This window comes from Culex pipiens, chromosome 3 (assembly GCF_016801865.2).
Source record: "Culex pipiens pallens isolate TS chromosome 3, TS_CPP_V2, whole genome shotgun sequence".
Taxonomy (NCBI): Eukaryota; Metazoa; Arthropoda; class Insecta; order Diptera; family Culicidae; genus Culex; species Culex pipiens.
In genome coordinates this window covers 56792023-56928593 of record NC_068939.1, presented here as the reverse complement: position 1 = coordinate 56928593, position 136571 = coordinate 56792023, and the positions used below count along the sequence as shown (strand labels likewise).

Here is a 136571-nt window from a genome sequence, read left to right as displayed (position 1 = left end):
AAGAGGTTTGACTGTACCTAAATAATGAAAAATAAACATTTCTGATAGTCAGTGTTATCTTTTTAAATCAATGAAATTTTTGAAATTAGAAAATTTTATGATAATGATAATGATTATATTATCTGGTTGCATTATTTTACTAAGCAAAAATAAAAACAATACTCATAAAGTACCGTTTCTTTTATTGCAAAATGAAAAATTTAATTTGTTACAAGCAGAATTGAATGGTCGGTAGTTGTAAGAATCACAATGTACATCAAAGACATCCCGGTTATTAACACCTAAACTCCCAAACTCGAGAAAAAGGGGGAATTTCCATACAAATTCCCCCTTTTTTCTTGAGCTTGAGATTTTAGGTGTCAAAACGAATGTATGACAAAAGGTTGAAAGACATAAGGTCGAATGGACAAAAGGTCGAATGGACAAAATTTCGAATGCTAAAAGGTCGAAAGGACAAATGGTCGAATGGACAAAAGGTCGAAAGGGCAAAAGGTTGAATTAAAAAAAAAACATTTTACAAAACAAAACTTTTGATGTGAGCCTAAATACACACATATTGAAAAGCAGCTCTGGAAAGGTGATTTAAACGTTTTTCTTTAATTTCACTTCTAGATTCTTAAAAATTTAGAAGTCTTCTGAATAAAAACTTGCCTCGGATTGTTGGAGACTTTTTGAAAGGGGTGGGGGAGGGGGGTTAAAGGGGGTTTATCAATATTAAAGAAGCAAGACTTTCATTTTTCGAAATTCTTCGAATTTGAAAGAATTATAAATAAAACAAAAACCTGCAAAATATTTTAGAAGTAGTATTTTTAAAAAGAACCGCTAATATTTGAAAGAATGGAAAATTCACAAAATCATAACGAATAGGTTTTCAAAAATAAAATAAAAATATTTAGGAGGTCGAACTTTTTTTTAAAGAACTGCTCATATTTGAAAGAATGAAAAAAGTCCCAAATATATTACGACAGACAAGAAAAGGTTGTTTTTAAAAACAAAATACTTGAAAATATTTTAGCAGTCGAACTTGTTTTGGAAGAACTGCTTATTTTTGAATGAATGGAAATCTCCTCAAAAAAATATTTGGAAGTAATTCTGTTTATTTAATGAAAACAAATATTACTAGGATGGATGGATAAACCAAGGATAACCTCATAGAAAAAATCAGATTTGTTTTAAATAATTATTTTGATTTTAACAGTTTGTTGAAAACAGAAAAAAAATGTTGACATTCATGAAAATTATTCGAAAAAAATGTTTGTTATGTGTTCATCATGTGCAATGAAATTAAATACAAAGATTTTGAAGAATGTCGCTTTTTATTAACACTGGAACGCCCAACGCATGTCCAACTTACACGGACGCCCAAGCCTCCCAAAAAAGTTGGAACGGTAACTTCAACTCGCTGGTTCTCGGGCATTACTCAACCAATCGGGACGATTCTTGTTTCCAGGGATTTGTAAGAATGTCTAGATGATTCTAAAATTTTGCAGAACTTGATTTCAACAAATCTGTAATTTCTGCGACCGAAAAAATCGTTCCACCTTTTTTAAAAACAGCAGCCTCCGTGGAATTTTCGGCGATTTTTTTTTTACACGCGAAAAAAAAAGTTGGAACGATGTTTTTGATCGCAAAAATTACAGAATTGATCAAATGAGGTTCTGCAAAGTTCTAGAATCATCTAGACATCCTAACAAATCACTGGAAAGAAGAATCATCTTGAATGGTTGAGTTATGCCCGAGAACCATTGAGTTGAAGTTACCGTTCCAACTTTTTTAGAGCCTTGGGCGTTGGAATGTTAAACAACATTTATTAAATTTTTCATCAAAAAAAACTTCAGAAGGTCCACTTTAGGGAAAAAACGAGTAGGTAAGTCATGCTCTTGTTTTATACCTTAAATTAAACAAATTTGCCCATATTCCTTTTTTTTGTCTGATATGTATAAGAAAAAGTAGCTTTAATCACCAGCGATACGTAGTATTCATCATGTGAAAAAAGTGCTTGATATGTTAACTGTTTTAAAAATATCAAGAGCATATTACTTAGAGCTTTTCAAATCTCATTGATATTGCATATTTCCTCAACAGTATCTAATACAAATGTTAAGTTTTAATGTATATTTCCTATAGTTATCTAAGTCACAAAAATCATTGGCCTCCGTAAGAGGACAAAAGAATATGTTGTTAAATTAATAAAAAGCAATTTTTTTTATTGGAGCACGGAGAAAAAAGAGTTCCCAAAATCGTGAACAAGCGTTCATGAAAATAGGAACCACGAACAAAGTGTTCAAATCTCTTGGTACGATTTCGAAAAACGTAACATGGAATTTGAACACTTTGTTCGTGGTTTCCATTTTCATGAACGCTTGTTCACGATTTTAGGAACTCTTTTTTCTCCGTGAGGTTAAATTTTGATGAAACATGATATTTAGAAGCTCTCAAAGCATATTCATAAAAAATAATTTATCGATGCCTCTGTGCTCTGTTATGCTTACTAGATAGGAAAACCAACAAGCTTAGAACAAGAGACCACAGAGGCATCGAAATATGTACATAAATCAATTGAATCCATATTTCTGAGGAAATATCCTATAAAATCATTAAAAAAATCTTCAAATCCGCAAAATGTCGTGAAAGAGCCCATTTTTGTCCCGAATTTATGTCCTAATATTCTCAGAAGAAATACACTGTGAGATCTTTTAAAATTTTTGCTTTGAAATTGAAAAATGATTAACGATGTTAGACACGTGTTTCAGGAAAATATTTTTGTAACAACATTTTAAAACGTAACCAAAAAAAAAACGACTTGCTCAGATTACCTTCACCATCTTGTCCAGTTCCAAGTTGCGTTCCTCAAACTTTTTTACCGTACGCTCCAGTGCTGCATTCTTGGTTAGCAACTGCTCCTTGAAGCTTTCCAACTGTTTCAACCGATCCAGTGCCAAGTTCAAATCCTTAACATTAGCTTCGTTTTGCTTCTGAACCGTCTCCAGCTCCGTCTGAATGATGGCTACTTTGGACTTTAAAAATCTGCAAACAAATATGTTTTCAATTTCCACCAAACGACACACCAACAACAAATCGTTACACACTTTATCAACCCCTCCGAGCTGATGTTCTTCTTTTCCAGCACCTTCGGCACCACATCGGCCATGTTCTTGTTCACGTTCTTGGCCCCCGGGTTGTTGCTGCCGGCCTGCTTGGCAACGGCTTTGTTGTTGATCTTTTTTTCACCGCCCGGTTTCACGAGCTGCAAATCAACCTTGGTATCGACCGTCGAAATGGACGTCTCCTTTTCCGACTCCAGCAGGGACTTGGTGTCCTCGTTGGTGGTACACTGGGACAGCTCGTTGAACTCCGTTTCCGTGTCGGACACTGCCGTAGCCGTGGTCAGCTGGTCGCAATCGTTTTCCTTGTTGTTGCTGCTGTCGCCGGAGTTGCTGCCGGAGTCGTCGACCTGCTGCTGGGGGTTGGCCAGCTTGCGGATGTTGTTCTTCATGCGCCTCTTGGTGGTCATCCAGGTGGCGTTCTCGTTCAGCTCGAACAGCCCGCGGGATTTGGCGTTGATCTCCTCGTTCAGCCGGAACAGAACCCGCTCGCGCTCCAACAGGACGGCATCCATGTTTGTCACCTTCAACTTCGGCTGCGGCTGGACTACTTTAGGGTTCAATAGCTCGACGGTGAATGAAATTTGTTTGCTGGGGGGTGACGAACCTGTTTGGCAATGGTGCGGAGTGTGGTTCAATGTTTTATGCTGCCCAATGCTGTGTGCGCAAACATAATTGGTACGCATGGTAACCTGGGTGACTTGAGTTTGCATAAAAAGTTATGTTTTGTTGAGGGTGTAAAGTGATGAAAAGCATGATTGGATTTGAAAAGTTGACAATAACAATTTGACAACAACGATGTTCTCCGTTTATGGTTTTTTGATTTTAAAGTTTTTTTATTTGCAATTACAGTAAACTGTCAAGTTAATTTATTAAATTTATTAAATCGGCCCGAAACATAAGGTGAAATTCCGATGTACAGTACCGCAAAAAAAATTGCAAAAAACGTCAATAATATAAATAATATTTTGAAAACCAATGATTGAAAAACAACTGTTGTGCACTTTAAAACATTTTTTTACTCAAAAGTTCAAACCATAACCCCTGCTCCCTCTCAACATTGATCAGATGTAAACTTCAAAAAATATTTGCAATGTCGGCTGGTACCGTTATCGTCGGGACGATAACGATAATAATAAATTATAGTTATTTCGATAATTTGATCGGCGATAATCTTATCGCCGATAATGTATGATTACTCATTTATAAAATCTTTCTAAAATCGATTTGATTTAATCATACTGCCCATGTTCGCATAAATGTCCGATATGCAAAAGCAGCAAGCTGAGAAAAACGCATTTGAAGTTTGTCCCATACATAAGGCTACGTGTTAAGTTTTCGCGAAAAAACTGGATTTCCTCCTGATTTCTAGAACAAAGTACTGGATGTTATAGGCTCTTTCGAAAGAGCACACAATTTTGAATCAAACTGCATCAATAACTCGAAATCGATGAAAATGCATATGGGACATTTATGCGATCAGGGCCAGCATATCATGTTAAATTTTCAATGCTTCTACTAAGATTATTTTTTGGAATGTAGTAAGTTTCAAAGTATAAATACTCAAAATTATTTACAAAATACCATATTTTTTTAAAAGTAATCAAATTTACATAATTTGCGATATGGGTATCAAACGAAGCGAAATATTGTATGCTTTTTCACTTCATTAGAGTTTTTGCCTTCCTCACTTCAAGGAGGAAAGGCTATAAAATCACTCGAAAAATGAACTTCTTTATTCGACCTCGTAGACCCACCTTCACGTATACCTATCGACTCAAAATCAAATTCTGAACAAATGTCTGTGCGTGTGTATGTCTGTAGTTCCGTGCACCAAAAAATATGCACACGATTATCTCCGGACTGGCTGAACCGATTCTCATTCAATCCGTCTTGGGGTCCCACAAGACCCTAGTTAATATTATGAAGTTTAGATAAGTACTTCAAAAGTTATGCTAAAAAACGATTTTAGCTAAACTTCGAAAGATTGTAAAAAGGGTGGTTTTGTATGAAAACGCGTCATGCTATATGGAGCCTAACATTTCAAAAGGGCACATAACTTTTGTAAACATAGTGTATCCCTTTCACTCTAATGACAGTTTACATAAGGCGTGAAAGGGGTATCCAAAGCTCACCTTTACCGAATCAACATGAGTGATACGAACTTATTCGATTATCAGGACAGAGAAGACCACCAGAAATCCCGATGCGAGACGCTTTATCTCAACTAGACCTTGATGGATTTTTCCTCTGTGTCCGTTCACAGTACCTTTATACTACCAGATCGTGTTCTTTATTCGCTCGGATGGCGCTGCCCAACTGTGGCAAAAAATATGAAATTTCGAGGCATGCCAATTACAAATCATTGTAATTTGTTAGCAATTTCGCGGTAACCTAAAATGAACTTCAAAAATTTCATATTTAAGAAAAATTTTGTACAGACCAGTAACTAAAAATGATAGCAGTGGTTCAAGATACAAAATGTAACTTCATGATTTGAAATCCGGACACTTAGTAGCATATCATTTTCCTTATAGCTGACAAAAAATCATGTCGTCAGCTGTGTGCTATCTTGTGACAACGACCATTTAGTACTATTCGAGAAAATCGATTTTTAAAGTTTAATGATAAATATTTTCAAAAATATGAATGGTAGAGCCAAACCTTTTGAAGCAATCGGTTCGTATACTATCGCTTAACAAACGCTCCAAGTTTCAACTGATTTGGTTACACCAGTTAAAAGATACAGTAAATTATGTAATCAAAAATCTGAAAAGCACGTGTCACAAGTGTGTTTCGAAAGTAAAATTGTACTACGTGTCACAAGTGTGCACAGAATTCCCATACAAACTAAAATAAGCTCAAATCAATAGTTTTACCGACTTAATCAGTATATTTTCAAAAACAAAAGATTGCATTGCTTTTAGAAAGTGTGTATCAACATAAATTTGTGAAAAACAAGACAAATTTTCCACATTTTCCAACAACATGTATGACGTGTCACAAGTGTGCACGATCATTTTGATGATAGATTGGTCCATGTCACAAGTGTGTATTGCGATATCCGGAAAACGGAAGCGAGTTCCCAAAATCGGGTTAAAGCATCTTGTAGTGTTTGTTAAGTATAGCAAAACGTCATCATTAACTCATTTTCGACCAAAATGGTCTATGTCACAAGATAGCACACAGCTGACGATGTAATAAGTTGGAAATGAAGGAATATCATCAGGATCTAGTATTCACCGTCTGTTTTAAGAGAATGCATGCAAAATATGTCTTTTCTAACAATTTTTCATCAGAATTTGAAAATTAAAATGACTTGTTGTGCTTCGAATCCCGGACACTGATAAAAGCTGATTCGAAATCCGGACACTTTTGCTTCGAATTCCGAACACTCGTTTTTGCTAATGAATCGCACAAATTTGGACTGAAATGTTAGTAAATGGCATTCTTTAGGTCTCAAATATGCTGTTAACATCAAAGCAATCGATATTTTATATAAAAACTTGCTAGAATTCAAGGAAATCAAAACCATAAATTTCTGCTTTGCCTTCCCGGTGCTTCGGACGCCTATGAAATATTTCACGTGAAATGTTTCACATTTTTGGTAATCTTATAATTTAATTTTATTTAATTGTTTTGACATTAACTACAGCGTTCAAACAAACTATAAATGAAAGTTGATTTTAGAATTCATCAAATAACACAGTTTTGACATTCATAATGCGAACTTATATCCAAATAATTGAAAAAAACAAGATGAGTTGTCCGGGTTTCAAAGCGTCCGGGAATTCGAATCATGACGTTAACCCTTTGCAAATAAAAAAGTCATTACAGCAAAAATTACGGTTCCCATTTTGGCAAATTTCACGGATGAAATTTTGTATAATTTTCATCAGCTTAATTAACGATTGAGCTATCATTATTATACTGAGCTATTTGACAATCAATTTGTTAAAATTTCTCCAAAACGAAGAACATCCTTAACAACAGACTCTCCAACAGAATTGTGTGTTAAAATAAAGTTTAGACAAAATTCATTTATAGTAGTTTTTTAACATTTTCAACTAAGTTCCAGAAATTTATAATCATTGCAAATGCTCAACTTTTTTTCAAAATGTGCTATATTTTAAACCAAATTCAATTAACAACTTTAATCTTACACTTCATCTTTTTTCCTTTTCATCTTGTTATTTTCAATTTCTTCATAATTTTTTTAAAGATATTTAAAGTTAATAGCTCAAACTGCTTTACGTTCTTTCCTTGGTGTTTTGAATAACGTTCTTTCACATTCTTTTCTTCTTCTTTTTTTGTAGTAAACAAAAAGTTCATCTGTAATAAAATGATTTAGGCTTCACCTTGTACGATATCAAATCAAAGCTATTTTATTGGAAATTTACAATCGTTGTAATGAATGATATCTTCAAGAACGCATTCTTAATTTGCTATGCAACTTTTTTTACAGCTTCTTGCCATGTATAAATCTTGGTGTTTGGATTAAAAAGTTTAAATACTCTGGACAACTTTTTAACCAAAAATATTCAACATTCAATATTTTGAATTACGTGGCATTTCGCGGCATTTAAAAAATTTCACGGCCGAGGGCAAATTTAACGGATTTTGTGGCTTCCGCGAAATCGCGAAAAATCACTAGCCCTAGTTATCGTTATCGAGCCTTGATAATTTTATCGTTAACAACCTTGGCTGGTAAAAATATTTTTTAAAGTTTTTGTCTAATGATTGCAAAACAACCGAACTAGGGTAAAATGCATTCTATCAAAAAAACTTTTTTTATTCAATTGTTGTTGCTATTTCATTTTTTGAATTCGATTTGTTTTGGCAACATGGAAATAGTTCAAATAGTAACCTTTGGAAAATTGTGAAAATAAACCTGTCAAAATTTTCTTTGAGATGCAAAAAAGAATTTGCAATCAATGACTACATCAGTGTAAAAACATTAATTCTTTTTCAAATTTCAAAAATAATTTAAAAAAATCTAATTTATGAATGAAAGTTATGAGAGTTAAAAACTATCACCAACCTTTTAAAAGTGCTTATTTCGTATAATTTGACTATTTCTAGGAGGATAGGATGCTTTAAAACATTTTTGGTATATTTTTGCTTCGAATAGTAGTTATATTTTCAATCAGTTTCTATATTGACATTGTAAATAGAATTAAAATTGAAAAAAAAAAACAAAGGTTAAACTAACATTGTAGGAAAAAGTTAATTGCAGGGAATTTTCTCAGCTCATACATATTTTTAAGATTAAGATATGATCATAGATGGCCACTATTTTTAAAATTTGAAAAATGAAAAAAAAAATGAAAAAACCTGGAAATGGTTTAAACTTTAAGAGCGAGTCCACGAACAGGGCATACCCCTTTGTATGGGACGTCGTTTGGACCTCACCAATCTGCCTGAAATTTTCAGGGGTTGTTTGTACATATAAAACTAGCATCTGGCCAAAATATGAGCTTTCTAGGCCAACGGGAAGTGGGGCAAATCGGGACACAAAGTTTGAAGGTTCAAAAACGTCAAAAATCTTAAATTGGCTGTAACTTAGGCAAAATTCAATTAATTTCTAAAATTCAAAATGTATCTGAAAGGGCTTAAAAAATGCAACAAAATGCAGGGAGAAGCATACCAATTGGTTTAATCTGAAGGGAGTTATAGGCATTTTAGTGAAAAAATAGCATAATTTTCAAACTCAAATAAAAAAGTGTTCCATCCAGATATCAACTCGGTTCGACCTGCAGCTTGTAGGGGAAATCTGGGACTACCATCTGAGACTGAGAAGGCTTTGGGTAAGGCAGTTTAACATATTAAATGGACACTTTTACTATTAGTGAATTTTTTGGTTGTACATTTTTGCTCGGGGGACCCCTTAGATCAAATTTTCCGGTGATAATTTTATCATATTCGTGTTCCTGAGACAATTTCACAATAGAAACATGCTTAAATATGTTTATTTTCATCAATTTTAACCCTTTAAAAATTAAAAGTTAAAAAAAAAATTATATTCACAGTTATTGAAAATCAAGTTCGTTGCCAAGGATACTAGATGACACCAGAAAAAAGCAGCTTCTTAATTTTTTGAAACTTTTATTTTTTAGAGGGTTAAAATGGTTGAAAATAAACATTTTTATGCATGTTTCTATTGTGAAATTGTCTCAGGAACATGAATATGATAAAATTATCACCGGAAAATTTGATCTAAGGGGTCCCCCGAGCAAAAATGTACAACCAAAAAATGCACAAAAAGTAAAAGTGTCTATTTAATATGTTAAACTGCCTTACCCAAAGCGTTCTCAGTCTCAGATGGTAGTCCCAGATGTCCCCTACAAGCTGCAGGTCGAACCGAGTTGATATCTGGATGGAACACTTTTTTATTTGAGTTTGAAAATTATGCTATTTTTTCACTAAAATGCCTATAACTCCCTTCAGATTAAACCAATTGGTATGCTTCTCCCTGCATTTTGTTGCATTTTTTAAGCCCTTTCAGATACATTTTGAATTTTAGAAATTAATTGAATTTTGCCTAAGTTACAGCCATTTTAAGATTTTTGACGTTTTTGAACCTTCAAACTTTGTGTCCCGATTTGCCCCACTTCCCGTTGGCCTAGAAAGCTCATATTTTGGCCAGATGCTAGTTTTATATGTACAAACAACCCCTGAAAATTTCAGGCAGATTGCTGAGGTTGATGCGAGATGGGTATGCTTTGCTCGTGGACTCGCTCTTAAAACTTTGCAGAATTATTTTTACTGGAGTATTTTTAATTGCAACCTTAATTTTAAATTCAAAAATGATTTGCGAAAATTCTTAAAATCGTATTTTTAAATATTGAAAAAATCACATTTTTTTTTCAAAACTATGACTACACCAAAAAAATAAATTAAAACCCAAAGTTGACTGGTTAAATTTTTCAAAATTGAGTGCATCTGACAAAAAGCTAATAAAATATAATGTAATTTTTAAATTATATCCATTTCTTTCAGAACGCAAAGATCACAAGCTACTTTTTTCGATCAGAAAATCCTTTCTGATATGCAATATGGCTGCCTCAAACATAAGAATTCGATTGACGTACAAATAAACAAAATAATAAAAATGTGAAGAACTGAACAAAAAAATAACTAAACTTCAATCATTGAATTTTTCCTCGGTAAGCAAAGTTTTCGGAATAAAAGTGTTTGCCTAACCATCTTCACCGCAAAATATTTTTGCAAACATCTTCCGCGTCAAAACACTCCAGCTCCTGTTTGTTCTTGGCGGGCCGCTCGACTCCCACCTGCTTGCCGTCCTCGTCAACGCAGTAGCACTGGCCTCTTCGGCAAACCACCGGTTTGTAGCTCCCGTTGGGACAGCACTCCGGCACCTCCAGTGTGGTCTTCTCCATCAGCAGCGTTCGCGCTCGGGCACATTCTGGGTGGACAAGTGTGAGGTCACTTTAATTATAATTATTTTAAAGTGGATGTTACTCACTGCAGTTCATTTTGGTGGCAAACTCAGAACCTTTCGACACAACATAGGGTTCGATTATGGTCCCATTTTTGAACACGCAATATTTGCTGAAATTTGGTAACAATTCAGTTTACACGTGGGGGACTAATTTTGATCATTACTTACTGAGTTATATTTGACTGAATTCGATTGTACCATCCATCGGGTTGACAGATGTCCGTTTCAAACTCCAGAACATTATAACCTAACAGTTCATAGTCGTGAATGTCACGTAACTGCGATAATTTGACATATTCACAGTCACGTAGGTAAGTTGTATTCTCGTGGTTGTATTTATTGTCTGCGAAACAAACAATTAATGTAAACTTTAGCAAACATTCCAATCCCATCACACTTACAGCACGCAAGTCCCGCCAGCCCACGGGTGATATTTTTCTTGTCCGACGTTGGCTGCCCGGAGTGCATATCGACGCACGTGCAAATGTCATCCACGCACTGCAGCTGATCGAACGATCCCTTGGCATCGCATCGCGAGGTGAATATCGGATATCTCGAGTTGAGCAGCTTCTGGGCCTTGGCAGCCAACCGTGAACATTCTACGGAGGAGAAATGTTAGATTGAACAATGTTCTACTTCATTTAATTTGAAATTTGAAACTTTACCACATCTCATTGAAATTTGAATGTTGGCAGTGTGAATGTCTTCTCCAAAGATTCGCTTTCCATTTTCATCGACACAATAGCAACTATAAAAAATGTAAGTAACTTAGTCGTTATTTAAAGCCATCAGTCGTTACAGTCATCACTTTACTCACGTTTGTCCGGGAATGCAAACAACCGGCTCAAAGTTACCGTCCGCGTCACAGGCCGGCCTTTGTTCCAGGTGTCCGATAGTTCCGTTCTGGCGCTTCTCGTCGAATATTTTCTGCTCCTTGTAACACTGGCTAGACGCGTGCACTACAAACCAAAACAAGACTATAAACTTGAACCAAACCCACCCACCCCTCTACCGCCCACTCACTAGGTTGACACGTTGGATGTTCCTCGCCTTCAACCACCATGCAGTACAGCCCCGGACCGCAGATCCCCGTCGGAACGGGTGAACCCAGCCCGCCAACGCTGCAGTCCTCTCCGAGCTTCAGGTTATCGATGCAGATCTGGCAACACGAGCACGGCGTCATCGAAGGCAACGCGATCCCATTGTGGGTGGCGTTCTGGACCTTGCAAGACGTTCGTAATCCTTCGCACTCGTTGGCTTCGCGGTAATTCTAGCAAATAATCAACAGGTTTAGCTGCTTATCTACGAGGGGATTGCACCCCAATTGCCCTGTACTTACGTCGCAGAAATCGTCCGTGCATATTAAATTGTTAGGAATCCCCAACTGGCCAAACACTCGCGAAAAATTCAGCAAAAACAGGATCCAAACAATATTTGCAGTGAGTTGCCGAATTTGCAGCGCCATTCCGGGATGATGAGGATGTTTGCGCAATTAATTGAATTTACTCGCCGTGATCTGTGACGGTGAAACAAACCGGTTTTCGTGTGGCGGCTGTCAAGACCAATGAGCTAATAAATCATTTTCACTCTCCCTAATTGTGGCAATTAACGACAGGTAACGACTGTTGTTATCAGCGCTGCGACGTGGTAACATACCGATAAGAATGATAGACTTTCTTCAATGGGTAGGGTGGGTCTTACGCAGCGTTTAAAAAAATGTTCCTAAAAATAGTTATTGCCCAAAACTTTTTTTTTGTTAAAAATAACTTGAACATTAATTTGAATAAAATTTTGCATTTTCAGTCAAATTGGACACTTTTGGGATATTAACAGCCTCTGTGCTCTCTTTGCTAACTAGATAGGAAAACCAGCAAACTTAGTACAACAGAACAAAGGTATCAATAGATTAAATTTTTCTATTTACTACTGGTCAAACTAAAAAAAAATGACATTTGCGCTTTTATACAGAAGTAATGCTGTTTAAAGCATTTTTTGCAATTCCGTTGTGAAACTACTTACTTTTCCTGTCATTCTTGAACGACGAAATAGCCTACTTTCTGTACCAAAAATTACAAAATGGAATAGCAACACTTTTCAAACCAAATGCTGAAAAGTTCTACTTTCTGTACCAAAAATAACAGAATGGAATAGCAACACTTTTCAAACCAAATGCTGTAAAGTTCTACTGAAATGGGTGCTGAAAAGTTGAACTTTTCAGCACTTGTTTCGATTTATTGAAAAAATACATGAACTATTGACTTAAAATTTCACTCAATGGGTGTTTTTCGGAATTGCAAAAAATGTTGTATGAAACTTGTTGCAAAACATGATTTTTTCAGCACTCTTCGTATTCATCCAACTCGGTGAACCTCGTTGGATAAATGTACGACTCGTGCTGAAAAAATCCTCTTTTTGCAACTTGTTGCATAAACTACAATTGGGATACTCTTTCTTTCAACATTTGGATATTTAGGCTTCAAATTTGTAAATTTTGTTTAGTTTTATTCTGTTGCCTCTTCTTGTCTAGGAACAAAGCCGAGAGATAATATAAAATGTATGAAATTTTGTAATTTTAATATTATGGTATTTTCACCCAGTTTTACTACATGTTATAAAAATCAAATTGCGTAAGGCACGATCTCTCTAAGGGGGCAATCTGAGCAAGTGTGACATTGCATGTTAAAAGTATGGGAAAAGCGTGACAAAGGTGAGGAGGGGGGTAAATTTTGTTTGATTTTAGCGTGACGTATTTTATGGATGAAGCCTACAGAATCAAATTTGTAACTTTTATTATCAATCTTTTTATATTATAAAAAAGGATAAACTCATTATCTTCCAAGGCAGTTATCACTGAATTCCAAAAATAAATATTTTTGAATCATTACTAAAATAACTTTTTCGAGAATGGTTTGAAATGGTCACAATTGAAAAGTGGACATTAACCTTACATATTTTTATACATGTTCTAGATTGAAAATTTGTATTTACATAAGTCAATTTTTTGACGAAATTACGAAATCATATAATTTAGGCCGTAGCAAATATTTTTTGAAGTTTTTGGCCCTCGACTCTGGCCTAGGGGAGCAAAAAAATATAAAAATATACAGATTTTAATTACAAGCCATGGTATATTCTTAACTTATTTTTATTAGGTCCTTTTAGGTGCTGTGACCAGGTTGGGACCGAGGATCGGTAAATAACTCATGTATAACAAGAAACAAGCCATGGTATTAACATTTAAATGAAAAAGTGTTTTAAAATGCATTTTACACCAGCCCAGTTGTTTTGCTATCATTAGTTTTCAAAATAATTTTTTTTTGATCGACCTCGACATGCTAAATATGATTTAAAACGCGGGAAAATGCATTTAAAACTGTTTTCAGTTGATTAGATATCTGTTTCCTTTAAAATGTTGAAGTTTTTTGAAAAAAAATATGTTAGGGGACAAATTTTCGGAGCGAATTTGAAGGTGGGGGCGACATAAACTTTGAAAAATATTTGCAACGGCCTTATCAATAAAGCTAAAAAAATATGACGCAAAACATTAAAATTTATTGAAAATTGTGAAAAATTGTGTAATTTTTCTTCACAGTTCTTCCCGCGAAAGACACCAAATTGGTCTGCAATATCCTTCTCTGGATTTGATTTTGTTTCCTGAAGTTAGGTTTCTTTTTCTGATATGTGTTTCAAAATTCAAAATTCGTTTGAATTTTAATAGTCTCTAATTTGATTGAAATGCAAAGTAAACGTCACACAAAGTATTATGAATAGTAAAAAAAAAAGTTGCAGGTTCTTACATAGGACAGCAGTTTTGATCCTTTAATTATTGAACAATTCTTTACGAAATCGGACTATTTCGCGCATTTGTTTTTTCGTGTTTGTTGATTTGGTTTAGACTATTTGGGGGCCTTCCCTATGATCAAAAAGGAAAATTTTTGTCAGTGGTTCTCTCATACATAGCCTCGTACAATTTTAGCGGCTGTCCATGCAAAAATAGTACGTAAATATTAGAAAATCTGTATCTTTTGAAAGAATTTCACTGCCCCTGATCGCATAAATGTCCCATATGCATTTTCATCGATTTCGAGTTATTGATACAGTTTTGTTCAAAATTGTGTGCTCTTTCAAATGAGCCTATAACATCCAGTACTTTGTTCTAGAAATCAGGAGGAAATCCAGTTTTTTCGTGAAAACTTAACACGTAGCCTTATGTATGGGACAAACTTTAAATGCGTTTTTCTCAGCTTGCTGTTTTTGCATATGGGACATTTATGCGAACATGGGCAGTTCAGGTGTCTTTTGAAAGGAGTCTGCAGCAAAGTTGTAGTAATTGATAAGGACTATTTAAAAAAAAAAATGGCACGTGATCAAAAATTTGCCGATGAAGAATAATAAATTTCCCAAAATTTATGTTCCATAATTTTTGAAATTTTATAATATGACAATTTATTTTATAATATGACAATTAATTAATGACAACTAATTCTTATTTTAATGTGAAATCAAATGAGTAATCGAAAAATACCTAACAGTTTTTTTTTTGATAAAGTGCACTATTTACAAGATTTTTTTTTAAGTTTAACGTTAACTGAAAAATTACAGTTTTCGATTTTTTTAAATAGTTTCCCTGATTGTCCATTCCTGAAAATATATTTTCATATGTTATAACATTTTAAAAGGGCGTTATATTTAATATTTGACCTTATTGAAATACTAATCTTGATTCCAAAAAAAAAAAAAACAAAATGATCAGTAAATTCCTCAAATGTTCCGTTTTTAATGTTTTGAAAGGACCATTGGTTTATGAGATATTGGTACTAGAAAATAAAAAAAATCGAGACCGAAAAAAAATTATGCTGTTTTTTTTTCTTTTTTCATCAATGTAATTTAATTGGAAATTTTTTCAACTTTGGAAAAAAAAATCAGGACTGGACAATCATGGATACCGTTTAACAAAATCAAAAAACTGCAATTTTTCAGTTAAAATTAAAATTTTAAGTGACTTTATCTTGGAAACGGTTCAATTTTTCAAAAAAAATGTTAAGTAATTTTCGATTACAAATTTAATTTTACATTAAAAATGAAGTAAAAAAAATTGTGACTAAATTTCTGGATTGGATTTTTTTTTTTCAAATCATCCTACTCGGCGAAAATTCTTTGTCCATACTTTTCCATGGCTCAAAAGTTGCGGTTTTTGTCCCCTATAACATATAAAATATATTAATTAAAAATATATGATTTTGGAAAATTGTTTTTTTGTGAAAAAAGGAAATTGAAAAATTGGCATTTTTATGCCAAGTTTGAACTAAATAAAAAAATAAGCAATTAACATTTACAGAAGTCCTTGAGAAAGTCAGCATAGAAACACACAACTTATGTCAATTTCAAAATGTTAACATAACAAAAATATTTATTTACTCATAACAACTTAAGCATCGCAAAAAATCTCAATGCGCCGAAGCATTGACCGCACCCTCTATGGCCCAGTCCGGGAAGCTGTTCACCTCCGGATACACGATCGCACCCCACGTCGGAAATCCGAGCCACATCACCAGCAGCGTAATCACCGTTGGCCCAATACCGGCTACCGCCATGTCCTTGATCGCAATTCGACCCACTCCGGCCACGATCGCATTTGGGGGCGTTCCCACGGGCATATGAAAGGCGTAGCTGCAGGACATGGCCGCCGGCAGCATGAGGTAGAGTGGATGGGTTCGAATCACGATGGCCTGAAAAGGGTATTGAGACATGTTCAATATCGTTGAAGATGATGATAAAGGTACTAACCATTTCAGCCAACACTGGGAGTATAATGTTGCAAATGGCAACATTCGAGGTGAATTCGGTGAGCAGTTGGGCTGCTAGACAAACCACGAGCAGCAGAACCAGTGGAGGCAGACTTTGCAGCCCGGATAGGGATTGTCCAAGCAGTGCAGACATACCCGAGACGTGGCCTGCTTCGGCAAGGGCAAAACCTCCACCGAGTAGGAAAATGAGACTCCAGTGAACCTTCTGGTTCACGAATTTCCACGTGATAAGTGCGGATGAAGGTTGTTTGGGCAGTGAACCTAAAATTTAGAATTCTCGTTAGAATTATTGTTTGTAAAACGTATTATCACATGTTGTAGATTCGCTGAACCCTTCCAAGCAAGAACTGATCTTGAAAAGTATTATATCTACGCACAACAAGGCTAACTAATCGTGAACGATGCCCCAATCTAATCAACGCAGTTTAGATTACCACAAACTAGTGGCTAGCGTATGAAGACTTTGACCTACTAACCCGATTTCCTCCTGAAGTAGTTGAGCCATTGCCAATCAGCTGGTATTACGAACAGTGCGACCACGATGAAGATGGCTGGGGTTGCGTCCTTGATTTTGCTGAAAATGTGATCAAATCAGCTTACATTTCCCACAAGTACATCATCAAAACTCACGCCCCCGGAAACAGGTCCACCCAGCCAGGGATGAAGCCCGGACTGCGGGTGAAGAACAGCACGATCGACAGCACGAACAGGATCGCCACGCTGATCTCGTGCGAAGTCATCGGGCCCATGTCCTTGTAGCGGGACTCGATGACGCGTCGGGCGATGGCTTCGCTTTCGGCGCCAATTTTCGTTTCCTTGGACTGGCGGCTGAAATTGCGAGAATAAAATAATTTATAAGTCTAATAAATTACATTCAGGGCTGTTGAGTCGATGCCACTGGAGTCGGTATTGTTCCAGGATCCGAAGTTAAAGTAGAAGTCAAATCTGAGAATTCGGGCTCCGAATCGGTTAAGTAAGGGTTTTTTGAATAGCTGTAACGGAGTCACAGTAGTGAAAAAATAACTAACTTTACTACACAGCCCTGCAACAACAACCACACATTGCATGAGTATTAAGAATTGAAATTGAGTAAGAACAGAAAGAACAATGAGCGATAAAACGTGTATAAGAAATGGCATGCTCATCAACTTTGCTACTTTAAGTGTTATTCATTGCTTTTGACCAGTTTAAAATATTTGAAAACTTTACTTCAACATACATACATAAAGCTGGGTGATTCTCCGCCAACACACACAGCAGTTGCCCCAACCACTCTTTGATTTGCGTGAAACTTTGTCCTAAGGGATAATTTTGGTCCCTGATCACGAATCCGATCTCCATTTTTCGATATCTAGAGACATTTTCGAACATGCGAAAAAAGACGTGTTTTCCAATAATTTGCAGCCTGAACGGTGATGGTTTGGAAATTTGGTGTCAAAAGGACTTTTATTTAAAATTGGACGCCCGATTTAATGGCATACTGTCATCTTGAGTGAACCGGGACTACAGTCTGAATAGGGACGGCAGTGTTTAGAGCACTTAAAGGTTTTAAATTTGTAAATGGATGTACACATTTTGTTGGTCTGAGTCTGTTCTATAAGAAACCAAACAGAAAAATCAAAATATTTTGCTCTAACATGGTTAAAACTGCTGTCTCAATTCGCCCCATGTGTCCCAATTCGCCCCAGTTGACGGTACTCAGAATTAAAAAAAACACTGATTTTTCATCGAAAAAAAAAATACAAAAACAGTGTAAAAATTCTTAATTTTTTTGTTACTCGTCTGCAATTGTTTTGGGACATGTCATTTTAAGGGAAATTTTATACTTTTTTTTATTTAATTTGGAACGAAAGTTTTGATTTTAAATTTCCTTTTTTTTTGTAACTTTGCAGGATTATTTTTAGAGTGTAACAATGTACACAATGTTTTAGGGCAGACGATTACAAAAAAATGATAAACAGTCATGCCACATATTCGGAACAGTTTACAGATCGGCAAATGTTCAACAAATAATAGCAATAATAAACGATAATTGAACATAATAATTGCTTTTACCTTCTGAAAGCCTTTTTTAAGATCTTTCGATTGATGTATAGACCGGCTGTACATTTTTACGTTTTATATCAAGTTTTCAATGAAAAACATTGACCCTTGAAATCCACAAATTCTGAACACTCTTTTCTTATGGCTGTAAACATTTTTTTTTCTCTCTTCAGGAGTAAATATTTTTTACAAAATAATGACTTCACACACTGAAATAAATCTAATGCTTACACAGAAAAAAAAGTTGAACATAGGAATGTTGAAAATTTGGCAGGTTGAATATTACCTCTTTTTTGAGTAATCTATATATATATAAAAATTCGTCGGTTTTGTTCAACGCGAATCATTTCAATACGGAGCGTCGGATCGAGGTGCTCTATGTAACGATGGGTTCGTATAAGTCCAAGGAAGGTTCATACGCCAAAAAGTTACAATTTTGGCCACTCTGGAACCGATTCCGGAAAATCTGCAGATTGTATGGGAAAAGTTACGTAAAATCAAATTTTGATCACAGGAGGCTGAATAAGCAAAAAAGTTTAAAACGTCAACAAACGAAAAAAGGCAGAACGAAGTTTGTCGGGTAAGGCTTGTATTACATAAAAAATGTGTAAAAATGTGAACCTGTTGAATATTCATCAAAAACTGATGAAAATTCATCATTTTCTGGGGTAAAATTCATCATTTTTTTAGCCACAAAATCTGTCACCATTTCCTGATGAATATTACCATCATTTTTTTTTCTGTGTAGTTATGTTTTATGAATGGTCTGATAGTTTTTTTTGTGAATATATCAGTTAAATTCAGGTGTTCCTTGGGCGTCCAAATTTCCCGGGTTTTGAGTTTCCCGGGAAACGGGACAAATTTTTTCAGAATCCTCGGAATTCCCGGGGTCCCGGGAAATTTTTGAAACAGTCATAAAATCTCTATTTTCATTATATTTGTTATGTTTTTCAAGCTTAAAATCATAGAATTAGCTCAATCATATTAATTGATGATAATTAGGGTTAGTAAATTTTCACGGACAGCGTTATAATCGTGAAATTTCTCATTTTCTGCGGAATACTATGAAATTCAAGGAGTTTTTGAATTCAAAGCATAAAAATAACAAACTAAAAAAAATATTTAATCCACAAAGTAAAAATTAAAATTTAATTAGTATTCAATTGAAAATAGTGATATTAACTTTTTAAACTCTTCAGTTGAACACTAAAATTAAATAGATTTTTAACAACATTTATAAGAAGTGAATGCTCTGAATAAATAATTGAAGTAAAAAAAACAAAAATCAGCCTCGGGAAGTAAGTTTGCAGGAATTTAGGTTAATGAAAATTTAATTTAAGCTTTTTTCTCCTTTAAAATTGTTCACAGCCCAATACTTCAAAAATTTAGTGAAAATAGAAGTGCATTCAATTGAAAACAAATGCTTTTATCTGATGTTTTTTATCACTTTTAGCACGATTTGGCACATTTTTGCAATCCTGAATAAACGCCTTTTGAATGGAATTTTCGCAATCATCCATATGTTAAATAAATTCACCGTTAAAATTAAAAAAATGTAAATTTTACTAATTGAAAAAAAAGTTGAAAAAGCTGAAAAGTTACACTTTCTCAAAAAAATTTTGCAAAAAAAAAACATATTTTACAAATTATCTTTAAGTTACTACCGCCAACTAGGAAAAAACTGAAATACAGTATGAATATGTAAGGAGATTTTAGAGCAATAAATTTGGAAATCGGTGTTCTGTGAAATTGTTTTGTTTGTTCCTGTTTTAACCAAAGTCATTCAAAACATCATGCAAAAATGGCCAATTTGCCCACATGCCGGTGTTTGAGAAAAATAGTTTGATTTGATTTATTTCCAAATCTTAAATCATAAATATACGTAGAAATATCAATTTTTAAAAATAAATAAAATCAAATAGGAAATATTTAAAAAAAACTAGGCATTTTCCAGATCGGAAAAGTAAATTTTTAACAGTTTTCCCTAATGAACCAAATTAATGCTGATATATGCCGAATACAAATTATAATGTTTTAATTATTATCGATTATGAGGTATTCAACTGTTAATCAATTTCCACAATCAAATCTGAATTACCAGAAATTTGTTTTTTCTATTTTTTTTATTTTGGGAATTCCCGGGACAAATTATAGAAAATCCCGGGATTCGGGATTCCCGGGATTAGGTGTTCCCCAATCATGGAACAGGCAATTTGGAGGCAGTGTTTTGCTGCTCTGAATGAAATATTCTTGAGATGCAGTTTTTTGTTTTAAAAGAACTACTTTAACCAGTGAAATAGCACGCGAATGTCCAAATAAAGGTTATTAAAATAGTAGGGTCGAAAGAAAAGTTGAATTTTGCATCCTACTGACAAATTACCACAAAAGTGTTTCGAATTTGTGGGTGTTCGGAATATGTGGGATGACTGTACAGTCCAAACTCGATTATCCGAAGAACTCAGAAAAATTTCACTTCGGATAATCTGGCTGATACAAAGATTTTTTCGTCTTTTTTCGAATGTTCAAAAATGGAAAGAATCGTACCGCCCTCCGTCACGAGATATCGAAAAATTGAGCTCGGATTCATAATCGAACAAAAGTTACCAATTAGAACAAAGTTTTACGCAATCCAAAGAGGGGTCGGGTCAATTTTTCCCATTTTCGTGTGAGTTGGTGGAGAATTACCCAGCTATAAATTAACAATACAAAAAAAGTGAATTCTTACCTGAACAACCCCATAAAGTGCCACTGCAGGTACACCCAGACGAGCAGCATGTTCACCACCATCAGCGGCACGTTGAAGAACATAAAATCGGGAAAGTCTATCCCGGGCGCGTTCCGGAACCGGCTCTCGTAGATACCCTTGAAGGTGAGATTCGTCCCCGACCCCACGATGGTGCCGCATCCTGACGAATTTAATTATTATATTAGTTGATTTTCAAGGTTCATGAAAAATTTGCATTCATCACCTCCAATGCTCGACGCGTAAGCCGTCCCCAAAAAGTAGCACAATGTTGTTCGCGAAGGTTTCCTCTTTCTGTGAACGAAAGAATTTGGATGTTAAATCTGCGTCGCAGATTCGCACTTTGTGTTGGTATACTCTTCCTTCTGCTTTCCGTCGTCGGCACCTTCAACGGAACCGGTACTTTCGTACATCTGGCAGAGTCCTTGCTGCGAACGAGAGACGAGACATTTTCAAAACACACCGATCTTCAAGGCGGTTCACATCTCGCGTGAAGAGTTCGCTCACCGATTCCAGTTCCTGCAGCACGGCCTGCACGATGGGGCACATCATGGCCACGGCGGCCGTGTTCGAGATCCACATCGACATAAACATCGTTACAATGATCAACCCAAAGTGCAACCGCCGTTGGCTGCATCCAATCAGCGCAATCACTTTCAGGGCGACCCGTTTGTGCAAGTTGCAGTACTCGATGGCCAATGCCAGAACGATTCCCCCGATGAACATTATGGCCGGTTCTTTCATGTAAACCATACAGGTCTGGCCTGTGCTGAGGATTCCCATCAGCGGAAACAGCACTATCGGCAGCATTGAAGTGATCGGCAGCGGCAGGGCCTCGGTAACCCACAGGAAGGACATCACGATCACCACGTACAAACATCGAAAGGCCGGAGAGGTATCGACCAGGAAGATCAGGGCGGTTAAAGTTGGTACCAGCAGTACAAACAGCGACTTCCAGTACACCTTCACAAACTGTCGCATCCGGCCGGAACATCCCAACTCGTCCTCTTCAGCCGGGACCGCGGATGTTCTGTTCACAAATTAACCCAAATTAGAACACACTTGCCACAGATTCAACCACGTGCTCACTTGCCCCAATTCAGTCATCGCAACTCCGTTCGCTCCATTGTCAGCTTTCATCCCCCCGGATAAGTACGTAGGACACTATTTTGAACACAATGTGTATATTCTTCCGGTGCTGCTTAGATCTGCACTGATCGACGTCTTGCCACCGAGTGATACGACCACTCACTGGCCGAGGGGAGAACGGATAGAACACAAATCCCCATCACTCTACGAGACGACGACGCGTGCCACCCATTGATTGACTGAACGCAGTTGGTCAGCTGAAACCACCAACGACTGCCGCCACAGTGATACTGGATTAAGAGTAGAATTCTATTGTAAAAACGTTACTCAATCCACCCTTAGGTGGTTGGTGCCTTCCTTACATTTAAAGGGTAATGCTATCCAAAATAGACTCAAAAGGGCTGAACTTTCAGTGTTCTATCAAATTGACTTCATAACACCAGATTGGGCCTCCAAAAAGTGTATAAATAACACTTAAGTGCTTATAACTTCTGATAAGGTTGTCAGATCTTCAATGTTTTGGACGCGTTGGAAAGGTCTTTTGATTACCTATTCAACGACAGGTCGCAATATAGATCCGGACAACGTTTTCATCAAAATATCTGAGATCCGGCCTCCAAAAAGTGCATAAATAACACTTAAGTGCTTATAACTTCTGATAGGGTTGTCAGATCTTCAATGTTTTGGACGCGTTGGAAAGGTCTTTTGATTACCTATTCAACGACAGGTCGCATGATAGATCCGGACAACGTTTTCATCAAAATATCTGAGATCCGGCCTCCAAAAGTGCATAAATAACACTTAAGTGCTTATAACTTCTGATAGGGTTGTCAGATCTTCATTGTTTTTGACGCGTTGGAAAGGTCTTTTGATTACCTATCCAACGACAGGTCGCAATATAGATCCGGACAACGTTTTCATCAAAATATCTGAGATCCGGCCTACAAAAAGTGCATAAATAACACTTAAGTGCTTATAACTTTTGATACGGTTGTCAGATCTTCAATGTTTTAGAAGCGTTGGAAAGGTCTTTCAAATACCTTTCTGAAAATGTATAACATGACGGGGTTTCTTACAAAAACCACCCTTTTTACAATCTTCCGAACATTAGTCATACTAGTTTTTTTAGCATAACTTTTGAAGTCCTTAACCAAACTGCATCATTTTTAATAGCGACTTATGGGACCCCAAGACGGATCTAATAAGGCCAAAACGGACAAAATCGGTTCAGCCAATGTCGAGATAATCGAGTGACAATTTTTTGATCAACATCCCACCACACACACAGACATTTGCTCAGAATTTGATTCTGAGTCGATAGGTATACATGAAGGTGGGTCTAGGAGGTCTAATTGAGAATTTCATTTTTCGAGTGATTTTATAGCCTTTCCTCATTGAGGTGAGGAAGGCAAAAAAACTCTAATCTTTCAGTTAAAAATCAATTTTATTTCAGAAACGTTACTCAAAAAAACAACCAAAAAAATCACAATCCAACTGGGGGTTGTTTTTTTGTGGTCTCTATTGCAAGTTTCTACCAAACCTCTTTTTACTCCAAGATACCTTCCATCCCAGGATCGAACTGAAGACTTTTAAATTGTGAGTCCAAACGCCGACCAACGACTCCACCGGAGCAGGCTTGGTTTGGTGTATTGTTTGTACTTACGAGGGAGACGGCTCCTAAACCTGGAATGAAATATCAACCTTTCAACAACTGAGGCCGGGACCGACGTTTTACTTCCCCATTCGATATAAGGCGTGATGATTGCATATCATCAAATATAAAATAATTGAAATAAACTTTTTTTTTTCATTTATTACACTGTGCGATCAGTCAAACCACCACCGTCCACCGTGCCGGTACGAACTGTCGGCTGACGAGTCGTTAAACTCTCGATTACGGCTGGACGTGATTGTTGCGCAAAGTCAGTCATCACACCTCAGCTCCTCCGACTACTCTGTAGCAGCTCAGCTACGGCAGCGGAGGAAGTTCCGTTGAACTTGTCGCTTGCGATATCCTTGATTTGGATACCTGGCGCGATAACTAATTCGTTTTGATAGATTTTGATCGCTCGATTGTTCTGAGTCGGTGCTTCGTGAGCTTTGTAACAGAGTTTTTTTGTGAACCGGAAGAACCTTCCGGACCAACGTCTTGAAACAGTTATTCTTAAATGGGAGTAAACAATCCTTCACTTCTCAATAGGTTAATTGCAAGCCTGCCAATGGCCTGATTAGGACAGGCAATTGAATGTCAAGTGTTTAGTACGTCGTCACCGTAAATAGCCTTGAGCTCAGAGCTGGACGGATTGGACGAAGTGTCCATCCGTTAAGACCATGGACTTGGGTGATAATGCTGCTTTTTTAGAGGTTAGCGGTTAATGGTTATTGTTTTTGTGATATTTGATTTGTGATCTGACGAGTGAGGAGGTTCTATTTGTAGAAAAGAAATTTGTTCTGGAAGATGAGGTCACTTTATTTCCTTGGGGAACTTCCACAGGAAAGAAGCTACAGACATTAACTAATGGTTTCTCATGCACTAACCTTTGGTGCATTCTTGGATGGATAATACATTATAATAACAATCTTACTGAATGAATAGCTGATGTAAGAAATGTGCAAAAATTTCATAAGACTGTTGGACAAATAAAAAACCCCGTTGGTCCCGCCCGTGTGGATCAATCGGACCGCGCACTGGCTCACAATCCAGAGGTTGCTGGTTCGAATCCCGCGGCGGGCGCTCTAAAATTCTTTGTGTAAATATGGGTATTCGGCGCCGTCGCTCCGTGCCATACTCTAGTACACTTAGAAGCCCAGGGCGGCGAAGTCCTTGTAGTTAAAAAGGAAGACACTAGTGGTTGGTACTAGCAATGGTGGCCGACAGCTATAAAGTCAACTTCGTCGTATGTTTATTGATGCAGTTGTTAATAATTTATAAATACCTCATACATTGTAATGCATTTTTAATTGGAATTATTCAAATTTAAATTCAAATTTAACTACATCACATAGATTAACTTAAGTTTTTTTTATTAGTCTTACTTCAATTTTCTCAGTGTGAAAAACATCGACGAGAGTTTTAGAACCAACCAATGCAATATTGTCATAAGTTTCGTCCGTCTAACCCTTGACGAGAGGGAAATCACAACAAGTGAATCACAATGAGAACTAAACTTACCTACCGGTCAGAATAAGTGGATGCTTGGCATTGTTGAATCTTTAACGGCTATTACAGTAGTGCTCTTGCAGCTGTGGTGAAAGTGATGGAATGATCTACTGTGATGATGATTCTTGAAAAGTAATGGTACTGCGTTGATTAGAATTAGAGGTAAGAAAGGTTTAATACAAGTTTAATACGAAGTAATTGAAGGAAATGTGGAATTAGTTTGATTTGAAAAATGTATGTTAAACACAATTTTCTGTAGTTTTTAAATTGTTTAAAATAGTATCCTAAAAGTCGTGATTCATTTTGTGTAAAGAATTGACCAAACGTCGATGATTGTATCATATAATTCTTTAAATTTAAGGCACATTTGGTTAAGCAGTAACAATTTGTTAAAAATAAAGTCCAGATATTTAAAAAAAAACTCTATAAATATTCACAATACTTTTTTAACATTGTTGTTGTTATTTGGGTAATTCTCCGCCAACTCACACAGCAGTTGCCCCGACCCCTCTTCGATTTGCGTGAAACTTTGTCCTAAGGGGTAACTTTTGTCCCTGATCACGAATCCGAGGTCCGTTTTTTTGATATCTCGTGACGGAGGGGCGGTACGACCCCTTCCATTTTTGAACATGCGAAAAAGAGGTGTTTTTCAATAATTTGCAGCCTGAAACGGTGATGAGATAGAAATTTGGTGTCAAAGGGACTTTTATGTAAAATTAGACGCCCGATTTGATGGCATACTCAGAATTCCGAAAAAATGTATTTTTCATCGAAAAAAACACTTAAAAAGTTTTAAAAATTCTCCTATTTTCCGTTACTTGACTGTAAATTTTTTTGGAACATGTCATTTTATGGGAAATTTAATGCACTTTTCGAATCTAGATTGACCCAGAAGGGTCATTTTTTAATTTAGAACAAAATTTTTCATTTTAAAATTTCGTGTTTTTTCTAACTTTGCAGGGTTATTTTTTATAGTGTAACAATGTTCTACAAAGTTGTAGAACAGACAATTACAAAAATTTTGATATATAGACATAAGGGGTTTGCTTATAAACATCACGAGTTATTGCGATTTTACGAAAAAATGTTTTGAAAAAGTTGGTCGTCATCGATCATGGCCGTTCATGGTCACTAGGGTGCGTCACAAAAGCAAAAAGTTGAGCTAGACAGCATAGGCGGGCAGAATATTATAGCTTCATGTCCACAGAAGCTCTCCTGAAAATTTCAGCCAATTTGGTCAAGAATCCGAGGTGCCCACTCGTTTTCAATTTTGTATTGGATATTGGACCCGTTAGTATGGGGAAAACGACACTTTTTACATTTTATTGTCCTGAAAATTCAAAATTGAACCAAATAACTTTCTGGGCGAGCTGTTTATAGATTTTTATATGGGGAACAACTTTGTAGAACATCGCGAAACGATCTGAGCCGATCTGGCTTAGTTATAAGTGGTTTAAGCCAAAAGTTTTTCCCAGGGTCGAACTTAGGATTTAGGTATAGCCTTTTTATCTATATGCTAACTGTGATCAGAAAAAATAGTCTGACAGGTGATGGATTTTTGTTGACAACATTTTCATTGCAAATTCCAATAGAAGAAGAGTTGAGGTGAGATTTTTCCAAGGCTTTTCTTTATACTTTGACCAGATTGGTATCTTTTTAGTTGCTTCTGGTGTTCTGAGGTGAATCGGTACGCTGACCAAGGAGATGGTCCACCAGATCGAGATCCTGGAGGCCGTGTTGGGCAAATTTTAGATGCCTACCGTTGTGGCTGCCACAGATGGATGCGTTTTAGTAGCAGCAGTTTCGACGGTGGTGGCGAACAGAAGCGAAGATTTACCTGAGTGTACTATTTTAAAATCCAATACATCCGGACGACGTTTTTTGTCAGTGTGGCGACAAAGATTGTGTATTTTAATTTAAAATTTTCCGTTCAAATAAATTAAATGTTATAATGTTTGCTCCAGTCGACGCCATTTAGTAGATGTATGACATGTCGAGAAGAAGAAAATTAGGGCCGATCTTAATCAATTCTCTTGCTCACTGCATCAATGCACACACCCAAGCCATGTTATGAAGGATTTGGCGCTTAATAGAGGCGCAGACCGCAATCCGGCCTAGTGATTAACAATAATTGTAATTAAAATTATTGCTCAAACGTGACCACATTTATTCAGTTTACCGCAAAATAACTCCGTCCCGATCTTCAGTCTCAAAGCTGCTTTCCAGACAAACAAATTCTAAATTAGTAGAAATTTACTAATTCACAGCTGAAACAGGTTAAGAAATGTTTCACTTGTTGAACTGTTTTACACTCGTGTTCTTTTTAACACTTAGAAAATCCTTGCCGCCGCGAAATTGGTAGTACTAAATTCCGCGAACTGCCACTTTATGGTGGTGTTAGAGTATGTGATTGTTTCTATCAGTTTTTTTTGCCCTCAGGGTTATCAATACCGGCCACCAAGTTCAGGTTCTTGACCGGTAGGATCGATGGAGAATGATCGAAATATGCGGTTGCTCGCGGGTGTATATGTTGCTGCACAGATTGATGATTCAGTCGTAACTCGTTGTCATTCCGTGCACAGGTGATTACGTTCAAGAGTTTTTGTATGCTGAAGATGTTTGGGGCGAATATTGGGGCAGATAACCACAGCGAGAGAACAATACGTTCAAATCTCGCGAGATAGTGTTGAACCAGAACGAACATCTGGTGCGATCAATCGTGATGAGGTTACAAACTTTTTCAAAAACAATACTAATAATCATAGGTTTGAAGTATTTATTCAAAATATTTGCTTCAACACCTAAATTCCATATAGATTCTCCCATTTTTCACAACCATGGAAGTTTAGGTGTTGAATAACTATTCTATAAATCACTGAACTTGCTGCTACTAAACCGCATCCATCTTTGGCAGCCACAACGGTAGGCATATAAAATTTGCCCAACACGGCCTCCAGGATCTCGATCTGGTGGACCATCTCCTTGGTCAGCGTACCGATTCACCTCGGAACACCAGAAGCAACTAAAAAGATACCAATCTGGTCAAAGTATAAAGAAAAGCCTTGGAAAAATCTCACCTCAACTCTTCTTCCATTGGAATTTGCAATGAAAATGTTGTCAACAAAAATCCATCACCTGTCAGACTATTTTTTTCTGATCACAGTTACCATATAGATAAAAAGGCTATACCTAAATCCTAAGTTCGACCCTGGGAAAAACTTTTGGCTTAAACCACTTATAACTAAGCCAGATCGGCTCAGATCGTTTTGCGATGTTCTACAAAGTTGTTCCCCATATAAAAATCTATAAACAGCTCGCCCAGAAAGTTATTTGGTTCAATTTTGAATTTTCAGGACAATAAAATGTAAAAAGTGTCGTTTTCCCCATACTAACGGGTCCAATATCCAATACAAAATTGAAAACGAGTGGGCACCTCGGATTCTTGACCAAATTGGCTGAAATTTTCAGGAGAGCTTCTGTGGACATGAAGCTATAATATTCTGCCCGCCTATGCGGTCTAGCTCAACTTTTTGCTTTTGTGACGCACCCTAATGGTCACTCGCGACAGACACGGACGACGAAACAAAGAGAAACGCAAAAAGTAACTTTTTCAAAACTTTTTTTCGTAAAATCGCGATAACTCGTGATGTTTATAAGCAAACCCCTTATGTCTATATATCAATTTTTGTAATTGTCTGTTCTACAACTTTGTAGAACATTGTTACACTATAAAAAATAACCCTGCAAAGTTAGAAAAAACACGAAATTTTAAAATGAAAAATTTTGTTCTAAATGAAAAAATGACCCTTCTGGGTCAATGTAGATTCGAAAAGTGCATTAAATTTCCCATAAAATGACATGTTCCAAAAAAATTTACAGTCGAGTAACGGAAAATGGGAGAATTTTTAAAACTTTTTTAGTGTTTTTTTCGATGAAAAATAATTTTTTTCGGAATTCTGAGTATGCCATCAAATCGGGCGTCTAATTTTACATAAAAGTCCCTTTGACACCAAATTTCTATCTCATCACCGTTTCAGGCTGCAAATTATTGAAAAACACCTCTTTTTTCGCATGTTCGAAAATGGAAGGGGTCGTACCGCCCCTCCGTCACGAGATATCAAAAAACGGACCTCGGATTCGTGATCAGGGACAAAAGTTACCCCTTAGGACAAAGTTTCACGCAAATCGAAGAGGGGTCGGGGCAACTTTTTCCGATTTCGTGTGAGTTGGTAGAGAATTACCCATTTTCATTCTGGTAACCCATTTTATTTTTGTTGACACCTTCAAAACTCGTGACACACATCTGGAGATAGGAAATTTTGTGACACGATGCTGACTGACTGACTACTGACTAATCTCCGTTGTCAACAATGGTTGTGACGCAATTGAACAATCCGTTTGCCTTGGACTTTGTAGCTAGATCAGATCAGAATAACTTAAACTTTGTTTATGTTAAGTTAAACAGTGCAGACACGTTTATCAGATGTTGATAAAAAAATCATTTTAGATAATAGAATTTTTGGTTGATTTGACCACATTTTTTCGCATTATTATTTAGATTTGTTGTAATTAAATAAAACCCCACAAAGTCCCAACAACTTGAGATGGCAAAGTTGGAATATGGCGAATATCCAACCACTCGAGTTTGTCTAATTTGGTGTTACAAATAGAAAAAAAAACTTTTATTATTCGATTTTTTTTAAAAATCTTTGGATGATTGAAACTTTGGATAATCGAATCTTAACTATAATTTTGTTAGGATACAGTAAGCCCAGTGTAAATATTTCTCAAGGTTTTGTTCGTCCATGTCGGTCCTGTAATTGTTTTCCAGAAATCCGAGCTCCATTTTTCGAAATCTCTTGACGGAGTCTGCTCTACAACTTTGTAGAACATTGTAACACTCTAAAAAATTACCCTGCAAAGCAAGAAAAAACACGAAATTTTAAAATTAAAAATTTTGTTCGAAATGAAAAAAACGACCCTTCTGTTTTTGTTTTTCAAAAAGTTATTTATAGTTGAGTAACGGAAAATGGCAGAGTTTTTAAAACTTTTTTAGTGTTTTTTGCAATGAAAAATACGTTTTTTTGGAATGTTGAGTACGCCATCAAACTGGGCGTCCAATTTTACATAAAAGTCCCTTTGACACCAAATTTCTATCTCATCACCGTTTCAGGCTGCAAATTATTGAAAAACACCTCTTTTTTCGCATGTTCAAAAATGGAAGGGGTCGTACCCGTCACGAGATATCGAAAAATCGACATCGCATGCGTGATCAGGGACAAAAGTTACCCCTTAGAGCAAAGTTCCACGGAATTCTAAGAGCGGTCGGGGCAATTGAAGTATGAGTTGGCGAAGAATGACCCACTTGTTTGAAGAATCGCATAAATTAGTGTGGTGTGATATTGTTGTGTAATTATACATTCTTGTTCAGTTAAAATTTTCTTTATTTTTAAAAAATAAAAATATTCAATTTCTACAGCTACATTTATACAATCAAATGTCATCTAAATCGTTTTAAGTTTACATCGAGCAACGTGTTTGTGCTGTTACTGCTGCTTCTGCTATTCACAAAGTAGTTCTGGTTCGGTAATTTGCAATTTATAAAATTTAAACACATCCTTTTCTATGTGCCCTGGTCTGAGTACTTTCTAAGTCGCTGGAAGACGAGTTTCGCATCATTACGGTTTGCTCTTCTATCAAGTTTGCTGCATTCTCTCTGTTAAGTAATCGACGGGTATAAAAGTTATGGTGTATCAAAATATATTACTATTTGTTCATAATGCATCGTGCAATATATCGCATGGTTTAGCTTTTCCAAATACAGTTGTTCAAATGCTTTTCCGTCTATTCTAGATATTGTCAGTGCCTGTTGATTGTATCGAAGAAATGTGTAACGTTGCAACATAAATCAGCTGGAAGCTGAAACCAGTTTTGTTTTGTGCAAATTTCACTCACTCTATTCGTTGTGATTTTTTTTTTCTCATCGCTATGCTGCCAACAATTTGTTGCCAACAAATATTTTTGCTGGATCAAATTTCACGTATCTAAGCGTTTTGATATCTCAATCCAACAATCGTTGAGCTTTTCTTTTATTAGATTTACTAACTAATTAACCGAAATTAACGCTCTTACAATCCGACTTTTTGGCACAAATTTTGGTTCCAACCCCATTTTGTCTTCCTTGACAACAACTTTCACGGCCCAATATTATGCTAATGCTTCTAATTGCCTAGCTTCAATCTAATTTCGTCGTCCTAATTCACCGTGACATTCGTTGGCCGCGCCCAATCGGGGAACGTGCTCAGCTCGGGGTACACGATGACACCCCACGTGGGGAAGCTGCCCCAGACCACCAGCAGGGTGAAGATTGTCGGCCCAATGCCGGCCACGGCCATATCCTTGATGGCGATGTTTCCCACTCCGGCCACGATGGCGTTCGGAGGCGTTCCCACCGGCATGTGGAAGGCCATACTGCAGGAAAGTGCCGCCGGCAGCATCAGGTACAGCGGATGAATCTCGATCGCGATGGCCTGCATAATAAAACAAAATCACTAAAGGGGAACAACTATTCATGAAATCACAGTCTTCTTACCATTTCGGCCAGCACGGGCAACATGATGTTACAGATGGCCACGTTGGAGGTGAACTCGGTCAGCGTTTGCGCCGTGAGGCAAACCACAAACAGCAACAGCAGCGGAGGCAGCGTCTTCAGGCCGGACAGCGACTGGCCCAGCAGCGTGGACATCCCGGAGACGCGGCCACCTTCGGCGAGGGCAAAACCTCCGCCGAGCAGGAAGATCAAACTCCACGGGACCTTCTGCTGGATGAACTTCCACGTGATCAGACCGGGGGTGGCTTCGGTGGGGAGACGGCCTGTGGAGAAAATAAAAAAAACGGTGAAAAATTAAATATAAATTCAATCCTGAACTACAGTCGACTCTCTGGCTGTCGATCTTCTCGTTATCAATAATTTTCCAGCTATCGATGAATTCTTCAGTCTCTTCAATCTGCATACTTCAATTATCTTCATTCCTCGATATTTTCCCTTGCTTGAAGGATCTCTTCCTCGACGGCCCCTTGGATTCTGTTTGCTTTAAAAATCTTTTCCGGTTGTCAATAATTTCACTTTCTCATGGCTTGCATAGACATTTTTCTTGGCGAAACGAAGCTTTGAAGGGTGTTTGACATTATTTTGTTTTTGTTTGATGGACGTTGCCATGATTCTCTCCCATGGCTGGGTATCAAGAAAAAAATATATTTTCAATAGATTCTTCATTTTGCATCGTTCTGTAAACTGATAATTCTCTTCCTCGACGGTCCCTTGGATATTGACAACCAGAGAGTCGACTGTATCACCAAACGTTCCACTAAACGCACCCTTAGTATGCTATAATAAATATTAAGGCTTGTGCTATAAAACGAACCGAAGCTTTTGAATCTGAAGCTTATTATAGTAAACTACGATAACGCAAGTAAATCAAACTAACATCATCAAACATTTGGAGAAAACTTCATCAAGATTCTATGTTTGACTCTTTTGAAAAATCATCGTATGTTATGCGAATATTATACTGCCCCTGATCGCATAAATGTACCATATGCATTTTCATCAATTTTGAGTAATTTATGCAGTTTGGTTCAAAATTTACATATACGGAATCCTCAGAAAATTTTACATTAGATTGAGGTGTTGGAATTTTGAATTTGATTGGAAAAAATGCCATTTAGAATTAATTTAAATATTATTTAGCATTTTGTCGGATTAGGGGTAAAACAAGTTTTCGCCTACTTGATACAGCTTTTGATGTATTGATCATAGGGTTAATAAAATCTATTTCTTTTTTCAAAAATGTTTTATTTAATTATTTTTTAAATCAAAATTACAACTCCAATACTTCTAACTTACGTAAAATTGTCCGAGGATTCCGAATATGACAAATTTGAGACCAAAAAGTGCCGTCTTCTTGGCCTACAGGGCAAAAACTAACGTTGTAAAATGTTTGTTCTAGAAAAATCGTAAAACTATGAGAAAAACTGTGATTGGCCAAAAAGTTAATACCGTAGGCTTATAGTCCATAAAATTCCCTAACTTTTGACCTATGGGAGTATGGGTGTTGGAGGCTGTTGCCAAAAGTTATTAAGGTTTTAAAAAAATCCATTTTAAACAGTAATTTGCAAAAGCTAAGAGAAAAAGTCAAACCAATCCTGGATGTCTATAGCACATTTTGAAAGGCTTCTAAAGTCCATTTGAATGCATCTAAGAGAATTGGAATTTATGAAGTTTTACGGAAATGCGAGCAATTTTAAGATTTTTCATGTTTTTAGGACCTCAAACTTCAATGCCCGTTTTAACCCACTTCCCTTTGTCGTAGAGGGCTCATATTTGACATGAGTTCATCTCATGTATAGACAAACAAACCCTGAAATTTTCATCCAAATCGGAGCACCTCGATACGACCTGTTTCACATCGGTGAAAAACTCGCTCTTAAGTTATGTCAAACATGTTTAAATCATTTCAATATAAATAATTTGTAAGATTTAAATCTTATCAAACTGAATTTTTCATTGAATAAAATTAAAAAAAGTTCAATACTGACAGCTGGATAAATCATCATTGATTCAACAATTTAATATCTAAATTTACAAAATTAAAAAGAGAATTTGGTAAAACTTGCTGTTAACGAATTCCTGGATATTATTCTAAATTCTTTGAAAGAATGATTACAGTTTTCATGTTTAAAGCTTACTTTGATTTATAATAAAATACATTAAGAATAAAATTTTAAATTCATGTGACTTTTTTCATTTCCAGTTGAAACGAAGTATCAAAAACTATACATTTGACAATTTTAAAAACATTGAACATTAAAATTTTTAATTATAAGTATTGGTAAGCTTTCGGTTATTTTTCAAAGACTTACTGTTTATGTTTCTACTCTGAATCAAAATAATGAGTAATAAGTTTCTGTTTTACGAAAATTTAAATTTTTTGCTAAAATTCATTCCGAATTTTGTGACTAATTTTTAAAAGTATTTTGATTGAAAACATTCTTTAGATAAGAAATTCATATTATTTTAGTTTCTGGAAAATTCGGGGATTTGAAAATGGTATTTGAGTGGTCACCCTGAATTTGTATTATACAGTGAGTTTGAGTCGATTTCTTACAACTTTCTAGAACATAGCGAATTTGTTTTACTTTTACGCTAACGAGATACAGGATATGGATCAAGTATCTGTACACTCTTCCCTACTTCAAAAGTTATGCTCCAAAAACGATTTTGGCAAAAAAAAAAACTGTTTTACTTATTACACTTGAATTTTGCATCCATTGAACACTCGCTCATTTTGGTTTGTTTTGTTTTTTACGTTTATCTGCTTTTCAAGTGGACTACAGCCCAGTTATCGAGTGCCCAGTTACCGAACAAGTACTGTAACTGTGTTTTTAAATATCGAAAAGATTTTTTATCCCTAAAGTTTACAAACAAAATCTCATGATAACCTAAGCTTATCACATTCTTTTGCTACGACCTAAAAATAATCCCAAATTCATTTGGCAAACAAAGTGTGTGTGTCCCAAACCGGCAGCAGCGGCGATAAGCGCGAAACAAGAGCTTAACACCACTGAACTACTGATATTTTTCGGCTCCCCGGACATTGGTCGGCGGGAAAGGTTATCACTTTTACGACCAATGGCATTGTTTTGGTCTGTCCCGTTTGATAGCTTCGCACAACTTACCGGGATTCGGCTTCAGGAACTTAAAGCATCGCCAGTTGGCCGGAATCATAAACAGCAGAATCACGCAGAACATCGCTGGTGTGGCATCCTTGATTTTACTAAAAATATGAAACAATTTGAAATTTCTAGCATTTTTGTACGAAGTTGAGCAATCTTACACTGCCGGCAGTAGATCGGCCCAGCCGGTGATGAAGCCCGGTTCGCGGGTGAAGAACAGCACGACGGCAACGACGAAAATGAACGCCACACTCTTCTCGTGGGACGTCATCGGGCCGAGTTCCTTGTAGCGGGTTTCGATGACGCGACGCGCCACAGCCTCACCCTCCGGTCCAATTTCAGCGGCCTTGGCTTCGGGACTGTTTGGTCTGAAAGTTGCATGAAAGCTTGTTAGAACTCGAGGTCTGAAGTTTGAGACCTTGAACCTACCGGAACAAGCCCATGTACAGCCACTGCAGGTAGACCCACGTCAGGAAGGTGTAGATCAACATGCCAGGCACGTTGTAGAACATAAACTTGGGGAAATCGATGCCCGGAGCGGTGGGGAAACGGCTCTCGTAGATACCCTTGAAGGTCAAGTTGGTGCCGGATCCGACGATGGTTCCGCAACCGCCCAGGGTGGACGCGTAGGCAGCTCCCACAAAGTAGCAGATTGTCGTTTTCGAGGGCTTAAGTGGTCTGTTTGAGGAAGTATTTTTTATTCAATTATTTTACACAACCCTTAGAACCATGATCGACTCACTCGTCAGATGCCTCCTTATCGTTGCCCAGCATGCCTTCCTCTTCTCCAGTTTTCTTCCTTCGCTCGTACATTGTGCACAGTCCTTGCTGAAAAGATAACCCAGGTCAGAGTCTGAACTGTCCACCCCACTAACCCAACTCACCGATTCCAGCTCCTCCAGGACGGCCTGCATTATCGGGCACATCATGGCTACGGCGGCCGTGTTCGAGATCCACATCGACACGAACATCGTCACGGTGATTAGACCAAAGTTCAATCTCCGCTGGCTGCACCCGATCAGCGAGATAACCTTCAGGGCTACCCGTTTGTGCAGGTTGCAGAACTCGACGGCCAGCGCGATTATGATTCCGCCGATGAACATCAGCATCGTTTCCTTCATGTACATCATACAAGTTCGGTCGGTGTCCAGAATTCCCAGCAGTGGGAACAGGACCATGGGTAGCATCGAAGTTACTGGGAGAGGGATTGCTTCCGTAACCCAGTACATCGACATGATCAGCACTACGAACATACACCGGTAGGCCGGCGTTGTGTCCAGGGTGAACACTCCGGCCGCTATGAATGGACCAAAGAACACCACCAACGCCCTCCAGTACACTACCATGAACTTGGCTATCCGCCGGCAACATCCCACCCGAGGGGCTGCGATCGCTTCCCTAAAAAAAACGTCCAAAATCAGCTCAATTCACCACAAACCCCGCCCAAAAAGATTCACCGAGCGACCGCATCTTCGACGCCGTTAGTTTTGGACGTCATCCTGTCGTCATACACCTCACACCGGAACTAACAACTCTGCCGGCTGCTGCAGTCCGGTTGGCTCATCCGACAATCCGACCACCGAATCCGGTCCTGTGAACGAGAAGAAGCAAACTGTGGTGAACAGTATCGGGACGAAAATTGAACGCAACGTGATACGTGTGGTTGCAGTTATCGGCGGCGATAACAGAGCCCAGCATGGGGTTTTGGGTTGGAAGAAGTGCGATAAGGGTGGTAGGTTGACGATGACAAGGTTGATAACGAAGGCCGGCTAGGCTGGGTAACGTGAGTATCACTAAGCTGGCTAAGAATCGATCTGTCGATAGAGTGTACGCAGCTTGACCTTTGAGCGTGAATCAGGCAGCAAGGTAGGCAATATTGAACTTGTCGAATCAGTTCTGTACTGATAGCAACACTTACGAAGGAGTTCTTGGAACTTTGTGATTGATTCTATACTTGACGCAGAAGTAAACTTAAGAAAGCACTAGAGAGCCTGAAAGCCATGTAAGTCTGATAAGCTATAAGTTAACAAGTGTGATAAAAAGAGCTAGTGGGTCATTTTGACACTTGAATGAGTCAAAATAGTTGTTCAAAAATTACAACAAACGAATACAGAAAAGGCTGAATTCGGCATACTTGGATAACAATGTCCTTGAAATTATTTTTTCAAGATATTTAAATGTTTGGCTATGATTTGACTTGTAATTAAAATTTAAAATTCGTACATTTTATATGTAAGGACCTTAGAATCAAATGATACATTCAGTGAATCCTGCTCGTACTCTATGTCCATGTCCAATGGAGTCCTTTTAAAAAAGTCCACTTTTTTTCATGAAAACATTTCAAAACCACTTTTAAACACATTGGTAAATTATCGTTTTCAAAATACTGGTTAGGCATTCAAAAGGAATTTCCAAAGATTCCAAAAGTATTTCAACACTTTCTTTATACAGCAGTTCCCTATGAAAGGAGCACAAACCTAAATAAAAGTGTTCGGATTGGGCTCAAATTTGGGTTGGAGTTTCTTGTCCAAAATGCTTCGATCTGTTCTTTTATTGGCAATAAGGGTGATCCAAAAAAAAATATGATTATGGTCAATTTTCGCAAAAAATACATTTAAACATATTATTTCAAAACTTTCAAATCAATCTTAATTTTCAAAAAGGTCAAAAAATTGATTATTTTCCTTATTTCTTATGTCATACCAAATTATTATTTTTTAAATAGCAATTGCAGGCTAATGTCAAAATTGAAAAAAAAAACTGGCCAAGCACCGAAAAAAAATACGGAAAAATCTGGCAGTAGAAAATCTTTTATTTATGAATAGGGAAGGAGAGGGAGGATATGAATTAGTTCACAATTTTGTAGAATTCAAATGTTTTTATTGATTTGTGATTCAAATATTTAATTTTCAACAAAAAGTAGTTAGAAATTGGCAGAAAACTAAAACAAATCTCTGTCAAAATTTGGCACAGATAACGTCATGATTAGAATTCCCGGACGCTTCGAAACCCGGACACTTCATCTTGTTTCATCAATTATTTGGATATAAGTTCGCATTATGAATGTCAAAACTGTGTTATCTGATGAATTCCTACAACAACTTTCATTTAAAGTTTGTTCGAACGCTGTAGCTAATGCCAAAACAATTAAATACAATAAAATTATAAGTTTACCAAAAATGCGAAACATTTCACTTGAAATATTTCATAGGCGTTTGAAGCACCGGGAAGGCAAAACAGAAATTTACGGTTTTGATTTCCTTAAATTCTAGCAAATTTTTATATAAACTATCGATTGTTTTGATGTTAACAGCTTATTTGAGACCTAAAGAATGCCATTCACTAACATTTCAGTCCAAATTTGTGCGATTCATAAGTAAAATCGAGTGTCCGGAATTCGAAGCAAAAGTGTCCGGATTTCGAATCAGCTTTTATCAGTGTCCGGGATTCGAAGCAAAACAAGTCATTTTAATTTTGAAATTCTGATGAAAAATTGTTAGAAGAGACATATTTTGCATGCATTTTCTTGAAACTGACTGTTTATACTACATACTGATGATGTTTCTTCATTTCCAACTTATTACATCTTTTTTTACCAGCTATAACAAAAATGATATGCTATTAAGTGTCCGGATTTCGAATCATGACGTTACTAAATCTTTAATCTGGCATTCCCAGATTTATCTGGCAACCATGATTCTATCTCAGAAACTACCCGGATAAAAAATTACCATTTGATTACCATATTGGATCATACAATGACACTTTGAGAAATGGTAACTATTTGTGAAATCGTTTTTTCAATTTCCCAAAATTAAAATTTAACTATATTAAACTATTTGTGAACTGTTTGATTTAAGGTTACTTTTTGCCAAATAGTACTTAAACCATTTATTTACCATACAACAAACAGTTTTTTGACGAAAACAGTACTGAGTTTTTTAAGGTTACCATTGCTAACCACCCTTATGCCAGATGGTTAAACCATTTGTGAGATAGTAAAAATTCATGCCAACCATATAAATACCATTTTTAAAATAGTAGTCAAACATTTTTGGAAATGGTAGTAACAATATAGTTTAAAGTTCAATTACCATATGAAAAAAAGTTTTTATTTGGTACTTTTTTATGCGGGTAATCACCCGATTTTCAAAGTTCTAGAAAGAAAATTATTTGAGATTTTCTCAGCTCTCCTAAAATATTTTTTCCAGGATGCTTTTTAGAGCGTAAAGCTTAAGGATAAAACAAAATAACTCCAAAATAGTTTTTTTTAAGCTTTATGCATAGTTTTTGAAAAAAGCACACTCGCAAGAAATCGAAAACGGTTACTTAAAAATTATATACAGTATGTAAAAAAAGTATTTTTGCAATTCCGTCGTGAAACTACTTACTTTTCCTGTCACATTGGAACGACGAAACGGCCTACTTTTCTCAACCAAAAATAACAGAATCGAATAGCAACACTTTTCAAAATAAATGCTGAAAAGTTCTACTTTTCAGCACTGAAATGGGTGCTGAAAAGTTGAACTTTTCAGCACTTGTTTCGAAAAGTAACACTTTTCAACATTTTTTTGATTTAAACGATTTATTGACAAAATACATGAAAATTTGACTTAAAATTTCACTCAATGGGTGTTTTTCGGAATTGCAAAAAATGTTGTATGGAACTCGTTGCAATACTTGATTTTTTCAGCACTTTTCGTATTTATCCAACTCGATGAACCTCGTTGGATAAATGTACGACTCGTGCTGAAAAAATCCTCTTTTTGCAACTTGTTGCATAAACTACTATTACACCCCTTGGGCACTATGCACATATTGTGATGAAACATCTAAACAATTTAATGTTGACAGAAACCTAGTACTACGTTTTGTTCAGAAACTCATGCCAGACATTTTGCTACAAAAAACTCATGAAAAGATGATTTCTATAAAAAGTTATATAATAAATACTATTACGAAAATAAAAAAGGTGCAAAAAAAGTTTGTACACCTTTCGAAAAATTAACATAAATAATGTTATTTGTTGACAAATCACCATAAATCCAGTCTCCCAACTCCAAATAGGCATCCTTGACTGATTAAAAAAATAATTTGGATTGAATATAAAGTTTACTAACTACTTAGTATAAAAGTTTATATAACTCTGGAAATTCTATATAAAACTTATCTAAACTTAACTTTTAATTCAACTAAATGTCAATATATTACCATAGAATTGCTAAATAAACATTTTGGAGTGGGTATAACACCGTTTCGGGGGTATTTGTATCGATAGAATAGATTTTTCGTTGGAATTTCGTACCAACCCGGAATTACGTCGTAGGAAAATCCGCCGGCATCCGAACCGGTCCACGATTCACAAGTCAACCTATGTGGAATCGGAAAGGGCATAAAATTTCCGATCTTTTGATACCCAAACATCTGGGTTTTCTTTAAAACCTACGTTTTTAAATACCTGGGCAAAAAGTAAGTTTGATCCACGAGAACAAAAATTGCAAAATTCCATACATTTTTGGCAGATTGCTCAAATAACAAAAAACCTCGAAATTTATTTTGGAAATTCAACTTTAAGTAATAGAATTTAAATAAAAAAAATGTTTTTCCTTCTACCTATTTTTTCTTCAAAACATTAAAAAAATTGCCGAAGACACAAAATCGTTAAGAAAATCCATTTTCAAGATAAAGAAAACATACATTTACATACCAATTTTGTATGACCAGCCCCCAACAATTGTATAGAGACTTGTGAGGAAAAACTAATATTTAAAACTGACTTCTTTTGATGACTGAACTGAACTACCTTCATGGACAAAGTTTCTTTTAAATAAAAAAAAAATGAACTATTTTTTTGTGCAGTCGACTCTCTGGCTGCCGATCTTCTCGAAATCAATATTGCTCCACTGCCCCTGATAGCATAAATCTCCCATATGCATTTTTATCGCTTTTGAGTTATTGATGCTTTTTGGTTCAAAATCTTGTGCTCTTTCTAAAGAACCTATAACATCCAGTATTTTGTTCTACAAATCAGGGGGAAATCAAGTTTTTTTTTCGCGAAAACCTAACACGTAGCCTTATGTGTGGGACAAAGTTCAAATGCGTTTTTCTCAGCATGGTGTTTTGCATATGGGACACTTATGCGAACATGGGCAGGTCCAGCTGACAATAAATTTGTCAGTCCCTTCAAGTAGCATGTTTGGATTTTCCGATACCTACCGCTCTCGACGGTTCCTTCAATATCAACAACGAGAGAGTCCACTGTAATTGTAGAAAAATTGTAACGAAACTTTTGGATCCCATATATTGAAAGTAAGTGACATTTATTGACTATTCCAACAAAGGTTTTTCTAGATTTTGCTTATACTACCTGATTGTACTGTGTAATTTTAGCATTTTTTTTTAATTATATTTTTAAAACTGTCTTAAATACATGAGATGTGTCGTATATAAAATCGAATATTATTTCCACTTTGTTTTGATGTAAACATCAATTTGCGAAACAAAGATTGATGTACAAATATTTTTAACAACTCTTTATCAGCGGATTAAGGTTCAATGCCAAGATCGGCTCTGCTGTTGAAATGTTTGTCTCGACTATTTTTCCCAACATTTCTTTCTAAGAATCAGCCAAAGGAATCAAACGAGCAAAATTGAAAGCTGTTGCTATCCAGCTGGTTATCGATTGATCTATCGAATTGCTAGACACCACAACTGCGAACAAAAACCAGTAGACAAAGCAACAAACTGTGCCTTAACAACAAACCGCGGAACGTGCTTCCATTCACGGAGAGATTTGTTTTGAATCGCCGATGACACATAGTGGACAAGCAGCTATTTCCGTTGTTTACCTAATGAACTTGATGAATTTTTATTCCAATCGATATATGCCAAAGATACGTGTTTTCCCCTAATACACCATTCAAAAATAACGTAGCATTTCAGGGGCGGGGAAAATTTGAGGTTGTGTGACAATCCATACAAAATTATTGGATATTGTATGGGAAAAAATGGAACTTGGGCTGAGGTTGATTAAAAATACTACGTCATTTGTGGATGACGCCTACTAGGTTTCTGCGCTAGTCAGAGTCAGCGGAAATTGGCGTTGCCTCTCAGCCGGGGGTTGCTGCCATGTGATTCCTCCGCGGCAGACGCGTCATTTGATGTTATTCCAAACAACGACGCCCGGAATCACATGAAACGTCACTTACAGCTCAACATTAGACCGCGCGTTATCAACCCGAACGAAACTGAGTTGTTTGTGCGCTGTCAGGTTGTTATCGCTTGCGCGGCATTGCGGTCTTTAACTGAACTTTTGTCAGTATTACGATGGTGAAGTCTTAGTTATTTGCAGGGTTAGTGAATTTTCACGATTTCGCGGACAGCGTGAAATTCGTGAAATTCCACAATTTCCGCGAAATCCCGTGAAATTCTAGGATTTTCTGAAATCATTGCCAAACATAAATAAAAACAAATATTTTATCCACAATGGTTTTAAAAGTAAATTTGGCAAAAAATATGTTTGCTTGAATCTTTTTTTAATAAAAAAAAATATGTCGATTATTTTAGCAATTTGAATGAAATTTGGCATTTTTAAGAATTTTCAAAAATTTGAGCTTTGGGACCACAGAATGGATATATACTCGTTGAATTCAAGGATTTTTTTAGAATACTTCATTGATACTTTGTTTAATTTTTCAGTGTAGTATGTTACTTGAAAAGTATAGAAAGCATTTAAGTATAATTTTTGCTTCAATTAAAATAAATTCAATTAAGTAAAAACTGAAATTTAGTTTTTAGTAGGTATCTATGAAATGTTTTGTAAAAATAAAAGTACAACCAATTTAAAAATATCGTTTAGATGCAATTATCATCACTTTTACCACGATTTCGCTCGTTCAAAATTATTTTGAATATCAGTGTAAATTTTATGTACAGTTCAGCAAAGAGTTTTTTTTTCACCGTTCATTCAAACTCTGTTTGTTCAAGATTAAATAACTTTGGCTTTATAATATTATTTTTAACAGCCATTTTCTGATTTTTTTTAATTTTTTCTTAAGCCCGTAAAATTTCCACGAAACTTAATGGTTCCATGAAACTGGAAATTTTCAGCTTGAAAAAGTACTTAGCTTAATTTCTTAATATAGAATTAAATGTACAAAAATCTTTCCGGTTGTTTAACGAGTATCGCGTGAGCAGCAGTGCCGGGAAGATGGATTTTTGTGGTGTTCTTTTTGTGCTGTATTCGTGATCGTGTTCATGTTCATATCATGCATGCGGTGAGGGGGGTCATTGTGCTAATGAATATTATTGCGCGTCAGTCGAAGTCGTGATTTTTTAGGTTAATTTTTTTTTGTGTGTGCTTTTGTTTCGCTGTTCGTATAGGGTGAGGGATTGTGGTAATTTTACTGTCTGCATGTAAATTTATCAACTCACTATATGATTTATATAAATGTTTATATTATTCCTTATCCTTTTCCTTTCCTGTAACATACCATCTCCTCATACCATATATGATCAAATTGTTTAAATTAACGAAACTTTCTAGAACAGCATGGGAACCATCTGGAGCATTTATATTTTAAATTACTGCTATTTTTTTACAGCTTCCTGGAATCATCTTGATTTTATTTATTATATTTATTTTATGTATTATATTTGTTTCATTTATTTTTTTTACAAAACTACATGCTTATTATATAATACACTAAAGACTCACATTTACACGTACAAACTTCCAAATCATTTAATACATTACGCATTCAACCATTTTCATCGGCCCGATGAAATTCCCCTAACCCCCATTCCAAACCTCCCAAAAATATTCCGTTCACTTTTAAAAGTCGCATGGGTTCCCTGCACTTTTGCCACTAGTGAACAACAAAAACATCCCCTCCCAAATCCCCACGGGACTGTATGGGCGTAGCCTTGGAGCACAGTGTGGAAATTTACGTTCTTAGATATTTTTGGATGTACCGGGCAGCAATCAAATTGTCTAAGAACCTTGAATTGACCATTGTGGCACCCCCTACAGCGTGGTGCATACCCGTTATGCTATGCTAAAAATCTTTCCGGTTGTTTAAGAAAAGATTTTATTGGGTATTACAGCATTTTTAACGTTCCGTGAAATTTCCGCGAAATTTTGTGTTTTCGAATTGTGGTCCCCGTGAAAATTGCTCTTTTTTAGCGTGAAAAATCACTGAGCCTAGTTATTTGATTGTAAACTCGTCTAATCAAAATTATAATCAAATCACTTCTCGGCGAATGCATTGCACTTTTTTTGTTATTGGAATGTCACAGCTTGGGGAGCAATCACATGTTCAAGATAACCTGTTCCAGACATTCTTGAAAGTCTGGCAGCGGTTTTGGACCGGTTCTGGACCAGTAGGAGTACAATTAGTGCATACAAATTGACCTGTAGGTGGAAATCTGTATTCAAGAATAATGATAGCTGGTGTGTTTTGTTTGTAATTGATTATGGCCTAATTGTATGGTTTAGTAAAGATATGCAACAATGTCGTGTAATTAGGTAAAAGCAGGAAGTATTGCAACCCTAGTCTTATTTCAATAATTTTGAAATATTCCCAAATGAATCTCTGAAATACAAAGTAAGTCATCTCTGGAAGCTCAATCAATATTTGGTATCCAATCGAAGTCGATAATCGTTAAGGTGACACGAGCGTCGTTCAAAATAAACCAAAACCCCACCCACGCCTCCCACTGACGTCAAAGTGCGGGATTTGAATCTCAACTTCAGGTTCATCGTTCATCTTTAAGCGAGCTGCAATTAGAGCAACTACGTAGCAACGCCAAGGAATCCCTCTACACATGTAGCCGGCATTTTTCGCGCCGGCCGCCGTCGTCTCAGCCGAGTGCGTCAGTCGTCAAGGAGCGCGTGCCCAGCCCACCGATTCGTCCGTCCGAGTCTGATGTAAGATGGTGAAACATCCAAACAAGACGCTCGGTCAGACACACCTGCACTCGTGACCTGGGCAGTGATTGTCTGACGAAATTAATTGCAACTAAATCGCGGCTGGAACGCTGATGACGATCTTCACCTGTCGCGAAGATTTACTCCAAGTTCACGTAAACTGATCTATTTTTGGTCATTGCCGTCGCTGCGCGACCTTGTCGGAAGCCAGCTGCGGATGACTTCTTAATGGAAGAATATCGAAATATTGAAAGCAAAGTAAAATATAAATCTTTCAACGGTAAATCACGGCAGCAAAGACATTTTTTTCATCAAAGCATTATTTAAAGTTCAAAGTTTGTGTTGGTTTAGAATCTAAAAAGACCAAACATTTCAAAATAAAATAAACGAGTTTATAACAAGAACCCCGATTCTACCGGAACCAGATCCTCACCACTATGACAGTCATCCATTGCCGGCCATTTCTACCGCGCACCAGGGCCAAGGTTGTTGATGCTCCACTTTTTTAAGAGGATAAGGGAAAATCTCCACGGTATCCACAAATAAGTTTCATTTGGAGTTGGAAAAGTTTACGGTCTAGGATATGCTCTAAGCAAGCGTTGTGACCATTGGCTTGATAACGTCATGATTCGAATTCCCGGACGCTTCGAAACCCGGACACTTCATCTTGTTTCATCAATTATTTGGATATAAGTTCGCGTTATGAATGTCAAAACTGTGTTATTTGATGAATTCCTACACCAACTTTCATTTAAAGTTTGTTTGAACGCTGTAGTTAATGCCAAAACAATTAAATACAATAAAATTATAAGTTTACCAAAAATGCGAAACATTTCACTTGAAATATTTCAAAGGCGCACCGGGAAGGCAAAACAGAAATTTATGGTTTCGATTTCCTTAAATTCTAGCAAATTTTTATATAAACTATCGATTGTTTTGATATTTACAGCTTATTTGAGACCTAAAGAATGCCATTCACTAACATTTTAGTCCAAATTTGTGCGATTCATAAGTAAAATCGAGTAACGTCATGATTCGAAATCCGGACACTTAGTAGCATATCATTTTTGTTATAGCTGGCAAAAAATCATGTAATAAGTTGGAAATGTAGAAATATCATCAGGATGTAGTATAAACCGTCAGTTTCAAGAAAGTGCATGCAAAATATGTCTTCTCAAACAATTTTTCATCAGAATTTCAAAATTAAGATGACTTGTTGTGCTTCGAATCCCGGACACTGATAAAAGCTGATTCGAAATCCGGACACTTTTGCTTCGAATTCCGGACACTCGATTTTACTTATGAATCGCACAAATTTGGACTGAAATGTTAGTGAATGGCATTCTTTAGGTCTCAAATAAGCTGTTAACATCAAAACAATCGATAGTTTATATAAAAATTTTCTAGAACTTAAGGAAATCGTAACCATAAATTTCTGCTTTGCCTTCCCGGTGCTTCGAACGCCTATGAAATATTTCAAGTGAAATGTTTCGCATTTTTTGGTAAACTTATAATTTTATTGTATTTAATTGTTTTGGCATTAACTACAGCGTGCAAACAAACTTTAAATGAAAGTTGATGTTGCAGTTCATCAAATAACACAGTTTTGGCATTCATAATGCGAACTTATATTCAAATAATTGATAAAACAAAATGAAGTGTCCGGGTTTCGAAGCGTCCGGGAATTCGAATCATAACGTTATCCGGATTTCGAAGCAAAAGTGTCCGGATTTCGAATCAGCTTTTATCAGTGTCCGGGATTCGAAGCACAACAAGTCATTTTAATTTTAAAATTCTGATGAAAAATTGTTAGAAAAGACATATTTTGCATGCATTTTCTTGAAACTGACTGTTTATACTACATCCTGATGCTATTTCTACATTTCCAACTTATTACATGTTTTTTTGCCAGCTATAACAAAAATGATATGCTACTAAGTGTCCGGATTTCGAATCATGACGTTTTGTTTTTTAGCGACTAGATTTCATTCTCACTAAAATATCTATTTCTAAGCAAATATTAAATTTAGTACAAATGTGTCACAAATTACGCCCAATGCCAAACTTATTTTGGTTGGACCATCGTCGGATATTCAGTCGTGACCTACATAGTTACGCCACGTAACAGCTCCAAAGTAGGAACTCTTCTTATCAGCAACTCTAATCGGCGATAATGTTGGAAACCTCGTGATAGAGTATACGTTACCTTCTGTACTCATAGCGTTCCCGAGATCAGATTTCAAAAGACGTAAACACATTTTGTGTTTTTTGGCATCACGCGTAGATAACAATTGTGAGAACCTTTTTTGTTGTTGTCCTCATCCCACAACCAGTCATTGTTCAGATTAGGGAAGCCGTCTCCTTGTACAAAGTTGAGTACGATGACGATTATCACCGTATGCAAATTTGCACTAGAATAAATTTTGCAAAGCTCGGGCGCGTTATTGGACGGTGGGTGCCGCCGCCGCCAGCTGCAATTAAGCTAAAGCTTTTTATAATCGACTGGATCAACGGGTAGTAGAGGTAGCAGCAGCAGCATCTAGATTATAAAGTCACCCCCGCGTCGAGTGCATGTAATTTGCGATGGGTATCAGGGTGTTTTACTGCGGCGTGTGCGCTGGATAATGTGACTAATAAATTGTGCGTTTAAGGTACGCAGTTTAGTATCTGAGCACTGAATCATAATTTTATCGAGAGTTGTTAATCGAAGGTCACCAGGAAGCAATAGAGACTTTCACTTCTTTGAATAGGTTATAAGTGATACCTGATGATTTTAAAATCTAGGAAGTGCTCGTTCTTGGTCTAGACAATGAGTTCATCGTTATGACTATGTGATAGAAAAAAGAAATAAATTGTATCCAATATCCATCGTGGAATGCACCAGAACCGAAGCTAAGATCGAAGTTAACACTAATTTTATATTTATTATTATTTGATTATTGAATTAGCCTCAGGAAGACAAAAAAAAATTTGAAATGTTTCAAGCTACGCAGAAGAAATTTCACAATCGGTTTTATAGGAGTGCTTTTTGAATTAAAAAAAATCTTGAAATTTAAAAACAAAGATTCATAACTTAAAACAAATCACCGCGAAGAAAGTCACATGGCCGAAATGTCATGACGACAGAGGAAGCGGACGACGGCCCCCAGACGCTCACTGTCAAGTTCTTGGCCTGACGTTGATCACGTAGCCACACGCCGGTTTTGGCGAAAGGCAGAAAGCGAACCAGCCAAGCATTGCACACGTACGCAGCGCATGAAATCATTGTCCAAATTTAGAGAAGATGGTGTCTTTTTGGACTTTTGGACTCAAATTATCTAAAGAAATGTCATATTGTTTTAATCAAACAAAAAATATTTTGAATTATTTGAAAATGGCCAATAAAGCAACACTTCCCACAACTCCTTATTATTTGTGCCTCTTCTCGCGCGTATCGCTAGGTCATGAACGCTGAAATCAGCTGTCGGGGGTAAAATTGGGTTCGCTGATGTAAGGTGGAGAGATAATTGCGAGAAGGGGCATGATTCGCCCAACTGTGACGTCTGGCTTTGGCTAGACGAAAGCAATGAAGATGTAATTATTTCATTCAGCAAATCGTGACGATAAAAGGTGATAACAAGGTGTTTTCAGTTATTGGAATCTAGATAAAACATTCTTTCAAAAAATAACATTATCGTGGGTTAATGATTTACATTTTGCCAAAATATGAAACGATTTATAAAACATATCCTAAATAAAAATAAATATACATTTTGCCCAATTTATTTCTTAGTGTAGAGTAGGTGACATCAGGCAAAGCAAAATTGAAGAATCATTCTGGCATGATGCAATGAAGGAATTGTTATTTTTTATGATTCCAAAGTGACGACATCCAGCATTGATGGAAAATATACATTTTGCTTCCCTGATATTATTTTGACAAAATTACTTCCACAAATTGTTTATGTCTAAGAATATTGAATTGACCATTGTGGCACCCCCTACAGCGTGGTACAGACCTGTAATACTATGCTATGCTATGCTATAATTACTTCCACAAATTGTTTACAATTATACCTTATACGTCGTAAACTTATAGAGTTCCCGATTCATTATCATATGAAAATGCTGGATGGGTGCAGATCAAGTGCTTTGTATTTATCAATAAATCAAATTTGAAAAGTAGATTTTTGAGGAAGCAGCTTTGGACATAAAAAAAACGCTGTAAAAACATGATCATCACGATTTTCTAAGCAAAAATCCTGAAAATGTCCTCAACACAAACCTTCTAAGAGAATAAAGATTAATTTTCTAGTAGAGTGTAACAAAAATGACTTTTGGCAGGCATTCAGGGGCAAACGCATTAGTGGCGAAAATGCCTTAGAAATTGAAATGTGTTTTACGGGTTACGGGTTAAATACAATTTAAAATTAAATGCAAAGCGCCAGCTCCTGTTACAGCTCATACTTGGGATTTGGGCACCTATGTAAGGAAAAGTGGGGCTAGTGTGGCAAGCTAAGAAAGTGCTCGTTAAACCAATGAAAAACGTAAAAAAAAATCAACCGGCTATTTTGATAATCATCTTTTTTCATTATTTTTCTTGACTATGACTTTGTTAAAAGGAGTTTGAAAAAAAAAAACTGGTTTTGTACCATAAAAACGATTTTAAATTTATTGATTTTCCGTACGTTCTACTCAACAAGTGGGGCAAGACGAACAACCAGTTGGGGCAAGAGGAACAATACATGAACAACAAAGATTATTTGCTCACAATTGAATAGTTATATTTTGGAAATATAAGATAATAATGTATTTGAAACATTTCTTTTCTTTTGTCGTTATGTTTTGTAAGGGCTTTTTTTTAACTAATTTTTTATCAGTTTTGATGCAATGTATTTGTTTTTGCAGCAATTCGTATTTTTTTTTCATACTAAAAATCAGTATGGTACACTTGGTTTTGAAAAAAACTTCATTAAATCTTATGTCCTGTGGCGTTTACGACGTTTTGGCGGTTATGTGGTAATTGAATCAATTAATTGCATTGCTAGCAACAATTCCTCATACTGGAAATATAAAAATTGTAAAGCATGGTCGTCCTGCCCCATTTTCCTCTAATCAGTGCCTTGGCACTGCTTTCCTCACTCCTAACCAAAATAGGATCACACAAAAGATCCGGAAATAATTGACAAATGACATTAAATTGTTTTTTGTTTAGCATCAAATACAACCTAAAGTCACTGAGATTCGGATTCAACTAAGCACATAAATATCACTTAAGTTCACTTGAGATGGGTACGGATTCGACTTTTGTTCAGTTTTCAATTCTTAGTCGATAGGTATGCATGTTGGTGAGTCTACGAGCTTTCTGTGAAAAGTTAATTTTAAGAGCAGGATTATAGCCTTAACTCAGTGAGGAAATTAAAACATAAAAAAACAGGCAGCTCAATGTCTTCCCTGAAGAGCTCATAAAATTTGATATTTTGATATTTTTCTTGAATTTTGAGCCGAATTGCATACTTGAAGGTGAATTTAAGGGTACACAGAAAAAAAATGATAGTAATATTCATCAGGAAATGGTGACAGATTTTGTGTCAAAAAAATGATACATTTTTTATCAGGAAATGAATATTCATCAGGTTCACATTTTTACAATTTTTTTTATGTAATATTACTCAAAAAAGAGGTACACTCATCCCTCATATTCGGAACAGTTTACAGATCGGCCAATGTTCAACAAATCATATAAAGTCGATAATTGAACATAATGAATTGCTTTTACCTTCATGTGAAAGCTTTTCTTGCGATCTTTCGATTGATGTATAGACCGGCTGTACATTTTTACGTTTTATATCAAGTTTTCAAAGAAAAACATTGACGCTTGAAATCCACAAATTCAGAACACTTTTTTCTTACGATGTAAACAAACTTTTTATTCTCTCCAGGAGTACATATTTTTTTACAAAACAATGACTTCGCAATCTGAAACCAATAAAACTCATGCTTAGTAATACTTTATGAATGGTCTCATAACTTTTTTTGTGAAAATATCAGTTAAATACAGGTGTTCCACAATTGTGGGAGGCACAATAACATCCCACAATCATGGAACAGGCAATTTGGAGGCAGTGTTTTGCTGCTCTGGATAAAATAGTCTTGAAATGAAATTTTTTGTTCAGAAAGTACTACTTTTACTAGTGAAATAGCAAGAAAATGACCAAATAAAGGTCATAAAAATAGTAGGGTCGAGAGAAAAGCTGCATTTGGCATGCTATTGACAAATCATCACAAAAGTGTTCCGAATTTGTGGGTGTTCCGAATATGTGGGATGACTGTAATAACGTCATGATTCGAATTCCCGGACGCTTCGAAACCCGGACACTTCATCTTGTTTTATCAATTATTTGGATATAAGTTCGCATTATGAATGTCAAAACTGTGTTATTTGATGAATTCCAATATCAACTTTCATTTAAAGTTTGTTTGAACGCTGTAGTTAATGCCAAATAATTAAAAACAATAAAATTTTAAGTTTACCAAAAATGCGAAACATTTCACTTGAAATATTTCATAGGCGTCCGAAGCATCGGGAAGGCAAAGCTGAAATTTATGGTTTTGATTTTCTTAAATTCTAGCAAATTTTTATATAAACTATCGATTGTTTTGATATTAACAGCTTATTTGAGACCTAAAGAATGCCATTCACTAACAATTCAGTCCAAATTTGTGCGATTCATAAGTAAAATCGAGTGTCCGGAATTCGAAGCAAAAGTGTCCGGATTTCGAATCAGCTTTTATCAGTGTCCGGGATTCGAAGCACAACAAGTCATTTTAATTTTAAAATTCTGATGAAAAATTGTTAGAAAAGACATATTTTGCAGGCATTTTCTTGAAACTGACTGTTAATACTTCATCCTGATGATATTTCTTCATTACCAACTTATTACATGATTTTTTGCCAGCTATAACAAAAATGATATGCTACTAAGTGTCCGGAATTCGAATCATGACGTTATTCAACCTACTAAATTTTCAACATACCAAAATTCAACTTTTATTTCGAATGATTCAATTGTCTTTTCGCATAAATTTTAAATGGTTATTGAAATAGAAAATAAAGTGATTCATTTTTGTAATCACTGTTCATATCTTTGTCTGTGTACACTGTTCAATTAACAACAAAAATATGATCTCTGCATGAGGTTTCCTTCCCCTTGCTTATAGTTCAGTACAATTATGCGAATTCATAACATTCCTCTTCATCATCATCATCGTCAAGCAACTACCAAACGGTAAAATGGCGCGAGACTTCAGCATGCAACTGCAAAACTGCATCCCTCTTCTTTATTCTGAGCCAGAAAAACCGAAAGAATGGAAAAATACCAGTCGTATACATCGAACGAAGCATCGACAACTGGGCACGTTCCACGATTCACTGCACCGAGCAGAACTGTGCAACATCGCCCAGAAAGTGCATTGTCCCAGCCCGTTGCACATTGTAATCTGCATTCTGCATCATAGCTGCACTGTAAATTATATTTTGTTTTATGTTTGATGAGATATAAATTCAGTTAATTTTAATTAAAATGTTAGTTCAAGTTAGTACACAGTGAATAACAGTGAACAACCTTTTACAATGCGGCAGCCAGCAATCGCTGTTCTTGTCGCCAACTGAAAAACAAACATTCCAGTCCAATTCGACACAGCATAATCAGTGCGCCAAGCCATAAAACCAAAAGGTGACCAAAGGTCCCTTATCGACGACACGATCCCCACGAATTTAAAGTCGATGAGGGTGCTATCAACCAACAACACTGCACGACGAAATAACTGCGATGTTGCTTTGTTTAGTGATTCTGAAGTGGTTGAAAGTGCTTTTTTGAAGAATAACTTAGGAAATAAATTGGGTTCAAAATTAAGTTTAATGAAATACACAAACCTTAACCAGAAACTTGGTGTACATTACATAAAATTGTGTGTATTTTAAAACCATTTTCTTCTGATATGTACTCGAAGAGCATAGTTATTAAACTCAAACTGTGATTTAGTGATACGACAATATCAATCGAACAAACTTTGTCGAGTAGTGTTTATTCATGATTTTTTCATGACTTTGCGGGAGTCTTGAACACCAATCGAGGAGCTGTTCTTGTGCTGCTCGCGCAAATTGATGACCGATTCAGCAATTTGCGTTGCTTGATGAATCGTACGATGCAGGCGTTGACTTGAAGTGAAGTGTTCTGTTTGAACACAACACTATCCTGTTTCTTGTTCTGGTTGAGCGTCTCGTGAACCAGGTTCTGGTGATTTCGTAGAACGTTACGTAAGCGGGTTATTAAATTTCATTCGGAGTGACATTCTGACATTGCTTCTGAAGCTCAGTGGCGTGATCTGTTTGAGGGTGATGTTTCAAACAAAAATCGAAACTATTCTTGCCCAAAGTCAGTAGGTCAACAACAAGAAAGATTCAAATCTCTGTATTCATTGAGTAGCGGCGCTTTGCTTACTACAGACATCCGACCGTACGATGTCGGGCGGAGTTATTTATAAACTTTTTACTGGTTTTAACTTATTTTTACTTCGGTCTCATCTGTTCCATTCGTCTAAGCGTTCGAGAGGTTGGGTAAACTTTACTCTCCGTGGTATTGCTAATTGATCTTGGCATATTTTCCTTTCATCACGATGCACTATCCATAACCTACTCTCACAGGTTTTGTTTAATCACTTGATCAAACATTCAAACTCATTAACAACTTCATCGCAGACATTGTCACCCATGGAGAGTTTGAACTATATGGTGTTATACAACATTACCCACTGGATTTGCTCACCTTCCACCAAAAGGGGGTTAACCCCCCAAACCAAAACATTCTGAACCCAAACCGACCTACTAAAATTAAGTCACACTCACTAGTCGATCGAGCTGTAATCCACCACGAATTGGGGGCAGGTCACTCTGCTAACCAGCACAATTATTTTCTCAATCACCGCCCAACGTAGACTTTCCCTTTTTGTTTTGCTGAATAAACTGCATCCGCTGCACTTTTAGTCACTGCCTGTGTTTAGTCGCCCATGCACTCCCAGGTGTAGGAGTGCAAATTTTTTGAACCTAAGTCGCGCGCGTTCGCGTCTGTTCGCCGCCGTAATCGCACCCGGACTGAACCGCGTATGAAAATTCAAATTTTGAACTCTCCTCGCACTAGGTGAGCGAACTTCGAGGAGGAATGGATCGGGAATCGGAACGACGACACTTCCTTAGCAGCCGCAGCACGCTACTAGAGCTCTTTTTTGTGCTGAGCTGCAAACCTCTAGAACACATACGCGCGTACGAGAGGTTCAGGAGAAACACATGGACAGCAACTGCACAATCTCTTTGTACTTGCTTTGCGCTCTCTCCCACGGAGTAGGAGCGCGCAACTCGCTGTCAGTGTGGCGCAATGTGATAAGAAAAACATGCGGCCGGCTTAAGCTTACGGTAGGGCACACACCGCACCGCAGGAGAATCAGATAGCGAGAGAGGCGTGCTGTGGCGTTACTAATACAATTGAGCGATTGAGCGCATTTTGGGATAGGAGAGAAGAAGGTTGATTGGTTTCTTTTAAAAGTCGTCGAAAAAGTTGATGTTTATCTTATTTTCCCGGGCGGATTTACACTTTGAAAATCAAATTTCATGAAAAAAATATTATTTTAAACTAATTTTGAGGTACATATCCAGAGTTTTTTTTTTTGAAAAGGACCAATAAACTATTGTCTTTCATATGGTTATAGGACCTAATCAAAAAAAAAACTGTAGATATTAAGTATTCGTTCCAGAATCAAATATCCTAAGTTTAGATTATCCGAAGGTTTGTAAGAAACTTCGGATAATCGATTCATGAACAAAAAAAAAAGTTTTTACTTTTAACATCAAATTTGATTTCTGCCACCTCATTTTAGTCGGGTCTACATCGTTAGGCTGTTTATTTAAATACAAGATTTTTAAAATAAGAAAAGGGCTCTTTAAAAAAAAAAAAGATCATTAGATTTTTTTTATAAATAATTGTGCCTTTGGTAGTTTCAAAAAAAATATCAATTTTATGAATACTATGTTCAAATTCTTTTTATAGAAGGATGCTGTTGTAAGGATGAAAACTGTTATTTATTATTAAGTTTTTTTTTAATAAAAAAAACTTGATGACCATTTCTATGATATTCGGCCTTACAAGCTTCGGCCTTATGAAATGTTTGGCCAATTGAACCCAGCCAAGTGCTGCCTTTTTTGATAATCGGCCGTATGATGGTTTCCCTTTTTTGTCAAAATTCGAAGTTCGATTATCCGAAAGGTTTGTAAGGGACTTCGGATAATCGAATCACGAATAAAAAAGAAATTCGTATTTTTTTATATTCTTATTTTAAACATCAAATACGAGCTCTGCGACCCCATTTTAGTCAAATTTAAATGGTTGATTGCCTATAAAATTAAAAATATATTTTTTCATTAATTCATCACCGCCATCTCGGATTTTAAAAATTCTAAATAACTTTAGAGTGGTTTAGGGGTCATACTAAAGCTCAACAATTCGATTATCCAAAGTGAAAGTTTGCCAAGGCCTTCGGATAATCGAGTCTGGACTGTAGTTTATTATTAAATTACCAAATGCGTTTTTCAATATTTCATTTTCGCTGCCATCATAAATTTAAAAACTTTAAATCATTTTTGGGTAGTTTAGGGGTCATATTTAACTCGACAATCAAAACTAAGGACCCATGGTTTAGGGGCAAGCGTGGTGGGAACCCAGTCGGCCTGGGTTCGATCCCAAAAGGTTCGAACTGTTGTTTTTGACTTGGGGTGGAATGACCCATATATGGATCATTCCACCTCAAACGTACAGCACTTAAAATCAACATTTTCTGATCAAGCTAAAGTTAAGTGGGACTGTTAATACGATCAAAAAAGGCCAGAATCACGATTTTCGATGTTCAAATTGGTTCAAAGTTTCGTATTTTTTGCAAAAAGTGTTCAAAACCTCAATGTTCAAACTTAATTTTCACATTGAGAGCATATTTCAAATAAAGTTCTGAGTTTTGGCATAGGTTTTCCAATTGGGTTCAAGGTTAGTTAGAGTAGCCATTTCATCCACACAAGTCTTCAGTTGGGTAGCTGGCCATACAAAAACAATAGCTGCACAGAAAAAAAATCCGACGGTAAAATCGCATGCAAAAGCATGCACATCACCTTCGTTAAAAAAGACATTTAATATTACATACTGCATGTACAATTTTTGTAAATACAAAAAAAAAGTTGCATCCGGCGGGATTCAAACTCAGCACCAACAGACTGACGTCTTAGCCCGCTCGGCCATCAGATCGATGAAAATTGAAAAGGATAAACGCATATATGAGCTTGTCATTTCGGTCAAGTAGGTTTCCCATACTGATGGGCTACACCATGAAATAGTGTAAATTACATAGAATTTCATAAAATAATGCACAATTTATTATACACCCAGGCCTTTTACACGCAGTTGGATTACTACTATTTTTGCTGTGTACACTTAAAACTAATAAACTAATAATGTTATCCAGTTTTTTTATTTACAAAATAGTTTAAACCAAACTGAAGTATACATGTAAAAAGAGGAGAATTTTCTCGGTTACAAAACCAAAAAAAAAGAGATAAACATCTATGGATATTTTTCACCAGAAATAAACTCTCATCATGCTAAAACTGTTCTTTTCGATACCGTTTTAGGTCGTTGAAAATATTTTCCAAAATTTGTGTTCTTTTGAGCAATCCGACCAATATTTTTTACTTACTCAAAATATGAAACTTATTAAGATTATTTTAGATCTTTTTTTTCACCTAAAACTTACAACAAACACCAAATCGATCAGAAAATCCTTTTCTAAGTTTTTATATGGAATATTTCCAAAATCGTATGGAGGCTTCTATGGATGAACCAATGAAGTAAAATGTTTTCTTTGGTAATAGAAAAGCCTCTTTAAATACTTGCCCAAAAATCTAATACATGATTAGTTTGCAATACCTCGTAAAAGCCATCGAGTCCTCCGACACTTAAATTTTTTCTCTGAATCAAATCAAATGTTGACTGTAAAGAACATTTATAGGACGTGCAGATGAACAATCTGAAGCATTTTTAAATTTGATGATTCATAAATTCGTCGAGAACCGATAAAAAACGGCTCTGTTTAAAACTGGCACTTAGGACCTTCTTAAAACTAACCAAGGATATTTATTTAAGGTTTGTTATAGAATTTCTCAATAGGGCTTTCCAAACAAAAAGCTTACACATACAATTTCTGGAAAGTCTTTCATGAAAGACTGACAGGTAATTTAAGCAAGTCAGCCTGAATATGGGTAGCAAAAGAAACCGTGCAATTTTCGAGGTACTGTGTGTATATATAATAGGGTGGGTACGTTTTTCAAAAAGTTCTCGGATCAAGTTTTAGTATGGTTCCCCTTATAGTGCATGTCCATAGGGACTTTCATGCCCAATATCAGCTCATTTGATTGTTAACTGGCTGCGCGCATCAGGGTTAAAGTTTAAATGGGAATTACTATGGGAAATTGGAACTTTTTGTTCAAACGCTCCTACAGGTCTGGGAAAATAACGCGCCAACTTCTGGTATGGTCAGGCCTAAGAGGAATGGTCTGGAGAACACTTTTCCAGAAGAGAGCAAATGGATTCGTTGTCCCTAGACCTGGCGCATCGGCAAACAAACCGATGTCTCCGGAATCAACGGTTTTCCCTGAAAAAGCATCAAATTTTCCTTAGCATGCTATGAAAGTTTGATGAACACCGTGACGCCAAATGTCAGACAGCCACGTGGGAGGTGGAAATGTTTGCAAAAAAATACAAATTAGCTATGCAAAGATTCTGAATTCGACTAAGTAATATCAGGATTGCTCGAAAATTTTTTTAGTTAAAAGAAGGTTTGCAATTGAATATTCCAGCCGTTTCTCACCCACGTGGTAGCTGCCTGACGTATGGCGTCGCGGTGTTCATCAAACTTTCATAGCATGCTAAGGAAAATTTGATGCTTTTTCAGGGAAAACCGTTGATTCTGGAGACATCGGATTGTTTGCCGATGCGCCAGGTCTAAGGACAACGAATCCATATGCTCTCTTCGGGAAAAGTGTTCTCCAGACCATTCCCCATAGGCCTGACCACACCAGAAGTTGGCGCGTTAATTTCCTATACCTGTAGGAGCGTTTGAACAAAATTTCCAATTTTCCCATAGTAATTCCCATGTAAACTTTAACCCTGATGCGCGCAGACAGTTTACAACCAAATGAGCTGATATTTGGCCAGAAAGTCCCTATGGGCATGCCCTACAAGGGGAACCATACTAAAACTTGATCCGAGAACTTTTTGAAAAACGTACCTACCCTAATATATAATCACCGTTAATGCTTTGAGTGTGTTAGTTAACTTCACGCCCAGATTTTTGTACAATTTTAAAAAATTCCATCGTTTTTTTAATTAAAAAATTCATAAATTCAGACAAATTCTAAAGTAAAAGCCAAACATGATGTAAAAACTGGTTTACGAAAATTCGTGAGATGCCAAAAATCTAAATTTTACTTGTTAATTGGAAAACCACGAATTTACTTCTGCATATCTGATGACTTGAATTTAGGTTATATTGAGACATGTTGCATAATTTCTCTTCTAGTTTTGAATGATTTTTCTATTGGAATACGTTTTCAGATAATCAATTCTACAATATGATCAGATATTGTATGAATATAATCGTCAACATCTAAATTTATCAATTAATTAGGAAAATGAATCAATGTAGCCGATTATGAACACTTACCCGTTCTAGGGAAATTATTTCACTGCGGCTTCACTTCCAACAGTTTTTCAATCACCATTAATCAAACAATACTGCGACACATTCACCGGCACTTGTTCCCTCGGACACACTGCAGTGATGAAGTGATAAAAGCCGTTTGTCTCTGATGAACCAGAGTCAATTGAACCTTATAAATTGTACTATCCGTTAACTGCACTCAAAGAGAGCTGCTGCAGGCGATGTAAGTTACTGTAATACGCGCAAAACTTTAACGTCAATTTGCCCGGGATGCACTCTTGAACACTATTCCAGCGAGGAGGATTCCACGCGACTGTCACTGGCTGTCCCAGCCGATGACTACTGGACACACTATTTCCAGCGATAGTTTTCTCCGGGCTTACATTAATCAAGCCGCCAGGAAACGAGTTGCATGCAGCGCTAATGATAATTTCATATATTTGGTCTACTTTCTACTACAGCGCGGGACTGATGAGTTAGAGCTGCGGTTTGAGGAACTGCTGGAGCGGAAGGACAAGATAGTAATCTAGCTATTCCGGCAGCGTGTCACGCCAGTATTTGCCACCCCACAGAATGTCAGAAGGAAAGTAATATTGATTGGTTTCATTATGTATCGGAAAAAGTGAAAATGAAAGTCGAACCACGAATGACAAATGTCCTTGCCGGTTGAAAGTCACTATCAAACTGAACTTAGAACATTTATCCCTGGAGTTCTCCAGGTGAACTGGAGGAATACGTGTGGGAATTGCCGCAACCGTTGGTTATGTGTGTCCTTCACCAGCGTTCTACCTCTAGCCTTCAGAGTGGAGGCCGCGTCGCGTGACATTGATCTTCGTCAATTATTGACTTGTCTTTCAGGCAAACCACGGAACGCACCACGCAACACCACGTGGTGGTGTTGGGAAAGGTTAGAAAAAAAAGCGTCAGTTTGATTCATTGGCACTTGGTGATTATTACGTTTCTGTTGGAAATGATACTGGTGCTGCAGAACAGAACATGATTTATAATAGGGGTGTTTTAGGTATTGGCCAGCAGTTTAATTTTATAGTGCAAATAACATGATTTTGTAGTGTTAACTCTACCTCTATTTTAGCTGACATATTATTATTTATTAAATGGTTTAGCTGTTTTAAATGATATTTCAAGCTATCGCCACTTTCAATTTTGTATACCATTGCATGTTTGGATCATTAATGGTAGTGTAATTAAGCATCATTATTGAGCTAGAACTTTGACATTTAAATTTCATTTCTTTAACATCAATATTAAGATAATTGACAAAAATATTTTTTTTATTTAAAGATAGTATAGTCACGATGATTTGTAACTTGTATCTCTGTCAATTGTACATCAATATTAATAATCCTTATGTTGAATTCAATCACATGGTAGCTCAACAATGATTTCTACTAAGGAGATTCAAAATAAATAAACAGAACTTAACTTGACGCTGAAAATTCTTTTATTTAATCAATGCAATATTTATACAAATAAAATTATTGATTCTCAAGTGTATCTCTTGAGAACGAAAACATGTTTGGTTTACGGAGCATTAATGCACGAAAATACTCGTGGAAAATTGCATGAGCATTAGCCTGTCCCATTTTGAGGTCATGTCGAGGAATTTCAGGTGCTCACTTCTTAAATGATAGATTATGATGTAAGGAACAATGTTTTCTTAGACAAGAAAAAATAATAAAATACTTTCTCGCACCCCCTAGTCGATTTACTGAAAAAAGTCACCTTTTTGAACAAATTTTCTAAAATCGCTTGGAATCAATACAAAAACTGTTTCGATCAGGTGTGTATTATCTTCAAACGATAGGTTTTTGTCCATAGATTAAGAAGCACTATCAATATTGGACCAAAACTTAAGTTTTTGGACTTTCCCAGGCGGATTTGTGTCGAAAAAATCGCATTTTTTCGAAACTTTTTTCAGAAATGCTCATTTAATTTAGGGTAGCCTATTTTTCCCAGTAAAACCAATACATGCAGCTTGTAGGAAATTTCATGGCGAACATTTTTCCCTCTGAGAAAATGCAATTTTGACACTCCAGAGCCGAGATATTTGAGTTTTAGCGAGAAAAAAAGTGCCAATTTTCAAAATTTCTCAGAATTCAGAAGCAAGGCCTACTAATTACACGATGTTGCAAGCATGTGTCGCAAAGGTCAGGGTATGCTTTCTTATAGTAATTTTGGCCGCTGAATCCGAATCTGAAATCAAATTTCGTATAAACAGTGATGTTTTGGAGCTGCACCCCTTTGCAATGTTATTTGCGTGTTTAAATCGCTGCAATTTAAATAGCTAGCTAGCTACTTTTTCCTCTGTTTTCGTACCACTTTGATTGTTATTTTACTCACAGAGCTTTTTAATGTTTTTTACGTTATCTTAAGCAATTCGAAAAACTCGTATAATGGCTACCCTAAATTAAATGAGCATTTCTGAAAAAAGTTTCGAAAAAATGCGATTTTTTCGACACAAATCCGCCTGGGAAAGTCCAAAAACTTAAGTTTTGGTCCAATATTGATAGTGCTTCTTAATCTATGGACAAAAACCTATCGTTTGAAGATAATACACACCTGATCGAAACAGTTTTTGTATTGATTCCAAGCGATTTGAGAAAATTTGTTCAAAAAAGTGACTTTTTTCAGTAAATCGACTAGGGGGTGCGAGAAAGTATTTTATTATTTTTTCTTGTCTAAGAAAACATTGTTCCTAACATCAAAATCTATCATTTAAGAAGTGAGCACCTGAAATTCCTCGACATGACCTCAAAATGGGACAGGCTAATGAGCATGAGCATGAGCATGATCAGTGGGAGCCAACCATCCGTTCACTGTTTAACCTCTGAAGATCCCTACTTTATTAGTCAATACCGGCGCCCTCCGAAGAAGCCTGCAGTTCAACGAAAGGGAGGAATGTTAGTCCGATAGTTGAAGTTGCAGACTCATTAAGCACATAGTTTTTCGCTATATACTTGTTGATACCGCTTGAGACCGTTGAATCCACAGCATCTCCTTCAAGCATCACGTGATTAATATTTTTTGGGTTAGTAGGATAAGGTATTGGCTTTTCGATGCCTCCCGAGCTACGGTGCTATGGGGAGGACTTTCATAACAGACCCGTCGGCGAGCCTTCCGAGCAACGGTGCTATGGGAAGGTCTTTCTGGTTAGCACACAAAATCACTCACACACAGTTATTTTGCTCCACTATTAACTCGACGATCCAAATTGTCAGTGCGTCTTTCGATCATTATATAGAAATTACTTTTTCACCGCAAATAAATAAAACTTCAAAAAATTTAAACACAATCAAGCCGACGCCGTGCCTTCCGATCAAAAATGATGTAGGAAGGGCTTTGAAAATCACAAAACAATAAATTAAGACACACACAATTCACGACCAAAGGCACACACAAAAAAAATCACTTTTAACTCCGAATATTTTTTACACCACCTTTACAAATTATGCACTCACCCCATACGAATAGCGATACAAAAGCACACACAAAAAATTAACCTGAATAATCACGACTTCGCGTCCCCACTTCCAGCGCACCAATGATGCTATTATTCGATTACCACAATCACTCACCCCATACGAACAGCGACACAAAAGCACACAAAAAAATTAACCTGAATGATCACGACTTCGCGTCCCCACTTCCAGCGCACCAATCACGAAAATACTCGTGGAAAATTAACTGGAAACTACACATTTTTTAAAGTTATTAATCTATTTATCATCAAAGCTATTCCAAATGAGTTATTACTGTGTCATTTAGCTAAGGCAAAGTATAAATCAATTTAAAAAAACATAATAAAATATTTATACGTTTCGATAAAAAATGTTGATGTGTTTTGATTTGAAGTGGTGCACTAAAATTTTTCAAAAATATATAAGGTTGGTGCAAGATGGTGTAATTTGTTAGGGGGGGGGGGGGAGTTGGCGAGTGTCCACGCTCCATACAAAAAAGATTTTATTTGTATAGAAATTGTTCACGATGGAGAGGGGGGGGGGGGGGTTGAGATTTCCTAAAAAAATGTCAACGTGGTTTTTGGATGGTTCATTAGAGGTATAAAACAACAATTAAATATTATATTTTCAAAATTTGCAATATTATTCACTGCATTTTAAAAATATAAAAAATGGTAAGCTCAACTTCTTTTAAAATTTATGACCTTTGACTCTAATAAGAATTGCAGGAAAGGGGCGAAAATTTGCAATTACAAGCCATGGTAATATTTTTGTAAATTATTGATTTTGTTTTAGGCGTGAACTCGTTTGAGTTTTGTGCACTTGTTGATGCGAGTGCCTTTTTTGAAAAGTGTCTTGAGAGTACGCCACACACAGCTCAAAGAGGTATTTGTCAACCTATAAATAACCTATAAATAAAAAAATAAACAAAATGAAATGCTATAGCCAAAAGGCTTTTACGATAACATTTTTTTTTGCATTCATTATTCAAGTTCATGACACTTAATTTTCGTGACGTCTTTTGACCTTGAAGACCAAATTTATTTAGGACGCTTGCTTTAAAATTTGGAACTAACCCACCACCGTCACCATATCTTTACAGACGAAACCGGTTTTGCAACCCGCATATTTCACGCAGCTCCAATTCTTCGACACAAGCGTGATAATTAATTAAATAAATCTCCAATCCCGGCCGTGCTAATTGCACGCGCTCCGGCCGGTCTTTCGGCTAGCGCGGATGGATTGTTTTGGGATTTGCCGGTAATAGCGTGGGGACTCGCGATGTCGGCTTTGATTACGGGTTCTGAGTCCTTAGACATCCTGCCAGTGAACCCAAAGGATGTCCCGTTTAGTATAAAACCCGGTCCGAAACATCCATTCAGCATCAGTTCAGCTTCTCAGCTTTCTCAGCAAGCATTCAGCTATCCTTTCACAGTCCTCCAACAAACCAAACCAAAGTCTAGAAATGGCCTGCATCAAGCTGATTGGATCCCTCGTGCTGGTTCTGCTGATCGTCCTGGCCATCAGCACCACCACCGAGGCTGGCTACCGCAAGCCCCCCTTCAACGGAAGCATCTTCGGCAAGCGCAACGGAAACTCCATTGGTAAGAATCATCTTGAAGTGATAAGTTCAAATTCTAATTGTTTCTGAATCCCTCCAACAGAGTACGAGGGCAACGCCAAGGTGCTGTCGGCCATGTGTGAAATTGCGGCGGAAGCTTGCCAGTCCTGGTTTGCCCAGGAACAGAAGTAATCCATCGGAATCAAACAGCTGACTGAACACCCCCCAATAACCATGTGAAAAAAAAACATTGTATTTGTTTGTAATGTAGCCCTCTTAGTGTAATTCGGTGTACACAGTGTGACTGAAAGCAGTCGTGTAACAACAAACTAACCCTTGGAAGTGGAATTTGTAAATTGTTCTCTGCAGAAAAATAAAAAAAGCTACCGCAAATCCGTCACCTCAATAGCCCCGAGGAATGAAACGGTAAAGAAAAAAACTTATTTTTTGGATAAGCTGTGTAAAATATCACAACTCCACATGCTTTTTGAAATCTGAAATAAGGATTAAAATCAAAAACATTTCTATTCAACAAATTCTTTGCTCTTTGCTTTGAACGAAAAAAAAAAATCGAAAATTACTTTCCACATCTTTTTATCCATTTCAAATAATTATTATGTCCGATTCCAAATCATTTCTTTTTGTTAATTATACAGTTTTTTTTATTTCTTCACTTTTTTTTTGTGAAATATTATTGAATGGAACATAATCAATGCTTTATCATTTATTTTTTGAAATTTGTTGATACCTTGCCAGAGTTGTAAAAATATCAAACTCAAACAAATGAATCAATGGCGAGTGCGTTAACGAGGCAAAGAGAAGAAGTGATAGAAAAAGATTTCTCTTGCTGGAAATCACAAGGCAAAAGAGGAGAACTCACAAGCTACAGCGACGGGCTCATTACTCTCTGATAATTTGGTGTAGGAATCATGAAATGATTTTTTTTTCTATCACTCAGTTACAACTCTGCTAGGGCCATGACAAATATCATTTTAACGTTGAAAATAAATCAGGGGCAAACAAAATTGTTTGGAAAGCTTGATAATTTAATTGAAAAACTTCTTTCGAACATGGGATAATTATGTGAGAGGTTTAAGGAGAGACCTAAAACAATCAATATGAAAAATAAATAAAATAAACAAGATAAACGCATATGAAAATTAAAAAAAAAAGATGAAGAAAAACTTCACAGCATAAAATCCCATGGTAAAATCGCTTGCAAAAGCATGCTCAGCACCTTTGTAAAAAAGACACTCAATATTACACACTGCATGTACATTTTTTGTAAACACAAAAAAAGTTGCAACCAACGGGATTCATATCCAACACCATCAGTAAGGACTGACGCCTTAGCCCGCTTGGCCATTATATCAATAAAGAATGGAAAGGATTAACGCATATATGAACTTGACATTTCGGTCAGATAGGTTTCTTCTGATGGGCAACATAATTCAGGCTGTAATATAAAACAACATTTCATGAAATAATGCAAAATTTATTTTACACCCAGGCTTTTTATACGCAGCTTTACTTCTTTTTTGCTGTGTTAAACAAGAGAAGTAAAGATTTTCGAAGAACAAACATTGCACAAATGAGGTCTTAAAAACGGGAAAAATGCATATTTAAAAAAGGGGGCAGTAGAAGATTTACTGAGCTTGATCCTTATGATTGTGATACGAAAAGCCTGGTAAAACTGATTAAAAATATATTAGATTAGATGATTAGAGAGCAAAATTATCGAACATTTAACTAAGAATGAGTCTTAAGCCTTGATTATCGCATATTTCGAATGTCTGAGGTTAACAAAATTTCTGAAAAACCAAATTGAGAAAAATATTTATTTTATTTTTGATTCCATTTTAATTTTAAAGGTATAATTCGGGCTCGAAAACTGTAAACTAATGAAATCACTTAAGATGTTGGAGCCATATTTGAGGTCACGAACAAAAAAAAATAAAAGAAAATATTTTTTTTTTTGAATGGAACACTGTTAGACTTTAGAAATGTATGAAAAATTAAAAATACATAAGACAAAAAAAGTTGAATTTTGAAAGGTTGATAATTTGATTGGCAGAATATTGCCTCTTTTTAAGTAATAAAACCTAAAAAAAATTGTAAAATCTGTCACCATTCCCTGATAATAATTTTTTTCTGTTTATACAATGCACAGTGGGCGAAATGGAACCCAAAATCGGACTTAATTGAACGCGGCTGGTTCCCTGGTATGAAAAATAGTGTTGCTTATGTAAAAAAATCCGGGGAATCGATTGGTGATGGTTTCATCCACCGCACGAAACGGCAAAGGGTCCATTTTGCCACAATTCCCCATTTTTTTATATTTTTTCATGAAAATCGGTCTGTTTTTAGAGCGGAGGCTTTATGCGACCATCCAAAATGCACTTAACTTATGTGAAAATGTCCCAGGAATCCAGTAAAAATAACCACTTTCACCGCAAAAATCATCTAGGGTTCATTTAACCCCAATTCCGCTGTAAAAGCATTTTTGGCCGTTTTCAAATGTTAGGTCAGATTTTACAAATCTGAAAATATTTTTATCGTAAAGATCAGACAATTTTACATAAGAATGACGATTTGTACTTGATAGTTAAACACATTTATGTTGATAAATATAAAAATTATGTAAAAGGCAGTTTATTCTGCGTTTGAGAAAATTGGCCCAAAACTGATTCTTCAATCATTTTATTTATTTGAATTTCTATATCAACATAAATATGTCAAACATTCAAGTGCAAATTGTCATTCTTATGTAAAATTGTCTGATCTTTACGATAAAAATATTTTCAGATTTGTAAAATCTGACCTAACATTTGAAAACGGCCAAAAATGCTTTTATAGCGGAATTGGGGTTAAATGGACCCTAGATGATTTTTGCGGTGAAAGTGGTTATTTTTACTGGATTCCTGGGACATTTTCACATAAGTTAAGTGCATTTTGGATGGCCGCATAAAGCTTTCGCTCGAAATACAGACCGATTTTCAAGAAAAAATGTAAGAAAATGGGGAATTGGGGCAAAATGGACCCTTCGCCGTTTTGTGTGGTGGATGAAATCATCACCAATAGATTCCCCAGATTTTTTTACATAAGAAACACTATTTTTCATACCCGGGAACCAGCCGCGTTCAATTAAGTCCGATTTTGGGGTCCATTTCGCCCACTGTGCAATGCTTAGAAATCAACGTTTATTGTTGTATTTTAAATAAATAAAAGAATTAATGGGTTTTTATAGGTTTTAAAATGTAGGACCATAGGTCAAAAATAGACGCAAGAATTTAATAAAAACAAAGTTTTAAGAATTTAATCATATTTTAAAAATAATTACTGTCTGTCAAAGCATTTTGTATTTTTTAACTTTATGTTTCCCAAAAATAAAGTTAACCTTGAAATTTGATTTTGTTTTGGCACCCTTCCCGAACTCGAACCTTGACTCATGAGAAATGGTTTTGAAATTGACTTGATATCGACTAGGTTTGCTCCTCTTGATCACGACGAGCTACATGATTTGAACTTAAACGAGGAAATTTATGCTCAAATTTAGTAATGAAACACATTTCTATAGAGTAGACTAAATTCATTTATATCACAATATACAAAATACGACACGAGTAAAAAAAAACACTTTTGATTGCGAATGTTGTCAAACACGAGCTACGGTTCCACACTGGTCGGAGCTGTTGCTTTCTTTTTCCTACAAAGATTAACTTATCCAAGGTTCAACCTGTTCTTGCAGACTTAGTAGTTGTAACAAAACAGCTTAGTTTCGCTAAAGTTTTCTCTATCACTAGTTAGAACCGTGTGATTGGTTACGAAGGCAAATCAGTGCAATTTGTCGTCCTCCCTTTTCTGGATCCAACAATCAGTACCATGCAGCAAGCACAACGAAAATGTTTCAGAATCTCTGGAAGATTAGCGATTCGGAATTAAATCGAATTCACAATTGCGCGGGGATTCTAAAATAGACGAAGGCTCGACAAGAAACGAATCAAAATAAATATTCTGCGCTTTGTGATGAACAATTGACTAACTTAAGGTTAAAATTAGGAAAACAAACAAACTAGGAAGATTTTGATCCGCTGGCAGAATCGGTGGAGTACTGGGCTGCAACCGATGCAGATGCAGCTGACGTAGACGTAGACGATAAAGATTTGTTGGTTGCAGGCACTTTTCCTTGTTTGCGGAGTTCCACCACGTAGTTGCGGAGATGGGTCATGTATTCTTGCATTAGGGTTGTGTAGGCCTGGTGGGGTTGAGACGGGATTATTATTATAATTGTTTGGCAAATTGCTTAACATTGCAACTCACAGTATCTAGCACGTAGCGTGGAATATAACCTTTCAGGTCTAAACAGAGCAGCCACTCGAAGATGCAGTAGTCTTTTTGGTTCTCTATTTCGCGCATGGCCCAGCAGGACACTTTGTTCTCCCCTCTGGAATTATAGCAATTTTCATTAGTAAGATTCTACAAGAATTGATTTTAACCCCAACCAACCTTATGTACTTCGTCGTCACCGGCGCTCCAGGATACTCGATACTGATCGCGGCACTAACGTATACGTTTCCACCCTTTTGCACCTCACATTCTTCAGCCCTTGGCTTGCGAACCCTAACTTTAGCTTCAGACTTTTGTTTCTTCTCCTGCTCCACCTGAGCCGGCTGCTTGCCGCCAGCTTGATGTTCCGTCAGTGCGTCCGAGAACACATCCTCCGGGTCGGAGTTGGCTCCTCCAGCACCAAAGTCCTGCGCGCCAAGGCTTTTGCTCAGCGTCGAAAACGCCGTCTTTGTGTTTTGCTCGTTGCTACTAACGCTACTACCTCCTAGCTTAAACTCACTTAACGATTTGGTAATTTGGGGCGAAGCTTTGGCCGCCAAGATGCACTCATCGTCATCGCTGTCCCCATCATCGTCATCGGGCACTTCTTCCGTGACCGGAGTCAACGCCGGTGCCTGAAGATCCGTTGGGTGCAGATCGACACCTTCTATCACGCGGCCCTCGCGGCACAGCTGCCAGCAGCGAAGGTTTACGAAATCACGACACTTGACCACGCCACCACCGCCACCGATGGTGGCCTGGTACGAAATGTCCGTGTGGCTGTCGATTTTCTGCAAAAGTTTCAGTTTTAAAATTAAGATTGAAAAATTGATTTGAAAAACTTACACGAATGATTTTCGACTCCAGCAGGGTGGGATTCCATCTGGGAACTTCTTCAATTTTGTAGTACAACTCCTGGAGAAGCTTCTTTGCTGGGTAGTGAATTTTTCCCTAAAAAATTCAAACAAATTATTCAACTAACGATCAAAAGCTTCCAATCTACGAACCCTACCGTCAGCTTGTAGATCTTGCCAACTTTATCCTTGGTACAGCTTTGGATCGTATCGCCCTTGGAAGTGACCTTCTCCAGCTTCCAGTCCGTGGATTCCAGCAGAATGTACGCCTTGCGAACGCACTCGATGCCCATCCGCTTGAATTCATCATCCTGCAAGCAAGATTGGAAATTTTTTATTAAAAATGAAACTAAGCAAATTCGAGTTTTTATTCCCATTCTGTAAGCCGGTATGGTGTGCAGCATGCCAGAGTTGAAACGAAAGTGAAACCCCCAACCAGTGGGGATCATTGAAAGATCCAGGCAATGTGGATTTGGAATTCAACATATTTGAAAGGCAAATGGACTGATGTCTGGAAGCCCACACCGTTGAAGGTTACGATCAAATCGTTTATGTATATCGGAAGATGAGAAAGGGTGAAGAAATCTTGAAATTAGTCATCTTCATTCTTTCAGAAAGGAAGTTTATATAAAACTCCCAATAAAAAAAAATCATTTTTAATCATTGTTTTATAAGCTATGTAAAAAAATCTCCACAAAGTTTAAGTGAAATTGTAAAAAAACATTAAATTGGGATTGCCAAAAATAACTATGTGCATTTTTGCAATTTTTCTGGCCACTTTAATCTGTGAGTCAACAATTTTTAATTTTTAGTCAAGTCATTTAAGAATGGTTTGTTATGAAAATGAAAAATAATATGCTGGTTTAACAATGCACAGCAAATAACGCAATTCATTTTCAATACTTTGAGTTTTAATTTTATCAAATTGGTTGGTTTTTTTTTCAACGATTCGATGGCCAAAACCTAAGAAAATATTTCAACGGCATTATTAACAAAAATTAAGTTCTAATTTAGGCTGATGCAAATATTTTTCAAAGTTTTTGTTCCTCGGCGAGGTGTAGATGGGGAGATAGTTTCAGAAAAGTATTAAAAAAAAAAAATAACAAGCAGCAATTTCAACACTTCAAAGAAAACATGTTTGGAAAATTAATCATATAGCAGTACAGTTGATTAGAAATCGTTTGTTTTAAAAAAATCTAAAATTTGAAGAAACTATTTTTCTGGCGGAAGCAAACTTTTTGCAGAACAAACTAAACATTGAAAATCAACTGGAACTCAAAAGGATTTAATTTATTTTAAAACATGTTAAAAAAATCGCAGGGAAACGCATTCTAAAATATTTTCAGCTGAATGCACCTAAAATGTATTTAAAAATTTAACAGTTTTGAAAAATAAATTGTTTGCCCCCAGAATTCGGGCCGATTTTGGTAAAAAAAAATTTAACAGATCTTTACAATTCGGACACAATATAACAATGAAATGAGAGTAATCAACTGAAAATAAATTAAAAGATACTTCTCCATTCCGTGCATCCAAGAAGATTGGTGCATATTTCAAAAAACTTTTTTAACAGGTTTTTTGTGCATTTCTCTACATTTTTGCTGATCAACTTTTCATTGTACTTTTTGATTTGGATGAATCTTTGTCCAACTATTCTCAATGTTCAAATAAGCCATTTGGAATAATTTGTTTCTCTTCAATTGAGACCTAAAAGTGACATTACACTAGAACAAGGTAAAATTACATATTTTCAGACGTAAAATTACTCAAATAAAATAAGTGCTATGAAAATAGTCAAAAATCCGTATCTTGAAAAGGGATTTTATGACCGATTTCGTTCTTCTTTGATTAGAACTTTTCAACTTAACATAAGTGTTCAACAAACTCGATTTAGTCAATCCTTACTCTTTTGATTTTTCTTAAAGTGAACATTTTTTAGCTATAGTGCATGACAGACGTTTTTTATTTCGGCAAAGTTATGATGTTTTTAAAGTAATAGTGATTTTTGGATAGAAAAAAAAAACACATTTTTGAATCGAATTTGTAAATAATTAATACTTCAGAACAAATTCGATTCAGTGCAAAATTTTCGTGATATTAATAGATCCAGATCTAAGTTCTACCATATCATTCATTTTTACAATTGACGGTTACTTAGAAACTATTGATCTGATTTTCAATGTCGAAAAATGAAACCTATGCATTTGAAAAAAGATTTTTTAAATTTATTCTTCATGACAAACGTTTTAAAAGAACATACGATTTTACCCAATCATAATGTAAATCATGATTTAGCAATTCCGAAAAAAAATCTCAGTTTTTGAAAATATCTTTTTAGATGGACAAAGATGGACACGATTTAAAAAATCGAAATAGTCAACTTTTTCACAACAAATCTCGGGTGAGTTTTCAAAAAGCCGTAAGAGCCACCGTGACCTCCGGCACTAATTTTTGTTTTTCTCCAAATTGAAACAATATTTCATTTGTTTTGAGTTTAGGGCACTTGAAGGACGTGTAGATGAGCAATCTCAAGCATTTTTGAAATTGGTTTTTCGTAAGTAGGTCGAGTACCGATGCAAAAAGGGCTTTGTTTACCAATGGCTCTTGCGTCCTTTTGAAAACTAATCCGAGAAATTAGAGTATAATTATTAGAGCTCGAAAACGGTGCACTTGGGCAAAATTTAATTCTAGGTTCGTTTCGATTGCTAATTCAATTTTAAAAACAAAATAAAATCTGAAAACATCGAGTGTATTTCGAAACTTTCGAAAATCATAATTTTAAAACAAAAACATAACTTGGCCGAAACCAAGTTTTCGTGATAAAAGGTGGAATTGAAAATTCGGGAATTTATTTTTCTGTGTACTCATTATAATCTTAAAAGTCCTTAACATAACCTTTAATTTTGACGAATACATCAAATGGATCGAAAAATACCTATTTGGAAACGGATTTGCGATTATTTTCATAGAACTTTTGTATGGACTGCACCGGTCCCAAATTTAATTATGCAATATTGGTTATTTGAACATAAGACTTTTAATGTTGAACATTAAAAGTATCAAAAGTACTAATTATCAAGTCCTTCGAGCGCATAACTTTTTGTAGAGAAAACTCTAAAATTTTCGTAGACGACGGTGGCTTATGCACCCTTTTTAACACTATTACAAGACCTGTTTTATAATTTAAAAACACCCAATTAGAAACTACACACAAAAAATATTTCCGAATGTTGCATCATTTATGGTGTAACACTTTTGCACGTCATTAAACATTTAAATTTAAATGCAATTTGATGTAAATTTGCAACAAATGATACGTAAAAACATGATTTTACGTGATTCAACCGTTAACGTTGAATCTCACGTTTACATGAACTGAGTTTACATGTGATTAATTTTTACAGTGTCGAGTAAATTCACATATTTTTTTCTGTGTAGAAAAGGGGAAAAATCCGCATGCGTTTTCAGAATGGGCGAAAAAAAAATAATCAAAATCACCGTTGAGAGAAGAACGATGTTTCCAAGAAAACTGCAATAAGGTGGCTCCTTGAGTGTTTCGGGTTCCTTTTTGGCACTTCTGAACAACAGTTTCAATATCAAATCTCTCATTTTTAATCCAAACTTTGCTGGAACTTCAGCCTACTCCAACTAAACTCACTTTGAATACTGACAAAGCATTCGCTAAATCGCTCTCTAATCTGACATCCTAACACGGAAGATCAAAGATCGACTGCTTTTGATTGAATAAACCACATGATTATTGATGAGAAATCAATTAGTGGAAACCCAGCGCGCGCATGATGAAGCTAATTAGTCCCCAATGAATGCCATGCCATGCGGTTGTGCGTGCAGAAAGCCAAACATCATCTGCATCGGTTCAGTTTGCTGCCGGGCGCAACTTTATTAGAAAGACCACAAAATCACTCAGTTCATGTTCCCGCCGGATCTGGTCCTCTCCGGAAGACATTCAACCAACCCACGGTCACTGGTTTGGGGATGGTGGCGTAGTTTTTTCTATAGTGGTTCCTCAACTTGACCCGCAAGATATTCACCTGTTCGTCCTCCTCGTCTTCGCTGTTGTGGATCGAGTCGTACGGGGAGTAGAAGTTGCCAACGCTTTCCGTTCGGCCGGTTGAGAGGGCTGAATGCAGGAAGGGCGCCAGCAGAGGGCTTCGAACTTCTGCCGCTGGGTTTGTGAGAGCTAAAATGAGCAGTATGTTGATGTAACGAGTTGGACGAAATCAATGTTAGAAGTTCTTACCAACGTAGTAGTTTCGGGCGTACCGTTCCTGAGGGATCACCCGGCAGTCCAAGAACCAAGCTTCGCCCCAGGCTAGGACGAACGAGACTACGACTAGCAGCACTTCGAAGACAGGTTGGGGTGTGTCTGTCCACTGTGAAAGTAGAATCGGGTTCGAATTATTGAAGGACTTGGGCTTATCAAAGCAACAAAAAGCTTACACTGTATGCAAAAACTTTGTAGATTAGAAAGGCGCACGACCCGGTGGTTGAAAGCTGCGAAAAAATAACAGAGTTGATGCGATGTATTATAGTCAATCCTAACAAAAAACCTATCAGAAACAGTAGTAGATCTTTTACTCACAGCGATCACGATCCAGTGATTCAGGTGGCACAGTCCGTAGAACAGGATTAAAAATATAAACCGCATCAACGCAATGACGACCACATCGAACAGCGACTTTTCGATCGTGTAGTGCAGCACCTGCGTCTCGAGGGCGTGCCGGATGTTGTCACCGGTGATCATCACGCAGATGATCCACAGCAGCGAGATAAACACCACATCGAAGGTCACGAACAGGCAGAAGAACCTTCGAACCACCGACATGCGACCCTCGTCCATGTAACCGGCAATGAAGTCCTCGCTCAGCAGGTTCACCATGTGGGACTGCGAACGGGGCACTAAAAATCAAAACCGAATTAAATCTTCATCAAGTCACACCCCTCAAGAACTTACATCCGGACGACGGTCCAGGGCCGAAGCTGTGCAGCGACGAGGGAGCCGAAATGCCCGGAAAGCCGGCAAACTGCTGTGACTGGAACTGTTGATACTGCTGCTGCTGCTGCTGATGCTGCTGGTGCTGGGCTTGGGCGTACATCGAGTGTACAGCTGACCTGATGTCATCGTCATCGGTCATCATTGTGGTGGAGAAGCGAGGACACTTCTTCCTCCGGGGAGGAAGGAGTTGGTGGAGGTGAGACGCTCAAACGCAGAATTATGTGGAGTCTGTTTTGTGTTTTCGGTGGGAAAAAAAGTAAAAGTAATAAATTGATAACGACGACTAATGAGTGTTGGGTTGGCCGAGACTGGCAGGGATTGCGAATTTCTAGGCTAAACGATTAAACGAGCGAAGTTTGAAGATTATGAAGAGGTTGATGTGCTGAGGATGTGGGATTTACAAAGACTGAACATAGAGAAAACATCAACTGGGTAAAGTGGGATACAACTTGTGCTTTGATAACTACTCTCCTTATTTAGATTGCAATAACGGTTCACTCCAGGTGAAGGAAATATTTACATAATTTTTTGTTAACTATAATAAAAAGCTGTAGCAACTCTAAAACGTTATCTATTTACGGTTGAGGTAGAGATAGTTAGAAATTGTGGTTAATATTGAATGCATCTAACACTAAATAACAAATGTTTTCCTTAAATCTAATGGCACAACAATGTCAAATCCTGTGAGCAAATCCGGTAACTCTGTGTTGTTGAATTTGACAACATGGAAATGTTTCAAAAATCGTCAACATTTTTCTCGATGTCGCTCAGGGGGATGCTAAATCTTGGGGGTTGAGATTAATATCACGCGCAAACTGCGCACAGTAAAAACTAAATACACAGTACTTCAGTTAAATGTTTCATGTGATAAAAGTACAACTTTAAATGAAGTTATCGGCCAGATGTGTTCTTAAGGATCCCAACTTGAGTAGTTTTATTTGTACATAAATTGAGAAAAAATCACCTCAAAAACATACAATTCAATTGCGGTATAATTTTACATGAAACAAAGAATCAGTTTCTTTCCATTTTATGCCAGAAGTTTTTGTACTTTTTTACAGTGCGCAGTTGATTTGTTTTGGTTCCGTAATGAACAGCTGTTCTTTTGTTCTGGCTTTGTTTTGGTGCCGTAAATGACAGTTCCCTTTTGTGCCGTAATTGACAGCTGGTGATGGCTGCGGTCGAGCTGCATGTAGTGAGATATAGATGTCGCCCCCTGATTTTGCTGCAAATGTTTTCAAAATCGAAAACATTGTTGTTAAAATCGAAACAAATGTTATTGTTATTGGAAACATTTCCATGTTGTCGAATTCAACAATTTCTCAGTAATAGAATTGTTTACCTGTTTTAGTTTGGGCCATTCCGATATAGAGCGGATTCCTTAAGTCAAATTTCGCTACTTCGAATGTCCGCTAATTCGAATGCTCGCTTATTTGAACGTATTTGAATTCAAAAGCACTCGTACGTCTAAACTGACTAGTTAAAAAAATGTTTACATTTCGACCCTTTTTTTGTAGATTTCCGAGCAAGTTCGGATTCGCTTATTCGAATCCAGTTCCATTCGAATTAACGAATCCACTCTGTACTACAGAATGACTAGTGAATAGTGAAGCTTCGGGAGTGTTAAAAAACCTACATTTAGTTAAATTTGCGTATTTAGTGTTGAATTTATAAAGCAAACTCTAAAATTCTTTGTGTAAATATGGGTATTCGGCGCCGTCGCTCCGTGCCATACTTTAATACACTTAGGAGCCCAGGGCGGCGAAGTCCTTGCTGATAAAAAGGAAGACACTAGTGGTTGGTACTAGCAATGGTGGCCGACAGCTATAAAGTCAACTTCGTTTTTTTTTTAAATTTATGTATACTACTTCTCAAATATTCAAAATTTTCAAGTTTCAGCATATAGTTCACAAATTTTAAGCAAAAAGTATTACAACATGTCACATATTTTCAAAATACCAATGAATTCATGAAAATGTTTTTTTTTTCTTATGATTTGCGTCTATTCTGATCTGTAGTCCCAGAATTTAATGCATTTTACGAGTATTTTCAATGAAAATGTAGGTTCTTAGCAAAAATAGGGTGCGGGCAATTTAAAATTGAACAAAACATGACAACTTGGAATAAAATTTGTATTGGCCAACTAAAAAAAAACAAAAACAACTAGTGCGTCCATCCCGGGAATTCCCGGGATTTTTCTAGAACCGGGAATTCCCAAATCCCGGGAATTTTTATATTTTGTCCCGGGAATTCCCAAAATTGAAAATAAAAACAATTTTGGTCTGAAAATTAAGATTTGGTTGTGGAAAAAGGTAAACAGTTGAAAACTTGGAAATCGATAAGAATTTTGAAGCATTTTTGCCTAATGTTTTGTTTTGATTTTTTTTATGTCGTACAAAAAAGTACAAAAAAAATATATATTGACTGGCATTATTTTATTTGTTGCTGTTTTTTACATTTTCAAAGAAACATTTAATGATTTTGAATCACATTGGATTTAAAATGGTGGTTCATTTAAATTCAAAAGCACAACAAAGAACAAAAAAAACATTTTAAATTTCTTTTAAACCATTTTGAACTGCTGTCCTTGTTTAGATTGAAGTTAAGATTATCACCAATTAAAAGTATTGAGCGAATTCTAAGATTTTAGGCTTTAAAAACATAGCATATATAATAAAAACATAGATTTTATCATTGTTTTAAAAATTTACGAAAAATTTTCCCGTATCCCGGGAAATTCTAAACCCGGCAAAGTTGGACACCCTATTAACAACAAGGTGTCATTATTTACAAAACACTTGACAGAATCTTTTTACAACAAGCAACCTACACTCGTCATACGCAAGCTGAATGAGCCCTTATTTCCGTTTTCTAAACAAAAACACAATGACTAATAGGATAAAAGCTATGCAAAAGACATCGAACATAGAAGACTAGAACAGACGAAAATTGTGCGGGTGAGCTTAATCGGGTCAAATATTACCAGAATCGTCCTATGGATTGTTCCCCGGTGCATATTTCGACACAACTTAGAGCAGAAGATTCATTTTTGAGGTCACAAAACCTTTCTAATTGCTTGATGTGTGACTTATGGCAGAAATGAAAATGATGACGTCGGAAACCAAATCTAGGTTAGTAATTTCGAAAGGTTCCGCTCCGTTCCAGTGGCGGACCTCGGCGCGGCGCCGAAGTGTCCTTCCCCTTGGATCACCGGGGCGCCACACTTCATACGAACAGAACGCGCGATGCAAAACTGAACAGTATAAAAATCAACAGCAAAATCAAGTAAAAGCAACACTTCACGACCTGCAGGCAGACTGTTTTCATTTTGATCTTCCTCTGACGATTGATAACTTGACTTTTTTATTTCAACTTGCTTCCTTTCTTCGTCTTTGTTATGTTACGGATAAGGAGGGACCTTCCAAGGCTTGGCTTTTGAGTTTTCGTTCCGCACCCTGATTGTAGTTGCTGTTGTTGTTGCAATGTGTCACCAGTAATTGCACTATCCGTCTGTGGCATAAGTTACACATTCAATCGACCATATCTTGAAACTAACCGGATTTGTCAACACTCAGAGCATCTTCAAGTATCGACCAACGATTCCCGCTAGACATGAAGCGAATTTCACTCTTTCACTCGAATGTTTCGTACGGCTTTGGGCAAGTTATTTGCTAACAACGTTCAGTGATACGCCAAAACAATTTTCTTTATTTTGCCAGACTTTGACAGTTGGCTCAAACTGACAGAGCACGAGAATGTTTTAGTATGAAGCGAAAACAGAAATGGGTGTGGTGATTATAACAGAAGAGAATGGATATGAAATTCTGGCAACACGGTTCAAACATATCTTTTCAGTTAATAAATACTTACTATTTTTTAAATAATTTAATCATTTATGAAAGTTAAAATTTTAATTGCTTTTCAAAGGCATGAAGCAGACCAACATAAAAAATATAAATTAATTGTCCCAAAAAAATATGTTTTCAAAAAAGTTCAAACTTTCAATGGAAATTTAAGTGCAATCAACTGAAATCAATTTAAAATGCATTCCCCTGCGTTTAGAATCATTCTTAGCATGTTTGGGTTAATTCAAAAATCTTTTGAATTTTCAATGTACAAACCCGCTAGAGTTTTTTTTTCAAAAAACATTTTTTTTTTCATCAGATCTTCCATTAAAACAAAAATCTAATGATTGCATCTCAACAATACGGGTGTTTAATTTCAATTAATATATTTTTTTCAGTATTTGAGGCAGGTTTGATTTTCGAACAAAACTTATAATTTGATAACTATAAAGTTTGATTTCAATATATTTTTGGTCTACGATTTTTAATACATTTGCAAAATTTTATATTTCTATAGTTTTTTTTTAATAGGTCCTACAAGCATATAAAAGACAATTATTAAAAAAAAAAAAACTCTCGATTTCAAGCAAACGTGAACTAAAAAAAACGAGTTCGCGTTAACGTAAACAGAGTTTATGCTAACGAGTACCAGGAAGAAACTGTTCAACTTTCATGGTGCAATTTTGAATTTTGCATAATAAAAGTTTCTTCCTGGTTTCCGTTGGCATGAACTCTGTTCTCGTTTACTCGGACTATTTTTTTTTTGTTGCGTGTGTAGAAAATTAAAGCTAATGAGGAATCATACTTTGAAAAATGTACGGATTTTTCAATTTTTAAATTGCTGAAATATATTTAAATTATATGCTGTTAATCAAACTCTGTGTATGAATACAAAAAAAAAACTTTATCATTACATGTTGTAAAGACTAAATTGATAAAACTAGCATCACTGTTTGTGGTGAAGATGGTGAAAAAATATTGGAAGGATCATTCAAAAATTACGTAATGAAACCCATGTCGCATTCAAACTTCTTCTTTTTCTCTTGGGATTCAAGTTAAGAAACCCATAATTTTTATTATATTTTGTCTAATTCACAGAGTGAGCAAGGTAATATGTGAATGATTCCTTATTTTATGGTTTGACCACTCGCCATGCGTTTGCTGCTTTGGTAGTAATATTATAGCATGCTTAAAGTTAAAACGTTCGTTGCGAAAACTGAGATGCAGCAAACGCAATAAAATTATAGCAGGCTAACTGACTGGTTTGCTATAAAATTTATGAAATTTGGGCATAATAGCTGGATCGAGTTTCTTATTGGGGGATATTTAGGCATTGGAAAAATCAGCTATTATTTTTATTTTATTGTTTTTAAGAATTATTTTCTAAAACTCGATATTCTGTTAATAACGTGTTACCTGTGAAAGCGTGAAAGATCAATAAATTTTTAATAACTTTCTTTCAAAAATACTGAAGTTTGGACCAAAAGTTTGGTGAGATACAACTTCCGAATGAAAATCACACAAGAAAAAATAGTTTTCTCTAGATCATCAAAATAGCGTTGATTTTATAAGTGAAGATAACTCAGTGCGTCTGACCCTCATAATAAATAAATAAAAAATATGAAAATTTCCGGAAGCTTGAATATTTTTTTTTAATTTACAAATCAAAAAACTTAAAATGAAATTTGTACCAGCCTTAATGATAAATGACAATTTTACGACACTTTCATTTTTTGACATTGAAAATCGGACGATTCTTTGGTCATAGACATGTACGCACAAAGTTTCAACCAAATAAAATAATTCTCAGAGAATTGCTCTTATACTGTGGTAAAATCTTGTAACTAATTTGTTCTATTATCTTCATCCAATAAAATATGGAAAATTTAAAAATATGACAAGGTTTTTTTGCTTAGTTTAAAGATTCCGGGTAATTAATTCTACATACTAGATTTTTTTTTAATTTTGAATCTCTCATTTCACAATAATCAAAGACCTGTTGCAAAATCATCAGGTTCAACAAACTATCTGTGCTCGCGTATCAGCAAACAAACTTTATGTGGTCTTTTTAGTTTGCACTTCAAAGGCCGTACCTGATTCGAAAATGATTATAATTTCAAATTTATAATTATCAGTTGGCCAAAATTCGCGATCTACGAAACGCAACCTGTCTTCTGGGCTCTCACCTGATCTCCACCGACGACGACGACGACAACAGAACAGAAACTTAGAAGTCAGCAGCAGCAGGCAGCAATGTCTACACGCCCCGTTCAAACATTTCCCCTCGAGGAAGGTGCGTGGTTTGTAAATTCAGGTACGACGACGACGACCTTCCCACCACCCGAGGACCGGGGAGCATCCTTTCGAAAAATTCAAATTTGGTAGCTGCTGTTGTTATTTTTTTTGTGTGTTTGCTGACCACTTGTTGCTTGCCGCTGGTCAGGCAGTTGTCAGGCCCTTGGAAATGTGTAGTCCCTGTGTGCCACGGCAGCATGCAGACAAGATGCAATCGTTGCAATGAAAAGATGCAATTAGTCTCGCCATTATAAACGACGCTACTGTTTGCGCGCAACTTTTTTTTTGGGGCGAGTGTTGTTAGTGGCAGGAATCTGATTTGCGTATGTGGTCAAAGTATGGAAGAGGGTAGGGTGGCCTTTGTTGGTACTGGGCATCTTTGGGTTCCTTTCCGGTTAATCAATATTTTGGATATTCTAATCACTAAAAAATTTTTTTTTCGTTGTCTTAGTTTAGACTGTTGACCCATAAACTACTCTACACCGATTTAGAATGTTCAAATCCAATATAGCGGCTAAAATGGCGGTGATGAAATATTAAAAAAAAAAATGCATCTTGTTATTTAATAGGCAATCAACTATTCAAACTTAACTAAAATTGGGTCACAGAATTCGAATTGGATAGTAAAAATGAGAAAATAAAAAAATATAAAAAAATTGATCGTGATTCGATTGTCCAAAGTCTCATACAAACCATCGGATAATTGAACTTTTGATGATAAAACCTTAGGATAATCGAGGCTAAATCATGTCAGGCCTGCGACTTGTTACAACCTAGCCTTAAAAACATTAATTCAAGTTTTAAAAGTTGTTTTCATTATGTAAAAATCTATTGTCTTGCAATCTGAAAAAAATCATATTCTAGATTTTATTAAATAGTTGAGGTGGTTCATATTTGAGACTCTTTTTTTAATTTTGAGCATGTTTTATTACAGTTTAGATACGATTATCCGAAGCCTAAATAAGTCAAAGTTTCGATTATCCGAAGTGCGATTATTCAGAGGTTTGTATGGGACTTCACGAATCAATCATCACCGCAATTTTGGCCACCATCTTGGTTTAAAAATATCAACCACTTTGAGTGATGTTGGGATAATATTTAAGCTAAAAAAACTAACTTAATCCACCTATGTGGTTGATGCCTTCCTCACTTTTTACCAACAATGGGTAATATGAGTGGTTTGGACACATACTTCAGCTATTTTTTTAGATCCAGAAAAATAAGAACACAGAAATACCTTAAGTGGTGATAACTCGATACAGGGTTGCCAGTTCCCCAATGTGTCTTTCAATTACCTAACTAACGATGGATCGGATGATGGATCCGGACATCGTTTACATACATTTAAGTGAGACCCGGCATCAAAAAAGTACAAATATATCACTTAAGTGGTCATAAATCGAAACAGGGTTGCCAGATCTCTAATGTTGCGGACTCGTTTGAAAGGTTTTTCGATTACCTAACCAACGATGTGTCAGATGATGGATCCAGACTTCGTTTACATACACAGAAAAAAATATGTAAATTTACACAGCACGTAATTACTGTTTCTTATGTAAACTCACTCAATGTAATGTTGAAATATGATGTAAAGAGTAAAAAGTCATGGAAATTACTCCAATGTAAATCTAAATCTAATGTAAATCATGAATCTAATGGAAACGTTGAGCATGGAAACTCAAATCTGATGAATTTTTACCCGTGTTCGGCTTCCTGTAAATTCCTATTTAATGTAAATCATATATCCAATGTATTTCTGCCAAACGTTGACTTCAAAACTACCCGAACTAAAAATAGTTATATTTGGTTCTCTTTCTATCGCTCTCATATTTCGCTTGCCCACTGCCTGAGCCTCGACCTGAACAAGTTGATGCTTTAGCCGCTCGTTTATAAAATGCGAAGATGGCTCAGTCGGCAGCGGGTAGCAGCAGTAACACCGAACATCCTACCCGTCGTCCGTTCGATTCCAGTCCAGCGTTATTCCACTTGGCCGTCGACGAGAAAGCGTCCCCTACCTGTGAAACAACTTTTTAAAATCCGAATTTCCTTTTGCTGCCCGCTTCAATCATTTTAAAATAGAACATAGGCCACACCCTTTTCCTACTGCAATCCAAGTCGAGCTTCTCATTCCCATTGGCCAATCAGAATTAGTTGATTTGAACTAATGTAAATTCCAAAAGTAATGTAAATTCCAAAACTAATGTAAATTTTCAAAACTAATGTAAATTTCCAATGAATCTTATGTAAATTTCCAATGAACCTAATGTAAATATACATCATTTATCATGATACCTTTTGGTACATGATAAATAATGTAAATTTACAGGAATATTTTTTTCTGTGTACATTTAAGTGAGACCCGGCATCAAAAAAGTACAAATATATCACTTAAGTGGTCATAACTCGAGACAGGGATGCCAGATCTTCAATGTTTCAGACTCGTGGGTAAGTTTTTTTTATTAAATAACCAACGATGGGTTGGATGATGGATCCGGACATCGTTTACATACATTTAAGTGATATCCGGCTTCAAAAAATTACATAAATATCTCTTAAGTGGTCATAACTCAAGACAGGGTTGCCAGTTATTCAATGTTGTGGACTCATTTGAAAGGTCTTTCAATTACCTAACCAACGATGTGTTGGATGATGCATCCAGACATCGTTTACATACATTAAAGTGAGATCTTTCTTTAAAAAAAAGTACAAATATATCATATAAGTGGTCATAACTCGAGACAGGGTTGTCAGATCTTCCATGTTTTGGACTCGTTGGAAAGATTTTTCAATAACCTAACGAACGATGGGTTGGATGGTGGATCCGGACATAGTTTACATACATTTAAGTGAGATCCGGCTTTCAAAAAGTGCATCACAATTACTTAAGTGGCCATATATCGAGACAGGGTTGCCAGATCTTCCATGTTTTGGACTCGTTAGAAAGGTCTCTTGATAACCTAACCAACGATGGGTCGTATGGTGGATCCGGACATAGTTTACATACATTTAAGTGAGATCCGGCTTCAAAAAAGTGCATCAATATCACTTAAGTGGACATATCTCGAGACAGGGTTGCCAGATCTTCAATGTTTTGGACTCGTTGGAAAGGTCTTTTGATTACCTAACCAACGGTTGGATGATGGATCCGGACATAGTTTTCATGCATGTAAGTGAGATCCGGATATATATGAAAACACATTTTTATATATAACTTTTGAACTACTTATCGAAACTTCAAACAATTCAATAGCGATGTATGGGACCCTGAACCAAGTCGAATGCAACCGGTTTGATCAAAATCGGACCAGCCAGTGCTGAGAAAACTTGGCAAGAATTTTGGACACATACATACATACTCACACACACACACATACACACACACATACACACACACACATACACACACACACACATACACACACACAGACATTTGTTCAGTTTTTGATTCTGAGTCGATAGGTATACATGAACATAGGTCTACGAGTTGTTTTTCAAAAGTTCATTTTTCGAGCAGGATTATAGCCTTACCTCAGTGAGGAAGGCAAAAAAGAAAAAAAAGTTTTTCGTGGTTAGATTATCCTAAGTGTGTTTTTTGAAGCCTTCGGACAATCATTTCGGATACTCTAAATTTCAACTTACTCACCCTTGAGTCAAATTAAAAGCTTTTAATGTTATGACTTTCCAACGTAAATATCATTCATTAAAAAAGCTAAAATAAAATATCTACGTAAGCTGATTATATATCAAATCAAATTATGATTAATTAAAAAAATATGATTGCCAGTAAAATATACAAAAAAATATTTTTATTGTGTGGCTGATGACAACACAAAATTATTCCATTATTCAAAAATCTACTTTAAACAGTGAAACATTACGTCTATTATTTAGACAGATCTGCAAAAAAAATAAAGATGTATTTAAAACTGATTTCCGATTCAACGTAATTTCACCAGAATAAACTTTAAATGAAACTTACGTTAAATGGAGCAAAATTAAAGTTATTAAAAAATTGTTAAAGAAAAATCAAAAACTATGAGAAAAACTGCGATTGACCAAAATGTTATTACAGTATGCTTATAATAGCCCTCGAAAATCCCAAGCTTTTTAGCCTACAGCTGTTGAATTAGATGTAAGATTAGATAAGGTTAGATAAGATTAGATAAGATTAGATAAGATTAGATAAGATTAGATAAGATTAGATAAGATTAGATAAGATTAGATAAGATTAGATAAGATTAGATAAGATTAGATAAGATTAGATAAGATTAGATAAGATTAGATAAGATTAGATAAGATTAGATAAGATTAGATAAGATTAGATAAGATTAGATAAGATTAGATAAGATTAGATAAGATTAGATAAGATTAGATAAGATTAGATAAGATTAGATAAGATTAGATAAGATTAGATAAGATTAGATAAGATTAGATGAGATTAGAGAAGATTAGATATGATTGAATAATAATAGATAATAATAATATTTAATGATTTTTTAAGAATATTTATTTGGATCTCGACACAAAATTGATAGTAAGACCTGTGTAAGATTCACAAACTTAAGTTTATTTTTTTTTGTTCCCAAAAAAAAAGAAAAAAAGTTACAAGTCTTGACCATATCTCTGAAAATCATTATTAGTTCCAATAAAGGACATCCGCCATCACAGTCCAAGGTTATTCCACGCCGGCCAGGATGCGTTTTCTCACAGAAGCAAAAGCTGTCGGTGGAACAATCAGATTTAAATCATTGCTGATGCCACTCGGGGGCAATTCTGTTCGCCGAATTTGGGGTCGAAAGTTTTGCCTCTGATTTTTCTTCTTTTCTGTGTGCGGACCCTGTTTTTTCCAGAAGCGGGCGGTACCGCTGACCAAAAGCTGCCAAAATGACGCCAAGCCGCCAAGATCCCAAGAAATAAAAAAGAAAAGTCTCGAAAATGTAGCTGGTAGCAGGCCGCTTCTGGTGCCACTGCGTGATATTTTTTTTGAGATTTTGAATGTGATTTCTGGATGGCAAATCTTGAAATATTCCGTTTTCCTTCGGGGCATTCCAGGTTCTTGGAAGATTTGATGTTGGAGGCGTTTCCTTCTCTACCGTTTGCGGGGTTTCTCCTTTGTTAGTTCAGCTTACTGATATGGGATTTTTTTGCGTTTTTTTGTTTAGAACAACCGTTTTTAACATCGCTCCACTGAACTAGACCCTGCAGCAAGGAAAAATGTTTCTTCTGACTAATGCCAATAAAATATGACGTGTCTGGAAGCGAAAGATCTCATCCTTTGTTTTATTCTATAATTAAAAAGATTTATGACAAAAAATGTTTCAGGCAGATACTGCAACAGCAATAGTTAAAGATGTTACTTTCATTTTAAGTTCTAGGAAATTTATTTTTGTTTTAATTTTAGTGTTATTCATGAATGATAGTTATAGTTATTTTTAAATCAATTTTCCTACAAATTCCAGCTAACAAGTTCATGCAAAATGTTAAAGATATCACAAAGTGCAAAAATTATGGATTCAGTTATTTTAACGAATTAAACAGAATATCTGGAAACTTTTGAATTTATTTTCTGTTTTTTTTTCTTTTCTTTTTTTCGATTTATGGTCCTAAAATTCAAAACGTTCTAAGTGTTCGTTTATTTTTATCAAATGAAAATCACATTGTAAATGTTTCTTAATCATTATTTATAGAAACCAAAACTAATCAAAATAACAAGAAGAACAAAATATCGAACGATTTTTTTCCGAAAAATATATTGCATCACATTATTTAATAGCTCCGGGATTTAGTGCAGCTAACCAAAAAATAATTGCATTGTTATCCCAAAGATGAACGCAATTTTTACTTTCATCGAGCAATAATAACACACCAAGCCTCATACATCCAGCGGGAAATCTCACCCCCAAAACGTGTTCTCTTGCGGTTGGGTGACCCGTATTCTGCGCGCCGAGATTTACATCAATTTAATGCGCCCCAAATTGACCGATGGCCGTACGCTGATAATCTGGTGGTGGCGGTTCTCGGTTCAGCGCGCCCAATAGGATATCCCGATCCACCTTAGGGGTTCCCCGGCCTGTCGTCCGGCTTGCGCGAGGTAGGGGGTAGAGAACCCGTTGCAGAGAGAGGCACCTAGAAGGGATGTGCTCACTTGGCCTCCATTTGAACCCCGCACAGACAGACCCTTCAACCAGAGGTAATTTTCTGTAATTTATACCAATTTTGTTTATAATTTTCATTTCTGAGCCTCACTTTTTCTTTCGGTTTGCGTCCCCGGCTGCCGCCGTCGGTGGAACGCTGGCCAGTTCCCGCTGGAGCCCTGGGTATTGCTAAAAATGTGAGGAAAACAGTCAAAGAGTTGTGCATAAAAGGCACAAGGTTGATGGAGTTGAAGTTCTAGGAGGCTTGTTCGGGATCAACACTGGCAGAAATGATGAAGTTGGGAGACAGCAGAAGGGAACACAACAGGCCACAATGCGTTGGCCACAACCTTATTATTTTCGTTGAACTGGTTGGTGGGGCACCACCTTTTTCCAGAAAGGGAAGGGGATCGTATACAGCTTGCTGTTGGTGCAACATTTCAGAACATAGTGAAGAGAGTGTTGGCACATCGAATTGCATCAACGTTTCACAGCGGAAAGAGCAGAGGGTTGAAACTGCTGACCTCAAGTCAACGCGAAGTTTCCTGCGTGCAATTTGACATGGAAGATCGCTTGGAAAAACGACTCAGATTTAAGACTCAGTGGAAGTTGCCGTCGGCTACTAAAGAGCAAAAATGTCTTCATAACAATTCTTGATTGTTTGGATGATACAAATCTACTCATAATTGAAAATTTTACCATTATTCAAAATGCAAGATCGAAATGTATTCGCGTTGTAATGATCGTCGAAAAATCATCGCCAAGACTTTTCCCTTAAGAATGGCATAAAGGTATTTTTCAAACAATTAATGGCAACAGCATAGACAAACTTGTTGCGATGAAATTTTCTTTTAAAAAGTGGTCTTAATGCCAAAATTTTCAAAAACCGATAGTAAGAATCGATTCTTCAAACAATTTTACATAAAAATCCCCATATTGACCATTGTCCTATGTAAAAATAAAAATGTTCCAAAATAGTTTTTTTGGTAGTTTTTGACAATTTCTATATGACAGACTTGATTGTTCAGTCTCGATAATATTTTTACTGGAAAGCTCATCCAATTTCCCATAAGTTTGTCTTTGACAGCTTTTCTATTTGACTCTTAAGCTTATTTACTATGCAGGTTTCTACCACACTGAAAAAATATTCTATTTTCAGTTATGTACATTGCTCATTAAGCTTCTATCTGTAAGACCATACAACCAATTGAAAAGCTGTCAAAGGCAAACTTATGGGAAATTAGACGAGCTTTCCGTTATGTTTTTTTTTTTTCGAGACTGAAAAATCAAGTCTGTCTTATAGAAATTGCCAAAATTCACCAAAAAAATCTATTATTTCAATATTTTTATTTTAAAAACACTGCTGTACCTTGACGAGGATTGGACATAGGACATTGGTCAATATAGAGAATTTTATGTAAAATTGTCTGGAAAATCGACTCTCGTGTTCGATTTTTGAAAATTTTGATGTTTAGAGCACTTTTGAAAAAACAGTTTCAGTAAGTGATTTTTGTATTTTTTTATTATACAGTAATTCCCCACGAAAACAGCATGAGCAAGTTCTCTGACCGGGCTCAAAAATTTTCTGGGGGATCCTTGGCCGAAATAATTAGACCCGTATTTTTTTTGTTTAGCCATTAGGGTGACCTACGCCGTGTTAGGGTGGTTCAAAAAATAGCAATTTTCGTTGATTTTCGCAAAAACCATCTATAGGTCATCGCTGAAATTTTAAAGTTATCGCAGTTTTAGTGAAAAAAGTCGATTTTTTCCCGTTTTCGTCATTTTCCAATTTTTGCGCGTGGCGCGTCGAAAAACCCAGTTTTTATTTTCAAAAAATCGTATCTCAGAGTATCGAGAACATAACTTCACAATTTTTTGATATCTTATGTGAAATTTTCCGAGGAATCCGATAAAAATATTTTCAGACATAGGCTCTTTGGTCCCGAGACCTTCAAAACAGCATTTTAAGTTTTCATACGACATTTTCAAATGTTATGCTAGATTTTTGAAACTTCTTACTATTTTTCCCAAATAGCCAAACTAATCACCTTTCTTTTACGTTTAGGACAGCTGAAATCGGATGAAATGGCGCGGAGATATGATTTTTTGAAAAAAGTGGTTTTTGCGAAAATCGACGAAAATTGCCATTTTTCGAACCACCCTAACACGGCGTAGGTCACCCTAATGGCCAAACAAAAAAATACGGGTCGAATTATTTCGACCAAGGATCCCCCAGAAAAATTTTAAGCTCGATCGGAGAACTTTTTTTTCGAATCATGCTGTTTTCGTGGGGAATTGCAGTATAGACATATCATCCTGCATTATTCGTGAGTCTTTTGTAATATCTGAGGCTATTTCTTCAAAAAAAACAAAAAAAAAACATGACATCACCTTGAAATTTAACATAAAAAATTAAAAATTGAAAAATCTCACGTGGTGTGTATTTTTCTTTCAGTGTATTTTTTTCAGAAATCCTGTCAAATTTCCTACAAGTTTGTCTTTGACCACTTTTTGATACGATGCAATGGCTTTGGTCGGGTACAAAAATACCTGAAAAATTCCTGATTTGAGCTGGAATTGCTCTTTAATTAAAAATTAGATGAATGCTTTTTTTTCGACTTATTAAATTTTAATAGCTATGAGGTTTTTTTATGATTCGTTTGATCAATACAACATGAATTTTCATTTTGAAATTTGAACTTTAAAAATTAACTTAAAAGTTTCTATCTCTCCCTTAAAAAGTTTAATTAAAAATAAAAAGGCAAAGATATAGTCTGAACAAACTATTAAAACCTTAAAAAATACTTGTATTTTTTTAAATTTACTCGGGGACCATTATATCAAATCATCAAATTTCGTAAAAATTTCATGAGACCCAGAAAATTTTTAAATATTCTAAAAAAAGCCGAATTTGTAAGATCCGAAATAATGTTTTGAAGAAAAATAATTTAATCTTGAATACACCAAGCTTGAATCTTCTAGTTTCTTTTGTAATCCTACCTTTAAAAACAAAAAAACGAAACTATTGGCACTACGCCCCCCGGGGCATGGCCTTCCTCTAACGTGGGATTTCTGCTCCAGCGCCTCTGACGAGACAGGAGAAACCGGGACCGACGTTTTACTTCACCATCCGATAGAAGCTCAGTGGATAAGGCGGGAATCGAACCCGCGTCTTATAGCATCATCGGGATCGGCAGCCGAAGCCGCTACCCCTGCGCCACGAGACCCCCCCCCCCCCTTTAAAAACAAATGGTAGTCAAATGGTTATTGTTATTGTTAGAATGAAAATATGACTTGAATTATATTTTTTTTTGAGGAAAAACTGAAAGATTACTATCGATGATCCAAACAGCTATCTTTGATTTCATAATACTACTAGTCTAGTTCATCGGAAATTTCATTTCACTCTAATAGCTTACTCAAATTTTTACCTTGGTTCCTTCCTTCATCCTCATTCCTTGTAATATCAAATCAGAGATAGTCGACTGTATCCACTGAATGTTACTTTAACAGGAATGTTCGCTATGATTCGAACATTATAAATAAATGAATTCACTTGAAAAAAAACTGATAACTATTTTATAAACTAATCACAACAGATTTGTTCAATAGCTTTCAAAAAGTTTTGATCGAAAAAATTTAAAACTTAAAAAATATTCATAGAGATTGAACATTTGCAGAACATTTGACAGAAAAAATAATCATAGAAGTTGATATTTTGTTCAGTAGAAGAATAAATCACATTGTACACCAGAACAGTTGTCTTACAATCATTAATTACATCGTAAAAACACACAAAAATAAAAATACTTTAGAAGTAATTCATTACCGAAAAAAATGCATTGTAAATTTATTGTTATATTGATATTTTTTTTGAAAAATTTCAAATTATCAAACTGATTTATCTCTGGAACTAGAAATGGTAGAAGTTTGATCCATGACTCATTTTTCAGAAAATTTTACAGGAATTATTTTGCTAACTTGTTGTAGATTTCACTTTGAGTTCTAAAATTTACTAAAGTTTTGATCTCACCATCGTGTCTTAAGAAAATTTTACAGAGGTTTTCCAACTTTGGTAAATGTTTACCTTTTGGTTCTCGGGAAATAAATTTTTGAGGGTGATATATAAAATCTAATACAGTTGACTCTCAAGCTGTCGATGTTGCTAACCCTTTTTGTTTATATCGCTCTGTAAACTGACGCTTCTCTACCTCCATGGTACCTTCAATATTGACAACAAGAAAATTGACAGTTTAACGATCATCATTTTGTTTCAATTATCATCATTGATTTTTGCTATCATTTTCAATAATTTAACTGTTGTATAAAACATTCTTTATTAGAATACCCATCAGCACCCCTCTTCCGATGTAAATCAGTCGTCAAAGCTGCTCAAACAGTCCGTAATCAGCAAACATTGGTTCTCCACAATTGTTACCCTCCGGACAGGAACATTCCACAGTTCCATCCAATTAAGGCGCGCACCGCGTGGTTGTGACGACTTCTCATCGATACCTCGTTCAATTGATTGCATTACGCACCTCGTTCTAATTTCCATGAAAAACGCGTCCGCCGTCGCGACGGAGCCCTTCTTTCCGCGTATTTTTCCCACGATCCGCTAACGGGAGAATCGCGCGCAAAACACCGAAATAATGACTCACCTTCACTTGGGGAACCATGGTCAGCAGCAACGCGCGATCCCAGGGTGCGTATCCAGCTCTCCAGACTTGTTGCCAGCAAATTTCAGCCAATAGACCTCTGGATCTCTGCCTTGGACCTTGCTTTTTTACTCGTTGTTGCAGACTAAACAATTTATATTTGGTAATTTCTCACTTCCTTCAGGAATGGCCACACCTTGGTGGAGAAGGGGGGGGACCTTAATCGAAAAACCCCGGCCCACAGTTGAGGCGTCGAGTGGCGCCCGAAAATCTCAATTTCTGGAAATGCCTACGTTTAGTATGTTATGCCGTCCAATTATACACGCTGCAATCAAAATTATTAAAAGTGATTTCTAGCCAGTTGAGCGAACAGCACGGAACCAGAAGGTTTGTTGAACGAAGAAAAAACTCACCTCCTGAAAAGTGAAAACGGAACTGAGCCATTATCGCTCCGTCTACAAAGACCCATAACAACAGTTGTGGAACCGTACGCCTCTTGAGGCGAAGTCCCCCGAGCTTAACCGACGGTACTTTTGGCCAAGGTTGACTCCACCAAAACCATGTCAAGTTATAATTCCTCATTAAAAATCACACAACCAAATTTCGGCACCAAATTCTGCGGGATTCTAAGAACATTAAATTTTAAAATTCGCAAAAAATACTTAACATCTTAAAGAGAACATGCTGAAAAGTTCTAAGCAATTCTCTAGAAAATCGCAAGCTTGTAGTTTTTTTTTAATTTTTTAAAAAGGGATTCAAATTTCAAAAAAAATATTTTCAATTGCGTTACATCTGAGCTACATTTTCAAAAAAATAAAAAGTAAAACACAATACCTATACAAGTTGCGATTCTCCATAGAACTGCTCTCGGTTTGGGAACCGAAACCTAACTAAGCCAGATTACCCAAACTACGCTGGCCTGGCCGTGGCCGCAGTCTTTTCCCTGGGACTTAATTCGATAAACGCTGCATGTTTTCTCTATTTCAAACTCTTCCTATTCGAAAAATTGTGAAATTATGACTGAAATCCAAACATATGTTTACATATAATTATGTGCTCATTATATGCTAATTTGAATTGTGTTTTTCTTCTCGCTGCCAACACTGGCTGGCTGGATTGAGCTGCATCACCAGAAAAAAACACCAGCCAAAAACCAGATCTCATTCACTTTCAAATCTTCCTGACGAGCCACCCAACACACTGACTGGAAACTCGATTGCTGCGTGGATCTGTGCAGTGGTATCAATCAATGAATAATCGATCTGGAATTTTTAATAAGCTACACAAATTGGGTGAGATTAGGAAATGATTAGATCTATGGTGGAAAACGGTTGATACTTCTGAATGAACTGGGCTGAAAAAGGGAAATAATGTATAGCATATCATTGAAAAGCTTCTGGGAAAAGAAACTTTTGAGTCAACCAGACTTTTAATTATTTTTTCATAATTGAAATCAAAAACAAAAGCGTGGAGCCAGGTTTACTCCAACTTTTAAAATTGACGTTTTCAATTGTAAAACACAGATTTTGATAATTTTACATAACCCTCTACAACCCAATCCCGCTTCTTGACGGGCTTCGATTTCAAAAATTGGCAAAAAAATATTTTCAACCAATTTTGATCTTTTTGAAGCAATAGTAGAAGAACTCTTAAAATTTTAGAAAATTTTAGGGTTGGAAGTTTGACTTGTTTTATGTAACTTTGACAATGTTTTAAAAAAGTCATTTTTTTGGGGGCAACTTTAGCTGGGTTTTTTTCACAAACATTTCCTTTTTTACAATTTAAATGATAATGGTGCATTTCTTTAGCAGAAAATGTGAAAAAACAAGCTTAAAAATTTAAAAAGTGACTGTAAAACCATGAAAAAATAGAAAGGCTAAATGTAATGAGGTGGTAGAATAGGCTTAATAACAAATACAAACATAAATTAAACATGATATATGCAAATTAAATTATTAAAAATAAAGCAAGAAAAACATAAAACAAGAGAAGTAATGTTATTCGTAGAACAAAAGTTGCTAAAAATTACTTCCTGAACAAGGGAAAAATTAAAAAAAATGGAAAAAATGGGAAGTTGAGGGTTAAATGGTAAATCTAGAATGAGTCGTCTTTGTGATGTCTTGACACAAGTCTGAATCTGAATAATACGGGTGAGTGGCAAGATAGGCAAGATCACGGAAGTTTTAGAGTTTATGAATTAATCTCAAGTGTATGGTCCGATTGACACACTCAGGTAGAATTTTTTTATGAGTCAGCATCTCTAAATATTTTACAAAATTTCATCGCTGAAAATCTTTGAAAAGAAAGTTTGCTGAACATTTTGATGTTTTATGAGGTTATAGAAAAATATTTTGTGTCATGTGCCAAATCGTAAAACATGTTTTTTTTTTGCATGGAATCAAAAAACTTATGTATATGTTTGATGCATTTTTAAATTAAATATTCATTTCTATAAAAAAAAGGCATTTATTATTCTATTTTAATAAATTAACAACCAAAATAAACTTTTGAGCCATAGCGCATGGTGGTGCAAAATCTGGTTTCAGAGCTGAATCAAATTTGCAATCGAGAATTGATCTACTGATTTTTGAAAAAGTGCACCGTTTTTTAGTTTTAGTCACTTTTAGGTTAATTTTAGGATATTTTTTTAATATCCTTAAATTAACCTAAATTTTTTTCGCTTTTAAATAGCAAATTTAAATAAAATTCTATTTTCAATGGCAATGAGAACAATTTCTCTCTGACATTTTGCAAATCGAACAATTAGTTTCTGAGATACAGCATCACAAAGAATTTGATTCGATGAAAATGGGTTTATCAAAGCGTCATCTAATTAGCCTGTAATTTTTAACTTCAATAACTCGAAAACTTTTGGTTTGATTTCATTTAAACTTTTGTGAAATTTTCTGATCATTTTAATAAAATTAATATTAAAATTTGGTCAAAAATATTAAATAAGGAAAGTTTTCTATTTGAAAACCTTTTCAAAAGTTATGCTTGTTTTTGACATTTTGAAATTTTTCTCGTTGAAAATGTCAATAAAATCATAAAAAAATAAATTTTCAACATTTCGAGTGACACTTAAAAAACTTATGTTCATCGATTTGAATTATTTGTGCGAAAACTTATGTTCATCGATTTGAATTCTTTGTGCGATTGTTTCTTCGAAACTAATTGTCTAATTTTCAAAGTCTCATAGAAAAAATTGTAGGAAAATTTCCAAGCTTTTAATTTGTTTTCCAGGGTGGCTTACATACTTAATAAAGTAAGACCGTTACAAATATTTTCAAAAAATCAAGGGGCGAATTTTTTTTTCAAAGAGAATCCAAAATATTTCTTCCTCCCCTGTCGATTCAGAATTGTGTTGTTGTTCGAACACTCGGTGCTCAAACTCAACCCAATTACGAGTCATCTCTGCGATACGGCTTTATGTAGGCCTGGCCGCTTTAACACTTGTGATGTGCATTCCGATGCAATGGCGCACTACAAATGTTAATAAATGACAAGAAGAGTGCTAGGCGTCATCTAACCTAAGGCACTCTCCAGGATCGAAAGATTGGCTGCGCTAGGGTCTGATTAGATTAGATTAGATTAGAAAGAGAATCCAAAATATTAAAGCAAATATAAGTCTTATAAACTAAAAACACTCTGAAATGAATAATATTTAGCATGTTTTGGGCTTGATGATTTTTTTTTCAAATTCCTATATACAGTACCGCATTAAGTTTCTCACGCGAAAAAAAATCTTCAATACTCAGATATTTTGAAAACCAATAATTGCAAAACTACTAGACTGGCATAATATGCATTTTAAAACAGTTTTCTCATCCAATTTTAAATACTAAGGCTTGTAGTTTTAATGTTTTAAGCGCTTTTCTATGATTTCAATCACACTTTAAATGATCGAAAATACTGACTTTTTTTTTCAAAGTTGAAGTGGATGTAAGGTACCCGTTTATCCGTTAACTGGAATAAACTCAAAGAAGTACTCAATATTAACAAAAATGGAACCCCGGCAAACCTCTCAGGATGGATGTGCCCCCCATATGTGCTGCAGAGTGGTCGAACTGGAAATGATGTATGAATATACATTCTATTTTTGCGGGTGAGAGCTAAGTTATGAATATGCAAATTTTATGACACGAATGAAAAATAACTCTTTTTCGTCATATTCAATCCCGTCCCCGCGCTTTTCACCCCCACTCGCCATTCTTCATCGTTCCATTCTGGACGGCGGCGCGTCCGCTGCATAAATCAATGAGATTTTCCCTCACCTCTTATCATTTTTCAAGCTTCACCGTCTTCGTCTTCGTCCATCTTGGTCCTCCCTCAAGCTTTTTGCATACCGGTGCGGAATATGTGTACACAGCCTACACACATTCCACCCAGGTCTGATGGTTTTTCATGTAGCCATTTCAATAAATCACATCGGCGGAAAAATTACACACAGGAAACTACGAGTTTGTGATAGATTTACGAGCCCCGGTGCATCAAGCAGACACATTTTTTGCGCATATAGGATCAAACAAGCGACGAACCTTTGGACTTTGTACTTACAGTTCATTCAAACAATTTCTCGAGAATTTTAGTACAAAGTCCACTCAACAAAATATGTCAACTCACAGACATAATTGTCGTTCCCATCACTCAAAGTGCACCCCGCCAAAACGTTTGATTTTCGAATCGATATGTTTTCAATAAGAGTGTCCCCACAAATGTCCACACTGTAATGAAGTAATTAGAGAAACCTCCACTTTGCAGCTTTGGGGGAAGCCTGGGTGCAGGCAAAATTCTATACAATTTTCGCTAATACCAGCAGCAGCTGCTATACAACAAACACCGGAATTAGCGGCTAGGTCGTATTTAAAAATTGATTGCAATTATGTCTGCGCCTGTGATGGCTAAAATGGAGGGATTACTTTGCCGACGCGGGGTTCAATATTGGATCACAAATAAAAACGGCGGTTGACAGTGATATGTTTTGACAGTAATGGCTGTGTGTGGGATGAATGCTAATTCGTACCTGAGCTGCAGGGATCGATTCGGAAATCAAAATGGTACCCAGCTGGGAAGGCAATCGCAAATGCATTTGATGAATGATTTACTATGAGAAGTTGACTTTAATCACAAAGTGAAACCCCTAGTTCAAATTGTGCAATTGTATTTGATCAATGTTTGATCTGATTCTTGGGTAGAATTGAATTGGATTTGGTTTGAACACAGCAAAAAATCCGATGGTAAAATCGCATGCAAAAGCATGCACATCACCTTCGTCAAAATAAACACTTAATATTACACACTGCATGTACATTTTTTGCAAAAACAAAAAAAAAGTTGCAACCGACGGGAATCAAATCCAGCACCATCAGTGAGGACTGGCGCCTTAGCCCACTCGGCCATCAGACCGATGAAACGCTGTAAGGATAAACGCATATATCAGCTTGACATTTCGGTCAAGTAGATTTCCCATACTGATGGGCTACATATTTTAGGGTGTAAAAATACATAAAATTGCATAAAATAATGCAATATTTATTTTACACCCAGTCCTTTTACACGCAGCTGGATTACTACTTTTTTAGCTGTGAATATCTCATTGATATACACCTGAAATTCGAATCGTGGGACTTGATTATCCGAAGTCCTCGGATAAATTTCATGGCGGAATCCGGATAATCGAATCTTCGGATAAATAAACACGATTTTTTTTTTCATAGTTGCCTTGTTTTGGTTTGTTTGGCTCAAATATGACCCCAAAAATACTCTAAAGTGTTAAATACATGATGAGGTCGATTGCACAGAAAAAAAAAGTTGAATTTTGGAATGTTGAAAATTTAGTAGGTTGAATATTACCTCTTTATTTGTGTAATATTACATAAAAAATGTGTAAAAATGTGAACCTGATGAATATTCATCAAAAACTGATGAAAATTCATCATTTTCTGGGGTAAAATTTATCATTTATTTTGCCACAAAATCTGTCACCATTTCCTGATGAATATTACCATCATTTTTTTTTTCTGTGTGGCCAATTGAGAAAATGTATTTGGTGATGTAACAGGCTACCCCTCAAAATTGACTAAAAAAGAGTCACAGAATTCGAATTTGATGTTAAATATGAGGAAATAAAAAAAAACTCCTCATTCCTCGCTACAATCGATATAGTTTTCGTCTATCCGAGTTTCCGGGAAAAAATATCCGTGAATTTTTGAGAGTCTCATTTCCCGAGAAATTTGGTCGAGACTCTCATGAAATTGGATACACAGAAAAAAAAGTTGAATTTTGGAATGTTGAAAATTTGGTAGGTTTAATATTATCTCTATTTTTGAGTAATATTACATAAAAAATGTGTAAAAATGTGAACCTGATGAATTCATCAAATTCATCAAAAACTGATGAAAATTCATCATTTTCATGGGTAAAATTAATAAAAAAATTTGCCACAAAATCTGTCACCATTTCCTGATGAATATTACCATCATTTTTCTTCTGTGTACATACAAGTATTCGAGCGACGGGTCCGGTTGTTTAGTGGTTAGCGTGGTAGCCTATCACCCCAGCAGGCCTAGGATCAATCCCAGATGGACCCGGTGGCATTTTTCGAGACTAGATTTGCCTGATCACGCCTTCTATCTGATGGGGAAGTAAAACGTCGGTCCATTTGCGTAAAAAGAGGTTTTGGGTGACTCACCACACATAACCTTCGGACGCCTAGCAATAAGCAGAAACTTGCAACAGAGACCACAAAAGACCCGGGGGTCGCTAAAGTGGATTGCTTTGCTTTTTTTAAGTATTCGAGCAAAATAATATAATGACAATCAGAAACATTAGATGAGTTGTATTGTAAATACAGAAAAAATATAGACATATTAAAGCTTCAGTAATTTGCTTATTCAAAAAGCGTAAAATTAAAGTTTAAAAAATGGTATAAATGTTTTTGATAACGTTTGGGAGTCCAGAGTTTTCATCTACTTCAAGGTAATTTCCTATTTTGATAGCAATAAATCAATTCTAGATTAGTTTTTCAAAACAACCAAGTCGCCATGGGTTTCCTATATTCATAAAACTTTTTGAAAAAGTAAACAAAAATGTATGTTTTGCATTGGAACCAAAATTACAATATATTTCATAAAAAAAGTGGTCAGAAATGGGTTTTAATCATGTTTTTTATCGTTGTACATAAAAATTTACATAGAGCTTTAGAACCTAATTGTGGCCATTTTATTTATTGTAGCTTCTGTTAATATTAACTTACTGAATATTTACAGTTTTGCAGGGTCTTTGATAATCGTCTCAAATAGTACTATTTTAAGCTTGTTTTTACATTTGGACAAACATCTTTTAACAAGTTTATGTCTACTAAGAAAACCAGGAAACCGAGAGATTTTTAAAAATAGGAAATATCATGTTGTGAGCAAGATAATAATATAGAGTTCTGAGTCCCATGAAGCTCTATAATGATCTTGTAAATGCGTTAAAAAGAAACAATTGCTCAGCTCAACAATAAGGTTACTTAATCTAATCGAATAATTATGAATCGTCACCCTCTAATATGAAGACAGTAGCACTGAAAATTTGGAAATAGCGATTTTTTTTATATTTCTGCATCTTGAAGCCAATGCATCTCATCAAAAAGTGATATGCTGAAAATAAACTGAAAGTAAATTACGTCAAGTTTTCCAAAAACCGATCGCCAAAAATCGATTTTTCAAACACCTCCCAACATCTTAGGCTATGTTAACCAAAATTAAACATAAAAAAAATCATAAAATTACACTAAATTTAATGTGAGTGTATTTTATCAAAAACCTCGTGAAACTTCCTCTAAGTTTTTGTTCGATTCAACGGCTTCTAGAAACAATAATATATCAATTACGAATGACAAAAGTACTTGAATAACTGACGCCCTTATCAAATAAAGTTTTCGAGTGAAACTGGGTTCTAAAAGAATAGAGCAATTCTCTACGAAATCGGTCTTTTTTTTAATTTTAATTTTTGTATTGTTTAATCCGGCTAAAACTTTTTTGGTGCCTTCGGTATGCTCAAAGAAGCCATTTTGCATCATTAGATTGTCCATATAATTTTCCATACAAATTTGACAGCTGTCCATACAAAAATGATGTATAAAAATTCAAAAATCTGTATCTTTTGAAGGATTTTTTTATCGTTTTGGTGTCTTCGGCAAAGTTGTAGATATGGATAAGGACTACCTGAAAAAATTGATACACGATAAAAAAAATGATGGTTTTTTATTTAACTTTTTGTTACTAAAACTGGATTTGCAAAAAAAAAAACACTATTTTTTATTTTTTTAATATGTTTTAGGGGACATAAATGCCAACTTTTCAGAAGTTTTCAGTTGGTGCAAAAAATCTTTGACCGAGTTATGAATTTTTTAATCAATACTGATTTTTTCAAAACCCTAAACATTGTTTATCGCTGTTTCGCGCGAAAAGATACCGTATATTTTGATGTTTTTTTCGGTGAGTGCTTAGTGGAAATCTTGGCAGGGAATTTAAAAAAAAATCATCATTATATTTAAGAACTAAACTATATAGCTTTTTTCAATCCGCAAATTATGCGGAACTGTTGTGTTGCCATTTTTGTTTTCATCTTTTGTGATTTTACCTCATGAGTTCTTGCCTTCGAATTTTTCCTCTTTGCATTAACTTCATATTTTGTTCCAAATCCAATATTCAGACACATTATTGATTGGTCTATAATTCATCCCGAGAGTTACGTCTCAATTAAGCATCCTCTCCCAGGCATCCAATAATCGCGCTCCCTCAGAGGAAGAAAAAATAAACTTTCGGTTTCATTACGAGCCCAAAGTGGAGTCTTGTGACGACACGACGATCAGATCTGGCTGCTAGTCGTTCCCCGTGCATCATCTCAATCTCAATCAATTATCGGCTGGAAAACAAATGACTGTCGTGTCATGTCCGGGCGAGCAATTGCACCGTCGATACGATCTCCGTCGGCGGAGGAGCAGCCCGGGACACACCTGACTTGACGTGGCAGGGCTCTGGACAACACCCGACAGGCCCTGCCAACAGCAGGTTGAGCAGACTGTCGCCTGACCAAGACTTCATCGCCGCCAACACCGCAGAAGAATAAAAAAAAAAGACTGAGGCCGTCGGACTTTGACTTGCTAATTTACATGCAAAACTATTTAAATACATGAATAATTGCATTATATGTGGCGAACCTAAGGAAGAAATATGAAAATGAAATACCAACCAGCGTGCAAAACTTGATGCGTAACTGTTGTGAACTCTTAGTCCAAGTTCATTTTACATTCTTAAATCAAAACAGCTCTAGAAGAAGGAATTTAAATCTTTTTTAAAGGGATGCCAACTTGACGTAATTTGGTCGAAATCAAAATAATCAATAAGATCATTTAATTCGAAATATAAGTAGCTCAAAGCTGGTTGATTACCTTACGAGACCACAACGTCATCGAGCTACAAGGGACTGACCACATCTTGCTGTGGTCTGTTCAGACAGTCCTGGCTAGCGGTCATCCATCTTTATCGACATGCGGCGTGTCAGTTGGTCGAAGCATGGTTCTGGACATGGAGAACGAGAAGCACACACACACATACGAGCATGTATGCAAAATCTCGCCGCCAAGTTTAGTAGAGCCAAGCCTGAGCGGCAATGCGTTCACAGCTACTGTGCATTTTTCCCGAGCAACCAAACCAAGTTTGGGGCCATGTTGGTTGGTTGGTTGGAGCGGCCACTTGAGAGTTGTCTTGGGCTTGGTCTTGACTGCTGCCTATCCGATATGTTTAATGATAATAACAATAATCAACGTGACGGTGAAAAGAGATTGCACCGTTGGTATAATTTGCGAATTAACATTTAATTTACAAATACTTCCAGTGTTACGCTGAAAAATTATTTTTATCCGACGGCGATATGTGCCGCGTTTAATTCCTCTTATTTTACACCTTCGTTGCCAGACTGCCTGAGCCTGGCTGGTGGTACTTACCGCAGCAGCAGCAGCAGCAGCATGCAATACACCACCCCTTGGGGGAAGGTTTCCGAGTTTACGATGATTTTTAACGAGCATAAGTCGCAAAATGATAATGTCCTGTAGTGACATCAGAGATCAATATCACGCAATATTTATGGATGTTCTAGTCAAACAATTCAAAACACAAATGAACACATTTTAAGGAATGCAGTTTTAGTTCATAATTTTAATTAGAATTAAGATTTTTTCTCTCCCGAAATACGAAAAATAACGCTTACGTTTCCAAGCTTGAGAAGCTTATTTTACTTTACCGTATTTAAAGAAAGATAAATTTAGGTTTTTCATAAAAAAAAACTTTAAATAAATTGGATGAATTTTTAGCCTGTTTTGTCACTCCCGTGACGAGCCTGAAATACTAGGTGAAATGAATCGCTAGATGATAGAGTTACCAAATGTGTTTATGCTGTGCAAAAATCTGCACTTTTAGCCAATTTGACATTTTGTTGTTTAGAAAAGATCATTGAAACCTTATATACTAAAATAATTTATTTTATTGTAATGTTTTTAAGTTTTCAGAATTTGAATCATTACGATATCGGTTGATATCGTGCATTTTTATTTTTATATTTTTTATTTGGCTCAAACTTAATAGGGGCCTTCCCAATGACCGAAACGTCCATTTTGTGTCATTGGTCCACCCATACAAGTCTCCTTACAATTTGTCAGTTTTTTTATGCCGATTTTTTATTTAACTTTTTTGACGAAGAACTTCGTCTTAGGGCTTACTGGGTAGCAATCCTAAATTTCGCGAAGCGTAATAAAACGCCTAAAGATGAAACATTTTTTCCTATCTTGAGATGTGCTATTCAAATTCAAAAATTATTTTATTTTTCAAATCAAACAAAAATGTTGCTGCCGAGTCATGTTATTTATGTATTGTTCCACTTTTTTTTTATCGGATTGATCGGAAACTTTCACAAATGTTTGGTTTTGACGAATAATTGTAAGGTTATATTCTAACGATATGTAACTACCAATCGTTATCGTTATCGTTATTGGTATTTCGATAATTCTAATAATGGACGATAACTCATTTTTTAAATCTTTCTCAAATCGGCTTAATTTAACCATGTGCAGTGTTGTAAATGAGTGATAGAAAAGCTATCAATTGAATATCTCTGCACCAAAAACATCCGAGAGTATAGCGGCCGTCACTATAGCATCTGAGATCTCTTCATGTGTCTCGTGATTCCCAGCGATGTCATTCTCTCTCTATCACTCTTCCCCTTTTCTTCGACTATACGCTCCCACCGCTGAGTCTGTCAATCTCTCCGAAAACTGCAATGAAAGAACGCGAGATGGCGATTAGGAGCCGACCACGCAAGACGTCCCGTCAAACTGCCTTTTGCGAAATTGGTTTTGTGGCGGCTTTTGTGGTTAAACGCTGTTGCGGTAGCATGATCGTGGAAGCGGGAATGAGAGAGAAAAGGAAAATGTCAATCGCGAGTGTTTAAACACGAAAACATGTTCGGCTATGTTCGGCTATGTTCGGCGCAGAGAATTTCAATAAGGAGAGAAGATTAGTTGTATTTGAGGCATGAATATTCAGGCGGGATAATTGTAGTTGCTGAGAGATGATATTTAGATATTTTAACAACCCTGACCATGTGATATTAAACTTTCAACGCTTTCACTAAAAATATATTTTTGGGAAAAAATGTATGTTTCAAAGTTTAAATACTCAAAATTGTTCACAAAATACCGTACTGAAAGTACTCAAATTTACAAAACGAAGCGAAATTTTGTTTTTTTAAAGTTTTGTTTGAATGATCCCTTAATAAGAGTTTGCTTTGTTCAAATACTCAATTTTTTACAAATTACCGTTTTTTACGAAAATACTCAAATTTTCAGAATTCACAATGGAAGCAAAATTTTGAATGCATTTTCTATCTATATTTATTGTGCAAAGTATTCTAAAATTTTCACAAAAAATCGTATTTTTTGTTAAATACTTAAATTTCCATAATTCGCAATATGGATATCAAAGCAAAATTTAATAAGAAGCATAAAAACTTTTAATGTATGTTTGAAGCATGCTAAATATCACTTCCTTCGTTTTTAATGCCCATATTGCATATTTTGAAAATTTTAGTGCATTCGAAAAAATACGGTATTTTGTGAACAATTGCGAGTATTAATACTTTGAACTTAACCGCAATTTCAAAAAATATATTCTTAGAAAATTTAACATAACATGGTTGAATTAAGTCGATTTAAGAATGATTTATAAAATTAGGTATCGTCCATTATCGGTGATAAGATTATCGCCGATACAATTATCGAAATAACGATAATGGTTATGGTAACCGTCAGAACGATAATCTATCGTTATCGTCAGACGATAATATTATTGACGATAATTTTATCGATTAACAACCTAGGTAACTACACCGTGGCACAAGCCATGGTTTTTACATTTGAATAATTATTTGATTAATTATTTGAATAATAATTATTATTAATTCTCCGTCAACTCACACAAAATCGAAAAAAAAGTTGTCCCGACCCCTCTTCGAATTGCGTGGAACTTTGTCCTAAGGGGTGATGTTGTCGTGGAGAATTGCCCTTATACACTTGTTGAATAATTTTTGCAATTATGGATTCCAAAATGAGTAATGACGATATGTTGCGGAAAAAAAAGTTTTTGCGTTGCTGTACATCGGAATTTCATTAAAAATCAAAATAAAATTAAACGAGTTCAAATATACATAATATGATTATCAATACAGATGTTTCAGTTAATTAAATTTCGACTTTTGTTAAAATTTTGAAGTTGTTTGAAGAAATTTTGCCTCGCGATTTTTGAGCATATTATGAAAACAAACCAAAATTCAAGTCCTTCCTCTGAGAAGGTGGGTGGGAATTGATATCCATAAAGTGTTCACAATGTGTGAATGTCATTCAAGTTTAAAAAGGTAAACCATGGAACCATTGAAGACAGAATTGAATTATGTCAGTGGAGCACATTGCGTCAAAATGCTAATCGAAATTCGCACGAACCCGAACACGCGGCACATGGCAAAGTGTTAATCTAATATAGACACGCAGCCAAGCATAAAAGTTTGCTGCAACATCGGCAAAAAATCAAACCCAGACTGACATCAGACGGCGCAGATCATCAATCGACACGGCGCAGACCGACTTCCCGAAAGGTACTAATTAAATTGTGTTTTATATTTCCGATTCGGATAAATTTTATTTGCCACTTTCTGGTAGTCCCTGGTGCGCCACCTTTCCGTTTGAGCGAGGAAGGAGGGGGACGCCAGCCTAATCTATGCTCGGCGATGAAGGATCTCGAGAGGTGGTCGATTTTTGCCACAGGGTTTTTCTAATATTTTGGTAACCATTTGGGACTGCTGACTGGCGGGTTTTTTGGAGGTTTATTTTTCTTCCCCAGCCGGGATATACATTTTATTTGCGCGAATAAAAAGAGCGGTGAATCCTTCTTCCTCTGAAAACGGTGACCGCAGGGTATTCATTAATGAGACTTGGTTGTACAATGATGAATGACCACGGCAATTAGTGATCAGGCGGAGAACCCTGGACGATCGTGCAGCGTTGCTTTGGCCAAACTTTTGCAAGAATGAATGAAAGTTGTATTGTTTTTGTCTGAAGAAAAGCGTGGTATTTTGCTTACACCTACCTAATAAATGTTTGCACATTCTCAATTCGAGGGGAAGCATGAACTTTGGAATCGAATGGTTTACTACAAAGTTTGTACATACCTATTGCATGCGATTTCTGGGTGGTTTAGATTCAGTGTACATGTTTTTAAGGACCCCAAAGTTCATGCTTTGGTGTTTTTTCCAAACTATCGATAACATTATTTGTATTTTGCAATATTGTGTTTTTTTGTAAATTCTACTTTAACATGCTTGACATTTCATGGGCCGTTTATTTGCACTATAGATATTACAAAGCTGTTTTAACAATTAAAAGCATACAGATTTTTAAGCTTTCCAAATAAGATTTTGTTTTTATTTAGAGCGAATTTCTTCATTGAAAGTCCCTTCTAGCAGATCTTATCATCACTTTTTCCTGGCAAACACCCGAATTTCGCGGAAATCGAAAGTAACCCAGCAGCAGCAGATCCGCCACTTCAGTTCTTCGGATCAGGGCGGTTTGTATTATCTGTTTCGCCGACCGTCGGAGACGCCATCCAAGGGACGAACCCACAACTGACTGGTATTGAGTTGTTTAAACTGCCGGGGGCTATTCTGGCGAAAAAAACAGCAACTGTGGCGAGCCTTTTACCCCTGCGTTAAAGTCGTGGTTTGGGATGGTCGTTTTTTTTTTTTTTTTTTTTTTTTTGGTTTTTAGTCATTCGTTGAGACAAACGCCGCAAAACATCCTGGAAGAGTGACATGTGTTGGAGAAAAAAAGAGGTCGACCCCGGTGGCGAATCGTCCGCCGCAGTGACATTGACTGCGTAAAGTACCCTGCGGCGCTGGTGGTGGTCAGGTCCCTTTGCTGACGTTAGTTCCGGGAAATGCCACTAATTAGACCGCAGCCGAGGTAAACATGACTGACTGTCCGCGGCCATGACACCTTGAAATGTCGATACGTTCTACGGCAGCAGGCAGTAATAGTTGGTGGTTGTGCTCGGGGCATTCCAGCCGTTACCAGTCATCCGTACAGCTACGCGCGGTGGTCACTTGGTCGCGGTTTTACATTTCAAAATGACAGCTAACAGCGAACTACACCCCCTCAGGGATGAGCTGGCGAGTGCCCGAGTCAAACGTGGAAAAAGAAGCTTCAAAATTTAAGAGGCAGTATTTGTAAATATTGCTCGGTTTGTTCTAGAGGTCGTATCGAGGTGCTCCGATTTGGATGAAACTTTCAGCGTTTGTTTGTTTGAGGTCGAAAAAACATAAAAATCTTAAAATTCTTCTTCTTAGATGCATTCCAAAGGTCTTTTGAAGCACTTCAAAATGTTCCATAGACATCCAGGATTGGTTTGACTTTTTCTCATAGCTTTTGCAAATTACTGTTAAAAATTGATTTTTTTAAACCTTAATATCTTTTTGCAACAGCCTCCAACATCCATACTCCCATAGGTCAAAAGATTGGTAATTTCATGGACTAAAATCTTGCGGTTTTAACTTTTTGGCCAATCGCAGTTTTTCTCATAGTTTTTCGATTTTTCTATATCAAACATTTTACAACGTTAGTTTTTGCCCTGTAGGCCGCCATAGCGGCACTCTTTGGTCTCAATTTTGTCATATTCGGAGTCCTCGGAAAATTTCACGTATGTTAGAAGTTTGAGGTCGAAAAAACATAAAAAATCTTAAAATTGCTCGCATTTCTGTAAAACTTCATCAATTTCAACTCTCTTAGATGCATTCGAAAGGTCTTTTGAAGCACTTTAAAATGTGCCATAGACATCCAGGACTGGTTTAACTTTTTCTCATAGCTTTTGCAAATTACTGTTAAAAATGGTTTTTTTTTAACCTTAATATCTTTTTGCAACAGCCTCCAACATCCATACTCCCATAGGTCAAAAGATAGGTAATTTCATGGACTAAAAGCTTGCGATATTAATTTTTGGCCAATCGCAGTTTTTCTCATAGTTTTTCGTTTTACCCCACTTCCCTTTGTCGTAGAGGGCTCATATTTGGCATGAGTTCATCTCATGTATAGACAAACAAACGCTGAAAGTTTCATCCAAATCGGAGCACCTCGATACGACCTGTTACACATTGGTGAAAAACTCGCTCTTAATTCCAGTACCGTAAAACGGGGTGACTTTGATAGCCGGGGTGACTTTGATAGGTTTGCGATTTTTCCGCAAAATGTAGAGTACATTTAAAATACGTAAGGAATGGTTCAGAAACATACTGACCGTGGTAGAGAAGTGTTCAAAGTACCTGAAGAAGAACTTTTCATAAATTTTTGAAAGGTTTATAATAGTAGTTTATGCAACAAGTTGCAAAAAGAGGATTTTTTCAGCACGAGTCGTACATTTATCCAACGAGGTTCACCGAGTTGGATAAATACGACGAGTGATGAAAAAATCAACTTTTGCAACGAGATCCATACAACGTTTTTTGCAATTCAGAAAAACACCATTTGAACAGAATTATAGGACAAATGTCCATGCATTGAGTCAATTAATCGTGTAATTCAAAAAAATGTTGAAAAGTAAAACTTTTCCAAACAAGTGCTGAAAAGTTCAACTTTTCAGCATCCATTTCAGTGCTGAAAAGTAGAACTTTTCAGCATTTGTTTTGAAAAGGGTTACTATTCCATTCTGTTATTTTTGGTACAGAAAAGTAGGCTGTTTCGTCGTTCAAGAATGACAGAAAAAGTAAGTAGTTTCACGACGGAATTGCAAAAACTTAGTTAACTATAGTTAAGAAAATGTTGATGGAAGTCATTATTTTAAACTTCTCAAAGTGTCATGATTTTCTCAATGATCATGATTTTTAATCGGAAAACGGAATGCATTTTCGGATTCTTTGGACAATTTTCCACTAGGAGAAGGTTAAATAAGTTTGTAAATAATAAATAATATGTGTTTTTGAAACACAGTTAAAAAAAACTCAAAATTTATAGGCATTTTCAGTTGAACAAATTTCATGTAAAATGTGAAAACTTGTGATTCGTGCTTCGAATTCAGTATAAAATGCAATAGAAATCGATAATTTTGTAAACAAAACTAGTTTTAACAAATTTCAGGCAAAATTCCGACTTTTTAACAATTTTACCTAAAATTTATATGTATTTTGTTAAAAAGCTTATAAACTTAGTTAACTTAACATAAACATTGATTTTTTTTCTTACAAACTATATCAGCTACTTTAGTGATGGTACATTTAACGTACAAATAAAGTTTGAACATCTTAAATATGATTTTAACAAGAAAAACTATGACTATCAAAGTCACCCCGGAATTAAAACTAAGAATTTTTAACGTAACTATTTTTCTAAACACTATTGAAAAAACTTTTTTTCCTAAATAGTGCATGGACTTTGTGTGGCCTACCCCAGTACATGTTTTAAAAATAATAATCTTGAGAAAAACCTTACCTGTTGGAAAATATTCTAAAAACAAATTGAAATCCTATCAAAGTCACCCCGGTTTACGGTAGTTATCATTTTCGTGTTTTCAACATGGATTGTCGTTCGGATACCATTCTCAAACAGAGTTATTTGTAAGGGTTTTCTTTTCTCGTGTAGAGTAGACTGGCTCGTCGTTATATGGAAAAACTTAAAAAATTATCAAATCAAACCACAACAAAGTTTCTTTGATGCCTTTTGGGTCTCAAAGCAACCTCCTAAAATTTTGGAGCGATTGGTTGCGTCCACACTTTGCGCTTTTTTTTGTTTTTTGCTTGGAGATCACGTTTTAGACCAGTTTTTAACACGCTGCTGTATCTTTTGACAGGAGCAAGAGAGCACAATACTTTCCTCGGCAATGTTTTTGAGGATTTTCTCAATTTTAAAGCTATTGTGTTGGTTTGAAAAATTTAGTGGAAAATAAAAATGATAAAAATCAAAATGTAAATAATAAGGGGTTTCTATACAAATTTCCATACAAAATTGAAATGCAATGCGCTAAGCATGGACGCAACCAATCGCTCCCAAATTTCGGGGAGTTGTTTAGGAGCCTAAAAGCAACCTAAAAAACATGTTCTGAAAAATCGACCATCTCGAGCCATCCTAGTGTACAGTAACAACCTTCAATATTTAAAAAAAAAACTAACTTAATCCACCTATGTGGTTGGTGCCTTCCTCACTCCTTACTAAAAGATTCTCATAGATCTTTACAATTCAAGACTCGTTGAAAAGATCTTTCAATTACCTCTCCAACGATGAGTCGCATGAAGGATTTGGACATAGTTTACATACAAATAAGTGAGATCGATATATATAATGTTGATATTTGGTACGATTTCAGGTGATTCATATAACATCCGAGTTTATGCAAAAACACATTTTTATACATAACTTTTGAACCACTTATCAAAACTTAAATTTTGTTGAAATTCAATCTATTGGACCCTAAACTGAGTCAAATGCAACCGGTTTGGTCTTAATCAGTTCAGCCAGTGCTGAGTAAACTGTGTGACAATTTTGGTAACACACAGCCACACAGAAATACAGCCATTTGTTCAGTTTTTTATTCTGAGTCGATAGGTATACATGAAGGTGGGTCTACGAGCTTTATGTGAACAGTTAATTTTTATGACAGGATTATAGCTTTACCTGAGGAAGACAAAACTGTAATTCTTTATTTAATTTGGTGTGTTTTTTCTTTCATTGTTTAGAATTTGAATTTGTGTAATATGCATTAGGGTGAGAAGAAAAATTGGAAAATTTGGAAAATCCTGGCTCGATTCCTTAGGCAAATCTAGGTATCTGTGCCAATTTTGAGACAAATTTAATTTTACTCCGTTATAGGTGTTGTTGAGTTGTAGGGGTACATGATATTAAGTACTTACTTGGAGAATCACTGACCTGGTAGCTATTTAATACAATTCTATAGGATTTCAAGGAGATACTAGCAATAATTTTCCAGTTCAACCTGCTGGAGTTTTCATCCCCATAGTACCGTTCACCACCACCGGGGATGATTTGCCCACGAATTCTGCACTCCTCCTGACTCGAGGCGTAATTAGCGCACGATCTACGCGTGCTGCTGCTGCAGTTTCTGTTTTTCTTTCCGATAAGTAGCTGCAGTCGTCAATATAATTGGAACCGCTGCAACCTAGGCTAGGCCAAAGAGTCATCGCTTCATCTGGCCCCAGCTAACCGGATAGAACAGTTCGATACTGCTACTGGGCAGCTCTCTGGCTGTAAATAGTATGCACGACTCCGCGGCAGTAATTATTTCCAACAATTTTCCCTTCTCGTTAGACCGGTTTCGGTATGACTTTCTGTCAATAATTTGCGTATTTACGGAGCGGTTTCTCGGGTTTGTTTGAGCGAAGGGATCCCGTATGTTTGGTTTTTCTTCAAACCGTTCAAAGTTGGTTGACAAGCAAAAGTTCGCATATTTATGATAATCGAGCTTGAAAGCTCTTCACGCAAACACGCACACACAGGAATGTAATCAGGGTATCTGTCAACTTTTGATTTACCGCGCCAATCAATAAAATATATTGGTTTTTGAGACGAAAAACACTATATTAGAGAGGGCAGGTTCAGGTTCAGCGCGTGAATCTCCGCGTGGTTCAATATCAATCAATCAATCTCGACCAACGCGCGGCTCCCCGATCGAGTCCCATCCGCCGAAGTTTCGCCGCGGACGGACGGTTCTGAAAGTGGCCGCAAACGCGTCGCAAATTTTCATTAAAGATTGAAGGTTTTCGCTTTTCAAAATAGGATAGGTGGAGAACTTTGAGCCCTCCGGATTGATTTATGACCTTTATCAGAATATTTAATCAAGACTTCTCATTTCTTCGAAGAAGCACCCATTCGCGGGATCGGAACGACCCTCGGAGGCGATATTGGCCACTTTCCATCGGTGGAATCGATATTGGCCACTTTAGACCGCGGAGTAGAGCCGGGTTGCCGAAGTTGAGCCTGGGTTTTAAATATGTGCTAAGTGCATAATGACTTTTTATGGGACCGATGATCATAATGATTATTGTTATTATAAAATAATAAAAATAATGATTTCGGTGATGATGATGATTTTGACGACGCACAGAAAAAGAGACAGGTTCTTGCTGGGACGCCGGTCCAGGTTTGATTGGCGAGAAATTGCGGCACATTTGCCGCCAAGGGGCGCGTGCAGCGGGCAACAAATTAAGCGCGATTATTAAGTGAAAATAAGATCAAATTATCGTGATTTTCAATACAACACTGTAATTTAAGTGCTGATTTGTTAATGGGTCAATCGCTTAGTGTCAGAAGAAGCGAGAAATGATTGGCGGGATGAGGTGGAGTTACTTATAGGGGTTGTGAGGAGTGATCAAAATGTTACATATTGGATGACAATAGTGAAATTTAATGTAACTGTATCCCTCTCTCTCAAAAGACCATGGAGCAATATTAATCTGCAAGTTCACAATGAAAATTTCTTTTCAAAAACAACATTCAAAATAGGAAACCTTCAAAAATCCCTCAAGAAACCGGGGTAAGCGTGGTTGCATCTAACCCAGTTGGCCTGAGTTCGATCCCAGAAGATCCCGGTGGCATTTTTCAAGACGAGATTTGCCTGATCACGCCTTCCGTCGGACGGGGAAGTAAATGTTGACCCCGGTCTAACCTAAAGGTTAGGTCGTTAGCTCAGTCCAGGTGTAGGAGTCGTCTCCCTGGGTCCCGACTCGGCGGAGTTGCTGGTAGGCAGTTGGACTCACAATCCAAAGGTCATCAGTTGGAATCCTGGGGTGGATGCAAGCTTAGGTGTTAAAAGAGTGTAACAAAAATGACTATTTGGCGGACATTCAGGGGCTTCTTCCAGCAGGTAAAATCCCAAATAAGAGCTTTATTGGACTTAACAAGAGCTGGCACATTACATTTCAATTTAATTTTGGAATTAATCCGAAAAAATACATTTTTTATTTAAAATCACGGGTTTTGAGGAATTCTGTAGAATTTACGCGGTTTTTTTAAGACAAAAGATTGATAGAGTGATAATAAAATTTTCTATTAATAAATCAATCAGATTTTTCAGCTTCCACTTAAAAATTTAATAATTTTCATTAAACCGTAAACCATATTCTATGTGCCTCTCGTACCATTCACTCTTGCGAGTCATCAACCTACATGTCCTGTAATTGTTTCCGAAAATTAATTCCTGCGACGCTGCTAGTATCCATGCCAAGGAGCTATTAGAACCAAAGAAGACTCGCTTTCAGATGAAGATAAATTGTGCCAAGAACCTCTTCCCGTGTTAAACACGTCGTCTGTAACTTCACCCTTCCAACCCTCCAAACGAACTCCCGCTGAAAGTGTTACACCAACAAAACGGCTCTAAATTAATTAATTTAGATTGGCGTTAAATTGTTCTGGTGAGCGATGTGATTATTATGGAAATAATGGAGCCTTTTAAATTACTGCACACCTTCGGACACATTTCCCCCCGTCCCACCTGTGCACCCTTGGCCACCGAGTGCAATGTTTATTTGCTTTAAGAGGGCAAAAGAACAGCACCTGGCTCGACGATGCGCCCAGAACTGACCGGTGGCCGTCAAGATGGTTCATTGATGTTCTGTACATCAAAAAGAAAAGAAACATTTGTCTAATTACTTATTTATGGCAGTGACCGGGAGTGTGTTGAAATGAGGTTTTTTTTTCGCAGAAGTGATAAAATTCTGCTTTGATTTTCTCGTTGAAAAATTGAACGGTTAGGCAATTACGGATAATTTGAACCATAAACATTCACATATGACTGTTGCCCCGGGGGGCTTCTCCCTCGGGTGGATCCATGGCCAACAAAATGGCGCTGAGTTGCAGACAGCCGACCCCACTTAGGTAGAATGCAATTTTACCAGCGTGGATGAAAGCCGCGATCGACAATGAATCCCTTTCCAGTCAGTTGCAGTTTAGACGGCACGCGCTTTTCCGCCATATCTATAGAGCGAGAGAGAGAGAGAGACAGAGACTATCCCTCGAAACCCATTATTGATGGAGGGCTATTTGCCTACACACAACAAACTAATTGCATAATGATCGTAATATGTCTTTTATTGCATATAATATGCTTAATTAAATTAAATCTGCGGGGAAATTAAGTTGCTCCGTTGTAACGGCTACCGTTTGATTGCGGGCTGACTCTCCGGCGGAGCAGGGATTTAAGTGGGGGGAAGAAACGAACCCGCAGCTACAAATATTGCATGATGCACCTCGTACACTCTCTCTCTCTCTCCATGCAGCCCGAGAGTGCACTTGCCTTGGGTCATATTTGGGGTCATTATGGTTTGCCAATTATGGCCCCTCATTGACAATGTGGCAGGGCTGAGCTTTAGGTTAGTCGAGGTTAGTCGTCGACTAACAAGTTCTTTAACAAAAATGTCGCCCTCCTTAAACCATTTGGCGCCCTTAGCAGGGCCCAAGAGAAAGTTTGCATTCTGCAAATTTGCCAAGTTGCCGATTTGTGCTGCGCCTTCTTGAAAAAGATAAAGCGCCCCCTCAGGAAGCACCAAGGCGCCCAAAATGACATTTTCGCAAATTAAAAAAAAAGAGCCTAAGGGAGATCAGGGCTGAGCTGTAGGTTAGTCGAGGTTAGTCGTCGACTAACAAGTTCTTTAACAAAAATGTCGCCCTCCTTAAACCATTTGGCGCCCTTAGCAGGGCCCAAGAGAAAGTTTGCATTCTGCAAATTTGCCAAGTTGCCGATTTGTGCTGCGCCTTCTTGAAAAAGATAAAGCGCCCCCTTAGGAAGCACCAAGGCGCCCAAAATGACATTTTCGCAAATTAAAAAAAAAGAGCCTAAGGGAGATCAGGGCTGAGCTGTAGGTTAGTCGAGGTTAGTCGTCGACTAACAAGTTCTTTAACAAAAATGTCGCCCTCCTTAAACCGTTTGGCGCCCTTAGCAGGGCCCAAGAGAAAGTTTGCATTCTGCAAATTTGCCAAGTTGCCGATTTGTGCTGCGCCTTCTTGAAAAAGATAAAGCGCCCCCTTAGGAAGCACCAAGGCGCCCAAAATGACATTTTCGCAAATTAAAAAAAAAGAGCCTAAGGGAGATCAGGGCTGAGCTGTAGGTTAGTCGAGGTTAGTCGTCGACTAACAAGTTCTTTAACAAAAATGTCGCCCTCCTTAAACCGTTTGGCGCCCTTAGCAGGGCCCAAGAGAAAGTTTGCATTCTGCAAATTTGCCAAGTTGCCGATTTGTGCTGCGCCTTCTTGAAAAAGATAAAGCGCCCCCTTAGGAAGCACCAAGGCGCCCAAAATGACATTTTCGCAAATTAAAAAAAAAGAGCCTAATGGAGATCAGGGCTGAGCTGTAGGTTAGTCGAGGTTAGTCGTCGACTAACAAGTTCTTTAACAAAAATGTCGCCCTCCTTAAACCATTTGGCGCCCTTAGCAGGGCCCAAGAAAAAGTTTGCATTCTGCAAATTTGCCAAGTTGCCGATTTGTGCTGCGCCTTCTTGAAAAAGATAAAGCGCCCCCTCAGGAAGCACCAAGGCGCCCAAAATGACATTTTCGCAAATTAAAAAAAAAGAGCCTAAGGGAGATCAGGGCTGAGCTGTAGGTTAGTCGAGGTTAGTCGTCGACTAACAAGTTCTTTAACAAAAATGTCGCCCTCCTTAAACCATTTGGCGCCCTTAGCAGGGCCCAAGAGAAACTTTGCATTCTGCAAATTTGCCAAGTTGCCGATTTGTGCTGCGCCTTCTTGAAAAAGATAAAGCGCCCCCTCAGGAAGCACCAAGGTGCCCAAAATGACATTTTCGCAAATTAAAAAAAAAGAGCCTAAGGGAGATCAGGGCTGAGCTGTAGGTTAGTCGAGGTTAGTCGTCGACTAACAAGTTCTTTAACAAAAATGTCGCCCTCCTTAAACCATTTGGCGCCCTTAGCAGGGCCCAAGAGAAAGTTTGCATTCTGCAAATTTGCCAAGTTGCCGATTTGTGCTGCGCCTTCTTGAAAAAGATAAAGCGCCCCCTCAGGAAGCACCAAGGCGCCCAAAATGACATTTTCGCAAATTAAAAAAAAAGAGCCTAAGGGAGATCAGGGCTGAGCTGTAGGTTAGTCGAGGTTAGTCGTCGACTAACAAGTTCTTTAACAAAAATGTCGCCCTCCTTAAACCGTTTGGCGCCCTTAGCAGGGCCCAAGAGAAAGTTTGCATTCTGCAAATTTGCCAAGTTGCCGATTTGTGCTGCGCCTTCTTGAAAAAGATAAAGCGCCCCCTTAGGAAGCACCAAGGCGCCCAAAATGACATTTTCGCAAATTAAAAAAAAAGAGCCTAAGGGAGATCAGGGCTGAGCTGTAGGTTAGTCGAGGTTAGTCGTCGACTAACAAGTTCTTTAACAAAAATGTCGCCCTCCTTAAACCATTTGGCGCCCTTAGCAGGGCCCAAGAGAAAGTTTGCATTCTGCAAATTTGCCAAGTTGCCGATTTGTGCTGCGCCTTCTTGAAAAAGATAAAGCGCCCCCTTAGGAAGCACCAAGGCGCCCAAAATGACATTTTCGCAAATTAAAAAAAAAGAGCCTAAGGGAGATCAGGGCTGAGCTTTAGGTTAGTCGAGGTTAGTCGTCGACTAACAAGTTCTTTAACAAAAATGTCGCCCTCCTTAAACCATTTGGCGCCCTTAGCAGGGCCCAAGAGAAAGTTTGCATTCTGCAAATTTGCCAAGTTGCCGATTTGTGCTGCGCCTTCTTGAAAAAGATAAAGCGCCCCCTTAGGAAGCACCAAGGCGCCCAAAATGACATTTTCGCAAATTAAAAAAAAAGAGCCTAAGGGAGATCAGGGCTGAGCTTTAGGTTAGTCGAGGTTAGTCGTCGACTAACAAGTTCTTTAACAAAAATGTCGCCCTCCTTAAACCATTTGGCGCCCTTAGCAGGGCCCAAGAGAAACTTTGCATTCTGCAAATTTGCCAAGTTGCCGATTTGTGCTGCGCCTTCTTGAAAAAGATAAAGCGCCCCCTCAGGAAGCACCAAGGCGCCCAAAATGACATTTTCGCAAATTAAAAAAAAAGAGCCTAAGGGAGATCAGGGCTGAGCTGTAGGTTAGTCGAGGTTAGTCGTCGACTAACAAGTTCTTTAACAAAAATGTCGCCCTCCTTAAACCATTTGGCGCCCTTAGCAGGGCCCAAGAGAAAGTTTGCATTCTGCAAATTTGCCAAGTTGCCGATTTGTGCTGCGCCTTCTTGAAAAAGATAAAGCGCCCCCTTAGGAAGCACCAAGGCGCCCAAAATGACATTTTCGCAAATTAAAAAAAAAGAGCCTAAGGGAGATCAGGGCTGAGCTGTAGGTTAGTCGAGGTTAGTCGTCGACTAACAAGTTCTTTAACAAAAATGTCGCCCTCCTTAAACCGTTTGGCGCCCTTAGCAGGGCCCAAGAGAAAGTTTGCATTCTGCAAATTTGCCAAGTTGCCGATTTGTGCTGCGCCTTCTTGAAAAAGATAAAGCGCCCCCTTAGGAAGCACCAAGGCGCCCAAAATGACATTTTCGCAAATTAAAAAAAAAGAGCCTAAGGGAGATCAGGGCTGAGCTGTAGGTTAGTCGAGGTTAGTCGTCGACTAACAAGTTCTTTAACAAAAATGTCGCCCTCCTTAAACCGTTTGGCGCCCTTAGCAGGGCCCAAGAGAAAGTTTGCATTCTGCAAATTTGCCAAGTTGCCGATTTGTGCTGCGCCTTCTTGAAAAAGATAAAGCGCCCCCTTAGGAAGCACCAAGGCGCCCAAAATGACATTTTCGCAAATTAAAAAAAAAGAGCCTAATGGAGATCAGGGCTGAGCTGTAGGTTAGTCGAGGTTAGTCGTCGACTAACAAGTTCTTTAACAAAAATGTCGCCCTCCTTAAACCATTTGGCGCCCTTAGCAGGGCCCAAGAGAAAGTTTGCATTCTGCAAATTTGCCAAGTTGCCGATTTGTGCTGCGCCTTCTTGAAAAAGATAAAGCGCCCCCTTAGGAAGCACCAAGGCGCCCAAAATGACATTTTCGCAAATTAAAAAAAAAGAGCCTAAGGGAGATCAGGGCTGAGCTGTAGGTTAGTCGAGGTTAGTCGTCGACTAACAAGTTCTTTAACAAAAATGTCGCCCTCCTTAAACCATTTGGCGCCCTTAGCAGGGCCCAAGAGAAAGTTTGCATTCTGCAAATTTGCCAAGTTGCCGATTTGTGCTGCGCCTTCTTGAAAAAGATAAAGCGCCCCCTTAGGAAGCACCAAGGCGCCCAAAATGACATTTTCGCAAATTAAAAAAAAAGAGCCTAAGGGAGATCAGGGCTGAGCTGTAGGTTAGTCGAGGTTAGTCGTCGACTAACAAGTTCTTTAACAAAAATGTCGCCCTCCTTAAACCGTTTGGCGCCCTTAGCAGGGCCCAAGAGAAAGTTTGCATTCTGCAAATTTGCCAAGTTGCCGATTTGTGCTGCGCCTTCTTGAAAAAGATAAAGCGCCCCCTTAGGAAGCACCAAGGCGCCCAAAATGACATTTTCGCAAATTAAAAAAAAAGAGCCTAAGGGAGATCAGGGCTGAGCTGTAGGTTAGTCGAGGTTAGTCGTCGACTAACAAGTTCTTTAACAAAAATGTCGCCCTCCTTAAACCATTTGGCGCCCTTAGCAGGGCCCAAGAGAAAGTTTGCATTCTGCAAATTTGCCAAGTTGCCGATTTGTGCTGCGCCTTCTTGAAAAAGATAAAGCGCCCCCTTAGGAAGCACCAAGGCGCCCAAAATGACATTTTCGCAAATTAAAAAAAAAGAGCCTAAGGGAGATCAGGGCTGAGCTTTAGGTTAGTCGAGGTTAGTCGTCGACTAACAAGTTCTTTAACAAAAATGTCGCCCTCCTTAAACCATTTGGCGCCCTTAGCAGGGCCCAAGAGAAAGTTTGCATTCTGCAAATTTGCCAAGTTGCCGATTTGTGCTGCGCCTTCTTGAAAAAGATAAAGCGCCCCCTTAGGAAGCACCAAGGCGCCCAAAATGACATTTTCGCAAATTAAAAAAAAAGAGCCTAAGGGAGATCAGGGCTGAGCTGTAGGTTAGTCGAGGTTAGTCGTCGACTAACAAGTTCTTTAACAAAAATGTCGCCCTCCTTAAACCGTTTGGCGCCCTTAGCAGGGCCCAAGAGAAAGTTTGCATTCTGCAAATTTGCCAAGTTGCCGATTTGTGCTGCGCCTTCTTGAAAAAGATAAAGCGCCCCCTTAGGAAGCACCAAGGCGCCCAAAATGACATTTTCGCAAATTAAAAAAAAAGAGCCTAATGGAGATCAGGGCTGAGCTGTAGGTTAGTCGAGGTTAGTCGTCGACTAACAAGTTCTTTAACAAAAATGTCGCCCTCCTTAAACCATTTGGCGCCCTTAGCAGGGCCCAAGAGAAACTTTGCATTCTGCAAATTTGCCAAGTTGCCGATTTGTGCTGCGCCTTCTTGAAAAAGATAAAGCGCCCCCTTAGGAAGCACCAAGGCGCCCAAAATGACATTTTCGCAAATTAAAAAAAAAGAGCCTAAGGGAGATCAGGGCTGAGCTGTAGGTTAGTCGAGGTTAGTCGTCGACTAACAAGTTCTTTAACAAAAATGTCGCCCTCCTTAAACCATTTGGCGCCCTTAGCAGGGCCCAAGAGAAAGTTTGCATTCTGCAAATTTGCCAAGTTGCCGATTTGTGCTGCGCCTTCTTGAAAAAGATAAAGCGCCCCCTCAGGAAGCACCAAGGCGCCCAAAATGACATTTTCGCAAATTAAAAAAAAAGAGCCTAAGGGAGATCAGGGCTGAGCTGTAGGTTAGTCGAGGTTAGTCGTCGACTAACAAGTTCTTTAACAAAAATGTCGCCCTCCTTAAACCGTTTGGCGCCCTTAGCAGGGCCCAAGAGAAAGTTTGCATTCTGCAAATTTGCCAAGTTGCCGATTTGTGCTGCGCCTTCTTGAAAAAGATAAAGCGCCCCCTTAGGAAGCACCAAGGCGCCCAAAATGACATTTTCGCAAATTAAAAAAAAAGAGCCTAAGGGAGATCAGGGCTGAGCTGTAGGTTAGTCGAGGTTAGTCGTCGACTAACAAGTTCTTTAACAAAAATGTCGCCCTCCTTAAACCATTTGGCGCCCTTAGCAGGGCCCAAGAGAAAGTTTGCATTCTGCAAATTTGCCAAGTTGCCGATTTGTGCTGCGCCTTCTTGAAAAAGATAAAGCGCCCCCTTAGGAAGCACCAAGGCGCCCAAAATGACATTTTCGCAAATTAAAAAAAAAGAGCCTAAGGGAGATCAGGGCTGAGCTTTAGGTTAGTCGAGGTTAGTCGTCGACTAACAAGTTCTTTAACAAAAATGTCGCCCTCCTTAAACCATTTGGCGCCCTTAGCAGGGCCCAAGAGAAAGTTTGCATTCTGCAAATTTGCCAAGTTGCCGATTTGTGCTGCGCCTTCTTGAAAAAGATAAAGCGCCCCCTTAGGAAGCACCAAGGCGCCCAAAATGACATTTTCGCAAATTAAAAAAAAAGAGCCTAAGGGAGATCAGGGCTGAGCTTTAGGTTAGTCGAGGTTAGTCGTCGACTAACAAGTTCTTTAACAAAAATGTCGCCCTCCTTAAACCATTTGGCGCCCTTAGCAGGGCCCAAGAGAAACTTTGCATTCTGCAAATTTGCCAAGTTGCCGATTTGTGCTGCGCTTTCTTGAAAAAGATAAAGCGCCCCCTCAGGAAGCACCAAGGCGCCCAAAATGACATTTTCGCAAATTAAAAAAAAAGAGCCTAAGGGAGATCAGGGCTGAGCTGTAGGTTAGTCGAGGTTAGTCGTCGACTAACAAGTTCTTTAACAAAAATGTCGCCCTCCTTAAACCATTTGGCGCCCTTAGCAGGGCCCAAGAGAAAGTTTGCATTCTGCAAATTTGCCAAGTTGCCGATTTGTGCTGCGCCTTCTTGAAAAAGATAAAGCGCCCCCTTAGGAAGCACCAAGGCGCCCAAAATGACATTTTCGCAAATTAAAAAAAAAGAGCCTAAGGGAGATCAGGGCTGAGCTGTAGGTTAGTCGAGGTTAGTCGTCGACTAACAAGTTCTTTAACAAAAATGTCGCCCTCCTTAAACCGTTTGGCGCCCTTAGCATGGCCCAAGAGAAAGTTTGCATTCTGCAAATTTGCCAAGTTGCCGATTTGTGCTGCGCCTTCTTGAAAAAGATAAAGCGCCCCCTTAGGAAGCACCAAGGCGCCCAAAATGACATTTTCGCAAATTAAAAAAAAAGAGCCTAAGGGAGATCAGGGCTGAGCTGTAGGTTAGTCGAGGTTAGTCGTCGACTAACAAGTTCTTTAACAAAAATGTCGCCCTCCTTAAACCGTTTGGCGCCCTTAGCAGGGCCCAAGAGAAAGTTTGCATTCTGCAAATTTGCCAAGTTGCCGATTTGTGCTGCGCCTTCTTGAAAAAGATAAAGCGCCCCCTTAGGAAGCACCAAGGCGCCCAAAATGACATTTTCGCAAATTAAAAAAAAAGAGCCTAATGGAGATCAGGGCTGAGCTGTAGGTTAGTCGAGGTTAGTCGTCGACTAACAAGTTCTTTAACAAAAATGTCGCCCTCCTTAAACCATTTGGCGCCCTTAGCAGGGCCCAAGAGAAAGTTTGCATTCTGCAAATTTGCCAAGTTGCCGATTTGTGCTGCGCCTTCTTGAAAAAGATAAAGCGCCCCCTTAGGAAGCACCAAGGCGCCCAAAATGACATTTTCGCAAATTAAAAAAAAAGAGCCTAAGGGAGATCAGGGCTGAGCTGTAGGTTAGTCGAGGTTAGTCGTCGACTAACAAGTTCTTTAACAAAAATGTCGCCCTCCTTAAACCATTTGGCGCCCTTAGCAGGGCCCAAGAGAAACTTTGCATTCTGCAAATTTGCTAAGTTGCCAAGTTGCGCCGCGAAACGCTGCCGCGTTTGTTTGGAATCCACTAGCAGTGCTCTTCAACTTGTTCCGTTTTAATGATTCTTTCCTTTTTCTAGATGCTGCTACGTTGCTTGGGTCGCTGTTCGTTTTATGCATCGCTAGCATACAATGACCGGTGTTATGGTATATCTGGGTCTGGCCTGTGTTTGAAAAATACTTTTTTGTTCGCTGCGATGATTAAATTTATTGCTGCTTGAGTGGCTATTTTTGTGCCAAATCATTCAAAAACTTACCTTTAGTAGGGGTGAAATCGGGTCAAAATGTGTTTTTATGGAATTTGCAAATACCCAGTCTTTCCAGTGAAACTTGATTATGTTAAAGGTTTGAGTAGGAGACATCTTAAATACGTTTGCTGAAAATCTCACATTCCAAGAACAAAACCTGTGTTTGTAGCAGCTATATATGTTTGGGGTACGTTTTTCACCAACAAAGATTTTTCAAAAATTCAACCTTTAGTATACTCTTTGAAAAGGGTCGATTCCTTGGAAAGAGTAACACTGCTGAGCAGGGATGGAATAATCGCAAAAAAAATTAATTTCGCAAGCGAACTTTCTTCACCCGCGAAAGAGAGAGGAGGCAAATCACGCAAAAGAAAATCGCTCCCGAAATTCTTCAAGAAAATCAATCTGCTGATGATTTTTTGTGAATTTCCTTATCAGCACCACTTAAAAGTATTTATTTCACTTTGTTTACACACATTGCCCATCTACAAAATGTGATAGGTCGTTTTTTGACGTGTGACGTTACACTTGCACGTGTAGTAGTGAATAAGATGTTCCGCCGAATAATCAAGATGATGATTTTTTTAGATTCCTTTTACCGATCTTTCGTGCGCGAGAGAGAAGAGCCATGCTCCTTTTGGACTTTTTCTCTTGATGAACGTCCAATGATTTTCTTTTGATGATGATTATTCCATCGCTGCTGCTGAGTGACTTGTTTTGATCATTACTTAGTATTTGAGCATTATTTCAGATTCAATTTTAAAACGATTCATCAAATTTAAGCATATTTTTGGAAAATGTTGGTAAGGTATCTGAAATTCTTCGTAAAAGGTATTTTTTTTTCATTGAAATAGTTTTTGTGCGGTAGAAGTATTTTTTGTGTATTCCACCCCCCCCCCCCCCCCCCCGCTCATCACTTGGCGCCCCTTGTACAAATATAGGCGCCCTCGCCAGGAACATTGGCGCCCTGAACCCGCCAACAGCGACTAACTAGTTCAAAATCGTACAGCTCAGCCCTGCAATGTGGTTATGTAGCGGGTAGAGTTATGATATATGCATAGACTGTACATATATTGACAAGTCATAGCCAGTTTGAAAGTTAGAATCGTGTTATAGGATGTTTTGTGTTTGTAACCCTTCACGAAATTTTAAACAGTGGAAGCAGATCTAGAAAAAAATGCATACCGGATGTACGATTGTTTGTTGAAAATATTACTTATTGGACTATTCTAAGAAATACAGATAATTAGTTTTACAACAAACTGACTTTATTCCACTCTTCTATTTTCTAATTCTAAAAAATAATGATTGTGAAAGAACATTATTCAATACATTACATCAAACACTACAAAGTATTATTATAACTTAATTTTAACTTAATTAATTTTTAAATATTTGTAAAATATATTTAAATTACAATGATCAAGTTTCATTTAATGTGAGGAAAATAATACAAAATATTTAAAGGTTTAAAATGATAAATTGTGTTTTCTATAAAAAAATAACACAACATGTTGAAATAAAGTTTTTTCCAATGTAAATGTAAAAAAACTGCTTATTATGAAGTTTTGCCTATACTTAAGTAAAATACTCAAATTTACCTTTTTCATAAATTTGGGAAAACAAGCAAAATTTGATTACACTTATTTTACTGATTCTACTTTTAATGAAGATGACATTTAGGATGTGCTTCGTCTTGGAGATATTTTAGCAAATTAAATTTCTTAAATCTCAGTTAAATTAAAATAGTTGAATTAAAGACTCAAGTGACCGAAATTCTTCAAAATATCTCAAAATTTATCCAATTAAATTTTTTTTTCAGATAAATAATGTGTGTCAGAGTTTTTTTTATCTTGAACTACTGCTAACTTTAAAGAAATTTGTCTGTATAAAAATATGTAAAAGAACGTAAACCCGAGCATGGGTAAATAACAAAGGAAATGCCTAATAATACCTTTCTCTGGTATCAATACCAAATTTTGGTATTTCTGGACCCTTTAAAATTTGTCTTAAGAATTATGCAAGAGCAAAATGTGGTAGCATACCAATTTAAGGTATTGTTTTGATATTGCAAAATTGCAGAATTTGTCAATGGTCGAACACCACATTTTGGTATTCGTTTGGTATTACAGTATTTTATCAAATTCCTCTGAAACTATGGGAAAATTTTGACCAAATTTGACAAAATAAATAATTTTGCGCTAAAATGATGTCTCAAAGCGAATGCCTTAATTGAAAACCGGAAATTTCAAACTTGATTTTAAACATTTTTGATATACCCCCTAAAGAAATGACTTTATATTGGTGAAAATTTTCTAAATCAGGATGCCACATTTTGGTATTATTTTGGTATTAAAGTGTTTATCAAATTCCTCTGAAACTATGGGAAATTTTTTATAAACATTGACGAGATAATTAATTTTGCGCTAAAATTACTTGAAACTCAAAAATGTTAAAGCTGATTTTCATTTTTTTTATTTACCCACAAAGTTTTTTTTTAAATCGTTGAAATTTCTCTAAGTCGGGATAACCAAATACTTTGAAAAACGAGTCAATCGACAGATTATTGAATTTTGGTAAATTTCAATCCAGTTTAACAACACTTATTTTTCAATCTTGTTATTTTTCAGAAGCTTCAAGAACTTCAAACACAGGCCGTTCATCAATGACAAATGCATTCGATGTGGTGAAGAATATCACTAAGAACAACATGGAATCAGCAGGTGAGTAGATTTGACTGTTGCATATGGATCATTTCTGTTTTTTCACTAACTACAACTGGTGCACTAAAAAATTGTATGAAAATACCAAATTTAGGTATTACTTGTGTAAAAAACAGCGACCAAAATGTGCCTTTGGTTGCCCAATAATAGATGGTAAAATACCATGAAATCATACCAAAATCATGTATGTGGAAGACCACAGGAATACCAAAATCTGATTTTCCAAGGGTGCGGGAATACCTAAAAATAAAACCATGGCAATACCAAGTTTTGGTATTCAAGCAATGTTCAAAAATCCAGAAGACCTCAACTTGGTATTGAAATGGTTTTATTTTACCCTTGGAATAACATGGTTCGGTATTGTTGTGTCCTTCCACATACAAGACTTTGGTATGATTTCATGGTATTTTACCATCTATTACTGGGCAACCAACATTTTGGTCCCTGTTATTTGCCCAAGTAATACCAAAATTTGGTATTCCCGTGTTCAGACATGCATTGGCGCTGCACGCGACTAGCACGCGTGCTATTTTAACAGATAGCACTGCGTTTTCGATCATAGCACTCGCCCTGGCACTCTAGCAAAAATGGTAACCAGGTTGGTTTTTCATTTGTTGATTTGAAATCTACTGTCACCGTTATCTAGAATGTGTTAAACTTACAACAATCACTTTCATCAGTAAATTTGGTGTAGTGCTAGTGTTCATGGCAAGTAAGCAAAAGATCCATGGTTCTGAACCCTCCAAGGTAAACTTTTTTTTTTCCTTTAGTTTAATACGTAACATTTTTTTTAATCAACGCAGATTATTGTCCTGGAATCAAAACGATGAACTGTAAAAAATAGTGAAAGTGGTCACTGTGAACGTATCCAAAAATCGGTTCCTGATGTTCTCAACTTAATAGGATGTGGCCTGGTTTGCAATAGGAAGGTAGCAGAATTTTAATTTTAAAAACTTTGCAGATTTTGCGGGCCCTCACAGTCTTTGTGTATGGAAGGATCTGGAAAAGGTATTTTGCAGTTACAATAGTTCGCGGTGGCTATTGATCAAATTTTTCGGAATTCCGGAACTTTTATTCGATTGCAAAAAATCCTATGAGTGCTAAATGGGAGTGCTAAATAATAGCACTAGCACTGGGCAGCAACAGCAAGCGTTGCACTTGGTGTCAGTGCTAAATTCAAAGTGCCAGTGCAGAGCGTGCCGTGTTATTTACCCCTGCTCGGGAAGGCCGTGAAATTTCAATCTTTTGAGCGATTCTCTACCAAAACGGGAAATGAATTTTATTTATATATTTTTTGATTTGGCTCAAACTTTGTGGGGGCCTTCCCTATGACCAAAGAAGCTTTTTGTGTAATTGGTTCACCCATACAAGTCTCCATACAATTTTGGCAGCTATCCATACAAAATTGTCTGCCTATGTGGATCAATCGGACCGCGCACTGGACTCACAATCCAGAGGTCGTCGGTTCGAATCCCGAGGCGGACGCAAAAATTCTAAGTGTTCTATAGGTATTCGGTGCCCTCTCCCCGTACCATACCTTCACACTTAGGAGACCCGGGAGGCGGAGTCTTGTCGCAAAAAGAACGATACATGCCTGTGGATCCGTTGACGAAACCAGAAGGTTTAAGAGGGCCACATTATAAGGTATTACGTCGATTCTGTTTATTTTTTATTTTCATAGAAAATTGGTACGTAAATATTCAAACAGCTGTTTTGAGTGAATTTTCTGATCAATTTAGTGTCTTCGGCAAAGCTGTAGGTATTGTGGAGGACTATTGAGGTTCAGGGAAACAAAATTGCCGATTTTTTAATTAACTTTTTTTTCACAAACATTCAATTGCCCAAAATTCGTATTTTTTTTTATTTTCGAGATTTTTTGAGATGTTTTAGGGTTCAAAAACCCGCAACTTTTGAGCCATAGAGAAGTATGGTCAAAAAATCTGCCGCCGAGTTGCGAATTTTTGGAAAAATAGTGATTTTTGAAAATAAAATCGAAATTTCATGCAATTACAAATTTGATCTAATTTTTTTTTATTTAAAATTGAATTTGAAATCGAAAAGTACTTTACACATTTTTTGATAAAGGGCTCCAATTTCAAGATATAGTTACTGAATGTTTGATTTTAGCGAAATATTTGCAGATTTTCGATTTTTTAAAAACCGTGACCATGAGTGAACATTACTGAAAATATATTTTTTTTAAAGTTCAGGAAAATTCAGGAACAGGAAAATTGAAGTTTTTTTTTTATTCTCACCTAAACAACCCACTATTTTCTAATACCGATATCTCAGCAACTTATGGTCCGATTTTTCAATGTTAAAATATGAAACATTCGTGAAATGTTCCGATCTTTTCGAAAACAATACTTTTAAAATTTATGAATCAAGACTAACATTTCAAAAGGGTCAATCATTCAATATTACTACTAGTTTCTGACTGATACGCCGAAAAAGCAATCGCTAATGCAATTTTTAAGGAAGGTAGTTTACTTCGTAAATTTTATTGATTTTTAAGTTTCTTACGTCACGTTACGTTATTTTATTTAAGATTTTGATGCCATATTTTAAACAGTATAATATATCAACAACATATTTTCTTATGGTGCTGCTTTTCAAATTATTTCAGCATTTTTCAGATTGATCAAATTCTATCTAGAAACAACTTCAGCCATTTCCGTACGGCTGTAACAATCGCTCATCTTGTGCCTGCTTCATCTTTGCATGTTCGCGTTCCTGGAGGTCCGCGGTAAGATTTGCACGCGACTGGTTTGCCAGCAATATATAACCGACCCGGCATCCAGATATACATGCCCAGCCCCAGCCAGTTTATTCAATGCATCATTTTGCAGCGTGGGAGCCGCCGTCGCCGCCGGTGAACAAAAAAAATCAGCAGAAATATAAACCAGAATAATGTATGGACTCTGGCTGGCTTACAAACCCCCGTGTCTATACGCCATTTTGCGCATATTGATGCACAACACGGCACACGGCTCTAAGCCCAGAAAGACAAACTTGGCCGCTGCTATTCGCCGGGTCCAGCCGGGTTGCACACTTTTTTTATTGCTGTTTATTCCTCGTTTTAGCAGACATTTGGTTGATTTATGTACGAGAGGTGCGAGCTGAATAAGAGTTTCTCGAATTCTTCGAAGAAGACCCGGGCTTGGCCGTATCCGACGACCTGACCCCGCGCGCTCTCTGCAGTCTACAGAAATGAAACGAAATCAAACTGAAATCAGCAAACCTCTTTTGCGCACCAGAAAACATCATGCCACAGAGCGCAAGATATAGAAAGAGGTCGAACCCCCTTCTGCCCTGGCCACGGAAACTCGGACCGGACGAACACAGAGCAAGGCTGAATTTATGTATTTTTAATACTCGACTCTTATGCATCTTTCATGCAAGTTTCTGCCATACTGAAACCGTCCCATGGAACCGCACAGCAACGAAGACACGGGCACGGGCTTGGACCTGCCAAGAACGAGAAATACACCAAATTCATATACCGGCCAGCCAGCACAACTCAACACACATGGACGTATACCCATTTTGCAAGGCAACCTCAGCCTTTCGAACTCTTCTTCCTTGGGGTTTGCGGACGTTCTGGAACTGGTCGTCGTACTGTCAAGGGGAGGGTGGAACATTCACATTTGAACTGTGCACCTCTCTCTCGCGCGCATACATATTTCATACCGAAGAAGCATTCCTCACCGTGATATCCCGATTGGAGGCTTGACCGGTTCTTTAAATACACGGAAATCGTGATTTCAGGAATTCTTGCAAATTAAAGTATTAATCTACTTAGGCTTCTTTTCGATCGACGATTATTACACTTTTTTTCTAATATTAAAACTATTTTTTTCCGTGCACAGTACAGTTTGTCCATAAAATCTCATGGATCCAGAACATATGCAACACTCGCCCTTATGGAGGCCAGTGCTTGGAACGCACAACACGGTGGAGCAGTCAAATCCGAAAAAGTTTGCTCCAGGGATTCTTGCAAGAATTGCATTTTCATGACGTGACATAAAACAACTTTTTTTTCTTTTTAAGGCTTGGTATCAGTTAAATGAATCAAACCAACTCTACATCTAAGCAATACTTCGGCTTGGATTTCAATTTCCATATATTTATTTTGTTTAGAGTTATTGGAAGTTCCAAAACAACCCAAAATATGTAGATTTGTCGTCTTTTCATTATTTGTATCATCTAGGAATAATAAAAAACAAGTTGTTACTCTCTATGAAACAACCTTTTATTAAAATTAACTTTCGTTCACTAACATAAAATCCTCTAAGCAATATTTCTAGATTTGTTTTGATCGTTTGAAACAAAAATACTACATATCTGAGGCAGTAAAAATTTAACCGCAAAATCAAACATTTTTCAAAAACGATATTGTGTCAAAAAGTGCATAGCGTAATTTATTTATGAACTATTTTAGGACGAGGAGGGGTTTAAAAAATCCCAGTTTTTGCGTTACGTAATAACATTCCTTAAAAACTTTTCAAAAATATTTCAACAGTTCAGCGTTTGAGAGATACCGCTGTTCAAAGTTAAAAAAAATAGTTCAAAACCAACATTGTAAAAGGACCTTAAGAGCAATTCTCCCAAGAATGAGCAAATTTATTGAAAAAATAATTTTATTTTAAATTCAATTCAATTCAATTCGGTTTTATTGGTGAATAATCAAGATACAATCAGTTCTTTTGCAGTTCATAACAGAGTTTTGGAGTTCCTTTCAGCTGTGTGTTGCATCATAATCCATTTTGGAACAATTATTTCTATAACTATGGCACTAACAAGAGCAAGAAAAATTAAAAAAAAACTTGCTTAAATTGCAAAGGAAAGGGGAAAGAAAGAGAAAAAGCTTATAACTAAATCACAGTATTTTATCCTTTGTAGATGTGCTTGATCATCAGCTCCCCAAGGGCTAGAAATTGCTCCGCCTTGTTACGGCAGGTCCGAAACCTCGACATCATCTCCCCCGCGAGAGCAAAGAACTCTGGCAGGGTGAAGAGATCTTCCCCGGTGACTTCTTGCTGGGCCGCATTGCCGCTACCGGCAGCAACCACGCTGGCAAACGATCGCCCCCAGCCAGGGGGGAATGCTGAGTTGTCCGCGGGAACCGTACGCTGCCCAGCAGCCGGCACGGTTATGCTCGTACTTCGCTGAGGAGAGTGGGACGCTGCTGCTTTCTTCTTCCTCTTTTCCTGCTCCTCGAGGTAATTTTTTTGTGCACTGCATCCACGGTAGTTGCTGGTATGGTTACCTCCACAGTTGGCGCACTTGATGCGCGCCTTGGTTTGCTCTGCCTTGTCCCCCAGGTCCGCCTTGCACGGCAGTGCACACGCCTCAGAGAGGTGTGTTTCACCGCACTTCACACAGCGGGCGGGAGGTTGCAGTTCCGCGAGCCGTGGCCGAATTTCTGGCAACGGTGGCATTGTGCTGCGTCCGACGGGTTCTTTGAGTAGAACCGCCAGTTTACCCAAAACCCGTCCAACGCTTTGGTTCGCCGAAGGTCTTGAATCTTGACGGTGCCGCGGTCGAAGTACAACAGGTACAGTGTGTGTGTACCTGTGACTGTTGTCTTCCGCGAGAGGACTTTTATGTCACGCGGCGTTATTCCAGCACCCGAGAGGTCCTTCTTGAGGTCGGAGATCGGGCAGTCTTGGTACCCCTGCAAGACGACCTTAACGGCTGTCTTCTGCACGGGGTCGAATGTGTAGAACTTGAAGTTTTTACTCTTCAATTTCTCCACAACCAGGTCGAAGTTCTTGTTGTCAAATGTGTAGACTTGCACTGACGACTTACCGATTTTCAGACAATATCCGAGGCCTTCCAGCAACTCGTCAATATCGTCCACCAACGTGTCCAAAACAAAAATTGGAGGTGGTCTACGTTCCTTTGGAGAATTGTTCGTTTTTGGCATCGGCACTTTTTTCCGTGCACGACGATCGTCGTCGTCGTCGTCGTCGGTAGTGCTGCTACCGTCGGTGTTGTTGTTGTTGTTTTCTTCGTCGTCGCTCAGCATCTGGAACTCGTTCCTGATGGGAATGTTGGCGGATGTTGACGTGTTGGTCGTGGCACCGGAAGTACCGGAACGGGTTCGCACTGGTGATCTTGGAACATATCCGGGATGTAGCAACTTTTTGTCGATGCCTTCTGCGCTCACGCTCCCCTGCGCGATGGCGGTCGACACCGCGTTGGTTTGTTTACCTTTTTGCACACGGCCGGTAGACGAACTTCGCGGGTTTTTCGAGGCCGCACTCGAACTGCCACGGCCACGGCCGGCCTTTGGCATGCTGCAGGAGCAAACTCGCGGATAATCACGGTAATTTACGGCGAAAAAAAATCGAAAAAACGATGGAGCACTGAGCACTTGACTGCTGCTTGCTCTCGTGCTTACACGGAGGTGATTTTATTTTAAATTCGAACAGTTTTTCGAAGAAAGTGATGCCTTTGTGCTTTCTTGTTCTAAGCTTGCTGTTATTTTTTGACAAATACGTGACTTTTTTCACCTGTAAAAGTCATAATCATGCCTGACCATCTTAGGAAATATTTTTACTTCGAAAAAATCTGCTAATTTCATAAACAATCTGCTTCAAAGGCAAAGATTAAACAATAGTGTTGCTTAGATACAACCTTTATAAAAATGTATTTTGACTTTTTTTTCATAGTTTTCGCAAATAAAATGGAGTTTGACTAACCTGTATTGCAGCTCAAAATATATGGCATTTTTTTGTCATTTAATGAATATCCAGCATTTTCAATAATGGTTATTTGAAACATTATTTTTGTGTGAAAATTTGAAAAAAAAATTAGGGGGTGGCGTTTTTTCTGAGTGGTTCTAAGCAATAACTACAATTTTGTCGATCAGAAAGTCCGTTCTTAAGATACAGATTTTTATATAAACTTTTATATATGGACTGCTGCCAAAATGTATGGAGACTAGTATGAATGAACTAATGATGCGAAATATCTTTTTGATCATAGATAAGGTACATACAAAGATTCGTTCAAATAAAAAAAATAAAAAAGTAGCCATAATCCGGACTCTCATATATTTAAATTTTTTATTTTATTTTTTCATTTAAATTTAGAAATATTTTTTCAGTTTTTAACGGTTCATTTTGAGCAACTTTTGTTCTATGAAAAACTTAACTTTTCGTGCTTTCTTGTTTAATTTTTTGTATTGTATTTTGCATTTATATTGATTAGTTTATGTTTGTTTCTGATAGTATTTAGCTTATTCTACCACCTGCTATAATAACCATTTTTTTGCTTGATTTTCACATTTTCTGCTTTAGAACGATACCATTGTCATTTAAATTGTAGAAAAATGCGTTGAGGCATAGTCTGGGACATTTCAAAAATGACAGCGTACATAATTTAAAAAAATGACCACAGAAAAAAAAATTTTTTTAAAACATTAACACAGTCACATATAAAAAAATATATAAGGGTTCTTCTTTCCAGACTTCTTAAAGATCAAAATTTTTAAATTGAAGCCCGTTTAGAGGTGGGCTTCGGTTGTTAAGGGTTATGTTTTGTTTAGGTGACACTTTTTATAGTTTTTTTACAAATTTATAAGAGGTTTTCTCAGACTTTCCAAAAATATGTTTTGAAAAATGGGCACTAAAATTTCTGATTTTTTTTATCAAAATCTAATTTTGAGCTGCTGTACCTTCAAAACACTGAGTTTATTCCTAATTAGTGTTAAGTTCTTTTCGATTGCAAATTCATAACAAAATACTTATCTGTAGAGTGGCATTTCGCTGGATTTTTAATCAAGATCAAAATTTGACCCAACTTTGATTGAAGAATAAAAAGTGAAAACAGGATCATAAATTTTCATACAAGGGCAAACACTTGAAAAAATATTATTTAATAACTTTTTTTACTTTTTGAATTATAAAAAAATAGATTTGCCTCATGAGAAGTATGATGAAAATATACATATTCAATTCATCATACTAGTAGTAAATGATGCCAAATTAGGCCAAATTAATTCATAAATCGTGAGGCTTCTACAAACTTGGTCAATCTTTATGGAAATAGAGTGCAGTTTTTTTTGTATTATCATTTAATAAGATAAACAGTTTCAAAACAAGCTTTGGTTAATTTTATTTTTTCATTTCTATTCTGCTCGACAAATTTGGTAAAATTTTACAACCCCTGGTCTGCCAAAGAAACCTCAACTATTCTCAAAAGCACAGACAGTTCGAAGAAAAGAGAAACATGACGGCCTGCCTGAATATTTTTCGTTTTTTTCCTGAACGACGACGACGACGAACAGTGCAGCAGCGAGCGCAGTGCGCACTAAAATATGCATAAACATATTTATGATGTATTAGAAGCGGGCCGCCGGGGCCCTTATCTTGGGCCCAAGGATTTTCGCTGGCAGAAAATTTCCTGTTGCAGTTTCGTGACCGAAGACCTGGTCAGTTCTACACTGCCGCAAACCCGATTGCCGCTGTCAGACTGGATCTGCCAAACGCTGTGGCGAGAGATGCATATCAAATGATGGACGGGCTGAGTCAGCGAGAGTTGGATATATTTGGGGCGAAAATGTTTCTTCCCCAAGTCACGCAATCGTTTTTTCAATAATTTATAATTGCGTGAATTCTACGCGATAAGATTAGTTAACACAAAAGTTACAAAATATCAGATACATAAGAATGTACAACATTTGACTTTTCAGTTTGGTTTTGGATCACCGGAAGTCACTTTTTTAAAAACACAATGTTCATTTTAGTGGCATTATCCTGTTGCCGAATTATCAAGTTTTCAAACTTTATAGCTCATTGAAATTTTCTTTCAATAACGTTCAATAACACAGATCCTTAAATAATTTCATCAGAATCTAGAAAGTCGTTGTTTCAAATATTTTGTAGAAATTGAAACCAAACCAAAAAAACAAACTGCTCCACGTAAGATTTAAACTCGGCCAGACTTTTTTTTTTTCAAGAACACGCTAATGATATGTTTGCAGCATCCTCGTGAAAATAGTGTGCTTGGTGCTCAACCACAGAAAGAGAGATGCATTGCTCTGATGCTTTTTTATGCTTTGTTGTATGTTTCCGAATGCTGTTGTTCGGCGAGTTTTCTTCTGCGAATCCCAGTGGTGGTTAGGGATCACCCAGCAATCAAAAAGAGTGCAACAGGAAAAGTTATCTCGCAGACGGCATCCTCCGTTTCTTCAGTATTTTTTTAAACATTTGAACATTTTTGAACCGACCAAATAAACCAAGACAAATGTGCCAAAATCTGCACGCGAAAAAATGCATTTTTGATAACACAAGGAGAGCTGAAATGGCTGAACATACGAACATCGAGATGATTCTTTGTGCTGTAGAGGAAATTTATGCTCAAGCTTGTCTGGCTTCGCGGCCCGAAACAGAGGTATATGGGATAAGATGACGGCTTGCAATCTGTCAAATATGAAAAATTACCCCGTCCAAGTGTGCGAAAACTGCATTACGACGGCAGTGCGTGGCGAACCGTGAAGCAATGTTTGAGTTCAGGCTCCGTTTTCTCTGGCTTAGATGCAGTCTTTGTCTTGGGATGGAGAATATTTTTCAAAGTTTGGATGATTTATGGTCGCATACATGATCGACAAATTTATCACCGTTAGCCTGTGGCATTTTCAGGAAACGTATTGGGAAATATGTCTGAAAGGCAATGCTCTATACTTAGTTCCAAATGGAAATTCAAAGCTAACTTCACAATATAGAGAAGAAAAAAAAACCAGACGATTTCTACCCTGAAACCACGCTGCTGCTACCATTGCAAGTCCATTCTGAAGGTCATTCCGTTGGGCTGGTTTTTCTTGGCCGCTGCTGCTGCTGTCGGGGATGTCCATCACGTCACCCTCAAAGCCGAACGAGCTGGCAGATTTCACTGCCCTGGCGGTGGTTGTTTTCCATCTTGATCCAGTTCTCGTAGCCGCTGCGGTTGTTGTTGTACTGTGGAGCTGACTTAACCCTGTACAAGTTTTGTTGCATTTATTTTGTTTTACAATACAATGATCCTACAATCCAAAAGTCTTCAGTCCAAATTCCAGAGTGGAAGGGGAATTTAGTTGTAAAAAGAGATTTAGAATTGCCAAAAAATTTAAACCTTTAAAAAACTAGAACAGTAAAGTTATATGCTGCCACTCTAATCTAGTCCGTCCCATATGTAAAAAATGAGTGCTGAGATAATGCAGTAAGAAGCCCAAAAAATGTCTCACCATTTTTAACATTTCTTATTAATTTTTTTGATGATTTTTTATAAAATTATTTCAATATTAGTTCAACAAATATCACTAACATAAAATAATTTCATAAAACTTACAATTTGGACTTAAATTTTTGTTATTTTCATAATGGAACTGACTTGCCTTTATCAGTCTATAAATAAAGGCAAGTCAATCAAGGTATCAAGGTAGGCTTCAACATATACACCAAAAGTTTAACTGTCATTTCAAGGTGTATTTGGTAATTTCCAAGTAATTTTCACAAAATTATATAAAAGTTATGTTTATTTCAGATGTATTCAATTTATCAAAAATTTCACAGCTGTAAAAATGTAACCATAAGCGAGACTAAACTACTAGAGAGGCAAAAGATATATGAATTATGTTTCAGCACATGGACCGTTGAAGTTGAGTGATCCACAATCTACGTTTACCGGAATAAGAACCTTTTCCAGAACCAGGACCGATAATTCATTCAAGATGGAATAGAATTCATTTTATAGAATACTACCCATAATGGTACATATTTAGTATCTTTTGTATTTGCTATTGTCACATGCATAAAATCAGCACGGTTTGAAACAATACGTTTCAAAATTTATAAATACTCCTACAGATACGAACAACTAATAATGCTTTTATGTTCTAAAGGTTCATAGAAACATATTCCTTGAAATTTAAATGATTCCATATCCATTTAATCGATTCATGAGACATTTCTTTAGAAGGAACTGACTTGCCTTTATTTTGCATATGGGACAGCACGAAAGTGATTTTTGTTTTGGAATTTCTAGAACAAAGATCACTTTTTTATTAAATAGGCTATAAGTACATGAACAAACAAGACTTTTGTTATGTTTATCTCAAAAATGATAGAAATACACAGAAAAAAAATCATGGTAATATTACATCTGGGAAGGGGTACATCTTTTATGTCAGAAAAAAGGTGTAATTTTACCTCTAGAAATGTGTATGATCGCGCAAAGCAGTAGGACCCATAGTACGTTGTGTTGATTGATTGCAGGTTCCCAGATGACCAACGGATAGCAGCAGAAATAAAACAATAGAGCTACACTACACTTCAGACCAACCGTCTAGGACGGTGGCTGGATGAAGAAGAGAGTGATCGTCAGATCTTTATTCGTCACAAAGGTTCACATTAGTATTGTTCTTCAGAATGTACACAATAAGAACGTGTCCATAAACTACACCGTCCCAACAGTGTATTTTTACCACTTTTCTGGTGTTATGCCACTTTTTCAGTCTAAATTGAGGTAAAATTACATCATAAAAGAGGTAATATTCAACCTTCCAAAATAACAGCTTCCAATTTTATTTTTATTTTTTACTGTGTACATATGGGACGGACTAGATAAGAGCGGCAGAATATTCAAGATAAGAAAAATCAATTATCAAAAAGAGTATTTTGTCTTATCTTGAAGATATAACTTTACTGTTCTACATTAAGTTTGAAAGCTTCTGTTCAACCTAAAAAAACAATTGGCTATCCCAACCAGCAAAGAACTTATCTTATTTATTTATTTTAAATATGCTTGTTTTTTTTTTTAAATTAGTGTTGTTCATTTTGGCAGACATGAAATCAAAATACATTCCACCCTCCGTTTGTCGATCTTAAAATCCTTAAAATTGAATTGTTCAGCAAACTAATGCTTCTCTTCCTCAACATTCCCTTCGATGTTGTCAACCAGAACGTAATTTGTATTCTTAAACGCTCATTTGATTTTAATCAAACTTTTTAATATTGTCGGTAACGTTTCGATTACAAAGATTAAGCTTTTGAAAATCAAGTCAAAAAAAATCAAATCTGTTTTTAAAATTTTACAAAATTTACATAGTTTTTGAAATAAAATCAAACTTCTAGATAACAATTTAAATGGTCGCTAGTATAATAACTACTAGGGCTTTAATGCAAACTCCGAGTTCTTCAAATCAGTTTGGACATTGACGCAAAATCGATTTGAAACAACATTTTAGATGTCGCAATTTTATAATACATATGTTTTTAAATACGATTTTTCTACTCGAACAGCTGGCAAATTTGAAAGACTTTCGGTTCCATGAAAGGCCTAATTTTGAGAGTTGCTCAATCAATTCTTTAAGCAGCTTTCTCATATTAAAACGAAATGCAACTCGTCGCCGTCGTGCTAAATTGTCGCACGTGCATTTTAGGCCAAATAGAGTAAAGAACGTTATTTTGTGCTGCTAACAATGCCTCACCTTTGGATCTTCACCTCGTCCCCAAAATTTGATTCCAATCCTAAACTTGTTTGCTATTGTTTAGGTACATTGCGTGCTCTAGTTTTCTTTATCATTCCAACGCCCAAGGCTCCAAAAAAGTTGGAACGGTAACTTCAACTCAATGGTTCTCGGGCATAACTCAACCAATCAAGATAATTCTTCTTTCCAGTGATTTGTTAGGATGTCTATATGATTCTAGAAATTTGCAGAACGTAATTTGATCAAATCTGTAATTTTTGCGATCAAAAACATCGTTCCAACTTTTTTTGTCGCGTGCCAAAAATTCCGCGGAGGCAGTCGTTTAAAAAAAGGTGGAACGATGTTTTCGGTCGCAGAAATTACAGATTTGTTCAAATCAAGTTCTGCAAAATTTTAGGATCAAATCACTGGAAACAAGAATCGTCCCGATTGGTTGAGTAATGCCCGAGAACCAGCGAGTTGAAGTTACCGTTCCACCTTTTTTGGGAGGCTTGGGCGTCCGTGTAAGTTGGACATGCGTTGGGCGTTCCAGTGTTATTCAAGGTCCAACATTAAAACGCGTTTTTCTCGGAACGTCAAAATGGCGGGTGTGACGAGAAAGCACGACAGCGTCGAACTGCTTTTTGTCAATTCAAGATTTTTTCAATAAAA

General features: G+C 36.8%; 5 protein-coding genes and 1 long non-coding RNA gene across 6 annotated transcripts; 2 read left to right on the top strand and 4 right to left on the bottom strand.

The window, feature by feature from the left end:
* Nucleotides 1-10087: 10087 nt before the first annotated feature.
* On the bottom strand, nt 10088-12166 carry LOC120423607 (uncharacterized). The gene is made up of 8 exons (XM_039587473.2): nt 11906-12166; nt 11590-11836; nt 11384-11525; nt 11232-11314; nt 10968-11165; nt 10735-10909; nt 10591-10676; nt 10088-10530 (listed from the first exon to the last, which is right to left on the bottom strand). The coding sequence occupies exons 1-8, from the start codon at nt 12029-12031 to the stop codon at nt 10313-10315; spliced, it is 1275 nt and encodes a 424-aa protein (XP_039443407.1). The 5' UTR covers nt 12032-12166; the 3' UTR covers nt 10088-10312.
* A 3809-nt stretch (nt 12167-15975) lies between these two features.
* LOC120423611 (protein I'm not dead yet-like) lies at nt 15976-22474 on the bottom strand. Its single transcript, XM_039587476.2, has 9 exons — nt 22253-22474; nt 21667-22189; nt 21517-21587; nt 21386-21453; nt 21142-21322; nt 17004-17201; nt 16850-16947; nt 16354-16634; nt 15976-16295 (listed from the first exon to the last, which is right to left on the bottom strand). The coding sequence occupies exons 1-9, from the start codon at nt 22297-22299 to the stop codon at nt 16014-16016; spliced, it is 1749 nt and encodes a 582-aa protein (XP_039443410.1). The 5' UTR covers nt 22300-22474; the 3' UTR covers nt 15976-16013.
* A 4077-nt stretch (nt 22475-26551) lies between these two features.
* Nucleotides 26552-27376, top strand: LOC120423620 (uncharacterized). The gene is made up of 2 exons (XR_005606259.2): nt 26552-27013; nt 27069-27376. It is a non-coding gene; the product is annotated as an uncharacterized LOC120423620 (long non-coding RNA).
* A 3486-nt stretch (nt 27377-30862) lies between these two features.
* On the bottom strand, nt 30863-54318 carry LOC120423608 (protein I'm not dead yet-like). The gene is made up of 9 exons (XM_039587474.2): nt 53959-54318; nt 36601-36734; nt 36028-36541; nt 35886-35971; nt 35573-35821; nt 35305-35511; nt 35147-35244; nt 32001-32281; nt 30863-31938 (listed from the first exon to the last, which is right to left on the bottom strand). Exons 2-9 carry the CDS (start codon nt 36639-36641, stop codon nt 31663-31665), a joined length of 1752 nt encoding a protein of 583 aa, XP_039443408.1. The 5' UTR covers nt 36642-36734; nt 53959-54318; the 3' UTR covers nt 30863-31662.
* A 9309-nt stretch (nt 54319-63627) lies between these two features.
* Nucleotides 63628-64137, top strand: LOC120423609 (SIFamide-related peptide-like). Its single transcript, XM_039587475.2, has 2 exons — nt 63628-63948; nt 64009-64137. The coding sequence occupies exons 1-2, from the start codon at nt 63810-63812 to the stop codon at nt 64095-64097; spliced, it is 228 nt and encodes a 75-aa protein (XP_039443409.1). The 5' UTR covers nt 63628-63809; the 3' UTR covers nt 64098-64137.
* Nucleotides 64138-67601: 3464 nt separating this feature from the next.
* On the bottom strand, nt 67602-77834 carry LOC120423614 (steroidogenic acute regulatory protein-like). The gene is made up of 11 exons (XM_039587481.1): nt 77086-77834; nt 74061-74330; nt 73689-74005; nt 73547-73600; nt 73347-73479; nt 73138-73286; nt 69244-69396; nt 69078-69182; nt 68412-69022; nt 68226-68349; nt 67602-68160 (listed from the first exon to the last, which is right to left on the bottom strand). The coding sequence occupies exons 2-11, from the start codon at nt 74242-74244 to the stop codon at nt 67978-67980; spliced, it is 2013 nt and encodes a 670-aa protein (XP_039443415.1). The 5' UTR covers nt 74245-74330; nt 77086-77834; the 3' UTR covers nt 67602-67977.
* Nucleotides 77835-136571: the final 58737 nt, after the last annotated feature.

Excerpts from the sequence above, each read along its gene's own strand:
- LOC120423611 (XM_039587476.2), bottom strand. The coding sequence starts at position 22,299 with ATGAAAGCTGACAATGGAGCGAACGGAGTTGCGATGACTGAATTGGG. Across the intron at positions 22,190-22,252 it reads GTTGCGATGACTGAATTGGG|AACATCCGCGGTCCCGGCTG; the intron begins GCAAGTGAGCAC and ends ATTTGTGAACAG. Across the intron at positions 21,323-21,385 it reads TTACGCGTCGAGCATTGGAG|GATGCGGCACCATCGTGGGG; the intron begins GTGATGAATGCA and ends TAAATTCGTCAG.
- LOC120423608 (XM_039587474.2), bottom strand. The coding sequence starts at position 36,641 with ATGACGTCCAAAACTAACGGCGTCGAAGATGCGGTCGCTCG. Across the intron at positions 36,542-36,600 it reads GTCGAAGATGCGGTCGCTCG|GGAAGCGATCGCAGCCCCTC; the intron begins GTGAATCTTTTT and ends CGTTTTTTTTAG. Across the intron at positions 35,245-35,304 it reads GCCGATCTACTGCCGGCAGT|TAAAATCAAGGATGCCACAC; the intron begins GTAAGATTGCTC and ends TCATATTTTTAG.
- LOC120423614 (XM_039587481.1), bottom strand. The coding sequence starts at position 74,244 with ATGATGACCGATGACGATGACATCAGGTCAGCTGTACACTCGATGTAC. Across the intron at positions 73,601-73,688 it reads ATCACTGGATCGTGATCGCT|CTTTCAACCACCGGGTCGTG; the intron begins GTGAGTAAAAGA and ends ATTTTTTCGCAG. Across the intron at positions 69,023-69,077 it reads TGGAGTCGAAAATCATTCGT|AAAATCGACAGCCACACGGA; the intron begins GTAAGTTTTTCA and ends AAACTTTTGCAG.
- LOC120423607 (XM_039587473.2), bottom strand. The coding sequence starts at position 12,031 with ATGGCGCTGCAAATTCGGCAACTCACTGCAAATATTGTTTGGATCCTG. Across the intron at positions 11,526-11,589 it reads ACATCCAACGTGTCAACCTA|TGCACGCGTCTAGCCAGTGT; the intron begins GTGAGTGGGCGG and ends TTTGGTTTGTAG. Across the intron at positions 10,910-10,967 it reads GCTGGCGGGACTTGCGTGCT|ACAATAAATACAACCACGAG; the intron begins GTAAGTGTGATG and ends TTTGTTTCGCAG.
- LOC120423609 (XM_039587475.2), top strand. The coding sequence starts at position 63,810 with ATGGCCTGCATCAAGCTGATTGGATCCCTCGTGCTGGTTCTGCTGATC. Across the intron at positions 63,949-64,008 it reads GCGCAACGGAAACTCCATTG|AGTACGAGGGCAACGCCAAG; the intron begins GTAAGAATCATC and ends TCCCTCCAACAG.